At 34.1% G+C, this 144,179-nt stretch overlaps 8 protein-coding genes and 2 non-coding genes across 11 annotated transcripts; 3 read left to right on the forward strand and 7 right to left on the reverse strand.

The window, feature by feature from the left end:
- Positions 1-6,920: 6,920 nt before the first annotated feature.
- LOC130932877 (short-chain dehydrogenase reductase 3b-like) lies at positions 6,921-8,286 on the reverse strand. The gene is made up of 2 exons (XM_057862335.1): positions 8,096-8,286; positions 6,921-7,864 (listed from the first exon to the last, which is right to left on the reverse strand). The coding sequence occupies exons 1-2, from the start codon at positions 8,107-8,109 to the stop codon at positions 7,081-7,083; spliced, it is 798 nt and encodes a 265-aa protein (XP_057718318.1). The 5' UTR covers positions 8,110-8,286; the 3' UTR covers positions 6,921-7,080.
- A 4,489-nt stretch (positions 8,287-12,775) lies between these two features.
- Positions 12,776-14,495, reverse strand: LOC130932622 (short-chain dehydrogenase reductase 3b-like). The gene is made up of 2 exons (XM_057861978.1): positions 14,095-14,495; positions 12,776-13,698 (listed from the first exon to the last, which is right to left on the reverse strand). The coding sequence occupies exons 1-2, from the start codon at positions 14,106-14,108 to the stop codon at positions 12,912-12,914; spliced, it is 801 nt and encodes a 266-aa protein (XP_057717961.1). The 5' UTR covers positions 14,109-14,495; the 3' UTR covers positions 12,776-12,911.
- Positions 14,496-14,594: 99 nt separating this feature from the next.
- On the reverse strand, positions 14,595-16,704 carry LOC130932620 (short-chain dehydrogenase reductase 3b-like). Its single transcript, XM_057861977.1, has 2 exons — positions 16,592-16,704; positions 14,595-15,699 (listed from the first exon to the last, which is right to left on the reverse strand). The coding sequence occupies exons 1-2, from the start codon at positions 16,603-16,605 to the stop codon at positions 14,895-14,897; spliced, it is 819 nt and encodes a 272-aa protein (XP_057717960.1). The 5' UTR covers positions 16,606-16,704; the 3' UTR covers positions 14,595-14,894.
- An 8,970-nt stretch (positions 16,705-25,674) lies between these two features.
- Positions 25,675-27,448, reverse strand: LOC130933019 (short-chain dehydrogenase reductase 3b-like). Its single transcript, XM_057862507.1, has 2 exons — positions 27,194-27,448; positions 25,675-26,803 (listed from the first exon to the last, which is right to left on the reverse strand). Exons 1-2 carry the CDS (start codon positions 27,205-27,207, stop codon positions 26,002-26,004), a joined length of 816 nt encoding a protein of 271 aa, XP_057718490.1. The 5' UTR covers positions 27,208-27,448; the 3' UTR covers positions 25,675-26,001.
- Positions 27,449-42,648: 15,200 nt separating this feature from the next.
- LOC130937214 (small nucleolar RNA R71) lies at positions 42,649-42,756 on the reverse strand. The gene has a single exon (XR_009068442.1). It is a non-coding gene; the product is annotated as a small nucleolar RNA R71 (small nucleolar RNA).
- A 23,479-nt stretch (positions 42,757-66,235) lies between these two features.
- LOC130935745 (short-chain dehydrogenase reductase 3b-like) lies at positions 66,236-67,477 on the reverse strand. Its single transcript, XM_057865629.1, has 2 exons — positions 67,304-67,477; positions 66,236-67,214 (listed from the first exon to the last, which is right to left on the reverse strand). The coding sequence occupies exons 1-2, from the start codon at positions 67,315-67,317 to the stop codon at positions 66,404-66,406; spliced, it is 825 nt and encodes a 274-aa protein (XP_057721612.1). The 5' UTR covers positions 67,318-67,477; the 3' UTR covers positions 66,236-66,403.
- Positions 67,478-85,665: 18,188 nt separating this feature from the next.
- LOC130935020 (glycogen synthase kinase-3 homolog MsK-3) lies at positions 85,666-89,812 on the forward strand. Its single transcript, XM_057864560.1, has 13 exons — positions 85,666-85,910; positions 86,216-86,448; positions 86,549-86,641; positions 86,746-86,805; positions 86,897-87,169; positions 87,295-87,369; positions 87,469-87,525; positions 87,613-87,753; positions 87,840-87,890; positions 88,140-88,235; positions 88,318-88,401; positions 88,612-88,714; positions 88,803-89,812. Exons 2-13 carry the CDS (start codon positions 86,335-86,337, stop codon positions 88,883-88,885), a joined length of 1,230 nt encoding a protein of 409 aa, XP_057720543.1. The 5' UTR covers positions 85,666-85,910; positions 86,216-86,334; the 3' UTR covers positions 88,886-89,812.
- A 1,085-nt stretch (positions 89,813-90,897) lies between these two features.
- LOC130932640 (polygalacturonase At1g48100-like) lies at positions 90,898-94,432 on the forward strand. 2 transcript variants are annotated; one of them, XM_057862010.1, is made up of 7 exons: positions 90,898-91,150; positions 91,820-92,012; positions 92,161-92,328; positions 92,442-92,486; positions 92,740-92,947; positions 93,037-93,118; positions 93,193-94,431. In XM_057862010.1, the coding sequence occupies exons 2-7, from the start codon at positions 91,887-91,889 to the stop codon at positions 93,710-93,712; spliced, it is 1,149 nt and encodes a 382-aa protein (XP_057717993.1). In that variant the 5' UTR covers positions 90,898-91,150; positions 91,820-91,886; the 3' UTR covers positions 93,713-94,431. The 2 variants fall into 2 exon arrangements, with proteins under 2 accessions (XP_057717993.1, XP_057717992.1); XM_057862009.1 differs by having other exon boundaries at positions 90,898-92,012; positions 93,193-94,432.
- A 23,875-nt stretch (positions 94,433-118,307) lies between these two features.
- On the forward strand, positions 118,308-118,892 carry LOC130935991 (uncharacterized). Its single transcript, XM_057865951.1, has one exon. It carries the CDS (start codon positions 118,384-118,386, stop codon positions 118,756-118,758), a length of 375 nt encoding a protein of 124 aa, XP_057721934.1. The 5' UTR covers positions 118,308-118,383; the 3' UTR covers positions 118,759-118,892.
- An 11,970-nt stretch (positions 118,893-130,862) lies between these two features.
- On the reverse strand, positions 130,863-130,970 carry LOC130938224 (small nucleolar RNA R71). The gene has a single exon (XR_009069398.1). It is a non-coding gene; the product is annotated as a small nucleolar RNA R71 (small nucleolar RNA).
- Between the last annotated feature and the right edge of the window lie 13,209 nt (positions 130,971-144,179).

Raw genomic sequence — 144,179 nt, forward strand, 5'->3', positions numbered from 1 at the left:
TTATTTTATTAATTTGCATATTGAAAATTTTATATGCATGTTAATTATGTTAAATTTATATTTAGATTGTGTTTTAATTTAACATATTTAGTTGAATTATGATAATTTTATTATAATTATGTTGATTTTTTCAAAAAAAATCAATCTTTAATATCTATGGATACTTGCGAATATCTTTTTTTTAATGATCAGGGGTCAACGACCCCAAAAGAAGCAAAAAGAGCCACAAACAAAACAAAAAAAGAAAATACTCAGGATCCTCTTAGTCGAAGAGATCTCATACAATCAAAATTTAAAGCTAATGTAATATCCGGAGAAGTAGTATAAAAAATATGCAATTCGAAAGGTAGATCTTGTCCTTTTGTTGCTAACACATCTGCAACCGAATTTGCTTCTCGAAGGAAGTGAGACCAAGAAATATTTGCAATTCTACCAGCCTGAATACTAATGTCTTCTACAAAGGGAGCACAAGGGTGGTTAGCAGGGTACCCATTTTTCAAAAGATGGAGGACAGAGGCAGAGTCCGATTCCACAATAAGAGTTGTATACTCTTGAGCCTTAGCAATTTGTAAACCACGGGTACTGCCCCACAATTCAGCGTGCATTATCGAGCAGCTTCCAAGATTGTAAGAGAAACCCATGATAAACCTTCCTAAGTGATCCCTAAATAAACCACCACAAACAACACTATTTATATGGCCTAAAAAAGATCTATCCACATTGAGTTTTAACACTTTTTTCGGTGGCGGAAGCCATCGAATGAGACATTGCGATTCAACATTGACAATACTCCTTCTTTGGAATTTATCAATATTTAGGATCTCGTCAGTTCGGGCTTTAATTTGGTGCACAGCCATGGAAAATGGGGATAACTTATCCTCAAAGACAAATTTATTACGACAGAACCAAAGAAAGGCAATAACAACACCAAAAAGACAAGGCCAGTGACTTGGGCACCCCAGGTTGTTCTCCAATCAATGAACGACGTCCATGTTGAAAAAGGAATGTGCTTGGGCAGCAGGGATGAAGGCATTCCATATGCTCCTGGCAAAATAACAGTCACGTAAGACATGCTCCACTGATTCTTCATGCTGAGTGCAGCGAGGGCAAGATGAGTCTTGAGTTAGGTGGCGCCTTTTTCGTTATGCATTAGTTAGAATGGCTTGGCGTGCAGCGAGCCAGAGAAAGGAGTGAGTTCATTCGGGACCCTTCCAGCTCCAAACCAAATTAAAGAGCCGATTGGGGTTGCTAGGAGTGTCTTAAATGGCTTGATAAGCAGACTTGAGGCTAAACGCTCCATCTGGTGAGGGTGCCCATGCAATATGATCAGTAGGCTTCCAATGGGAAGGGGGGACAACGCCATGATTCTTTTGACCACATCCTCCGACAGGATCTCCTTGAGCCTCACAATGTCCCAGGATCCTGAAACGATAAGAAAATCAGTCAATTTCACAAAATAGTCAAACTCATTACTTACCTGAGTTGTGTGATGTTCAAGCCTCCCTAACAGAGGGACCCAGTTATGCTTCCAAAAATCTATTGTAGAACCATCCCTGATGTGCCAAATATGGTTAGACTCCACAATATCCCAGCTGGCACAAATTCCTTTCCACAAGTTAGAGCTACTTTGTTTTTGTTCCACCTTCGAAATTATGTCATTTTTGCTTCCATACTTTGACCAAAGAACTCTAGCCCACAAGGCATGTTTATTTTCAATAAGACCCCCCACCCAACTTTTGCCATAAAAGCATGGTTGAGTGTACTAGCATGGCAAATTCCTAGGCCACTCGACTTTTTTGGCTCACAAACTTTTTTCCAACTCACCAAATGAATTTTGCGGGTTTGATTGGTGTCTCCCCAAAGAAAGTTCCTGCATTTTTATCAATAGCATTACAAGTAGCTTTAGGTAAAAAAGCAGTTTGCATAGTATAAGATGGAATAGAAGAAAGGACAGATTTCACCAGGGTATTTCTTCCCGCCAAAGACAGCGAGGAGGCTATCCAAGAGTTTAGATTAGCATTCATCTTGTCAATAATATTATTAAAAGTGCTTTTCGAAACTCTGGAGTGATGAAGGGGAACACCCAAATATTTTCCTAAATCATCCGTTCTAGAGAAATTCAAGGCTTCTGAGATGCTTGTTCTAACATTATTCCCTACATTTCGGGAGAAGAAGACTCTCGTCTTATCTGACTAACCTTCTGCCCGGAACTATCACAAAAGGCATTAAGACAATTATTAATGACCTCAGCTTGTTTCAAGTTTGCTTCTACAAACAAAATTAAGTCATCTGCGAAGCCAAGGTGAGAAATCTCTGGAACATCTCTTTTCAAACGAATTGGTTTCCAAAATCCATGCTCCACAGCTGCATCAATAAGTTGCGATAAGCGTTCAATACACAGAACAAATAAGTAGGGAGAAATGGGGTCCCCTTGTCTGATGTCCCTAGACGGAGTGAATCTTCTAATTCATCACCATTCCAGAAAACTCTCATTCTAGTAGAAGATACACAATCATAAATGAGATTAGTTATACGGGAGGGAAAGCCGATGTCAATCAATGAGTCCTTTATAAAAGACCATTTTAATCTGTCATAGGCTTTTTCGAGGTCGATTTAAATAGCCATCCAACCTTTTCCACCTTTCTTGCTCCTCATCAAATGAATAACCTCCTGAGTTATAATAATATTATCCGATGAATACCTTCTCGGAACAAAGCTAGTCTGAGTTGGCCTGACCAACTTAGCCATCAAAGTTTGCAACTGTTTTGCTAAAATTTTTGTAACCACCTTATACGAGACATTACACAAACCGATAGGTCTCATGTGTTTGAGGCTGGAGACCAGTTCAATTTTAGGAATAAGGACTAGGAGCGTCTCATTAATATCGCTGACCAAAGTTGGGTTCCTGAAAATATTTTGAACAAGATTACAAAGATCAGCACCAACCTTTTTCCAATGTTGCTGGTAAAAGACAGCTTGGATACCATCCTTTCTCGGAGCTTTAAGGCTGCCCATAGCAAACACAGTCTCTTTAATCTCCAAGGGAGATACCATCTGACCTATCCTCTCAAAGTCAGCAGCACTTAGCTCAGGAAAGGTGTTAGAAATAATAAAAGGAACATTATCAGAATAATCATAGTAAAGGTTCGCGTAAAAGGATACAACCTAATTTTTCAGATCATTGCTTTCTGTTAACCACTCGCCATCATCATTATGAATAGTGGGGATTTTATTTCTTCTTCTCCTTACCATGGTAGAGCCAGGAAAAAAATTAGTATTCCGGTTGCCGAACTCTAACCACTTGCTTCTCGATTTCTGGAACCACAATAACTCATCTTGAGCAAGAACCTCCTCATAATCTTGGCATAACTGAAATTGTAAATCTTCCAAAAACCTATTGCTCTCTTAGGTTAATCTATTAGAGATGCCATTCAGCCTTCTTAGGACATTTTTTTTCTCTGAAAAATATCACCAAACACCAAAGTATTTCAATCTTGAAGGGATTTTTTGAAGTTTTGCATATTTGCTGTCCAAGAATTATCTACCTTCCAGCATCTATTCACCATACTATCAAAGTCCGGGTGAGTTAACCATGCCGCAACAAATCTGAACGGGCGACACCCTCTATTAATAGGTGAATTAGAAGATAAATAGAGGCAAATAGGCGAGTGGTCAGACTTCAGCATTGGGAGGTGTCAAACACAAGCCTCAGGGAACCTGATATGCCAATTCATGTTGCTAAGGGCCCTATCCAACCTTTCCACCAAGTTACCTCTTCTCCAAGTAAACGGCTAACACATAAAGCCCAAATCCACTAAACCACAATCAGACTCATAAGCTTGGAAGTTTGAGCAAGCTCCTGGGTTGGTTCTAGCCATGCTTTCCCTTCTTTCATAATCATGAAGGAGAGCATTGAAGTCCCCAATAGCGCACCAAGGACTACTAATATCACTAGCAAAATCTATCAGGTCATTCCATAACTCTCTTCTGTAAATTTTCTGCGGGGAACCCTAAACTGCACTCAGGAACCACCGTTCAGAGTTGTTGCTAGATACTCCGAGGTGAACAACTTGTCTGCTGTCCTCACAATATCCACCCTCCAAACTCCTGAGTCCCACATGATCCAAATCCCACCAAACCTCCTCAAAGCTTCAACAGCGAAGGACCCATCAAAACCCAACTCTCTTACTTCTTTGGTCCGATCCCCACTAATCTGAGTCTCAAGAAGAATAATCATACCAGCATGATATTCACATTTCAATTCCTTAATAAGGAAAGGAAAATCCGCCCCCTCCCCGGTGCTCCTCTACAATTCCAAACAATAATACTATTCATAAGGACAAAACAAGAAGGAAGATTACCAAGAACCACGGTCAAGCTTGGGCATTTTTCCTTTTCTCTGAACCGGACCTCACAACGGATGTCGTCGCTTATGACACTTCATTACTAGACGAAGCCCTGATACTAATATCTGGTGGTCTTCCTCTTCCACTGATTCTATCGTGACCGTTGCAATCCATGATCTTACGCAGCGACAATTAAGGAAATTATTAGTAGCAATATATTCTTCCAAGAACTCACCAGATATTTTTGGTATAAAAAAAACTCTTGTTGCTCCTTCTGAAGTCTTCTCATGCTTTCCAACATAACGTGCCCCATCACCTCTTTTTCAGGGTCTTTGGCCTTTGCTTGTACTTGAGAAGAGGGTTATGGAATATCCAGCTTTTCACATTGTGCTTTTTTGGGAGAACTTTCCTTTGGGGCTGCACTCTTTTCTTTAGTGCTATGACTATTTTTAAGACCGTGAGCTTTTATGGAGGTCTTTTTTGGATTCAAAGCATTTTTGTTGGCCCCCACTTTGATAGGATTTTTATGGTTATTAAATATTCTTACTTGGGTAAGTTGGGCCTTTTCTTTCCTTGGCCCAGAACCAATATTAAGGGCTTCCCCTTAGGCTTCGTTGCATTCATGCACATGCATATCTTCTTCTAACTCTTCCTGCAAGACGTGGAATTTTGATCTCAAGCCTTGGCCAATACTTTCCTTATTTGCATGCTCTTCCAAAATTAGAATGAGATCAGGTGCCATTATCACTTTCTTTTTATATGTTGTGTTGGAATCTTTCCTTCTTTGGATTGGTTTTTTAACCAACATCCAAGGCCTAAAATCAGGAGGATTTTGCCCGTTGCCAAAATCACATTGAGACACTAAATGTGGATTGTTTTCATGTTGGTCCTCATTCTTTTTTTGGTCGGAGCTTTAGTACACATATAAGCTCGATGGCCGTACTTGCCGCACGTAAAGTAAATTTGATGCAAACCTTCATACTCAATATTGAGCTCACTCCCCATCACCGAGATCTTTGGCACCAGTTTCTTGGCAAGATTAATCTCCACACAAATTATAGCAAACTTGCCTCTCGAGTGTATAAACGTTGTCCGATCAATTTTGATCATCTGACCTATTGCCGATCCAACTCTCCACAGGAAACGTTGATTATAGAGTTCGATGGGGAGGTTTGGGATCCAGACCCCGGCCGCTATTTTTCTTACTCGATGCTCCGACGTGAGAAAGAAAGGCCTCCACTTTTGAACTACGAGATAGTGTCCCGCCACCATCCAATGATCCTCCATCAAAGCATGAGAATAATCTTCTTCATCTGAAAAATGAATTAGAAAGTAGTCACGATCCATATCAATTACATCAATCTTACTTTTTTTCATCCAGTCTTTTTGTAGTCGTTGTTCCATGAACGCTAGCCCCACACGTTTGCCTAGAACTTTCACAACAAGTGCTGACTTCCAAGGTCTGACCAGTCCTCAAATTCTTCTTTCGATACTGGAATAACATGATGCGGATCAAATGGTTGTTCATCCGTTCTATTGCCTTCATCTTTCTTGTACCATCTGTCCTCCGAATCAGAGACGTCTTTGAGCACCTCCTCCATCACGCTGGGACTCTCCTCCAGTCTTAGTCCAATGAGCGTAAGCAGAGACTCCTTGTATGACACCTTTATGTTTTTCTCAGTCATATCTCCTCGCAGGTCTGAGGAGATCATCATGTTGCTAAGTTGATTGAGATCAACCTCTTCTCGCGTTTTGACTTTCTTAGTACTTCGTTGAATTAGATCTTTTTCTTGTGGAGAAATTCTAGAAGAGCTCTCTATCATACTTCTTCTGCTTTTGATAATAGCTAATGTTTAGTACTTGCAAATATCTATCTTTTCAAAAAAAAAAATAAACAAAAACTTACGACGAAAATGCATTAAAAACGAGAGGAGTGGGGCCTCCATCTCGTAGAGTTATTTCTATTTGTGCATATTACACGGCATCTTAATTTGACTTTATATTGAATATAATTAAGAGGAGTGTTAGGGTCAGTAAAATTTGTTATGTATAACTATTAATTAGCTATGATTAATATTTTTAATAGTATAAAATTATATCTAATAATATAAAATTATTTATTTTTCTTTTAATAATTAAGTATTGACTAAATTTTAATAAAAATACTTACTCCTATACTTTTTATATAATTAAATGTAACTTAGTTTGCTAGATTCAAAGAATTGGAGGTGGAGATGCAAAACAAATAATAAACATGTAAATTAACCACATTGTATAGACAATCATATTAGTTATATATTAAAATTAGTCGCTAAAATTAATTATTAATATAAAATATATTTTATAATATAAAATAATAAAATATACGTTAAAAATAAATTAAACAACACGAGTACATTTTTATTATATAGTAACTATTTTATATCAAAATAGCATTTTTGTTAGATAAATTTTTTAATATATATATATATATATATATATATATATATATAAAATTTAAGTGGTGAATATTTTTATTAAAATTTGGTCAATACTTAATCAATAAAATAAAAATAAGTAATTCTACACTATTAAATATAATTTTACACCATTAAAAATATTAATAATGACTAATTGATTATTACAAATCACAAAATTTGCTTTCACGGAACACTCTCTCTCTCTCTCTCTCTCTATATATATATATATATATATATATATATATATATATATAGGCATATTGCGAGATTTTCATTTACTTTTTTGAAACAGGGCTATTAACGGCTAACAAACCTCCGTCAACGACCAAATTGTGTCCACTAATATAAGCAGATTCATCAGAAGCAAGAAACAAAGCCGTTTGTGCAACATGAATTGGCTTCAACACAATCCCCTGCAAATTGGCACCGGCAACAACAGCACTTTCAACTTCGCTTGCTTCCATACCAAGAGCTTCACATGCCAAAGGTGTGGCCACGTAAGAAGGTGAAATCGAATTGACCCTAATCCCATAAGCTCCAAGCTCACCACACGCCGAACGCACAAGACCCAAAAGACCATGTTTGGATGTGTTATAACCATAAGGAGCTGAATCGCCACAAAGTGCAACCACAGAAGCTGTACTGGCAGTGCAAATTATGGAGCCACGTGTCTTTCGTTCCACCATGACACGTGCCGCGTGTTTAATACACGCCGCTGCTCCACGAACATTCACAGCTATTGTATTATCAAAGTCATTCAAATCCAAATCAAGTATGTTATAGAAAGAGCCTGCAATTCCAGCGTTACTGAACATGATATCTAGGCTTCCATATTTCTTGATAGCGAAAGCAACGGTTTCTTCAACTTGTTTCTCGTCTCTAACGTCGCAGTGATGGTAACTCACCTTTTCTACGCCAATGGAACTTGCAACTTGAAGCCCTAATTCATCGTTAACATCTGCTATAACGACAAGTGCACCGTTTTCCACAAATAACGTCGCTGCTTCTGCTCCTATTCCACTTGCTCCCCCGGTCACAATTGCAACCTTGCCTTCCAACCTAAAAATCAAGCAGATTTGCATCAAGGTATGATTAAGAAACTAAACTAAATATACTATTAATTGGTCCAACATCACTTGTTCACATAATCCACTCATATAACATACTATTTTCTAAGTCACTAAGGAATAAAATTGGCAGTAAAACGCTGAAAGTAGTATAGCGGTGGCTTGATCAACTTGCTTCTAATAAAAATATGTGCAGTCATATTAAGAATTAATTAAGAATTACCTTTGCTTAGACATTGATATTAATATGGCTTCGCTGCTTTGATGTGGAAACCTGGCTTACAATTGAGAAACTTTTGTTGACAGAGGCAAAAGCTGAAGGCGTCCTGCTAGTTATTTCATCAATACTCTGATTAAATAAAAGCCAGTGGCGATTAGAATTTGGGTACGTAAGAGTTTAGTTACTGTTCGAATAGCTTCGCACGTGTTTGTTGAGAGTAATAATGTATTTTGTATTCATTCAAAAATCAATTCTGAAATATTGACCACACAATTTCTATCCTTATTGGTGGACGGACATGAGGGGAAGAAAGGTCCATATTCCATCATGACTTGGGTGCGATTTTAGATCCAGTAAATTTTGGATCCAATAATTACATTTCAACCGTCATGACTTGCGTGCCATTTCTGAGAAGTTCGACTCACTGAGGAAAGGAAAACGTGAGGTAGTTGAGCAAAATCATACTTTAATTCTTGGCTGGAGTGATAAATTGGTAAGATTCCGGAATTACTATCTGCCAATGAATTATTCATTAAAAACGAAAGAATTCAAACATATGTCAGCTGTTTATTTATTTATTTATTTTTATCAAGATTTTGTGCATCTCCATTTGGATCTTTTAATTTGTCATGCATCTGAACCACAATAATATGATTGGGTGTGCAGGGTTCATTACTAAATCAACTTGCCATAGCCAATGAGAGCCTGGGTGGAGGAACTGTTGTAGTGATGGCTGAGCGACACAAAGAAGAAATGGAGTTTGACATTGCAAAAATGGAGTTTGATTTCAAAGGAACGTCAGTCATATGCAGAACTGGGAGCCCACTGATTCTGGCTGATCTTAAAAAGGTATATGACTCTTGCATGCAATGCTGTGCCTGTTATTAAAAGATTGTGATTCATTTGCTAGCTTTATATTATAAATTGAAGCATGGTTATTAAAAATTTTGAATATTCTCTGTTGAATAATTGATTTGTTTTACTGGTATTGAACATCATGAACCAACTCAGGTTTCTCCAACTTGCTTTCAAAGTTCTCAGGATAAAGTTTGTCAATTGCTAGCTTTTCTACAATAGCTTGTTTAACTTGGCTCATTTTTTTCTTTAATGTTTATTGAAAAGAAAAGAAGTCACAACCTCACAAAAGAACTTCTCAATTTTCCTGTTATTATTGCAGTTCTACAGAATGGAATTCGAAAATTCACTATACCTTTCAGTTTGGATACATGCAAAAGCCTGGTTCATATATTCTTTGCTCAAAGAGGAACAACCAAGGTTGGTTGAAATTGTGTGTTGACTTCATGCTTATTTTTCTGTTCTACAATACATGTCTTAATCAGTCGTTTTGAGGCTTTGTATTTCTGATTACCCTAAGAAGGTAATATGGCGATGAATAATGTTTTGAACCAAGATTAGCTACCCTGATGCACATACTTGATTTCTATATAAATGCTATTATATATGAAATATCCAATTCCCAAGGTGCTAGTGCTTTCGTTGTTTTCACTGATAACATCTTCTGCTTAAACATGTCTTGGTTTGGATAGGTACCTGGGATCACTGATCGTGGTCTGGTTCTAAGGAAAGTTAAGAAGGTTGCAATCATTGGAGGAGGATTAATGGGCTCTGGAATTCAAGCAGCAAAATGTACTAACTTTAGTTTTTTTTTTCTTTTATTTTTCATGGGTCTTTCTATTATGATGTTTATACTGATTTTCTGACTCTGTCTCCTCCATAAAGAGTGTCCAAAACCTGGATGCGTATCAATAGAAATCATCACTGATAATGTAGAACGTACACAATTATTGTCAAATTTCGTATTCACCATTCATTTGACAGTTTCTGATATGTTGAATTCACAAACTTCCTCATTCAGCTTCAAGGAAACCCTCTGTTGCTGCCATTGATGGCCTGGCCTTGGGTGGGGGCTTAGAGGTTGCAATGGTATGCATTACTTAACCTTATGAGATGTTGCTGGTATGCTACACTTTATGCTTCTTGTTTTACTTAACCTTGTCCAGTGATTTCAATTAATCTCTTTGACACTTCCTGATCATGTTTTTCTTTTTGATTTTATTAAGGATTAAAATCATTTCACAGGTTGGTAAATTACTTAGGTATTTCAACCGTTTAATTTTCTTGTTTTCAGGTGGCCAATTTTTGTAATGATGAAGATGATGAAAGCTTTTGGAGTCGTTGGATTAAGCCCGATGCTATAGCCCAAGCAGAGGTTTGATCCTAGCAAATCCTAGTTCATATAATTTTCTTTTAAAGTACTTTTTTTATTTATCTTCTCTAGTAGAATTTTGTTTTTAAGAATAAAATATTTAATGCTTGAATAAATAATTTTAGTAGAATCTTATAGTAGTTAGGCCTATTATGGTGACTAGCTTAGTTTGTTGATATAAATGGTGCTATTATTACATGCAGCCATTATGGTCAAGTTTCAAGAAACAGTGTTACATGCTCGAAATCCAGAAGCAGAAAGAAACTGATAGATTGGTTTTACTTTAGTCTAATTTGCATTTTACTTATGCTTTTGCTGGTGCGAAGGAACTCAGCTTGAGCACTGGAAATGCTGGTGGAAGATTGGCATGTGGTATGAAGAATTATATGAACAATAGTAGTTCTATCCTTTTCAAATATATTAATCAATCCATTCCATCTGATTATGTGTTGTTTGATGCACTTTTAGCTTTGTTGTTGAAAGATGAAGGATTCTCAATATCTGTGATTAATTGCGTTTCTTTGATAAAATCCCCATTGGTCCTTATACGTAATATACGCAATCAACTAATCATGGTACTACTAAATAACTGTTGAACAAACTAAGTTTCACTTGTAACAAGATTTTTTATATAGAGTAATTATTTTAAAGGCCAAGAAGGAAAAGTTGAAATAGAAGACATGGAAGGAGCTTTATGTTAGTTATTACAAGAAGGTTAGAGCGTCAAGTAGTTTTAGTGTTGTTTCACTACTGTTGTTATCGTTGCCGTCATCTTCAATCTTTTCGGATGAGGACTATGATGATGATGAGGATGAAGATGATACTGACGACTATAGCCGATAGTTTTAGTATTGTTGAACAATATAATGAGGATTATAGTTGATGTAACAATACACTTTGTTTATGTTTTGGATATATTGACTTGTTTGTTTATTATAATACGATAAACTTGTTTATCTTTTGAAATATTATATATGTTCAAATACAAGTTAGATAAAAATTTGTATTCATTAAATTTATATTTATTTTGTATGAACACATGTATATTTTGCAATTAGAAAATTTAAAAAAATTCTGTTTTATCTTACTAATGGATTTACAGACAAAAAATTCGTTTGTATTCAAAGTTTGGAATGCTTTTCAAGACTTCAATTACCGACAAAAAAATTGTCGAAAAATCTGATACTAGTTACTAACAAAAAATTTGTCAAAAAATCTGCCAATAGTTATCCATGAAAAATCTGTCAGAAAATTTGATGTTTTTTAGTGAAATAGATGGAACGATTATCGAAAAAAATCTGTTGATAATGAAAAAAATCTATCGATATATTATCAACCGAAAAAAAATTTGTCGGTAAATAATTTTGTTGGTAACTAAAAATTCGTCTATAATAAAAAATAAATTTATCTAAAAATTCGTCAATAATAAGTAATTTTCTACTTGTGTATTTTTTTTATCTCTATATATGAAAATTAATCATGTTAATAATTATACCTTGCTATCAGTTAAGTAATATTACGCTCATAACCTCCAACAAAATATTATTTTCTCTATACATTCCAAATTTTCATCTATTGAACTATATTCGTTATTTCTGTAGTCGTCCTTCTCCTCTTCTCAACCTCTACTCGATTACTCAAAAATATCAAATGCGCGACATACAACCTCCTCCCTCCATTATTGCCTCTCTTGCGCCATTCTCACACTAGACTTTGTTTGCTCTTCTGCACTGCATGTGTGTATACATAGAATAAACATATGTAAAGATTCTTCCTAAAGAGTGTCGGATATTTTCTTTTATTTAATTTATGCTGCAATAGTAATATTTTATTATAAATAATATCTGAATAAATTTATATTGTGATTTTTTTATTTTTTTTTTTACATAATTGAACTGAAATAATCTCATTATTTGATTGACAATTTTTATTTTTGTCATAATAACTATTTTTTTAATTATAATATTAGCTCACAGAATATAATAGTCTCTCCTCTCCTCGCCAAATTTCATCTTCGCCTCTCCTCTCTCCTTGTTAAAAACTTATTTATTTTATTAATTTGTATGTTAGAAAATTTTGTGTGCATGTTACTTATGTTAAATTGTTTTAGTTTGGTATATTTAATTGAATTGTGTTAGAGTTTATTAAAAATATGTTTTTTTTTTCAAAAAAAGAAAAATTAAGAGTATCCACCTCGAAAAAAAATAAATGAAAATTCAAAACCAAAATACAGTAAGAAAAAGTATTTTACTAAATGAAAATAGAAGTGGGAGAACTCTGCCCATAAAGCCCTATTGCTATCTCTATTTCTACTATTGTAAGGTGTTTTAGTTTAATCGTATATTAAATATAATTAAATATAACTCAGCTTGCTAGATTTGGAGGTAAAGAAGCAAAAAATCAATAAACATATAAATTAACCACATTATATATAATTATATTAAATATAAATTAAAATTAACTACTAAAATTAATTTTTAATATAAAATATATATTAAAATATAAAATACACCTTAAAAATAAATTAAATAATATATGAGTACACAATGATTAATTTTAGTTACTGATGTTGATATATATATTACGAGATTTTCATTTACTTTTTGAAACAGGGCTATTAACGGCTAACAAACCTCCGTCAACGACCAAATTGTGTCCACTAATATAAGCAGATTCATCAGAAGCAAGAAACAAAGCAGTTTGTGCAACATGAATTGGCTTCAACACAATCCCCTGCAAATTGGCACCAGCAACACTAGCACTTTCAACTTCGCTTGCTTCCATACCAAGAACTTCACATGCCAAAGGTGTGGCCATAACATAAGGTGAAATCGAATTGACCCTAATCCCATAAGCTCCAAGCTCACCACACGCCGAACGCACAAGACCCACAAGACCATGTTTGGATGTGTTATAACCATGACCTGCTGAATCGCCACCAAGTGCAACCACAGAAGCTATACTAGCTGTGCATATTATGGAGCCACGTGTCTTTCTTTCCACCATGACACGTGCCGAGTGCTTAATACACGCTGCTGCTCCACGAACATTCACAGCTACTGTGTTATCAAAGTCATTCAAATCCAAATCAAGTATGTTACCGAAAGAGCCGGTAACTCCAGCGTTGCTGAACATGATGTCTAAGCTTCCGTACTTATCCATGGCGAAAGCAACGGTTTTCTCAACTTGTTTCTCGTCTCTAACGTCGCAGTGATGGTAACTCACCTTGTCTACGCCAATGGAACTTGCAACTTGAAGCCCCAATTCATCGTTAACATCTGCTATAACAACAAGTGCACCGTTTTCCACAAATAACCTCGCTGCTTCTGCTCCTATTCCACTTGCTCCCCCCGTCACAATTGCAACCTTGCCTTCCAACCTAAAAATCAAGCAGATTTGCATCAAGGTATGATTAAGAAGCTAAAATTAAATCTACTATTAATTGGTCCAACATCTTTCATTCACACAATTCACTCATATAACATACTATTTTCTAGTCACTAAGGAATTAAATTGGCAGTAAAACGCTGAAAGTAGTATAGCGGTGGCTTGATCAACTTGCTTCTAATAAAAATATGTGCAGTCATATATATTAAGAGGAGCAATGCTAGGGCCAGTAACTTTTGTGATTGGTAGCCATCAACTAGCCATCAATGATTTGATGGTGTGAGATTGGTGTAAGATTTCATCCAATGACTCACTTTTCTCTGCTAGTTACATGCTGGCCAAAATTTAATAAAATTGCTGGCCCTAGACTTTTCCTATTAAGAATTACCTTTGCTTAGACATTGATATTAATATGGCTTCGCTGCTTTGATGTGCAAACCTGGCTTACAATTCCGAAACTCTTGTTGGCAGAAGCAAAAGTTGAAGGCGTCCTGCTAGTTATTTCATGAATACTCTGATTAAATAAAAGCGAGTGGTGATTAGAATTTGGGTACATAAGAGTTTAGGTACTACTTGAATAGCTTCGCACTTGTTTGTTGAGAGTAATAATAATGGTTGTATTCATTGAAAATTCAATTCTGAAATAATGACCACACAATTTCCATCCTTATTGGTGGACGGGAATGAGTGGAAGAAAGGTCCATCTTCCCATCATGACTTGATTGCGATTTTAGATCGACTAAATTTTAGATCCAATAATTACAAAATTTCAACAGTCACTTGTTTTGCAAGTCAATCCTCTGATCCATTAATTGCCTTTCATGTTAGTAAATTCAGATGGAATTAAATGAATGATGTAGAGTAAAAATATTTATTTGCTTTCAGAAATAAAGAAAAAACATAGCATTTCGTAGTACCTCTTTCTCAATCAAAGGCATGGGACAACTGAATTCAACAAACACACTGTTGATACAATCATACAACATGTGATGTTTACTTATTCATGAAACTATATGGGAGATCAGAACAATATGATCTCAATTTATTTCATGATCTATTTTTCTATATATCTGCATCGATATATTACTTTATTGTGGCAATCACACAACGCACAACCATAATCATAATACAATAATACTGAAACATCAACACACACTGCGATCTGATCTGATCTTTCATTTAATTTGCTTAGTTTTTTGCAGCTTCTTCTTTTAGGATGAAATCAAAAGTTTTATTAACGCCCACGAAACCTCCATCAACGACCATGTCGTGCCCACTGATATAAGCAGATTCATCAGAAGCAAGAAACAAAGCCGCTTGAGCAATATGGATCGGCCTCAACACAATCCCCTTCAAATTTGCACCAGCAACAGCAATCTCTTCAACTTCACTAGCATCCATATTCAGAACTCTAGTTGCGAGTGGGGTAGCTACAAGATAGGGTGAAATTGAATTAACCCTAATCCCAAATTCTCCAAGGTCACCACAAGTTGAACGCACAAGCCCCAAAATACCACTCTTGGATGCAACGTAACCCTTACCATCAAAACCTCCAACAGAAACCGTTGCAACCGTACTCGCGGTGCATATTATGGAGCCACGTGTCTTTCTTGCAACCATGACACGTGCAGCGTGCTTGATGCACACTGCATATCCACGCAGATTAACTGCAATCGTGTTGTCAAAATCATTCAAATCCAAATCAAGGACGTTACTTTGAGAACCTGCAACTCCGGCGTTGCTGAACATGATATCTAGGCCACCGTATTTTTCTACGGTGAAAGCTACGGTTTCTTCAACTTGTTTCTCGTCTCTAACGTCGCAATGGCGGTAACTCACCTTGTCTGTACCAATGGAAGTTGCAACCTGTTTACCGAGGTCATCTTGAATATCTGCTATAACCACGCATGCTCCATGTTTGGCAAATAGTTTCACTGTTTCTGCTCCCATTCCACTCGCTCCACCGGTCACAATTGCCACCTTTCCTTCCAACCTAAAAATCATACCAACTTGAATGATTATATCTACAAAGATAAATGTTTCTAGCTAGGAGCAATTTTTTGTGTGCTCACTTGAACTACTTGAACACTAACATATTTTAGTTAGCTATTAATAAGTCACAATATATATTTGGTATTTATAAAACATTTAAATTATAATAATATAAAAATAAAATTATTCTATTTTAATTATTTCGATAATTAATTATTTTATTAAAAAAATACATAAACTAATATATATATATATATATAATACATAATAACTAAATTTTTTAATAGAATAGTTTTTGTATTGCATTCAATAAATATTTAATTACTCTTTAATTTTTAATAAAATTCTTTCGGTTTAAGACTTCGAAATTGAATCTTTATATTGATAAATAAACGTTTGTAATTAAATTTTTATTAATTTTATTTAATAAAAAAATAGAATAATCCTAGAAAATAAGTTATCATTTGTTATGTGAACAAGTATATAAGAAAATAAAAATATTTGATAACAAAAAAAATTTAGTTAAAATTAACTAGAAATTATTTTGTTTATTATTCATTAATTATTTTAATTAATGAATGTTAAATAAAGATAAATTTAGACTGTTTTTTGTTTTCTTAACATTATTAATAAAAAAATAAGTTATCATTTGTTAATTGTTTCCCTTATTCAAACATAACTAAGTTACATTACGAGGATTCTTAACATTAGGGATAATATCAATCACAAACAATATTAATTGAAAATATCAGATGACTACCAGAAAACAAAGAACACCTTCAAACTTTGTCAAACTAAATACCAGTCTACATGATTCAGAATAGATGTATAAAGCATAAAATATTATAGAGAAGATATTTTGAAAGAAATATGTGTTGATCATCATGGGTTACCTTTGCATAGACATTGCTAATGATATGGCTACTCTTTTCTTCTTTGATTTGTTACCTTGGCTCTTACAATTGGGATACTTTAGTTCTTTAGTTGGCTTGTGTGGATTATTATTGTGGAGTCACCAAAATTTATAGGGAACACTTGGCGCGGCAACCAAGCTAAAATTAAGAATGAGATTCTCTCAAATTTTTTATTTTTAATTTTTTTATAAATTATAACTTTTATTATTTAATATTTTTTATATATTTTTTGTCTCACTTAAAAAATATATGATAAAAAATTATATTTTATAAAAAAAAACAAAAAACAAATTGAAAGAATCTATTCTCTAAGACCATGTTTGATTAAATGAAAAGAAATAGAGAAAAAAAATTGAATAAATTTTTATTTTCTTTAAATGTGATGGATGAAAAGAAAAGAAATGTTATAAAAAAATAATTTTATTTTTGTATTATAAAATATATTAAAAAAATTAAAAAAATAATATTAAAATATAAAGAGAAAATAATTTTTTTAACATTAGAAAGAAAAAAATCGGTAGGTTGGTAGGTCCTATTAATTTTTTTATTTTTTTAATTTGAATTTAAATTATTTAAATTTTAAATTTTATTTTAAAAAATAAAATATAATTTAATTATATTTTATAAATAGTACTATGAAAAAATATAAAAAAAAAAACTATTCAAAAAGTGAAGGTGAAAATAATTTTCCACCTCAACCAAACCATTATGCGGAGAAAATCATGCCAACAGTGATTAGCTTTCGTAAGAGAATTGATTCATAGTATTATTGACTATTCATTATTAGTATTAAAGAAAGGAAAGCATTACACGTTTATTAAATTAAAAATGTGTTCTTTCCTCTTACAGGCTGAATTTATTATGAACATATTAGATTACTTGTCGGCATTATGGATTATTGGATTTCCTCATTTGTAGATTTTACATACAATTTTTAGAGAGGTTATTGTCATACTTATTGTCACACTTTATTAATTTAATTTAATTTTTTCTATTATCCTTTCTTCACAACTCTACGAGTTATAACTACCTTCTTCTTGTTTTCATTTGTCTGTCTATTTCGTTTGAATGAAGCTAATATATAATATAGGGAGATGTATTTAATCTAATTATTACTAAAAATAAAATAAAATCAGTATTACTATCATTATTGTTTTAAAAATACTATTACAATTATAAATTAAATAGGTAAATAAAGATGCTCAAAAAATTGTAATAATATTCAATGAACATATCCATGTTTCTTAAAAACTAAATAATGGTTGAATAAAAAAACAATATTAATAATTGATGTCTTATGTCTAATATAATTTTAATTTTATAAACAATAAATAATATAATATCTAAAATACATGTGGATATTATAACATTTTAATATTTTTTATTTTAATAATTTTAAGTTAAGAATCAAAACATTGTTTATATATCTTTATTTTAAAAATTAACATAATGATAAATTTAAAATTAATGAATTAGATCAAATATGAATTTAATTGGTAAAATTGACCTCACGTCCTCAGGGCAAATAAAAAAGCTATAATCATAAACTGTAAAAAAGTTATGTTAAATTGTTATGATATCACTTCTTTTAAGTGGAATTCTCCAAAAATAAAATTCTAAATTTTTTAAATATAAAATTCCTATACGATGTTATGATACTATTTTTTTTAATTATATATCACAAATAATTGCTTCTTTTCATTTCTAATTTATTTAATAAAGGATACATACATATTAAGAAGAATATACAAAAATTAAACAAAAGAAGTGTGATGATAACTATTTTAGATGCGACAATAATAGCCTCTTTTCATATTTGATTATTACCAAAAAGCAATAATAATAGATGAATCCTGCTAAGAAGTTAATAGAGTATTTATATAACGTACATGTATATAATGGGTTATTTATTTAGTTTAATATGAGTTAAAAAACGAACATCTAAGATAAAATATTACTAATTTCTCAAATACAATACACTCATACTATTCAGAATAACCATCTGAATACCAAAAATAATAAACATCTGCTATCCTACTGAATCAAACATCCCTAAACTCCATTATACACATTGTACAGATATTTTATTAACTTTCTATACTTTCTCATAATACATACATACATATATAGGGTGCTAAAGTACTTTGACAAAAGTTATTAAAATATTTATAATCATTTACTTTTTAATTTTTTATATAATTATTTTAAAAAAAAGATAAAAAGAATAAAAAATCATAAATATTTCTAGTAGATGATGCGTGCATTGATATGCTCTATGATTATACAAGTGCGTGAACAACAAGTACAACGCTACGATTATGGCAATGTAACAATTGGTTGGTATAGTAGCTGGTACTATTATTGAGCGCCACTGTATCTAGCCGCCCAATTTATGTTTCAATGTATACACAGCATTACAGCAAGGCATTCGCGTTCGGTAAACGATACTAATCATCATTTCTAAAATGTCTATCTATACATCACACATTTGGCATCCTTATCTCGAGTCCCCATGGGAGGACATACATAAGATGAAATCGGTAATATTGGTTCTCTCTACACCTTATTCAACGGTAAGAAATTATATCATGCCTTCTGAACTATGATTTATTTTAGGTGGAAATTCAGGTGCAGTCGACTTAATGTGAAGTTGATAATTGAGAATTGTTAAATAATTTGACTAATTTGACTAAATTTTCATCTAGCGACTCTTAATAATCAATTTCACGTGAAGTCGACTGTAAATGAGGTTTCACCTTTATTTTATTGGTTTAATAATAAATATTTAATTATTATATTAGTATTATAATTTCACAAAATTTATAATTAAATTTTTATATATTTTTTTAATTAAATGTTTACATTGCTGAAATTTTATAATAATTTTTTTAGTATAAAAAATATTAGAGTAGTTAATTGAATATATTCACAAGTAAAAATCTAATTAGATATTTAATTATATATTTTTTAAGAGAAAATATTTTATTAATTTTAACATTTTTACGTAAAAATATCTAATTATAAAATTAAAATAGCATACAAATCTAATTAAAAATATATAAAAATTTAATTATAAATTTGATAAAATTATAAAGATTAAATTAAATAATAAAATAAAAAAGTAAGTTAAATTGTTATTTTAAAACTTAAAAGTATCCAACTTGATGAAAGTTGGTTTTCATAAAAAAAATAGAAACCAAAACTTAGTTCTTTCTCCTTCTTAACGAAATTTTTTTCCTCCACTTACCAGTAGATTAAAAAGGACATTGAAGAGAAAAAAAAAGGGACATTGAAGAAGAAATAAAAAAGGAATAGTCAAGTGAATTATCTGTATTATAATATTTATCCATGAATCGAAATTAATAACTCTACTATTTTTATTTGTGAGAAGTATAAATTTTAAAATGCTTATGATATGAATATTCGTGCATCTTTTTTGTGGGCCGCAAAACCCGACCCGAATTTCTTAATTGCCGGCGTTTTTGGTAAATTTGGAATTGATATCGATTCTTTGGAACACCCAACTTTTAGTTAAGGGCTAGGCCCATCTAAATCTGAAAATGAATTGAAATATATGAGGTCATGTTCCACTAACACTCCTGTATGCTACATTGCTACTATGATAGAACGAATACCGCTTCAATCATTAGAAAAATTGATATTTATTGGGGCAGTGCTATGGTGAGGATGGTAAATTTTTTCAGCATATGAGGAAAGGAGGTGGATATCCTCTGATGGAGGCACGTGTTCGAGTGGTCTTGATTAGAAGAGACAAGTCCTGCTAGAAGTTCAGGTAGTGCAGGTATTGTGGGCCAATTTGATGTTGACTGATGCAAGATTAGATTAGCAGTAATTGTGATGTGGTGATAATTAAGTTATTAGATTTTTGGGTGTTGAATCCAATAATTTTTGTTAAGTGGGTGGGCTTATGTTGTTAGTGATTGGAATATAATAAAAACGGTTGGGAAGATAACAAAAACCAAATGAATGGATAAAGACTTGCATTATTTAGGCCGAGTAATTATTTTTAGTAGCTGAATTATTTTTAAAAAATAAATATATTAGGACAGTGTTATAACTCTTTTTCTTGGGCTTAGTTCTTATTTAATAATAATAATAACTATGTAAAAAGAAGTGTTAAAAATAACGTGAATAAATTATTTTTATAATTAAATTTAATTATTATTTTTTTTATATTTCTCATAAGTTATTAGATTAATTTAGTTAAACTTAGTTACTAATTAAAATGACTCAATTATATAATATTATCGTAGTATATTTATATATTATATATTATATTTATTTATTTATTCATTGAGTATATTTTTCATTGAATATATAATACTATATTTATTTATAATTTTTAAATGAATTAATGAAGCATTTTTTGTTAGACATTTAGACAATCATTATTTTATTTGTCAAAATTTTCGTTGAAAATTGGAAAGAGTTGAAAATCTGAAAAGTGCTTTTTCTATTAGAATAGTTGTATAACTCAAAATGTACTTTATTCTTTTATTATTATTATTATTATTTGGATAGAAGGTGCTTTTTCCTTTATTTTTTATTTTTTTTGGATATCTTTATTTTTTGAACATCTTCAATTTAAAAATAGTAATAATATGCTTATTTTTTAATTTAAAAACTTAGTTTATCAAAATTACATAAAATTGTTAATTTAAATTACATCCATTTAAATTTTAAATTAATTTTTTTGTAAATTTAAATTATTTAAATAAAGTTAGATTAATTAAAAAATAAAAACAAAAATAATTATTACCCATCGTACCCCATCCAATTCACTGGTTTCATAGTTCATACCCTACCACGCACTTGCTTGTGGTATAATTTTTGTAATTATTTTTTTGTTTTGTTTTGTTTTTTTGTTGTTGTTATTATTATTCTTTAAATCTATATCATATTTCTTACTTGGTTTATAACGTTATTAGTATTATATCGTATGCATCACATAATATTTAGACCAGCTCTGCAAAATAAAACCCAAATACCATAGATCAAAAATATTCTTCGTGACACCAGACAAAAAGTCCAGAAGATTATTCATGGAATTACCCATTAATCATCCATTAACACTACCGACAACTCGATGAACAATTTTTACGAGTTTTGTGAATGCAGCAACACATTGCAAGGTATTTGGTAGCGTCACATTAAAGAGGTTGACATGTGTTGTGACGTTGCCAAATATCCTGCTGTTAGGGGTGGAAATAGGCCAGGCGGCCTGCCAAGGGCCTACAGCCTGGCCTGTGTTTGGCCTGACCTAGCCTGGCCTGATAAGAAATAGGCTCAGGCTTAGGCTATTAAAAAAGCCTATATTCTTTAAAAGGCCAGGCCTAGGCTTTTGAAATAGCCTGTTGGGCCTGTCAGGCCGGCCTGAGCCTGCAAATATATATAGAGAATTTTATTATACTAGTAAAAATGCTATTAGAAGGATTTGAACTTGGGTCTTCTATGTTATAATAATACCTTTATCCACTCAACCATTTGTCTCTTTAATTATATATGTGTATTTTGTATCAATATTATTCATAAATTTATTATTTTATATTTTATAATTTTAAAAATTAAATTATATCTTAAATTTAATTATTATTAAAAAAATAGGCCTATTGACAGGCTTCAGGCCAGGCCAGATTTAACAACAGGTCAGGCTCAGTACTCATTAAAAAGCCTATACCAGGCTACAGGCCAGGCTAAGGCCAATATATTCTATTACAGGCCTAGCATGTTAAGAGTAAAGCCTGGCCTGGCCTGACCTGTTTTCACCCCTACCTGCTGCTGCATTCACAGAACTCGCAGAAATTGTCCACCGAATTGTCAGTAGTGTTAATGGATGATTAATTGGTAATCCCATGAATAATCTTCCGAACTTTTTGTCTGGTGTCCCGAAGAATATTTTTGGTCTATGGTATTTGGATTTTGTTTTGCAAAATTGGTCTAAATATTGTGTGATCCATACGATATGATGCTAATAAGGTTATAAACTAAGCAAAACATATGATATGGACCTAAAGAATAATAGTAACCAAAAAAAAAAAAAACAATGACAAAAATTACACCAGAAGCAAATGCGTGGTAGGATATGAACTATGAAGCCAGTGAATTGGGTTGGGTGCCGTGGGTAATAATTATTTGTTTTTATTTTTTAATTAATCTAACTTTATTTAAATAATTTATATTTATAAAAAATTTAAATGGATATAATTTAAATTAACAATTTTATTTAATTTTGATAAACTAAGTTTTTAAATTAAAAAATAAGCATATTATTACTATTTTTAAATTAAAGATGTCCAAAAAAAATAAAAAACAAAGAAAAAAGTACTTTCTATCCAAAAAAAATTAATAAAAGAATAAAGTATATTTTAAGCTATACAGCTATTTTGGTGGAGAAAGCACTTTTCAGATTTTTAACTCTTTTTAATTTTCGACAAAAATTTTGACAGGTAAAATAATAATCGTCTAAGTGTCTAGCAAAAAATCTTCATTAATTGATTTAAAAATTATAAATAAATATAGTATTATATATTCAGTGAAAAATATACCCAAAATAAATAAATAAATAAATAAATAAATATAATATATAATATATAAATATAATACGATGATATTATATAATTGAGTCATTTTAATTAGTAACTAAGTTCAACTAAATTAATCTAATAACTTATGAGAAACATAAAAACAATAATATTTAAATTTAATTATAAAAATAATTTATTCACGTTATTTTTAATACTTCTTTTTACATAGTTATTATTATTATTATTATTATTATTATTATTATTATTATTATTATTAAATGAGGACTAAACCCAGGAAGAAGAGTTATAACTATCCTAATATATTTATTTTTCAAAAATAATGCAGCTACAAAAAGTAATTACGCGGCCCAAATAACGGAAGTTTTTATCCATTCATTTGGTTTTTGTTATCTCCCCAACCTTTTTTATTATGTTCCAATCAATAACAACATAAGCCCACCACCTAACAAAAATCATTGGATTCAACACCTAAAAATCCAATAACTTAATTATCACCACATCATAATTACTGCTAACCTAATTTTGCATCAGTCAACATCAGGCTGGCCTACAACACCTGCATTACCTGAACTTCTAGCAGGACTTGTCTCTTCTAACCAAGACCACTCTAACACGTGTCTCTATCAAACGATATCCACCTTCTTTCCTCACATGCTGAAAAAATTTACCATCCTCACCATAGTACTGGCCATTTATTGGAGGTGGAAATTTAAGTGCAGACATTTTACGTTTGAATTTGATAGTTATTAAATGAAAATTTAGTCAAATTAATTAAATTATTTAACGACTTTTAATTATTAATTTTACGTGAAGTCGGCTGCACCTGAGTTTTTACTTTTATATAATTATATGTTTTCTTTTTAGTATAAAAAATTTAATTTTTAAATTTATTTTTTTATCAATAATTTCTAATACTAGAAGTAAAAAATATATAAAATAAACGAAAAAACAGTGGATATAATATTTTTCTTATTATAATTATTAATTAATTATATATGTTACAACATATAAAAAATGTTAGCAGTTAATATTTTTAGTATAAGCAAATAAATAATTAATTAAAATTGATTTAAATATACAAAATAAAAAAATTAGTTAGTTATCATTTTTGTTTAGGTATTGAATTTATTAAAAGATGTTTCAGTATGATGAAAAATTTATATGTATTAATACGATAAAAAAAATAAACGAATAAAATATTGGCATGTAGATTGTATTTTCTTAATTATTATTTATTTTTCTAAAAAATATTATATCAATAAATATAACAAAATATTATTATAAATAATCATATGATCAATTTTATTATAAGATTAAATAACATTTTTTATTATCGTGATCAAAATATTTTTTACATTAAACAAAATTAAAATCAAATCAAATCTTTAACCTACTAATCTAAGAAAAAGAAAAAGAAATACGCGACTTTGCTCTTTCATGACGGCGACTGGCATGGATGAGTATATCAATGAACAATGATTCATAAATATGAGATAAATTCAAAGAAACTAAGATCGAACAAATAAAGAAATTGAATTGAATTGCCAATGTCAAGGTACAATCCTCATCGGGGTTCCATGAAGCCATCACATAGGAGGTTGTTGATGTCATTTTTTTTATTGAGAAAGTATAAAAAATTAGTATTTGGTATTTAATTATTAAAAAAATGTGTAATTTTATATTATTAAATATAATTTCACATCATAAAAAAATACGAATAATAACTATTTGATGACTACAAATTATAAATATACTGACCTCCTAACGTTACTATTTTTTATGTGAAGGAGATTTTTTTTGTCCTGTGAGTTGCACTGCTTCTTTGCATTGGATGCAGGGAGAGCAGAACAAGAAGAAAACACCGTTGGAGGAGAAGGGTGTTCTTTGATGTCATTTTCTTTTGATTTTATTTTGGATGAGGATCATCTAATGCTTATTTATAGATTACAGTCTTGCTATTTAGATCATGAAACTGAATCTAAAGTTTCATTAAGTTTTGGCTAATTACATTAACGTTGATCTTTTAAGCTGCTTAGTTTGACTAACAAAATTATAATATTCACACGCACGCAAGCGACCTTCAAGATTATAATATTGCTGGAAGTGAGGGATTTTAATCTTAGGTAGTATTAAGAGATGAATTTTCTTTTTCAGAAAATTATGATATTCTTAATTGTATTTGTATTGGAATCATGATCTCTTCCTAATAATAACAGATCAGAAGAGAAGATAAACAAATTTCAAATTTGTATTCTGAAAATTTAATTTTGATTTTTTTTTTAAATTATTAAGTTAAGATTTGATTTTAATTTTATATATTGTAAAAAGATATTTTGATCACAATAAAATTGATCATAAATATATATATATATATATATATATATATATATATATATATATAAAGGTATTTTGGTATATATATATTCATATAATATTTTTTAAATAAATAAATAAAAATAAATGATAACTAAGAAAATACAATTTATTATATGACAATTATTTATTCGTTTATTTATTTATGATATCGAAAATATTATTTGTACATCAAAATTAATCACTAAAATCAACCATCAATATATTTATGTATAAATATATATGTTGTTTAATTTATTTTTAATATATATTTGTATTTCAACATATATTTTATACTAAAAATTAATTTTAATAAATAATTTTAATGTCCACCTAGCATAACTCTTCGTATAAATTAGTTATTATACTAAAGTAAACACCTTATTAAAATGAGGTAGATTACATGATAATTTAAAAATAGTAAAATACAAAATCATTGGTGTCACAGTACTCCATATAATCATATATCATTTAGTTTTTGAAGCTAGCTAGGGAGAGTTCAAGACCGCGATTAACGGCCAAGAAACCTCCGTCAACGGTCAAATCATGTCCACTAATGTAAGCAGATTCATCAGAAGCAAGAAACAAAGCTGCTTCCGCAACATGTATTGGCTTCAACACAATCCCCTGCAAATTGGCACCAACACCACCAGCACTTTCAACTTCACTTGCCTCCACATCCAGCGCTCTACACACAAGAGGCGTGGCCACAATATATGGTGAAACCGAATTCACTCTGATCCCATAACCGCCAAGCTCACCACACGCCGAACGCACAAGTCCTATAAGGCCGTGTTTGGATGCGGTATAACTAGCACCAGCAGCTGCGCCAATACCAACCGAAGCAGCCACACTTGCTGTGCATATTATGGATCCACGTGTCCTTCTTGCCACCATGACACGTGCAGCATGCTTGATGCACGCTGCTGCTCCGCGAAGATTCACAGCCATGGCGTTGTCAAAATCGTTCAGATCTAAATCAAGTATGTTAGAGATAGAGCCTGCAATTCCAGCGTTGCTGAACATGATGTCTAGGCTTCCGTATTTCTCCACTGCGAAAGCTACGGTTTCTTCAACTTGTTTCTCGTCTCTAATGTCGCAGTGGCAGTAACTCACCTTCTCTAACAAGCCAATGGAACTTGCAAGGAGGTGACCGAGCTCGTCTTGAACATCTGCTACAACTACAAACGCACCGTTTTCCACAAATACCCTCACTGCTTCTGCTCCTATTCCACTTGCTCCTCCGGTCACTATTGCCACCTTGCCTTCCAACCTATAAATCATATATACGAAAAGAAAAATATTAAAAAAACATCAGAATTTATTATTTTAATTATTATTTAACTATTAGTTTAATTTTTTTAATTTAATAAATTAATTTTATATATTTTTTTAAAAAAATTTAAAAAATAATATTTTTATTAAAATTTAGTTAGTACTTAATTATAAAAAATATTAATTTTATACTATTAAATATCATCTCACACTATTAAAAATATTGATAATAACTAATTAATAACTAAACTATCACAAATTTTACTGACAGTTTAACACTCCTCTTTTATTTTAGTGTCTCTTTAGCGTTCTTCGAATGAAAAACTTACTGGAGATAAATCAAAAGATATGATAATAGAGAGGATATTAAGTAGTAATAGCTACCGACCTTTGTTTAGGCATTGTTAGAGAGTGCTCAGGGATGAAGAAGCTTGATCTGGAGAAGTGAAAACATAGAGAGTGAAAGAGAACGAAGCCGCAAGAAGAAAGAACCAGAGATGCAAATATATGGTTGACTAGAAAGAACCGCTATTCAACTGTATTTGGCGAATCAGTATCACACTTCGAAAAAGAGTGAGGTGGAACACTACATACAAACCTTCTCTAACTAACTGTGGTTAACCTAGCTATTGAGTTAAATTAACCAAACAGATGTTAGGTACCAGAATATATATCTAGCTTGTGTATATGTCCTTCCTTCAATGAAGAGATGTTTCAGTAGAGATGAAATTATGAATTGTTAAATAATTTAGAATATTATTTTTATAAAAATATTAAAAATTATTAAAATTTATTATTTTTTATTATTAACTCGCTATTAATATTTAAAAGTTGCGATATAATATGTTGTTAAATTATTAGACTAAAATAATTGATAATACTAAGTAATAATAAAAAATAATGAATTTTAAATTTTAATGGCTCTATCATTTCTCTTATTTTTAAATAAAAAATATTTTCATTGAAATAGTCATTGATTTTGCAAACCGTATAAAGGATTAAAGGACACAGGTTCAATTATTATTCACATGTTAATTATTGCAGAAACATCCAAATGCATAACGGACACAAGTTCAATTATTCACTAATGACGGGAAAGAACAAAAACGATAATCCGACCAAATTACTTCCTGCACGAGTACGATTATTGTTCATATCCTATTTCAATATTGTGGTCCAGATATAAGTAAGCTCAAAAGGCCTAATTTAAAAATTAGTCTTTATCACTTAATCGACCTTCCATAAAAGAGGCAAGTTCGACATGAATCCCTTTCTAAAGAGGTTGGACTTGAAATGAGTTGGTAGATAATACTTATTTAAATAAATAACTACCCTTTAAAATCTCTTATCTACTTATAGAAGCAATATTTTAACAACCCTAAGATAGCGGGACGGTTATCCACCTTCAGAAGTAGAACTATTCCAACAGTGGTGATTGGATCGCCACTATAAATATATTGACATACTCAGTTAAAACTAAGGTTCTGAAAACCGGACCGGACTGGCCGGTCCGACCGGTTTAACCGCGAACCGGTAACTTAAACGGTTTGGTTTAACATAAAAAACCGCTAAAATCAAAACCGTTCTTAAACCGCTGAACCGGCCGAGAACCGGTCGGTCGGACCGAACCGGGACCCGGCCGGTTTTGAAAAACGGCGTCGTTTTCCGTTCTATTATAAAATGAAATGGCCAGGTCTCCATGCCCTCAACCCCTCGAGCCATTCCCATTCTTCAATCTTTCTCCCCAAAACACAACCCTAGATTACATGTCCCCCACCGCCACAGGGCTCAGCGCCGCCGTTCGTTGCTCTCAAGCACCACCGTGTTTTCATCCGATCGTCCGCGCTTCTCCCACATTCGGAAATTGGTGTGTCTTCCTCGAGCTCGCTGTCATTCGCTGCCTCGCTGGTCTTCGTCTGCTCAAACCCTAGCCTCGATCACTCTCCTCTTCAAGCTGTGTCACCTCTGCCGTCGAATCTGGTCCAACCGTCGTCCCTACTGTTTCAGCGTCGTCGCAGCTCGTCTCTGCCGTCGCGTCGCATATGCTCCACTCTCCTCTGCCGTCGCGTCGTGCTGCGAAGGGGAAAGAAGGGGTGGAGGTCGCGGGAGGAGGCACGCGAAGGGTGAAGCCTTTGCTGCTTCCGCCGTGTTTGAGCTCGAAGACTGCCGCCAGTGCTGCTACCTCTGTTGCTGAATTGGTAATCAATAAATTTGCAGATTTCCCTTCTCCTGTATTTCTGCATGTTGCTGAATCGGTAATCAATAAATTTGCCTTTTTGCTGTAAATCGGGACTTTACTAGGATTTGTTAAATTTGTTGCTTCCCAGTCACAGCATCAGAATAGAAGCTGGTGAATAAGGTTTTAAACTGTGAAATCATGTGTTGTTGCTTGAATTTTAGGAGAAAGAGCAATGTAATGTATTCCTATTTATGATTTCATAAGACCAAGGTTAAATTAACAATTCAGGTGGAGTTGAGTTTATGAGTAATTAAATGCAAGAAACAAGAATGGGATTGCTAATTAAATTTGGAATTTCTGATTAGTGACTTGTTAAGGTGCTGTTGTTGTTAACTTGTTATGCTGCTGTTTTGTTATGGCACTGTTGTTGTTATGCAGTTATGCTGCTATTTTGTAATGGTTGTTGCTGAATGCTACTCTGTTTTCATTGTGTTATAGTTGCTGGTTGTGTTGGTTTTGCTAGCTTTGTTTGTAATTGCTGGGTGAAGGTTTAGTGTTTTGTAATTGCTGGCTTTGTTTTCTAATTGCTGGTTTTGCTGATGGCTCCTAATTTTTTTGTTCAAATTTGCTAATGGCTTTGATTTGTAGTTGCTGGTTGTGCTGGTTTTGCTGTTAAGTTCTTATAGGGTTTACTTATATAACCCCTAACAAATGGGACAATGGTAAATTAATTATGAAAACAAGGATGTATTCTCATCAATTAGAAAAGTTCTTCTTGGTCAAACTTTGCCTCCCTATGTATCCTTTTGGATGGTAACATGTGTCATCTTCAATGCTTTTTAATTCTTCATAACCTATTCTAAATCTCTGTTTCTTTTGAAGGTGTTCTCCAAACTGAAAGAAGGAAGGTTTCTCGGAGAAATAGAGTTGAAAAATCTGATTACCAAAAAGATGGCTAATTCTAGACTTACAGATTGTGTGCCAGAATTGTGGCCATAGGTCATCTACATTTTGTTAAAGTTAGAATACAGAGCACAAATGATGGAACTGGACCTGTCTCTGCCTTGTAAAGTAGAGGTTGTGTATAGATATCATAGGAATATTATGTTACAATGTCTTTAGTTGTTTAAAAATTAGAATGTGAACTCTATACTGAAATGACCAAGTAATTCTTTTATTACTATTTAGTCTTTAGTTGTTTAATATTTAGATATGCTTTTATTACTATTTAACTTTTGAGTTTGGATTTTGATAAGATTATATGTATTTGGTTGATGATATTTTATGTAGTATTTTAAATTTCGAAGATACTTTAAGATTTATATTAGACTATAATTATATTTTAGGATGTGTATTTATAATTTATTTATTATTTCTATTCTAAAACGGTTTTTCCGGTTGAACCACTGGTTGGACCGGTTAGACCAGTGAACCAGTGAACCAGTGACTAGAGCGGTTTGATGACCGGTCTGGTTTTCTGAACCTTGGGTAAAACTAAGTTCCAATATACTTTAAACCTGCTTATCCCTTTACTGACTTAGGCATCGGAGTGTCTTTGCAGGTATCACCTCCCATTCCTCAAAACACACAACTCGGACGGCGGCACCCAATCGTGAACAAGTCGCCAAGTCGGAGACCACCTTCCACTGACGCTTTGGCCAATCTTTCAAACCCAATCCACCTATCTCAGGTTATCTACGTAACATTGGCGTCGTTGTCGGGGACTTGGGAGAACAACTCATAATGAAAGATGATCAAAACGAAGACGGACATACTGCATCAGAATCTGAGCAAGAATAGCAATATGCAGTCAACAACGACAGAGCCATAATATCTCTACGTGGAGCAGACGGTCAGCACCGAGAAGGTCCCTCAGGCGTCAAAGATCCAAAGGGAATCTTCTCAGGGATACACGAGCCCGGAAAAGAGGGACAATCTCATGCTGCCGATCTCATAGGATTGCTCCACGGCCACCAATGACGGCTGGAGCAGCTGGAACAAGAACTAGAGCGACAACGAGAAGTAGAAGAGAAACCTAAGAAGAGAGGTAGACCGGCAAAAAGAGCTTGAAGAAAAACTCTTGATATTAGAATCCAATCTCCGAGATAAGAGCTCTCGCAATGACTGAGAAGATTTTCCTTTGGGGGGAGAAGATCCATTCAGTGAAGATATCATGAGGGCAAAAGTTCCAAAGAACTTCAAATGCGCTGACATGGATCTATACGACGGGACCACCGACCCAAAGCATCATTTGAGCAACTTCAAAAGTCGGATGTACTTAGCCGACGCCTCTGATGCTACTCGCTGCAAAGCCTTTCCAACAACTCTTACAAGGGCAGCAATGAAGTGGTTTGATAGCCTCCCCCAAGGTCGGTCACAAATTTCGACGACCTCTCACGTAAGTTTCTTATGCGATTTTCAATCCAAAAGGACAAAGTCAAGCACGCGCCTAGCCTCCTGGGAGTAAAACAGGAGGTTGGAGAATCTCTGAGAGACTACATGGAAAGGTTCAACAAAGCGTGCCTAAAAATTCAAGACTTGCCTGCAGATGCAGTGATCATGAGCCTAGTAAATGGACTTCGGGAAGGCCCTTTCTCTCAGTCCATCTCCAAAAGGCATCCGACTTCTTTAAGTGATGTACAAGAAAGAGTTGAAAAGTACATCAATATGGAGGAAAACGCCAGGCTACGAGAACCAACTGGCGATCTGGACACTCTCACCCATCAAAGGAGAAGGAGATGGAGCCCAAGAAAATAGAAGAAGTTGGGTCTGAAAGGCCCAGGAGATATCACTCTTATACTCCTCTGTGAATTTTTCTAGTCGAAATCTACAAGAAAATTTGTCACACTGAAAAGCTACCTCCTCATCGGCCCATCAAGAACAAAAGAAGGGGAATTCGTAGCAAATACTGTGAATATCACAAGTTATATGGGTACTTAACAAATGATTGTTACGACTTAAAAAATGTGATAGAAAAGTTGGTTAGAGAAGGCCGGCTTGATAGATATCTCATGGAAAGGTCGGACAATCATGGGAAAAGGAAGCGAGATGAAGAAGATCGGAGAGATCCACCACGGACCCGAAATGACATATACATAGGATCTCAGGAGGGTTTGCTGGAGGAGGTATCACAAAGTCATCTCGTAAGAGACACTTGAAAGAAGTCTACCAGGTCGGGGGTGAACTGCCCTACCTTTCAACAATCTATTTCACCAAAGAAGATGGGCAGGGTATTGCCCCCGGACATGACGATCTGGTGGTAATTACCATGATTCTCGCCAATGTCCATCTACACAGAACCCTGGTGGATCAGAGGAGCTCATCAGACATCCTGTTCAAGCCAGCATTTGACATGTTAGGGTTGGACGAAAAGGAGTTAAGGGCATACTCTGATACCCTTTAGGCAGTGTTTGGTTAGTGGGTGTGTCTACACAAGACAGAGACACGCTGACACACGTCCTCTGTTTGGTTGTTGAGACACACAATTTTAAAGAACACGCTGGTACACAAATTGACACAAATTACATGTATTCAGTATACCTCTAATAGGTTGAGACACAAAATTAATATTGAGACACGAATTATTTTGACAATTTTACCCTCATTTTTCCTCTCCATTTCAATTTCTGTCTCTTCTCTCTTCATGGCCAACCAAGCAAAATCTCTTCTGCCTTCCCTTCTTCTCCCCATTTGAACTTCTGTTTCTTCTCTCTTCATGGCCAACCAACATCCTCTTACTGAAGTGTCTCATTGCTACTGCCTCACTTCCTCCTTATACTCTCCAGATTGGGTCTCTGTCTTCTTCCTTCTTTCAAATCTCTAAATCTGTGACTTGTGTCTCTGTCATCGTGCCTTCATCTTCATCTTTGTTCATCCTTTTATTGGCTCCTTTCTGTATTTTTTTCTAAAATAAAGTTTTATTTTTTCTTTATTTTTATTATTAATCTGTGCTATTTTTAGAAAAAAATTATAGTCTTAATGCTATGAATAATTTTTTTCTATTAGAATATCTCACCTTCCAATTAATTTTTTAATTTGATATTCCATTGTTTCATAGTCGCTTCAACAATTTAAAATTGACACAAGGAATTCAAAATGAGAATCATGCCAGTTAATTACTTGCTGTTTAATTAGGAAGATATGATTACATTTGTGGTTAAAATTACTAGAATTTTTGTCATCTGTATTTTTTTTTATGAATAAAGATGGAAGAAAAGAATCAGTGTAGCTGTTGAAAAAATATAGATAGTGGTGATGGTGGTATTATTGACTTTTTAAAGTTTGATGTGTTTTATGTATGTTCTTTACCAAACATAAAACATGTACACATGTATTTTGTGTCAATGTCTATATAATTCATGTCTTTGTATCCATGTCTCATGCTATACACTAAATAAATGGAGCCTTATGGATTGGGAGACACACCCATAAAACTATTAGGATTCATACCCCTACATACAACTTTTGGAAAGGGGATGAAATCCAAAACTCTAAGCATTGACTTCATAGTCGTTGATGTGGACTCGGCGTATAATGCCTTAATAGGTAGAACGACCCTAAATCGGCTTGGAGCAGTGGTATCCACCCCCATCTTTGCATGAAATTTTCAACACCAGAGGGAATTGCAACCATCAGGGGAGCTCAGAAGCTGGCGAGAAAATGCTACAACAAAAGCGTAAACTTGAGAGGTAAAGGCAAGGATGTTAATACCATTGAACTCGGAGGAATCCGAGCTAAAGAAGAGTTGTGACCACAGCCTGGAGGGAAGATTGAAGAAGTGCAGATCGGACAAGAGGACGGAAAAAACATAAACATAGGAGCGAATTTGAAAGAAGACTTGAAGCAGAAGCTGACAAGGCTCCTACAAGAGAATTTCGACCTCTAATAGGTTGAGACACAAAATTAATATTGAGACACGAATTATTTTGACAATTTTACCCTCATTTTTCCTCTCCATTTCAATTTCTGTCTCTTCTCTCTTCATGGCCAACCAAGCAAAATCTCTTCTGCCTTCCCTTCTTCTCCCCATTTGAACTTCTGTTTCTTCTCTCTTCATGGCCAACCAACATCCTCTTACTGAAGTGTCTCATTGCTACTGCCTCACTTCCTCCTTATACTCTCCAGATTGGGTCTCTGTCTTCTTCCTTCTTTCAAATCTCTAAATCTGCGACTTGTGTCTCTGTCATCGTGCCTTCATCTTCATCTTTGTTCATCCTTTTATTGGCTCCTTTCTGTATTTTTTTCTAAAATAAAGTTTTATTTTTTCTTTATTTTTATTATTAATCTGTGCTATTTTTAGAAAAAAATTATAGTCTTAATGCTATGAATAATTTTTTTCTATTAGAATATCTCACCTTCCAATTAATTTTTTAATTTGATATTCCATTGTTTCATAGTCGCTTCAACAATTTAAAATTGACACAAGGAATTCAAAATGAGAATCATGCCAGTTAATTACTTGCTGTTTAATTAGGAAGATATGATTACATTTGTGGTTAAAATTACTAGAATTTTTGTCATCTGTATTTTTTTTTATGAATAAAGATGGAAGAAAAGAATCAGTGTAGCTGTTGAAAAAATATAGATAGTGGTGATGGTGGTATTATTGACTTTTTAAAGTTTGATGTGTTTTATGTATGTTCTTTACCAAACATAAAATATGTACACATGTATTTTGTGTCAATGTCTATATAATTCATGTCTTTGTATCCATGTCTCATGCTATACACTAAATAAATGGAGCCTTATGGATTGGGAGACACACCCATAAAACTATTAGGATTCATACCCCTACATACAACTTTTGGAAAGGGGATGAAATCCAAAACTCTAAGCATTGACTTCATAGTCGTTGATGTGGACTCGGCGTATAATGCCTTAATAGGTAGAACGACCCTAAATCGGCTTGGAGCAGTGGTATCCACCCCCATCTTTGCATGAAATTTTCAACACCAGAGGGAATTGCAACCATCAGGGGAGCTCAGAAGCTGGCGAGAAAATGCTACAACAAAAGCGTAAACTTGAGAGGTAAAGGCAAGGATGTTAATACCATTGAACTCGGAGGAATCCGAGCTAAAGAAGAGTTGTGACCACAGCCTGGAGGGAAGATTGAAGAAGTGCAGATCGGAAAAGAGGACGGAAAAAACATAAACATAGGAGCGAATTTGAAAGAAGACTTGAAGCAGAAGCTGACAAGGCTCCTACAAGAGAATTTCGACCTCTTTGCCTGGAAAGCCTCTGACATGCCCGGAATGAGCTCATGGCACACAAGTTATTAGTATACCAAAGATCCCGACCTGTACAACAGAGAAGACGGAAGCTCAGTCTTGAACGAGCTCAAGTTATCGAAGAGCAAATACAAGCCCTCCTAAAAGCCGACTTTATCAAAGAGGTCAAATACTCGACTTGGCTAGCAAATGTGGTGTTGGTAAAAAAATAGAACGGTCAGTGGCGGATGTGTGTTGACTACACCGACTTAAACAAGACATGTCCAAAAGACCCATATCCTCTTCCAAACATTGATACCTGTTCATACCCTGGGTCGAGCTATCCGACCCGGGATGTTCTACAGACAAAGCAACCAACCTCTTCAGGTCAGGACAAACCGACCTCTTCTCAAAGAGCTCGGCCAAGCCACAGAAAAGCCCAATAAAGGGCCCAAATAGAAGAACACGACCCCAATCCAAAGGCAGCCCAAGATTATAGAGATAAGGGTGGTTCCCATGAAAGATAAAGGTAAGATAAAGATAAAGATAAGATAACTAACTTATCTTATCTAAAAAGGTCACTCTACACCATTATAAATACACTGGAGCACCCAGGTATAACTCATACTCTGATTCTACTCAATACATGCTTAATACCCTTGCTAACTTAAGCATTGGAGTCCCTTGCAGGTACCCCCCACCCTCCGGGGACGAAGGAATCAGCATCACCATCAAGTCCATCAAATCGGATACAATCGTTCCGACCAGCACAGAAGATCTCATCCGAGATCAACCTACAGCTTCAGGTAACCCTCGAAACATTGGCGTCGTTGCCGGGGAACCTGGAAGTCATCCCATCACCATGGCGGATGACCATGACAATGACCACACCTCAGATCTAGAGGAAAGAACGCCGCACAAAAACGCAGACACCACCCCAAAAGATACTTCCCAAATCAACAACAAGAAGAACTCCCCAAACGAGGGAGCCATGGATGCATTTCAAGACCGGTTAAAACAACTTGAGGAAGAAGTCCTACGCCAACGAGAGGCCGAGAAGGACCTACAAAGAGAAATAAGACGATGCCGGGAATTGGAGAACAAACTCCTAAAACTTGAAGCCGATGTCAAGACGAAAGCCAGCCGGTCCACTCCTGAAGATAGCAACCGCAAGGAGCAAGACCCATTCACCAAGGAGATCATGAAGACGAAAATCCCAAAGGACTTTAAACTCCCAGACATGACCTTATACGACGGCACTACAGATCCCGGCCATCATCTCAGCAACTTCAGAAGCAGAATGTATCTCACAGACGCCTCAGATGCAGTTCGTTGCAAAGCCTTTCCAACTACTTTAACAAAAACAGCAATTAGATGGTTCAACAACCTCCCTCCTAGGTCCATCTCAAGTTTCGACGACATGGCTAAGAAATTCCTGGCCAGATTCTCCATCCAAAAGGACAAAGCTAAACATGCTCCGAGCTTACTGGGAATCAGGCAAGGAAAACGGGAAACCCTGCGTAATTACATGGAAAGATTCAACAAGACATGCATGAATATACAGAATCTGCCAACAGAAGCCGCTATTATGGGCCTCATTAATGGCTTACGAGAAGGGCCTTTTAGTCAATCTATATCAAAAAAGTACCCCACATCTCTGAACGAGGTACAGGAACGAGCGGAAAAGTACATAAACATGGAGAAAAACTCCCAACTAGAAGTGACCTCGAAGGCCGGGTTCACCCCACGGGATAAGGATAAAGATTCCAGAAAGAATGAAGATCGACATGGAGAGAAAATTAAAAAATACCACAATTACACCCCTCTACGGGTGTCTCTTGTGGACATATACAGAGAGGTTTGCAACATGGAAAAAATACCACCAGCTCGGCCACTCAAAGGCAAAAAAGGAGGAGGAAACCGGGCTGAATATTGTGAAAACCATCGGATCCGCAGGCACTCCACCAATGAGTGTTTCGATTTAAAAAATGTCATAGAAAAGCTCGTACGAGAAGGAAAGCTAGATCGATATCTGGCCACCCATGATGATAAACAAAGAAAAAGAAGAAGAGCAAAAGATGTCGGACCAACTGCGCGATCATCTCGAACGCCAGAAAGACATGTCCACATGATACATGGTGGATTTGTCGGAGGAGGAATCTCCAAATCATCTCGCAAAAGACATCTCAAAGATCACGTCGCAGGAAAGGAGGAAGCACCCGACATCCCGGCAATCACCTTTACAAAGGAAGACGCATCCGGCGTCGCATCAGGGCATGACGATCCCATGGTCATCACCATTATACTAGCAAACACAAATCTTCACCGTACACTGATAGACCAGGGGAGTTCTGCCGATATATTATTCAAAACAGCTTTCGACAAACTCGGCCTAGAAGAAAAAGAACTCAGAGCGTATCCAGACAGCCTGTTCGGGCTAGGCGATACCCTAGTTCAACCGATGGGATACATCTCACTCCACATGACTTTCAAAAAAGGAAGTCAGTCAAGAACCTCAAAATAGATTACATCGTAGTCGACGTAAGTTCAGCATACAACGCCCTAATAGGTCGGACAACGTTAAATCAGCTTGGCGCAATAGTCTCAACTCTGCATCTATGCATGAAGTTCCCAACTGCAGAAGGAATAGCTACGCTAAAAGTATATCAGAGGATGGCGCGCCATTTTTACAACGAAAGTCTAAACCTCAGAGGCAGAGGAGAGGAATTCCATACAATTGAGCTCGATGGAATTCAGAGGCGGGAAGAGCTTCGCCCACAACCTGAAGGAGAAATAGAGAAAATCTAGATCGGAGATACCCCGGACCAAACAACCAATATTGGCACACTCCTAAAAGAAGATATCAAAAAATCACTCATACAGTTTCTACGTGACAATGCCGACCTCTTTGCATGGAAGGCCACAGACATGCCAGGCATAGATCCCACGCTAATGTTCCACAAGCTAGTAGTCTACCCGGAATCTCGGCCGGTATAACAAAGGCGTAGAAAGCTAGGAGCAGAACGCTCTCAAGCTGTGGAAGAACAGGTACGTGCTCTACTGGAGGCAGGTTTCATAAGAGAAGTCAAAAACCCGCTATGGCTTGCTAATGTCGTATTGGTAAAAAAGTCAAACGGGAAGTGGAGAATGTGCACCGACTATACCGATCTCAACAAAGCATGCCCGAAAGATCCTTATCCGCTCCCGAACATCGACGCTCTGGTAGATGCCTCCTCCGGATATAAATACCTCTCCTTCATGGATGCATACTCGGGATATAACCAAATCCCAATGTATCCACCCGACCAAGAAAAAACCTCATTCTTAACCCCAAAGGCAAATTACTGCTACATTGTTATGCCCTTCGGTCTTAAAAACGCAGGAGCCACTTACCAAAGATTAATGAACAAGGTTTTTTCGGATCACATCGAAAAGGTTATGGAAGTCTACGTGGACGACATGCTAGTAAAGACGCAAAATGAAGAGATGTTATTATCCGATCTGACACAAGTATTCAACACCATAAGACGACTGATGAGCGGATAATTTGTATACTTTTTGGCATTGTTTTTAGTATGTTTTTGATATGATATAGTTAGTTTTTAGTACATTTTTATTAGTTTTTATTTAAAATTCACTTTTCTGGACTTTACTATGAGTTTGTGTGTTTTTCTGTGATTTCAGGTATTTTCTGGCTGAAATTGAGGGACCTGAGCAAAAATCTGATTCAGAGACCAAAAAGGACTGCAGATGCTGTTGGATTCTGACCTCCCTGCACTCGAAGTGGATTTTCTGGAGCTACAGAAGCCCAATTGGCGCGCTCTCAACGGCGTTGGAAAGTAGACATCCAGGGCTTTCCAGCAATATATAATAGTCCATACTTTGTCCAAGATTTGATGGCCCAAACCCGCAAAGCAATCCGGCCTCAGGAATTCCAGCGTTAAACGCCGGAACAGGAATAAAAGTTGGAGTTAAACGCCCAAACTGGCATGGGAGCTGGCGTTTAACTCCAGAAAAGTTCTCTACACGAATTTCCTTGATTGCTCAGCCCAAGCACACACCAAGTGGGCCCGGAAGTGGATTTTTATGTCATTTACTCATCTTTGTACACCTAGGCTACTAGTTATCTATAAGTAGGACCTTTTACTATTGTATTTGGATCGAGACTTTGGTAGCTATCTTCAGTTTTATGCTATCCTAGATCTTTGGGAGGCTGGCCATTCGGCCATGCCTGGACCTTATGCTTATGTATTTTCAACGGTGGAGTTTCTACACACCATAGATTAAGGGTGTGGAGCTCTGCTGTACCTCGAGTATTAATGCAATTACTATTGTTCTTCCATTCAATTCCGCTTGTTCTTTTACCAAGATATCACTTGTTCTTCAACATGATGATGGTGATGATTGACGCCCATCACCACTCTCACCTATGAACAAGGTGACTGACAACCATTCTTGTTCTACAAGCATTCGAGGCTTAGTGAATATCTCTTGGATTCTTCGGAGTCTTCGTGGTATAGGCAGGACCTGATGGCAGCATTCAAGAGAATCCGGAAGGTCTAACCTTGTCTGTGGTGTTCTGAGTAGGATTCAATGACTGAATGACTGTGATGTGCTTCAAACCTGTAACCTACTGGGCGTTAGTGACAGACGCAAAAGAGTTATTCTATTCCGGTAGGGGAGGGAACCAAACCGGTGATTGGCGGCACTGTGACAGAGTGCTTTGCATTAGCTTTCACTGCGCGGATGGGAGGTAGCTGCTGACAACAGTGAGACCTTACACGAGCTTGCCATGGAAAGGAGTAAGAAGGATTGGATGAAGGCTGTAGGAAAGCAGAGAGACGGAAGGGAAGGCATCTTCATACACTTGTCTGAAGCTCATACACCAATGATATACATAAGTATCACTATCTTTATCTTCTATGTTATTTTCGTTCATCACCATATATATCTGAGTTTGCCTGACTAAGATTTACAAGATGACCATAGCTTGCTTCATTACTAACAATCTCCGTGGGATCGACCCTTACTCACGTAAGGTTTTATTACTTGGACGACCCAGTGCACTTGCTGGTTAGTTGTGCGAAGTTGTGTAATGCCATGGTATTGAGCGCACCAAGTTTTTGGAGCCATTACCAGGGATTATGAGAGTTGTGAAAAAGTATAGTTCACAATTTCGCCGACCAAGTTTTTGGCGCCGTTGCCGGGGATTGTTCATGTTTTGAGCAAGCTTTTGGTAACATCAGAGCCAAGATCCGGCAACAACATCAAATTTTTGGTGTTATTGCCCGGGATTGTTTAGGCTGGACAACTGACGGTTCATCTTGTTGCTTAGATTAGGTATTTTTTTCGAAATTCTTGAAGGTGAATTCTAGAGTTTCATGATGATTTGTTGAAATCTGGCTGGCTGAGAAGCCATGTCTAATCTGATTGGACCGAGGTTTCAACTTATCACCACAAGAGCTTGTTGATTTCGTATCAATCTTGCTGTTGGAGCAGTGATTTGCTAAGGCTTGGCTGACCTTGGTCATGTCTAGTGTTTTGGACCGAAGCTTTCTTTGAAAGCTTGGCTGGCTGTGAAGCCATGTCTAATTCCTGGACCGGAGCCTTAGACTAGCATTGCACTGATTCCTGGAATTCTCATTAAGAATTTTGATACTTTTTTTTTCACTTAATTTTCGAAAAATACAAAAAAATTTGCAAAACCATAAAATCCCAAAAATATTTCTTGTTTGAGTCTAGAGTCTCATCTTAAGTTTAGTGTCAAATGCATGTTTTTGTTATATTTTTCGAATCCATGCATATATTTCTTTGTTTTGATCTTTGAATTCTATTGACTTGAAGTATTTTGTGTGTCTCATATGCATTTTCATGTTGTTAGTGTCAATAGTACACAAACTGCTAAGTTTGGTGTCTTGCATGCATTGTTAATTGATTCCTTTTGCATTTTGATTATCAAAAATCCAAAAATATTTTTAATTTGTGTCTTTTCAAGTCAATGATACAAAGAATTGAAGATTCAGAACATACTGCAGAGGAATTATACAGAAAAAGCTGAGCATTCAAAAATGCCCAGTGAAGAAGGCAGACTGGCGTTTAAACGCCAGCCAGGGTACCTGGTTGGGCGTTTAACGCCCAAAGAGGTAGCATTTTGGGCGTTAAACGCCAGAATGTATACCATTCTGGGCGTTTAACGCCAGGATGGTGCAGGGGGAAGATTTTGTTTTCAAAATCAAATTTTTTTTAGTTTTTTCAAAATCAAATCTTTTTCAAATCAAATCTTTTCAATCAAATGTTTTCAAAATCAATTTCTTTCCTTTTTAAAAGATACTTACTAACAATTAATGATTTGATTGAACATCACAAGATTGTTACCTTTTCTGTTGAGAAAGGTTTGAATGTTTCAAATCATATCTTTTCTTGTTAGGCAAGTCATTCATTTTTAAAATCATATCTTTTCAAATGGTTTTCAAATCATATCTTTTAAAAACGTTTTCAAATCATATCTTCTCAATCACATTTTTTTTTTTTTTAAACTCATAACTTTTCAATTAAATCTTTTTAACCACATCTTTTTCAAAACAGTTTTCAATCAAATCTTCTTAATTTCTAATTTCAAATTCTTTTTCAAAAATCACTTAATTTCTTTTCCACTTTTATTTTCGAAAATTAATTAATGTTTTTCAAAATAATTTCAAAATTTTTCACTTGATTTTCGAAAATAAACTTCCCTCCTTCCCACATCCTTCTATTTATGGAGTGCCACTCCTTCTCAATGCACAATTCGAACCTTATCTAACTAAAGTTCGAATTTATCTTCTCCTTCTTCTTTCTATTTCTCTTTTCCTCTGACACTTAAAGGAATCTCTATACTGTGACATAGAGGATTCCACATTTTCTTGTTCCCTTCTCTTTCATATGAGCAGGAGCAAGGACAAAGGCATTCTTGTTGAAGCTGATCCTGAACCTGAAAGGACTTTGAAGAGAAAGCTAAGAGAAGCCAAAGCACAACTCTCTTTAGAGGACCTGACCGAATTCTTCAAGGAAGAAAACATGGCAGCAGAAAACAACAACAATGCAAACAATGCAAGGAAGGTGCTGGGTGACTTTACTGCACCTACTCCTGATTTTTATGGGAGAAGCATCTCTATCCCTGCCATTGGAGCAAACAACTTTGAGCTTAAGCCTCAATTAGTTTCTCTAATGCAACAGAATTGCAAGTTCCATGGACTTCCAATGGAAGATCCTCATCAGTTTTTAGCTGAATTCTTGCAAATCTGTGACACAGTCAAGACTAATGGGGTTGACCCTGAAGTCTATAGACTGATGCTATTCCCTTTTGCTGTAAGAGACAGAGCTAGAATATGGTTGGACTCTCAACCTAAAGAAAGCCTGGACTCATGGGAAAAGCTAGTCAATGCCTTCTTGGCAAAATTCTTTCCACCACAAAGATGGAGTAAGCTTAGAGTGGAAGTCCAAACCTTTAGACAAAAGGATGGAGAATCCCTCTATGAAGCTTGGGAAAGATACAAACAATTAATCAGAAAATGTCCTTCTGACATGCTTTCTGAATGGAGCATCATAGGTATTTTCTATGATGGTCTCTCTGAACTATCTAAGATGTCCTTGGATAGCTCTGCAGGAGGATCTCTTCATCTGAAGAAGACGCCTACTGAAGCTCAAGAACTGATTGAAATGGTTGCAAATAACCAATTCATGTACACTTCTGAAAGAAATCCTGTGAACAATGGGACTAATCAGAAGAAAGGAGTTCTTGAGATTGACACTCTGAATGCCATATTGGCTCAGAATAAAATATTGACACAACAAGTCAATTTGATTTCTCAAAGTCTGTCTGGAATGCAAGATGCACCAAACAGTACTAAGGAAGCTTCATCTGAGGAAGAAGCTTATGATCCTGAGAACCCTTCCATGGAAGAGGTAAATTACCTAGGAGAACCCTATGGTAACACCTATAATTCTTCATGGAGAAATCATCCAAATCTTTCATGGAAGAATCACGAGAGACCTCAACAAGGTTTCAATAACAATGGTGGAAGAAACAGGTTTAACAATGGCAAGCCTTTTTCATCTTCTCAGCAACAGACAGAGAGCTCTAAGCAGAATAATTCTGACTTAGCAACCATGGTCTCTGATCTGATCAAAACCACTCAAAGTTTCATGACTGAAACTAGATCTTCCATTAGGAATTTGGAAGGACAAGTGGGTCAGCTGAGCAAGAAAATTACTGAACTTCCTCCAAGCACTCTCCCAAGTAACACTGAAGAAAATCCAAAAGGAGAGTGCAAAGCCATAAACATGGCCGAATTCTGGGAGGAAGAAGAGGCAGTGAACGCCACTGAGGAAGGCCTCACTGGACGTCCACTGGCCTCTAATGAGTTCCCCAATGAGGAACCTTGGGAATCTGAGGCTCAGACTGAGACCATAGAGATTCCCTTGGACTTGCTACTGCCTTTCATGAGCTCTGATGAGTATTCTTCCTCTGAAGAGGATGAGTATGACACTGAAGAGCAAGTTGCTAAATACCTTGGAGCAATCATGAAGTTAAATGACAAGTTATTTGGAAATGAGACTTGGGAAGATGAACCTCCCTTGCTCACCAAAGAACTGGATGACCTGTCTAGGCAGAAACTGCCTCAAAAGAGGCAGGATCCTGGGAAGTTTTCTATACCTTGTACCATAGGCACCATGACCTTCAAGAAGGCCTTGTGTGACTTAGGGTCAAGTGTAAACCTCATGCCCCTCTCTGTATTGGAGAAATTAGGGATCTTTGAGGTGCAAGCTGCAAAAATCTCACTAGAAATGGCAGACAACTCAAGAAAACAAGCCCATGGACTTGTAGAGGATGTTCTGGTTAAGGTTGAAAACCATTACATTCCTACTGATTTCATAGTCCTAGAGACTGGGAAGTGCATGGATGAATCCATCATCCTTGGCAGACCATTCCTAGCCACAGCAAAGGCTGTGATTGATGTTGATAGAGGAGAGTTGATCATTCAAGTGAATGAAGAATCCATGGTGTTTAAGGCCCAAGGATATCCCTCTATCATCATGGAGAGGAAGCATGAAGAGCTTCTCTCAAAACAGAGCCAAACAGAGCCCCCACAGTCAAACTCTAAGTTTGGTGTTGGGAGGCCACAACCAAACTCTAAGTTTGATGTTGAAACCCCACATTCAAACTCTAAGTTTGGTGTTGGGAGGTTTCAACAAGGTTCTGAGTGTTTCTGAGGCTCCATGGGAGTCCTCTGTCAAGCTAATGACATTAAAGAAGCGCTTTTTGGGAGGCAACCCAATGTTATATTTTATATATTTTCTTTTGTTATTTTATGTTTTTTGTAGGTTGATGATCATAAGAAGTCACAAAAACAATGAAAAAAGCAAAAACAAAATGAAAAACAGGAAGAAAAACAGCACACCCTGGAGGAAAATGCTGCTGGCGTTCAAACGCCAGTCAGCCTAGCAGTTGGGCGTTTAACGCCCAGTCTGGCACCTTTCTGGGCGTTTAACGCCAGAAAAGGGCACCAGACTGGCGTTAAACGCCAGTAAAGGGCAACAACCTGGCGTTAAACGCCAGGAATGGGCACCAGCCCGGCGTTTAACGCCAGAAATGGGTCAAAACGTGGATTTTGATGCCATTTGGTGCAAGGATGACTTTTCCTTGACACTACAGGATCTGTGGACCCCACAGGACCCTACCATCACTCTCTCTCTTCTTCCCCCATTCACCAATCACCTCAATACCTCTTCCCCAAAAACCCCTCACCTATCAAATCCCATCTTTCTCTTCACCACTCACATCCATCCTTCATAAAACCCCACCAACCTCACCCTTCAAATTCAAACCACTTTCCCTCCCAAACCCACCCTCAAATGGCCGAACCTTTACCCCCCTCTCTCCTTTAAATACCCTTCTTCAACCCTTCATTTTCACACAACCTAAAGACCACTTCTTCCCCCTTTGGCCGAACACACTACCCTCCCCCTCTTCCTCATTTCTTCTTCTTCTACTCCTTTCTTTCTTCTTTTGCTCGAGGACGAGCAAACATTTTAAGTTTGGTGTGGTAAAAGCGTTGCTTTTTCATAACCATTTATGGCATCCAAGGCCGGAGAAACCTCTAAAAAGAGGAAAGGGAAGGCAAAAGCTTCCACCTCCGAGTCATGGGAGATGGATAGATTCCTCTCAAGGGTGCATCAAGACCACTTCTATGAAGTTGTGGCCTTGAAGAAGGTGATCCCCGAAGTCCCCTTTTCACTCAAAAAGGGTGAATATCCGGAGATCCGCCATGAGATCCGAAGAAGAGGTTGGGAAGTACTCACCAACCCCATTCAACAAGTCGGAATCTTGATGGTTCAAGAGTTCTATGCCAATGCATGGATCACCAAGAACCATGACCAAAGTGTGAACCCGGATCCAAAGAATTATCTTACTATGGTTCGGGGGAAATACTTGGATTTTAGTCCGGAGAGTGTGAGGGTGGCGTTCAACTTGCCTATGATGCAAGGAGATGAGCATCCTTACACTAGAAGGGTCAACTTTGATCAAAGGTTGGACCAAGTCCTCACAGTCATATGTGAAGAGGGCGCACAATGGAGGCAAGATTCAAGAGGAAAGCCGGTCCAATTGAGAAGGCATGACCTCAAGCCCGTGGCTAGAGGATGGTTAGAGTTCATACAACGCTCAATCATTCCCACTAGCAACCGGTCCGAAGTTACCATAGACCGGGCCATCATGATCCATAGTATCATGATTGGAGAGGAAATAGAGGTTCATGAGGTTATAGCTCAAGAACTCTATAAAGTGGCAGACAAGACCTCCACTGTGGCAAGGTTAGCCTTTCCTCACCTCATTTGTCACCTCTGTTATTCAGTTGGAGTTGACATAGAGGGTGACATCTCCATTGATGAGGACAAGCCCATCACCAAGAAAAGGATGGAGTATACAAGGGACCCTACTCATCATGAGATCCCTGAGATTCCTCAAGGGATGAACTTTCCTCCACAAAACTATTGGGAGCAACTAAACACCTCCCTAGGAGAATTAAGTTCCAACATGGGACAACTAAGGGTGGAGCATCAAGAACACTCCATTCTCCTCCATGAAATTAGAGAAGATCAAAGAATCATGAGGGAGGAGCAACAAAGACAAGGAAGAGACATTGAGGAGCTCAAGCACTCCATAGGACCTTCAAAAGCAAGGAAGAGCCGCCATCACTAAGGTGGACCCATTCCTTGATTTCCTTGTTCTTTATTCCTTTGTTTTTCGAATTTTATGCTTTATGTTATCCATGTTTGTGTCTTATGATCATTAGTGTCTTAGTGTCTATGCCTTAAAGTTATGAATGTCCTATGAATCCATCACCTTTCTTGAATAAAAATGTGCTTAATTGAAAAAGGAAGAATTGCATGAATTTTGAATTTTATAATAGTTTAATTATTTTGATGTGGTGGCAATATTTTTGTTCTCTGAATGTATGTGTAAACAGTGCATATGTATCTTGAATTTGTGGTTCATGAATGTTGGCTCTTGAAAGAATGATGAAAAAGGAGACATGTTACTGAGGATCTGAAAAATCAATAAAATGATTCTTGAAGCAAGAAAAAGCTATTCAAAAAAAAAAAAAAAAAGAGAAAAAAACCGAAAAAAAAAAAAATCGAAAAAAAAAAGAAAGAAAAGAAAGAAAAAGAAAAGAAATAAAGTTGTGATCCAAGGCAAATAAGAGTGTGCTTAAGAACCCTGGACACCTCTAATTGGGGACTTTAGCAAAGCTGAGTCACAATCTGAAAAGGTTCACCCAATTATGTGTCTGTGGCATGTATGTATCCGGTGGTAATACTGGAAGACAGAGTGCTTTGGGCCACAGCCAAGACTCAATAAATAGCTATGTTCAAGAATCATCATACTTTACTAGGAGAATCATTAACACTATCTGGACTCTGAGTTCCTAAAGAAGCCAACCATTCTGAGTTACAAGGGATAGAGTGAGATGCCAAAACTATTCAGAGGCAAAAAGTTAAAAGCCCCGCTCATCTAATTAATACTGATCTTCATAGATGTTTTTGGAGTTCATTGCATATTCTCTTCTTTTTATCCTATTTGATTTTCAGTTGCTTGAGGACAAGCAACAATTTAAGTTTGGTGTTGTGATGAGCGGATAATTTGTATACTTTTTGGCATTGTTTTTAGTATGTTTTTGATATGATATAGTTAGTTTTTAGTACATTTTTATTAGTTTTTATTTAAAATTCACTTTTCTGGACTTTACTATGAGTTTGTGTGTTTTTCTGTGATTTCAGGTATTTTCTGGCTGAAATTGAGGGACCTGAGCAAAAATCTGATTCAGAGACCAAAAAGGACTGCAGATGCTGTTGGATTCTGACCTCCCTGCACTCGAAGTGGATTTTCTGGAGCTACAGAAGCCCAATTGGCGCGCTCTCAACGGCGTTGGAAAGTAGACATCCAGGGCTTTCCAGCAATATATAATAGTCCATACTTTGTCCAAGATTTGATGGCCCAAACCCGCAAAGCAATCCGGCCTCAGGAATTCCAGCGTTAAACGCCGGAACAGGAATAAAAGTTGGAGTTAAACGCCCAAACTGGCATGGGAGCTGGCGTTTAACTCCAGAAAAGTTCTCTACACGAATTTCCTTGATTGCTCAGCCCAAGCACACACCAAGTGGGCCCGGAAGTGGATTTTTATGTCATTTACTCATCTTTGTACACCTAGGCTACTAGTTATCTATAAGTAGGACCTTTTACTATTGTATTTGGATCGAGACTTTGGTAGCTATCTTCAGTTTTATGCTATCCTAGATCTTTGGGAGGCTGGCCATTCGGCCATGCCTGGACCTTATGCTTATGTATTTTCAACGGTGGAGTTTCTACACACCATAGATTAAGGGTGTGGAGCTCTGCTGTACCTCGAGTATTAATGCAATTACTATTGTTCTTCCATTCAATTCCGCTTGTTCTTTTACCAAGATATCACTTGTTCTTCAACATGATGATGGTGATGATTGACGCCCATCACCACTCTCACCTATGAACAAGGTGACTGACAACCATTCTTGTTCTACAAGCATTCGAGGCTTAGTGAATATCTCTTGGATTCTTCGGAGTCTTCGTGGTATAGGCAGGACCTGATGGCAGCATTCAAGAGAATCCGGAAGGTCTAACCTTGTCTGTGGTGTTCTGAGTAGGATTCAATGACTGAATGACTGTGATGTGCTTCAAACCTGTAACCTACTGGGCGTTAGTGACAGACGCAAAAGAGTTATTCTATTCCGGTAGGGGAGGGAACCAAACCGGTGATTGGCGGCACTGTGACAGAGTGCTTTGCATTAGCTTTCACTGCGCGGATGGGAGGTAGCTGCTGACAACAGTGAGACCTTACACGAGCTTGCCATGGAAAGGAGTAAGAAGGATTGGATGAAGGCTGTAGGAAAGCAGAGAGACGGAAGGGAAGGCATCTTCATACACTTGTCTGAAGCTCATACACCAATGATATACATAAGTATCACTATCTTTATCTTCTATGTTATTTTCGTTCATCACCATATATATCTGAGTTTGCCTGACTAAGATTTACAAGATGACCATAGCTTGCTTCATTACTAACAATCTCCGTGGGATCGACCCTTACTCACGTAAGGTTTTATTACTTGGACGACCCAGTGCACTTGCTGGTTAGTTGTGCGAAGTTGTGTAATGCCATGGTATTGAGCGCACCAAGTTTTTGGAGCCATTACCAGGGATTATGAGAGTTGTGAAAAAGTATAGTTCACAATTTCGCCGACCAACGACATGGCATGTGACTCAATCCCGCAAAATGCACCTTCGCAGTAGAAGTTGGTAAATTCTTGGGTTTTATGATCACACAGAGAGGAATCGAGGCAAACCCAGACAAATGCAGGGCCATACTCGACATGAAAAGTCTGACTTGTGTCAAAGAGGTACAACAACTCAACGGGAGATTGGCAGCCTTGTCGAGATTCCTGGCCGGATCAGTAATAAGATCTCTCCCTTTCTACGCCACTCTAAGGAAGGGAAAGGAGTTTGAATGGACAACAGAATGTGAGCAAGCCTTCCAAGACTTCAAAAGATTCCTAGGACGACCACCTATACTAAGTCAGCCACGGGAATGAGAACCACTCATATTGTACTTCGCAATGGAAAATCGGGCAATAGCCTCAGCACTAGTTCGAGAAGACAACAGCGGGCAACAACCCATATACTTTATCAGCAAAGCATTGCAAGAATCCGATTTGAGCTACCAGAAAATAGAAAAGTTCGCTTACGCTCTCATACTAACATCACGACAACTTCGCCCATACTTCCAGTCTCACACCATTAAAGTTCGGACCAACCAGCCCATAAAAGGGATCCTACAGAAAACAGACTTGGCAGGCAGAATCTTGCAATGGGCAGTCGAGTTGTCCGAATTCGACCTTCAATACAAAGCTCGGACGGCCATCAAATCTCAATATCTGACCGACTTCATTGCGAAATTCACGGACACACCAGAAATCCCACAGAATGGAATTTATATGTGGATGGTTCCTCAAACAAAACGGGAAGTGGCGCGGGCATAATAATCGAAAGCGACCAGGGAACCCAAATCGAACTCTCCCTCAAATTTGGGTTCCCTGCCTCAAACAATCAAGCAGAATATGAGGCACTACTAGCTGGTTTGAAGCTGGCTAGGGAGGTTGGAGCTCAAAAACTTATCATCTTCAGCGACTCACAGGTAGTTACGTCACAAATAACAGGAAGCTACCAAGCCAAAGATCCCACTATGAAAAAGTATTTAGACAAAACAGGGAACAACTTGAACAAAAGAGAGTATGAAATTTGTCACACACTCCGAGAACAAAATGCCCGGGCCAATGCACTCTCAAAACTAGCCAGCACCAAACCAGGAGGCAACAATAGAAGCCTTATCCAAGAAATTCTATAGAATCCATCAATCTCAGAAGAAGAAAAGTTCTAGCCATAATAGGTCGCGATCAGGGATGGATGACTCCCATAATTAATTACCTCAGAACAGAAGCCCTCCCTACAGATGAGAAAGAGGCAAAGAGGTTAAAACGGGAAGCACAATACTATACCATCATAAATAATACTCTATACAAAAGAGGAATTTTAATACCATTGCTAAAATGCGTGCCGACTTCCAACACAAAAGATGTCCTAGAAGAAGTACACAGTGGCATTTGTGGCAATCACCTAGGAGCGCAGGCACTCGCCAAAAAAGTACTTCGGACAGGATTTTATTGGCCAACTCTACAAAAAGAAGCCACATAATTTGTAAGAACATGTTCACCATGCCAGAAACATGCCAATTTTCACACCGCCCCGCCAGAGGAACTCATCAGCGTAACCTCACCTTGGCCATTCGCAAAATGGGGACTCGATCTCCTTGGACCTTTCCCTCAAGGATCGGGACAAGTCAAATTCCTCATAGTAGGAATAGACTAATTCACAAAATGGATCAAGGCAGAACCCCTAGCCAATGCCACAGCTCAAAGAAGTCGGAAATTTCTATATAGAAGCATCGTCACAAGGTTCGGAGTTCCATACTCCATCACTACAGACAATGGTACCCAGTTCACAGACGCAGGCTTCAGAAAATTAGCGGCCAACTTAAATATAAAACAACAATTCACCTCTGTTGAGTACCCCCAAGCCAATGGACAAGCTGAAGCTGCTAACAAAGTTATATTAGCAGGGTTAAAACGGAGATTACAAGATGCAAAGGGAGCTTGGGCTGAGGAGCTTCCGCAAGTCCTATGGGCATATCGAATGACTCCACATTCCATGACAAAGGAGTCACCTTTTCGATTATCTTACGGAATGGAGGCAATGATCCCAGTGGAGGTCGAAGAAGGATCACCCAGAGTAATCCATTTTAGCGAAAAAGCCAATTCCCAACTTCAAAGGGAAGAGCTCGACTTACTTCCAGAAATCCGAGAAAGAGCTCGGATAAGGGAAGAGGCGTTGAAACGACGAATGGCCTCCAGATACAACCGAAAAGTAATACAGCGGGCCTTTGCTGAAGATGACCTCATCCTAATCCGAAACGACATAGGAACCACTCGACCTGGAGAAGGAAAATTGGCAGCAAACTGGAAAGGGCCCTTCCGAGTCATAGAAGTACTGGGAAACGGCTACTACAGGCTTTCCGAACTCGACAGGCGAGAGCTTCCTAGGTCATGGCATGCCTGCAACCTAAGAAGGTACTATAGCTAGGGATGATAAAAGATCCTGGACAAGGCGCACTCTTTTTCCTGAAAAATGTTCTTTAACGAGGCGCCCCGCCAAGACCTACAAATCACCCGACTAAGGAAATTAACTCCTCGTGTATATTTGCATTCTCTTTTAATAAATTTGTTCAGATTTTCTACAAACGCTCAAGTCGTATTATTCTGAAAACATTCGTCGCCCGATTATAAAGCTACAGATCGATAGAAAGTGAAAACTGAATTCACTGCGTGATCACGATAAAAACGAGGGTTAAAACCCAAATTCTACAAAAATCGGCAAAGATGAAAATAGAATAATGCAAGAAGTTATAGAAAGTGATCCATAGAAAGGACCTGACGAGGTCCTAATAAAATGGATTGCTATAAAATAACTTAAAGACTGGTCGGCACAAAAAGTCGGACCAGCCACAACAACTCAAGTTATAAGTAAAGCCCTAGAAAGAGGTATGGCCAACGCTATAAAAGAGGATTACTATAACTTCGAAGAACCCGACATGAGAAAGTCGGACTCCTACAAATAAGTTACAAAGATAATCCCTGAAAGAGACCTAAACAAGGTCCAAGAAAGAGGATTATCAAGTAACTCGACTGGGCCCGACGTGATGAAGTCGGCCCAGAAAGATAAGTTACAAAAGATAATCCTTGAAAGAGACCTAAACAAGGTCCAAGAAAGAGGATTATCAAGTAACTCGACAGGGCCCGACATGACGAAGTCGGCCCAGAAAGATAAGTTACAAAAGATAATCCCTGAAAGAGACCTAAACAAGGTCCAAGAAAGAGGATTATCAAGTAACTCGACAGGGCCCGATGTGACGAAGTCGGCCCAGAAAGATAAGTTGCAAATGATAATCCCTGAAAGAGACCTAAACAAGGTCCAAGAAAGAGGATTACCAAGTAACTCGACAGGACCCGACGTGACAAAGTCGGCCAAGAAAAGATGTAAAGCTACAAAAGGTAATCCCCGAAAGAGACCTGAAAAGGTCCAAGAAAAAGGATTACCAAGTAACTTGACAGGATTCGATATGACAAAGTCGAGCCCAAGACACAAGTTACAAAAATAGTCCCCAAAAGAGACCTAAATGAGTTCCAAAAAAGAGGATTACAAACACAACCAAGCCAAAGAATCAAGCTGATCATGCCAGGACAAAATGCGAGCCTACAAAGGTACCAAGACAAGTGCAAGCAGACATGATACAAAAACTACTAAGTTATGATAATAGCAAGCTTCAGAGGCCACCAAAATCAGCCACGAAAGCTCGAAAACTACTTCATTTTTCGAAAATAAAAGTTGCTAAACAAGCAACCAAAATAAAGTATCAATAGTCAGCAAAAACACCATTTACAAAGATAAAGAAGTTCAAAAGCCCACAAGCCGGGCTAGCTACATTAAACAGGAAGAAAACTCAGTTAACATTAGAAGACTTCTCAGCAGCATCAACTCGGGGTGAAGGAGGACGAGTCTGAAGAGGTACCGCATCTACCGTCCCATCATCTCGGTTCAAGATTTGGCAATCCGGTTCCCCTTCTGGACGACTGATCCCAGCAGTAGAAGTCAGAGAAGCCGGCACAGCAGAAGTCTTGGTAGCAGACAGTGAGGGACGATCATCATCATCATCATCGGGATCGTCAAGAACAAACTTACCATCCCTAACAATATTGTCTAGTCTAATAAGGGAAAGGTCGAGATCTGGCGCAAGAACTCGGAATTGCTCTTTCAGATTCTCATAAGCCGCAGTAACACTACCTACAAGATGACTTTGAAGCTCGGAATAATCGGCCTGAACAGATTTCAACCTACCCCTGAGCTCCATCACCTCTCTATAAGTAGTAACATAGCCATCCTTATGTTTTTGAGCCGTATCCTCGGCCAGTTGCGCGGCAGCCGCCAGACCAACAGCCCGGGCCTTTTCCCCCTTCAACTCCTTTTTTAGCTCGGCCACTTCCGCCTCGAGCTCCTCCTTCAAACCCTTAATTCAATCAAATTCTGATTTTGTCTCCTCCATAAAAGCATTGGTAGCATGGATAGAAAGATCTTAAGCAGTTCGGTATAAAGCCGCTCCCATGTGTGCCAATGTAATACCACTCCGAGTAATAAAGTCTAAATGACGAAGAATCGATACATCGTCGGTAGGCATGACACCATAGGGAGCAATCTGTTGGTCTACAAACCCAATTGCATCAAAGTCGGGAGCATCAAGATTAAACGGCTCGACAGTCCGAGGTCTTTTTGGAGGAGGAGCAACTGGAGGAGCAGAGGTACCAACTGAAGTCTGAGGCGGGTCAACCAAACGAACCCGGGGAATCGGGATCACCCTCCTCGGCCCAGGAGAGCTCGGGACAGACGGCTTCGACAAAACATGGTAGGACCCTTCCCCGACCACCTTGGCCGGGACGTTCTGAGCCGCGGTTGCCTTCCTCGCCTTCTTAAAGGCTTTCAGTGAGTCATTATCCTTCGACATCTCTGAAAAACAAAGAAAAATACAACAACTTATGAATATCCAGAAAGGAAAGCAGAAAACAAAAGACATGGGAGCACAGTTTATAAAATACCCAGCACAGCACGAATCAAGGATGGATCCCCTAGAAATTTCTTGGTCTCAAGATGAGGAGGTTCCCCCCAAATATCCTCTAAAGCAGTGACAAAGGCCTGCTCAACCTCGTCTAACATCTCCCAGGTATACCTAGACACAACTACATTCCTCTGCCACTCTAAAGGAAAACGAGGCTCGCTATTCTCATCCAGGAAGAAAGGACGAGCTCCTTCAATAGCTCGGATCTTGAAAAAGTAATTCTTAAAATCGCGGAAAGACTCATCATACATGGAGAAGACTTTATGTCCCTGGGACGACCTAAAAGAAATCCAAGAAGCTTTTTTTTTGGTAGTCCCAGGCTTGATCAACACAAAGAGATACAGAAAAAGGGTTAAAGAGGGCTTAACACCGAACTCATGACAAACCATCTGAAAAATCTAATAAAACCCCAAGAATTCGGATGAAGCTGAGATGGGGCCACGTTGCGAGACCACAACAGGTCGGTCTCAAAGGAAGTAAAAGGAAGGGTAATATCCATCTGGCTAAAGAAGAAATCGTATGCATAAAAGAAAGGACGCTCTCCCTGGGTAGAAGTAGGAAAACAGACCCTGTCATCAGAATCGGGTGCCACCAATTCATAGTTGCGTTCTTGATTCTCACTACCACATATCCGATGGTTTTTCCTAAGCTCCGTGCAGAATTTCACATTGGCTAGGGATACACACAGCAACACCAGGGAGTCCAACCAGTCGGACATCCCCTCAGGAACCTTAGATGACGCCTCGACAATATTTTTGCGAGACGACATGGCCAACTAATCCTTCAAAGAAAAGGAAACGGGTTACTAACCCCAAAAAAGCAAGTTCAGACAAAATGGAAGCAACTCGGACAAATGTGACCTTAAGCACACAAAATAGTAAAAGAAAAACCCCAGGACGCACACGAAGGTCCAGGGGCATCCTTTGGAGGCAATGACAGAGTGAAGTCTCAGAAAAAGCTACAAAGATAAAACCCTCTTCCAAACAAACAGCGTCCCGAGGAGAAAAAGGCGAAAGTCAAAGGAAAGTCACCAAAAACCATCGTCTCTATCGAAGAAAAGTCATCAACAAAAACAAAATCATCAATGGAGCAAACAAAGTTATCAAAGGAGCAACCTTTTTCGAAACAGCAGTACGAAAATCAACGACAACACACGAGGCTCTAAATAGAAGCCAGAACTAGGAAAATCACCCAAAGCATACAAGAAGACCAGGAAACAGGCATCACAACAATAAACCAAGTACAGAAACAAAGAAAAGGTTCAAGCTTTCCAAACGTACAAAATCAGAGCGTCATCAAAGAATCAAAAACAAAGCAGCAGAAATAAACGGTGAAGAGAAAGCAAAACCAATCTGGAAGAAGGAGGAAAGCTTTGAAGGAAAAAGATGAAAAGTGGAGCAGAGCAACGAGGATCAACCGAGAAGCAGAAGCACCAGCGAATGCCAAAACGTCACAAAGAGAAAATGAGAAATGCAGGACAAAAAACGGCGAAAAAGAAGGGAAGTTACAGGAAAAAAACCGTCTCTTGGATACAAAATTTGAATAAAGGAAACCAAGAGAAAATAGGGGCATTAAAAACCAATTAATGAGGGCATTAAACCCTCGCACATTCCCAAGGCTAGGACGCTAATACAAAAGCGCGCGCTCTCAGAGGAAGCGAAACGTTCCGCATTCAAAAATGAACTCTACAAAGATAAAGTTAACAAAATGCTCGAGTTCGGCTCCACCCGAGATGGTTCGAAGTCCTAAAAACTAAGACTCTACCTCCAAAGGAAGACCGAGCTCGAGCAGGGGCACTGTTCATACCCTGAGTCGAGCTATCCGACACGGGATGTTCTACAGACAAAGCGACCGACCTCTTCAGGTCAGGACAAACCGACCTCTTCTCGAAGAGCTCGGCCAAGCCACAGGAAAGCCCAATAAAGGGTCCAAATAGAGGAACACGACCCCAATCCAAAGGCAGCCCAAGCCTATAGAGATAAAGGTGGTTCCCATGAAAGATAAAGATAAGATAAAGATAAAGATAAGATAACTAACTTATCTTGTCTGAAAAGGTCACTCTACACCATTATAAATACACTGGAGCACCCAAGTATAACTCATACTCTGATTCTACTCAATACCTGCTTAATACCCTTGCTAACTTAAGCATCGGAGTCCCTTGTAGGTACCATCCACCTTCCGGGGACAAAGGAATCAGCATCACCATCAAGTCCAACAAATCGGATACAACCGTTCTGACCAGCACAGAAGATCTCATCCGAGATCGACCTATAGTTTTAGGTAACCCTCGGAACAATACCCTAGTAGATTCCAGCTTGGGATATCAGTACTTGTCGTTCATGGTTGCGTACTCAGGATACAATCAAATCTTGATGTACAAGTCAGACGAGGAGAAGACATCCTTCATCACGCCTAGAGCAAATTATTGCTATGTGGCCATGCCTTTTGGGTTAAAAAATGCAGGAGCCACATACCAAATGTTGATGAACAAGGTGTTCGCACCTCACCTTGAGAAATTAATGGAGGTATACCTAGACGACATGTTAATAAAAACTAAGGATGAGGCCGACCTCCTGATGGACCTCTCACAAGTCTTCAACACCATAAGAACGCATGGGATAAGATTGAATCCTGTAAAGTGCACCTTTGCAGTGGAGGCTGGAAAATTTTTAGGGTTTATGCTAACACAAAGAGGGATAGAAGCCAACCCTGACAAGTGCAGGGCAGTCATAGAAATGAAGAGCCTGACCTATTTAAGGGAAGTCCAGTAGCTTAGTGGCCGACTTGCAACTCTCTCCAGGTTTTTAGCAGGATCAGCACTGAGATCCTTACCACTTTTTTCTCTACTAAGAAAAGGATGCCAGTTCGAATGGATTCCTGAATGCGAAAAAGCTTTCCAAGAGTTCAAAAGGGTTTTAAGCCAACCTTCAATTCTGACCCGATCTAAAATCGGGGAAGAACTCATCCTGTATTTGTCTGTAGCCGACAAAGCTGTGGCATAGCGCTAATACGGGAAGATGAGATTGGGCAGCATCCAATATACTTCACCAGCAAAGTTCTACAAGGCTCCGAGTTAAGGTACAAAAAACTCGAGAAGTTTGCGTATGCCTTAATAGTGGCATCTCAAAGACTACGACCTTATTTTCAAGCTCATACAATAAAAGTTTAAACAAACCAGCCCATGAAGCAAATTCTTCAAAAAACAGACATTACGAGCATAATGGTTCAATGGGCTATAGAACTATCTGAGTTTGACTTAAGGTATGAAACTCGGACGGCAATCAAAGCCTAGTGCCTGACCGACTTCGTGGAAGAATATGCAAGAGATTAAGAGGAAGCATCCACAACTTGGGAATTGTATGTGGATGGTTCTTCCAATAAAATCGGAAGCGGTGTAGTCATAATACTTGTCAACCAAGAGGGAATTCAAATAGAAGTCTTCCTGAAATTTGAATTTCTGACCTCCAACAATAAGGCAGAATATGAAGCCTTGATTGCCGGGTTGAAGCTAGCAGAAGAATTCGGTGCAACCAAGGTAGTGGTCTTCAGCGACCCTCAAGTAGTGACTTCTCAAATTAATGGGGAGTATCAGGCTAAAGACTCAAATATGAAAAGGTACTTTGACAAAACTTTGGAGTATCTCAGGCGGTTCTCAGAGACTGAGGTCAAACATATAACTCGGGATCTCAACAGCAGAGCAGACGTCCTCTCCAAGTTAGCAAGTACCAAGACAGGAGGGAATAATAAAAGTCTGATCCAAGAAACTCTCCAAGAACCCTCTGTCACAAAAACAGAGGCTAAACAAGATGTCCTGTAGGTATCTGGGTTGGAACTCGGGTGGATGACCCCTTTTATCGAACATATGAAATTCGACATCCTATCCAAAGAGAAAAAAGAGGCCAAGAAAATCCAAAGGGAGGCACAAAAGTACACCTTAGTGAAAAATATCCCCTATAAAAGAGAAATATCCACACCATTGTTGAAGTGCGTCCCGACCTCAAAGACAACAGAAGTCCTAGAGGAGGTGCACAATGGTATCTGCGGGAACCATTTCGGAGCAAGGTCTTTGGTTAGGAAAGTCATCCGAGCCGGGTTCTATTGGCCGACCTTACAGAAGGATGCCACCGAGTTTGTGAAGAGGTGTTAATCATACCAAATGCATGCTAACTTCCATGTCGTTCCCCCTGAGGAACTCATCAGCATAACTTCTCCATGACCTTTTGCAAAATAGGGATTAGATCTACTCGGACCATTTCTCCAAGCAGCTGGACAAGTGAAATACCTTATAGTGGGAGTGGACTACTTTATGAAGTGGATCGAAGTAGAGCCATTGGCCACTATCACATATCAGAGAAGTCAAAAGTTTCTCTACAAAAATATCATTACAAGGTATGGAATTCTCCATCCAATCACCACGGATAATGGTACCCAGTTCATTGACTCTACATTCAGAAACTTAGTAGCCAGTATGAAGATCAAGTATCAATTCACCTTGGTTGAGCACTCACAAGCAAATGGGCAAGCTAAGTAAGGTAGCCAACAAAGTCATACTGATTGGACTAAAGAAAAGACCTCAAGATGCAAAGAGAGCTTGGGTCTAGGAGCTCCCTCAAGTGTTGTGGACCTATCGAACCACACCTCAATCAGCTACTGGAGAAACACCCTTCCGACTTGATTATGGCATAGAAGCCATGATACCAATTGAAGTCAACAAGCAAAGTCCCAGGGCGAGATTCTATGATGAGGTTGGCAACATTCAGGCACACAAAGAAGATCTCGAACTACTCCCTGAAGTCCGAGAATAAGCCCAGATAAGGGAAGTGGCGCTAAAGCAAAGGATGACAGATAGATACAACAAGAAAGTCATTCGAAGAAGCTTTACCTCAAACGATTTAATCCTGATCAGGAATGACATCGGCGCAAACAAGTCGGGTGAAAGAAAACTTGCTGCTAATTGGAAATGGCCATATAAGATAAGTGAAATCCTCGGAAAGGGGTATTACAAGGTATCCGACCTGAGTGGGGCTGAGCTCCCAAGATCGTGGCACGCCTGCAACATGAGGAGGTATTATAGCTAGAAGCGAACTCCACTCCCTGATGTACTCTTTTTTCCGACTTCATAGTTTTTTCCCAAATATGGTTTTTCCTGGAGGGGGTTTTAACGAGGCATCAAAGCGAGGACTAAGGGTTAATAGTCTTAAAATCTCTTAGTAGCTAAGTTAACTTTGTCACCTCCATTAATTAATAAAGATTTTATTCTATTTTTTTATAATTCCATTATTGGCATCATTATTCTACGAAACGCACCGATTTAAGCTCGAGAAAGCGTAAAAATTCCATGACCGACCTAAGTGGTCGGCAGGATAAAAAGACGATGTACAAGTCGGTGTAAAGATGTTACAAAAGACGATCATGATAACTTGGGAATAATATCACTAAACGACTCACTAGTTGAAAAACTCGAGAAAATCAAAATGCATCGCAACAATAACCTAAAGTTACGAAAACAATTCAATGAGAAAGAATTGAATATGTACATTCAAAATAATGGAATAGTAAAAGCATGAAAATCTCCTCAAACGCACAAGCACACAGAGATAAAGCACTACACAAATGACAGAAGAGGATAAAGAAAAGACTAACCTTTCTCCGTAGAATAAAGGAGAAGTAGTCGCAGGAGTAGAAAGCAACGAAGCGCCCCAAGACAGAAGACTAAAGGAATTTTTTGAATAAGAAAGAATGAGAGTGCAGGTAAGAAACTTCGAAGACGAAAGAAAACAAAAGAAAGAAGAGGGAAAAGTATTTATAACATGACAGGGGCACAACAGTAAAATGACTCTATCATTAAAGAAACGCACCGTTACCAATGTAACTGCTCCCACGTGTAAATACGAAACAAAAAATGGACGCGACGTTTGATTAGACGCGATAGTTGAAAAGTTTGAAATCACGTTCCTGACTTGGATAAACCCGAGTTCAATCAATACTCGAATCTGACTCATAGCCAAGAGATCGGGCTCGAGTAGGGGCACTGTTCATACCCTGACTCAACACTATGGTCCAAGTCCAAGTAAATCAAAAAGGCCCAATCGAAAGGTTGGCCTTTACCACCTAACCGACCTCCCATGAAAGAAGTCAGGTTCGACATGAGCCCCTCCCCAAAGAGGTCGGGCTCAAGATGAGCTGGCAGATAACACTTATTCAAATAAGTAATTACCCCATAAAATCTCTCATCCACTTCTAGAAGCAATATCTCAACAACCCTAAGATAAATGGACGGTTATCCACCTTCAAATGTGGAACTACTCCAACAGTGATTATTGGATCACCACTATAAATACATACTCAGGTAAAACTAAATTCTAATATACTCTAAACCTGCTTACCCCTTTACTGACTTAGGCATTAGAATGTCTTTACAGGTACCACCCCCATTCTTTAAAACACATAACTCGGACGGCGGTTCCCGATCGTAAATAAGTCGGAGACCACCTTCCACTGACACTTGGACCAATTCTTCAAGTCCAATCCACCTATCTCAGATTACCTACATAACAATTATCATATCTTTACATATCTATAATAAAAAGGACATTGATAATTTAAATTGGCAATTAATTTGTACATGTATTCAATCTGAGAATGACAAATAAATAAAAGAAATAGAATACATTCAAATCAGTGGTAGCTTTTTTTTTTTCTGCGTCTCAATGGTAGTAGGTTGGATATATGAAAGTGAAAAAAAAAAACACTGATTTGTTATATATACAAATATCAATTTCTTTTAACAAAATATTGAAGACTATGCTGCCATAGAATAATTGCAATTGAAACAGCAAAAAATCTCTGTTTATTGACTCTAGGCTCTTCTATTTATTTACTAATGAGTATGCAAGATCAGTATCTAAAGTCAGAAATAAATTCTTTCAATTTTTATTTTAATTGTTAGTGTAAAATGGGATCTCGTATTATATGTTTCTTACGTTAGATTAAAAAAATATATAAAAAATTGTTAAATAATAAAAAACGCATTTGATAAAATAATAAAAAATAGAAAATTCCATTCCCTCCAAAATCCACTAAGCATATATAATAATAATTCAATTCGAGGATTAAGTATTAACTAACTCCACTAACAACATTTGAAATAAATTTGCCTAACTTTGTCTGGAACATAAAATAAAAAATCCACTCATAATTATGTATAAAATAAAAATTTAATTTACGTGAATTACTTTTTATTAATAATAATTTTAATTTATTATTTAAGAGTAAATATTAGCTACACTCTTATATTTGGCTTTTTCACTTAAATAAAATAAACACAATTCAAAATTATTAGATTCTCCTAAAATAATTTTTAAAACATAAATACTCTTTTCTTAATAATATATAAATTATCCTAAAGTTTTGAGGGTTATATAATATATTAAGTATAATATCTTAGGATGATTTATGCATAAATACTTTAGAGAAATAATTCATAAATCGTACAAAAATTCACAACTTTATAAGTTGCTTATAAATCATTTTAAAGTGAAAAAATTATGTGATTTGAGACTAAATCACATAGGACTGGCACAATTTACGTGTAAAAGCTAATTCTCAACTTTTTATTTATATTTAGTTTTAGAGATTTTCAACACCTTATCACAATTTATTTTCAACAAACTCATTTTGATGAGAGTTAGAAAATCTTATAAACGTGTTCTTTCTTAACTTATGAAAGAGAACAAGCGTGTATTTTATTTGGAGAGACACAAGAGTCAATAAATTATTGATTTTTATATTTTCAAATTGTCTCTTAATTACGGTAGATGACATTATTGGATAATGAAAAAGTGTTTTGGGTAGGACCTTGTGATGTTAGAATATAGCTTGAATGTTGGAGAATATAAACTCTATATAAGAAAGGAAAAGTGGATTATATGTTCTATTTTTGCAATAGTGTAGTATGAAATTGTAGAAATATTATAATATTTGAAAAGAAAATTGTGCCATGGATGAATGTGTGAGAACAAGTGAAAGCTCTCGTTAATATGTGGTGTGAGGCAAATAAAGTGAAGAAAAAAGATACTTAGAAGGTGAAGTGTGTAAAGAAAAAGTAGGAGTTATTTAGATAAAGATGTTTGAAATGTTTTTTTTTAAGATATTTTTTAGTAATTAAAATTTAATACATATAATCGATTAAATCGTATTATTTTTATTAAAATTAGGTCAGACAAATTAATTTGATCGAAAAATAGTAAATTAAATATTGAACTGATCTAAATTATTATTATTTTTTTATAAAAATATATTATAATAACACCTTTATTATAAAAAATGACTAAAATACTCCTATTATATATATTAATTTTGAGAATCTTAAATTTTAGCACTTTACTTCTATGTCTATAGAGTTCGAATTTAGAGTTTTCAAATATATATATATATATATATATATATATATATATATATAAGTATTTTAGTCATTTTTTATAATAAGGGTATTGTAATAATTTTTTATAAAAAAGTTATATTTATTTAGATCGATTCAAGATTTGATTCACCATTTTTTCGATTAAATTAGTTTATTTTGTCTAATTTTAATAAAAATAACACAATTTAATTAATTATATGTATTAAATCTTAATTACTGAAAAATATTTAAAAAAAATATTTTAAATATTTTTATTTGAGTAGCTCCCAAAAAAGTATAGCTGGTTTGGTGGTACTTTGTCCTGTAACCTGTATAGACCTATTAATCTATTATTAACAAGTATGTAGACACCGGATTCGATGGTCTCAGAACGTTTGGACCATTCCCATAACAAAATATGTTTTTTAAATTTTTTTAATAACTGTTAAATAGTTATTTTTTTAATTTTAATTACAAATTAACTCCATATATTTTATTTAATTATAAAAATTATTTTTTATTTTATAAATTATTATTTTATTATTTATCTATCATATTTATTAACAATCAAAAACAAAAACAATAATAAATTAGATCTTCCATTGATCGTAATAAACCTTTTGGATATTCCAATCGATTAAAAGTTTATATTTGATCCGTGACGTTAGTGATGAACCATAAAATCGTGTTTTTTTGAAAACCAATCGATTGGATTATAGTTTATCATAAAACAATCGATTAAAAATTGTAAGACAACATAATTTTCGCATAAATCAATCGATTAACGATGAATAAAATGTGAATTTTATATAATTCAATCGATTGTTTATACCGTTCAATCTATTAAATGCTTCAAAATAACTTGAGGGTGTCACCAAAACAATCGATTGCTTTTGGCAAAACAATATGGATTATTATTACGATGCACTTCACATGCGTCATGTCACAAACCCAAACACCAATTAATCCACGCAACGCATGCACCTTCTTACCCTCTTTTTACTTAGCTATTCCTTCCAACAATTGTTGTAGTTCTGAACTTCTTTTTAGTACGCTTGATAAAATCTGAAAAGTTGTCTTTCTGATCATTCTTATTGTTAGCACGGTTCTTGACAACTGAAACACCATTATTAGCCACGTCAGCCGAAGTGTGGCTAGTTTCCTCCCTACGGTGCCCAAACGTCGCCATGCTCCTCAATTTATTCTTACCACGTTTAATGAAACTGTTGAAAGCGTCATCGTTCGAGAGTGGTTTCTTACCACGTTGCTCTGAGTGCACCACGCATAAAATCCATATTGTTTTGCCAAAAGCAATCGATTGAGTAACAAAAGCAATCGATTGTTTTGGTGAGACCTCAGGTTGTTTTGAAGCTTTCAATCGATTGAAAAGTATAATTTATTCATCGTTAAATCAATTGGATAATATGACCAGTCGATTGATTTATGCAAAAATTATGCTGTCTTGTAATTTTTAATCGATTATTGTGTGATAAATTGTAATCCAATCGATTGAGTTATAATTCAATAGATTGTTTTGATAATCCAATCGATTGATTTTTAAGGAAACACGGTTTTATAGTTCATCACGAACGTCACGGATTAAATATAAACTTTTAATCTATTAGAATGCACAAGAGATTTATTACGATCAATAGAAGATCTAATTCGTTATTGTTTTTGTTTTTTATTGTTAATAAACATAATAGATGAATAATAAAATAATAATTTATAAAATAAAAAATAGTTTTTATAATTAAAGAAAATATATGAGGTTAATTTGTAATTAAAATTAAAAAAGAACTATTTAATAGTTATTAAAAAAACTTAAAAAATATGTTTTGTTATGGGAATATTTAATGGTCCAAACATATCCTAAACCAAGAATGTAGTGGAAAATTTTCTAACGAGCTTTGATTGGTCAGTGGAATGTTTGACGGGAGATATAAGCTTGGTTTGATAAAAAAAAAATTTTGATTTATTAAAATAAAAAATATAATATAATTTTATATATTAATTTATATTAAAATTTAATTTTTATATTGATATTTATTATAATATTTTTAAATTTTAAAAATTATTTCACTAAATATATTTGTTGTTGTTTGTGTATATTAAAAAGTGGAGTACTGGATTTTGTAATTTATAACCATTAATTAGTTAATATTAATATTTTTAATGGTGTGAAATTATATTTAATTATGTAAAATTACTGATTTTCTTTTTACTAGTTAAATATTAGTCAAATTTTAATAAAAATGTTGGTTTTAGATTTTTTTTTTATTAAAAATCATTAAATTAAAGTTGGAGGAAGTTGGTGTGGTGGAAGGAGACTTGAAGGTGGTCATTGATATAGTTGAATGGATAAAAAGGAAAGAAGAAGCTAATTGGAAGTAGAAATTCCTGAGGAATAAAACCATAACATTGAGGCATACATTACAGAACATTTGTACTGTGATCAAAGGTGAAAGGGATATTAAAATAATCAGAGTGGGAACAAAGGGTGGGAAATCATGAGAAGAAGTTTGACCAAGAAGGAGTAGTGCAGATTTCATGTATGAAAAGGGGTTACATTAGATAACATGAGAGATAACAGTCAATATGGTTAAATGATCGTATCATTGGAGGAATGCTCCTCCACGGGAGTTGCAAGGTAAGTTGGCTCGCTACATCATTCAAGCATGGCGGTGGAAGATAGATGCAGTACCTGTATACCGTATGAAAAGGTTCAATTAGCTTATTTTTATTTGTTGTTAAGTGCTCTGTTTTATTTGTCTGGTCTTTGTATTTTGTGTTTTATTAGCGTCCTTTGGCGTATTGACGATCCTTGATGGTTATGTGGGAGGAGATTATTTAATAAGTTCCAACATGCTTGTCCTCATGAGTCGAGTTGAGTTTAATTTGTAAAAAGGATCTAAACAAGACTAAGCTTTAAAAAACTAGAAGTTTTAATTTTATCCAAAATCAACAAAATTCATTCTCCCCTATTTAAGAGATCAACTTTTTGAAACACACATCAGCCACATGTTGATTCCGTTGTTGAAATTTTTGACTATAAGCTAAAATCAAATATTCCAATCGAACACTCCTGGAATCGTAATTTTCTAATTATTCCAAAATTAAAACTGCATGTTGGTGTTAATTATCTAGAAGAAAAATTAAAGTAAAATTGTTCATTAAGCATTGCATTATTAGAACTGAAAAGAGAACGATTAATGCCATTGAAGCCACTACTAGATCATTACATCACATAAAATGATAAAAATTCATATCCAAATCCAGATAAGAATTGAAAGAGTAAAAGTTACTATCGTTAACAAGGATCAAATCAGGGTCATATACTATTCTAATTAAACCATGCATGCATTACCTCGTTACTAATCTCAGAAATCAAAGGCGCCTTTCATGTTCATGGATCATACCATGCAACTCCAAACCAATGAAGTAACAAAGATAAGTATCAATGATGATGAATATCGTCTTCTCATCAGTATACACGTTGTACAAATAGCACCAGGTTTCTTCATCTATTTATAATTACCTATAAGGGTATTTTAGTATATATATTAATATAATATTATTTTTTATCTTATAAAATGTTCTAAATTCTTTTTCTCTTTCTAAAAGTTTAACTAGTGTTATTTCTTTCTTCTTCAATTTAGTGCCATAAGAGAATTCTGTTCATCAAAAAATGGTATAGATAGAATTCATAATAATTTTTTATAATAAAAAAAGACTCAATATTATAATGCTAAGTGTTACTCGAACTAGTTAATCTTATTCGTTTTTATAGTTACAAAAGTGATTAGGATAAACAAAGAATGTATTGTTTTATTATTATCCTGAAATACTGGAGATTCACCTGTGGTATCAACCTTATTAAAATAAGTAGATTACATGATAATTTAAAAATAGTAAAATACAAAATCATTTGTGTCACAGTACTCCATATAATCTTATATCATTTAGTTTTTTTTAAGCTAGCTAGGGAGGGTTCAATACCGCGATTAACGGCCAAGAAACCTCCGTCAACGGTCAAATCATGTCCACTAATGTAAGCAGATTCATCAGAAGCAAGAAACAAAGCTGCTTCCGCAACATGTATTGGCTTCAACACAATCCCCTGCAAATTGGCACCAACACCACCAGCACTTTCAACTTCACTTGCCTCCACATCCAGCGCTCTACACACAAGAGGCGTGGCCACAATATATGGTGAAACCGAATTCACTCTGATCCCATAACCGCCAAGCTCACCACACGCCGAACGCACAAGTCCTATAAGGCCGTGTTTGGATGCGGTATAACCAACACCAGCAGCTGCGCCAATACCAACCGAAGCAGCCACACTTGCTGTGCATATTATGGATCCACGTGTCCTTCTTGCCACCATGACACGTGCAGCATGCTTGATGCACGCTGCTGCTCCGCGAAGATTCACAGCCATGGCATTGTCAAAATCGTTCAGATCTAAATCAAGTATGTTAGAGAAGATAGAGCCTGCAATTCCAGCGTTGCTGAACATGATGTCTAGGCTTCCGTATTTCTCCACCGCGAAAGCCACGGTTTCTTCAACTTGTTTCTCGTCTCTAATGTCGCAGTGGCAGTAACTCACCTTCTCTAACAAGCCAATGGAACTTGCAAGGTGGTGACCGAGCTCGTCTTGAACATCTGCTACAACTACAAACGCACCGTTTTCTACAAATACCCTCACTGCTTCTGCTCCTATTCCACTTGCTCCTCCGGTCACTATTGCCACCTTGCCTTCCAACCTATAAATCATATATATATGAAAAACTTACAGTAGATAGATCAGAAGATATGATAATAGAGAAGATATTAAGTAGTAATAGCTACCGACCTTTGTTTAGACATTGTCAGAGAGTGCTCAGCGATGACGAAAGAACTTGATGATCTGCTGGAGAAGTGGAACCAGAGAGAGTGAAAGAGAAGCTGAGAGAGAAGAAAGAACCAGAGATAAAATATATATGGTTGAGTAGAAAGAACCGTTATCCAACCGCATGTGGTGATTAAAGAATAAGAGGAGGCTTAGGGAAGCAAATTTTGTGATTTTTACTTATTAATTAATTATTATTAATATTTTTAATAATATAAAATTATATTTACTAATATAAAATTATTCATTTTATTTTTATTAAATAAATATTGACTAAATTTAAATAAAAATGCCGTTGCTTTTAGACTTTTTCTAATGAATAATCACACTTTGAAAAAAGGTAAGGTGGACCTTACCTACAAACCTTGTCTAAGTAACTCTGGTTAACCTAGCTATTGAGTTAAAGTAACCAAACAGATGTTAGGTAACAGAACATATATGTCCTTACTTCAATGAAGAGATGTTTCAGTAGAGATGAAATTATGAATTGTTAAATAATTTAGTTCAGTCAAAATATATCTAACTAACTTTAGGTTCAATTGTTCATCACTGAGGAGGGGAAAGAACAAAAACGATAATCCGACCAAATTAGTTCTTGCATGAGTATGATCATATCTTTACATATTTATAATAAAAAGAACAATGATAATTTAAATTGGCAATTCATTTGTACATCTATTCAATATGAGAATGACAAATAAATAAAAGAATTGAAATAGAATACATTCAAATCGGTGGAAGCTTTTTTCTTTTCCGTCTCAATGGTAGTAGGTTGGATATATAAAAGTGAAAAAAAAAAAAGCTGACTTGTTATATGTACAAATATCAATTTCCTTCAACAAAATATTTTGAAGACTATGCTGCCATAGAATAATTGCAATTGAAAGTTGAAACAGCGAAAAAAAAGCTCAGTTTATTGACTCTAGGCTCTTTTATTTATTGGAAAATACTTATCAAAGATGTCTCAAACATTTTTCTTTAAGTTATTTATGTGTCAAATTGTAATTAATAGTATTTAAGGAATCGGTTAACTATTTTTTTTTTTGAATTCGGTTCGACTCAGCCGATTTAAATAAACCGGACTGGGTCATGTCTTTTATATTTTTTTTCTTAAATTTCTGATACGACGTCGTTCAGCCATCCTAAGCTCTTCCTCTTACTCCCTCAGTGTCACTCTCTCACTGGTTCATTGCTCTCTGACCCAAGCTCTCTCTCTCTCTCGGCTTCGGTCTCTCTCACGGTATCTGGTCTCGCACTCAGTCGCGCTCGCACGCCTTCCGTGCCCTCGTTGTTATCGGCGGCAGAAGCAGCAGGTCTTGGACTGGTGGTCGTCGTCGCTCCCTGTCTCATCACCGTCTCACAGTCAGTCCCGCGCCTTCGTTGCGCTTGTCGTCGCCGGAGACAGAAGCAGTTGCGCTTGTCGTCGCCGGAGGCAGAAGCAGCAGATCCCGGGGCTTCCTTCTCGCCGTCAGCTTCCTCCTCGCCGTCAGCTTCTTTCGCGCAACCAGAAGCTGGTCCCAATTTGGTGAGTTCCAACAAATTCTCCTGTTCTTTCTTTTTCTGTTTTGTTACTGTCTTTGATTTTGGTGCTGAAAATATCACTGAACTAGTAGGATCTTTTTGTTAATCACCGACGTAAATTTGTTACTGATTTATCACTGAACTCTAAATAATTTGTTAGTTGAAAATATCACTAAGCTAGATTTTTTGTTGCTAGAAATCGTCACTGAGATGAATATGGTACTGGTTATAGAAATTTTATGGGATAATTTTTTCACTTTTACATATATAGAATTAAAAAGAGAAAGAAAACGAGTTTGGCTGTGAATGCATTATTGATATTGGATCTTATTTTCCAAAGCTCCATCCTACGTAAACAAATGAGAAGACAAATGGCGTTACATTGGGGGTTTTGAAATGGAAAAATGGGGTTTCCACTTGGTCTTTTTTCTCTGGTGTGGAACAACTAATTTGTCTATATGCACATTGATGATCATGCTAGGCGCTTCAATTGAACTTTTGGTTGGTGGAGTTAACTCAGATTTGATAATATGACATGTTATGGCACTGCAATGCAAGGCTTCTGGGAAGGAATACCAATCATGCTGTACTTTTAGCCGTTCTGATTTTATTAGTTCCACACCTTGCTCTCTTCTTTTTTCACCTTGTTTATGGAAAATTGGTTCATTCTTCATTCAATGTGTTCCGTCCTGAGAGCGCCAAGGTATATTGCTTTCAGTTGAGCACTTGACTTCTTGACTAAGCTATACGTCGTCTTGGCTCAATGGTGCGGAATGACCTCGGTTCTCTGAAACACGGCGGCGGGAGCACCTGCACAAGACACTCCGACGCTCAAGTAAGTATGTGAGTTATAAGAGAGTAAAGAATAACAAGTAAGAATGAGTTCTGTGACCTGCCCTTTGTGGTTGGGTTAGGTTTGGTTTTATAGGCGTGTGGTGTGTTAGTTTGTTTCGAAATATCAGGTGAATGCTGTTACTGATATCTTTGACCTGTGCAGAGACGTGATTGAATTTGAGGGAGTGAGTTCCGTGATTGTGGGTGACGCTGCTGGCCTGTTCGCGTTTTAGTTGGAGGTTTTTATGCTTTTGTTCGGTTTATCCGAGTCTTTAGGTCGGTAACCAAGTTTTGAGTTTACCTCCGAGTTTGGTGGTGTACACGTCATAGCCCCCAAGTTCGGCCAGTGTTGTATGTAAGAACAGTGGGCGAACTTTAGTTGATTTGTTGCTGACTTCGTTTTTGTGGCTCAATAACTTTTTGTTGCTGCTGGGCCTCCGTGGCCCATTTAAAGGATTTTGAAAGGAAATTGGGGTGCCTCTTTGATTATTCTTGTGACTCATTTAATGTGCCATTATGTGGATTGGTTCCCCACGTTGACGGTAGTTATTGACTAAGGTTTCCCCTAATTTAGTGGGCTTTGTAATAATAGCTGCACTTCGCTTCGAGACTTTACATTTTGCTGCTACGTTTCTTTTTTTTACAGTTTACCCTCCCTCATGTCTTCGCAAGGTTAGTGTTTTTCTTCATTTACTTTTTGTTATTACTGCTATGGCGAGAGAGAAGTTGAAAGTGGTTGAGGAGAGGGAAGACGACCCGTATCATTGGGTTCATGACGACGTTAAGACTCGTTCTTCCTCGTTTACCACTTTCACAAGCAATTAAGCCAGTTATTGAAAGCCAGCAATCCAAGGGACAATGAACCTCTTATAGCTGCCCATTTATGTCATTTCATGTCTAATTTGGAGGATTTTAGAGTCTTTTAAAAAGTTGCTAAACGACAAAATTAATATAGGAACCTTTTGCTTATTGGAACAGCCATGTTCCATAAAAGTACTTGGAACACCTGATAATTTTCCTTTATTATTATTGGTAGTAATAGTATTAGCTGTGGAAGTACCGATGGTAGTTGTGTTAGTGGTCGTTTATAGTGATTGAATTGTTTTTCTCTTTCAGCTATCTTACAGGGATGAGGAGTTGGATGCTATTATACTCTCTGCTTGTACAGCAATCTTACATCTGAAGCACTTAAATGACTTGAACATTCTTGAAAATCAAGTTGTTATTAATAACTTGAGGATTGTTTGGTAGCTTGCACTTTTCATGTCAGATCATTTTGGAAGCAGTAGTAGAAGTGCTGTTGTAAAAAGGACAGACGTCTGTGCCTGCTTCAAACTACAAGAAGCCTTATGTATGTGCTCAACTGAGAGCAACACTGATATAAGTGAAAACAGTGATTTGTTGTGTTATTTGGTGTGCTGATCAGTTTTCTCAGAGAATACTGAAGCGGGTGGTGGTATTATTAGCTATGGTGTACTTCAACTTGACACTGCACCTGAATGCATATGCCTTTTGTATTCACTTTGGAGGAATGAAATACAAATGCCATTTTATGATTTTTGTATTTTTTTTATATATTTTGTATATTTTTTTAGTATAAGAAACAAATATTTTATCTGCTTTCACTTCCAATAGTAAATATAAAAAATTACAAAAAACGTATACACAAAAATTATACATAACATTGTTAATATATTATGGGAAGCTGTTCACGTGTTCCGTTGTATGAACACGGAACATTTTGTTCCTCAATTTTAAACCTTTAAGATATAATTTAAAAAATGTAAACGATCTAGATTAAAAAAAATAACTTCTGTGGATAGTATGTAAAAGAAGTCTACCTTAGTCATGCAACCAGTCTATCATTTTGCCAGTTTGTGAGAATTGGAGTTCCTTGTTTGCCCAAGCTAGTTGGAAGGTAGCTAAATTTGTGTTGGAATTTACTAAAAGTAGCCTATAAATTAGCTGAACTGGTAATCTGGTATAAATTAAGTCATCTAAATAGATTTATTTTTTATTTCAGTCTCTCTTTAACATTTGTTTTTATTTAGTTTATTACTTTATTATATATTTTTATGTTGTTATTATTTTTAATAGGTGTAAATTAAATTATAAAACTATTTTATTTTACTCATTTTTACTATTTATCTTTTTAATATAAAATTATACTTTTACTTATTTACTTTCTTCTTTTATAATTCTTTGCTTTTCACTTTTTTTCATAATTCATTTTTTCTTCTCATATTATAATGTTAGTTTCTTTTTTTTTCTTTTTAATTTGATACATTCTTGCGGCGCGGAATAAACATATATAAATACTATTATTTGTCAGTTATATTTCACCTTTTGTTTTTATTTGTTTCTTTCAACCATTTAATTTACATGTTTACACAAATATGTATGTGTATATAGATATAAAATTGTAATAAAATTGTTGATAGTCTCATAACTACTCTTTTGAACTGAAAATGCATAGTTTTTTAATTCTTGATGAATTGAACAAAAAAATTAGTTAAGGTTCTTTATACTTGCATTGCAGGTGATGATTTCTTTCTTTGACTATAGTATTTAAATATGTCATAAGCATGTTACTTTATACGTACTTCATAATTCATAATCAAAACCCTCAATTCACGACTAAGTCAACAAATTATAACTCAAATGGCATAATCTTTTTATATTTATCTAAGAAATTACGAGTTTGAATTTTCCTATCTTCAATAATAAAAAAATAAAAAATAAAAACAAAACTTCATAATCCATTCGATTTTATATAAGAATAAATATAAAACTCATCCCTATATTTCTCTTTATATTTTTGTTGCTTCTTTTTACTCCATGCATATTTAATTTAAAAAAATGATTATTTTTTTATTTAATTTATTATTTTTAATATTCATAATTGCTCAGTTATAAGATTCGTAACAGTTAAATACTTAGATTTATATATTAAATAATTTTATTGATTTCTCATCTTATAATAGATTGAAGACTATGAGATAAAAAAAATTAAAAATTAAAGCAAAAATAATGTATAGTTACAAACAAGGACGGACATAAGGGGGTGAGTGGCGGCCTCACCACCCGCTCCAACTTTTTTTAACAGTAATAAGTTATTATGTATAATTTAATTTTTTAAAAAAAAATTATTTATTATTGAGTCTAGTATAAATAAAAGTTCAGTCTAATTTAAATATTAATAATTTTTAATATCTAAAAAGAAAGTAACAATATTAAAGAAATCTAAAAAAGATATTATTACTAATATTTTTAATTAAATAAAAATTTTCAAATCTCATAAAGTGAAATTTTTTTCTTGTGACCGTCTTTTTTTATTCATTTGGTATTAATTTTCTCTATTTTAACTGCTACAATTAAGAGATCTTTTTTAACTATAAATATTGTGAAAAATAACTTAGAAACAAAATAAAAAATAAATTTCTTACTAATTGTCTTTTAATTATATTGAAAAGAAAATTACTAAAAAATTTGACACAAATTCTATTATCGGTGAATTTTATAATACGAAGATTCGACCACTTCGTTAATAAAAAGTATACACATATTTTTTTTTTACTTTAAAATATATTCTCTGTCGGTATATTTTTGTAATCCATCTTATATTATATAATGTTTTACATAATTTTTAAAATTATATGTGTTTTTGGCCCCCATAATATCATTTCTGAATCCGTCCCTGATTACAAATCTTGGATTTTTTAAAGTAGAAATATCGACTTAGAATTTGTTTCACTTGACTTTATTTATATTCGAAAAATATGTTTTGTTAGTTTTAAATTAAAACTCCTCTTTATATAAACAATATTCCTGTGTTCAATGATGATTATATTAAGTTGTAAAAAATGTAAGGCTCTTTCTTTACATTTATCACACACACCTATAAAAATCCATAATTTATCACGTATAAATTTGTTTGAATATAATCTCTTTATACTCATCTAGAGGTCACAGGTTCAAATCTCAATTTTATCTTTGATAAAAAAAACTTTACTTAAAAAAAACAAAATATTATTTTTATTCCAAAATTATAATAAAATTCAAACATACTCCAAATCAAAATTATCAAATTCGAACCGAAATTCGGTCATTAGTTCGAATTGGATTATTATTTGAACTAGTCAAATAATTAATCCGGTCAAATTTAGTTAAATATAATAAAATTCAGTCAAATTTATTTAAAATCGGTTAAACTGATTCGGTCAAACTTGATCAAGCTCAATTAAACTAAAAAAATATTATTTTTTATACATAATTTTTTATTAAATGTTTTATGTAAATAAAATTAAATTATATTTATAAATTTAAAAATAATATTTTATTAACTATAATATATTTTCTATTTCTATGATTATTATTTTTTTCTATAAATATTTAAATAGTATAATAAATATAAATTTATAAATACTTGAAGAGTTATAATAAATATAAACTAATTGATGAGTTACTAAAATTTAAAATTAATAATTAATTGAATATAAAATAAAATTACTAAAAAATATATTTATTATGAAAATAAAAAATTAAATTAAATTTTATATAATTATTTAGTTATGAATGGATTAATCAGTTCAACTTGTAATCTATTAGTTGAACCAATAATCTGGTAGCAGTATAACCAATTCGATTACCGATTTGATTATGATAACTATATTCTTAACATTTAAATTATCCTAATATTGATACTACAATCCAAGTAGTGGTGCACATGGGTCGGGCTCGACATGGTTCAATTAGATTTGGATTTCAAATATCTCACTGAATTTATTTTAACCCGACCTTAAATTGATCCAAAATAAATAAAATTAAATTGGATTGACCAGATATAAAATTAGAATGTACAAATTTATAAATTTTATATAATATATTAATACAAATTTAACTTTTAAAATTAAATTTAATAAATGTTAAATCATATTTATACCAAAATAAATTATTTTAAAATTAAAACAATATCATATGATATAAAAAGTGTAACATCCTACCACACAAAATTTTACGTTTAAGTTCATAAATTAAAGGTGGTGAGATATTAGGACCTCTAAAAATAAGATTGCATACATATGCATATATGAAAAGAAATTTAACTAAGATTCTTAAAGAAAAAATTAAACAAAACAATCAGAACTTGCATCGCACACGAATCGTAAGAAAGCGAAACATAAAAAGGAAGTGAACACAGCTTTAGTTATGTGAGGACTAAACTAGTAGTTAACTCCATATTAAACAAATGACCAAATGTATATACACATAACGACAACGTTAAAAAATTTAAAAATGTCATTTTTAGTAATTTAAATTTAATTATGTATTAAAAAAATAAAATTTATTAGTATGTTATGGTGGAAAAATTATTGAAATCCATGATGGACATGAATCATATTTAGCGACAATTGTGTTAGCAAATTATGTTTAGTGAAATTTGTGTACAATTTTAAAAATTTACTATTCTGTCATTATTTATGTATTAAAGAATACTATTAAATTTACAAGTAAACAGTGATAAGATATAGTGTAATTTGTGTATTTTTGTAAAATAATTATCCTACCATAATTTACGTATTAAAATATAGTATAAAATTCTTAGTAAATCATGGTAGAGTAACAAGATTTAGGAATAAAAATATTATTATCTATATATAAATTATAAAAGAGAAGGTATAAATAATAAATTTTGAGTTACGATAATTTGATAATTATAATCTTTTTTAATATTAAAATAGTCAAATATATTCTTTTTGGACACAATAGAATAAAAAAATCTAATATCATTAGATACTAAATTTAAATCTTCATATAAGTACCAAAGCAATGAATTAATTTTTTTTTTTGTAAAACTAAAGTTAAAAATATATGGATTGAAATCAATTCAAAGTCCATAAATTAGATTCAGTGAAGCCACTAAAAAAATAAATATTTTTTTTGTTATTAAATCTATTAGATGTACATTTTTCGTTCGAATTTTGTATTTTTAACAAATTAGATGTTGAACAAGTATTTTAAAAGATTTAAATAAAAATGTTATCAAAGTTGTATTTTTAAGTTTTTCAAAAGACAAATTAAAAGTAAAAGAGTTTATTTTGAAAAAAAAAATAGCAAAAAGAGTTCAATATTTTAATTGTAATGTTAATATTTGAAAATTAAATTTCATTTTGATATATATTATTTACTTATTTTATATAATATTATTTTTACTAAGGTAGCTGCTGAATATGTTTATAATCTTTTATTAAAAAACTGAATGATTTGTTAATAAATATAAAACTAAATGTGCTAGGATATGTTGCTAATGGTGTGTATTTTAAGAATGGCATAAAAATTTAATTCTCAATGTAACAAATAGTGGCTCACGCTTCATTGCTAGTCAAGCCAGGAATTTAGAAACTCAACCATTGATAAATGGGTCATTTAGTTTTGCTTCAAAGGATAAAATTGTATTTAAGTTCTTCACTACAAAATAAATACATAATGAAAATCGGATAGTACAAAAGAACATGATATTCCATACTAGTACGATGGAAACATGTGATAATTTTCCTATATTATGATCTCTTTATGGTAATAAAATGATAGTTTAGTCATTGGATACCTTATGCAATTATGATGAAACGTTAATTGTGACAGAATCTGAATTCTATGTTAGCATGCTACTACGACATTAATCACAATTAACACAATTAAAATTATATACGACATTAATCACAATTAAAATTATATGCAATTTTGTGTGAGTATTATTTATACACATTAATATATAAAATACAAAATTAAATATATAAATATACATTAATATAGTTGATTTTTGGGGTGTAAAATATTTTTATATTTATAGAATGAAAATTTGAAAGTTAGCTTAATAATAAAAAATAGTCTTATTTATAAAAGCAAAATATTTTTTACAACTAAATGTAAAGTCGTAAATGGAAAAATACGGATATCATTTCTGTTATAAAAGTTATTCTATTTATGTACCTTGATCTCTACTTTCTAACAATTTATTTAGAAGAAAAATTAAAGTGGAATTGTTCGTTAAGCATTGCATCATTAGAGCTGAAAAGAAAAAGATTAACGCCACTCAAGCCACTAGATCATTATATCACATAAAATGATGAAAATCTATATCCAAATCCAGATAAGAATTGAAAGAGTAAAAGTTACTATCATTAGCAAGGATCGAATCAGGTCATATACTACTCTAATCAAATCATGCATGCATTACCTCATTACTAATCTCGCCTCACGAGTTCTTTTTGTTAACCTTCTTCTTGGACTTGCAACCGGCTTCATGTCCATGGATCATACCATGCAGCTCAAAACCAATGAGGTAGCAAAGATAAGTATCAATGGTGATGAACATCGTCTTCTCATCCGTATACACGTTGTACAAATACCACCAGGTTTCTTCATCGAACCAGTCCAGCTTCTTTTCAGGCCTCACCACGTCAAAGTGCTTCTCCAGTACTGTCTTCGCCAACTTTTCAAGATCGTACCACCATAGATCCACGTTCTCCCCTACCTCTTTCATCCTTTCCACCGCCATCGTCCTAAGGTCCAACGCCTTCTTCAGCTCGATCCCGTGGTGTTTCTCCAGCTTTGCCTTCACCTTTTCGATCTTCATTCCGACCGCGATAACCCTAGGGTTGGCAAAGAAGTCGCGGAGGGGCCTAGGGTTTTTGCTTCGCGTTGTAATAGTCAGCTTGTTTGGGAAGAGGGTAGAGGAGGCAGTGAAAGCCAACGCAGAGGGAAATGTAATGGTAGCGGTGGTCCTTGACACCGCGCTTGGTGCACCTGGTAAATTGGTGCTCGGCGGTTAGGCCGACGATAACCGGGGTGTTTTCGGGAGTGAACTTGAAAAGGTCGGTGAGCCACTTGGAGAGCATTTGGGAATAGGTGGTGTAAATGCAGAGGATGCGTTGGTCGTTGGCATAAACGGTGTAAGGATAATGGTGGGAAATAAAGTTGTAAGTCTTGTGTTCGGTGATCATGCTGGGTTCAATGCTGATCTCGAGAATCATTGTTGTTACTTGTTAGTGGTTGCTGCTACCCTGAGTGAGAGGGATAGAGAGAGAGTGTGGAAAGAAGAACGAAAACGGTTACGAAATGGTTTGGAATGCGTGTGGTTCGTTATTAAGGAGAGGGACGCAAATATGATTCTGTTATAACAAATGCGTATGGTTGTTGGGAATCACGCGCGTCGTTTCGTTGCCTTCTTTTTCACTTTTATTTTTTGGCCAACAGATCGAAATGTCTGTTTGAGTGTAGACTGTAGTGTACCGGAGAAGTGTGTCTGTGTGAGTTAATCACGGGTTCATGCTATCAAGATGAATGACTAAGTATGAGTATATGACGCATAATTTTGCTGAGTTAAGTAGAAGTGCATTATTTAGGGAGACGGTGAAGGTTCAAGCTAAGGTCACTGGTTTTAAATGAAAGATCAATGAGTGTTTATAACACGGAATTAATAAAGTATTTGATAATGATTTATTTTGTATTTAAAATGTTATCAAATAATATTAAATAATTAATTTTTACAGCTATCAGCTAATTTTTATAAATTATTTTATTTACCTTAAATTTTATGTCATAATATAAATCATAAATATTTAATTTTAAATTTTAAATTATAAATTTAAATATTAAAATTGTTAATATTGACTAACAAAAAGTTAATTTTTTATTTTTTCTCTAGATATAAATATATGGAGAGTTAGTAATATTTTTTTCATATATTTGTATATATGAAAGAAGAAAATGATAATCCCACTCTCGTATTCATAATATCACTCCTTTTTAATTGTAACTATTTTTTTAAATTATCCATAATCAATTTATAGACATGACAAAAAAATATTAAAAAAAATAATGATATGACAAATAAGGATTGAGCATAATTTTGGAAGATAAAAATAAAATTAAAAAGGAGCGACATTATATTTTTTTAAGAAAAAAGAATTTATTATTATACATCTATAAAGTATGATGTTATTACTGATTTTAAATTTAAATATTATCTTATTTTAAATTGAATTTTATGAATTAAATCACAAAATAATTTAACATAAATTTAGTTAGAATCTTGTCCAAGTTCAAATATCCTATTAAATTTAAGTATTTTTTCATTCGAATTTACTTAAGCTTGTTTAAATATTTTTGTTAATTTAGGCTATATTTGTTTACAAGAACGGATACTGAAACAAAAATACAGAAACACAAAAATCGTATTTAGTATATGAGACATGAATAAAGATATTATATTCAGAGACACTTCATCGTGACAGGAAAGACACATAGACACTAACAAGGGATACAATTGATTTTTTTCATTATTCTTGTTAATTTTTTATAATTATATTTTTTCTCAAATTTTTTGAATAAAAATATGAGAATAAATTAAATTTTTATAATTTGTTTTACTTTATTACCAAACAGAATATAAAAATACTAAATTCTATATTTTTATTTTTTATGTGTTATTTTTAGTATCTTATCTTAATTCTGTTCTCATAAACAAACGCAACCTTAGATAAAAGAGTCCTATCCTATCCATATAAGGATGTCGGATAATCTATTGTTTCGGACAAATAAATCAGAATTTTCACTCAAAAGAATCTAAATATCTCACTACCACCTTCAAACATTGAATTTGTCTATGGTAATATAAAGTGGTTTTTTAAAGATTAGAGAGAATATGTTATTTTTGTGGCTGTGAAGATTTTCTACATTATTTTTTTATATTGCATGAATGACCTCTAAATTAGTAAAATTATAATGAATAAATTAAAAGATAGTCTAATTATACTAATAATTTTAAGGGGTAAGTATGGTTTTGGTCTCTAAAATTTTCAGCCAGAATCGAAACCATCCCTTATCTAATTTTCGATTTAAAATCGTCCTTAATGTTTTTTTCATATTAAAATTGTCCTTTTCATTTTTTTGGAACAAAAATACCCTTCTCCCTTCCCCCTTCTCCACTCCCACCCCGGCTCCCCTTCCGCCCTCCCCCCCTTCCCCCACCCCCACCCCCACCCCCACCCAGTCTCCTCCTCCCGTCTCCCCTTCACCCCTCCCCCTCCCTTCCCCCCACCTCCGGTCTTCCCTTCCCCCACCCCGCGTCCCCTTTCTCCCACCCCATCTCCCTTTTTTTTTAAATTTTATAATTTTTTAAAGCTAGGATAGTTTAGGAATTAAATTAAAAATTTTATTTAAAAGGACGATTTTAATACGAAAAAAATATTAAGGACGATTTTAAATCGAAAATTAGATGAGTGACGATTTTGATTCTGGCTGAAAATTTTAGGGACCAAAACCATACTTAACTCTAATTTTAAAGCATAAATTTAATAAAAGAAAAATGTAGACTTTTTGAGAAAAACATGTATTTAGTAAAATTAATTATTAAAAACAATATATATATATATATATATATATATATATCAAAATAATCAGTTATTCCTTTATTTTTTATATTGATAAAAATAAAATAAAATTGGTATTAATTTCATTTGCTTTGCTTTATTTTATTGGTACCAAAAAAATATATAATTAATTTGAATCTTTCAACAAAATTATCAACGAAAGTAAATATTCAATTTGAAATCCTTATTTACAAACTATGTAATTTATATATATTCAAACAGATTAATAGATAAATTTTAGTAATTATATATATCATGGGTAATATAAATAATTAAAAATACAATAATATTATTTAATTACTCTAACTATTATTTATATAATACTATTAGTTAAGTAAATATAATCAAGTTTTTAATTGTTTTTAATATATTTAAAATGAAAAAAATTCAACTTTTCTTTGATTTTAAATTAGTATAGTAATTACTTTATGGACAAATAGGTTATATATATGTCGATCATAATTTAATTTTAGTCCTTCCAAAATTAATTAATAAAAAAATATATTAGCGAAACGTGCATTCTTCATATAAAACTAATTTCATTTTCCGTGTTTTACACAAGAATTTAAATTCTAATTGTAAACAAATATTATTTAGTATGAATATAAATTAATTTATTTTAAAATGATTGATAATATATATATTTTTAGTATGTAATAGTAATATTTGACGTGTAATTTACTAAAAGTTGATTTATTATCCTTTTGTTTTTGTAAAATTATAGCATGAAAAAATAGTAACTTTATTTTTTATTAGTTAAAAAATATTCATATTTTTTTTATTATGCAATTAACTTAGTTAATAATTTGTTTTCCTTCCAAAAAAATATCAGCTTATATTATTTATACATTTTTTTAAGATTAATAAGGAAAAAAATATTGGTATTATTATGTTTATTATCCTAGATAATTGGATAATTCACATGAATAAATAGTTTGGGATTGAAAATTTAAATTTGATTTTAATAAGACTAAAATATTTTTTTAGTTTATTTTAAATGACTAAGATTTTTTTTTAAAACTCAAACAAAAAGAAACTTTTAACATTAATTTAAAAAAAGACTAAAGTATCCTTATAATTGATGTTCAAGAAAACAAAACAATCTCTGAAGGTTAATTCAAAAAAAAAATTATAGGACTAATTCATATTATTGATTGTTTTAAAATAAAAAAGTTTAAAAATGATCTAAAAATAAAAATAAAAAAACTCTTGTAATTCATATTTAGAATACTAAAATATCCTTTTAATCATTAGCATGAAAAAGACTAAATCTTTCTTATAAGATTAATTAAAATTGTTTGATTATATTAAAATAAAAAAATTTAATATAATAGTAAAAAGATAAAAATATTTTTATACTTAACTTTTAAAATACTAAAATAATTTTTTGTAATTAATTTTAAGAGACTAAAATATCTTTTATGATAAGTTATGTGTCATTACTATATGAAAGATACTATTTAAATTATAAAGTTGTGTGTCACTAATACATGAAAGGTTATTTTAATTATAATTCACTTATGTAATGTAATTTTAATTTATAATTGAATTTGTCGAAAAAATAAAAAATAGAGAATAAATTAAATATAATAGAGATTTATTTGTGTGGAGGATAAAATAGTCATTTTGGCTATCAAAGGAAAAAAAATTGCATAAAAAGCCTGGTCCTTTAAGGACCTTGATATTCTTTCACCATGGTAGAAGTCTCCTCAAACATTACCTCAGAACAATAATAAATCTATAAATTTTATCAAATATATTGTTGTATTAATCTTTTAATTAGATAATACATACAAATAATAACAAATTATTTAAACATGTTAAATTAGATTATTATGATCCTTATTCCCAACACTAAAGGAATTACAATGTCACAAATGACTACCATATGCGTGTGCCAGCTATCAATTTAACTCATACACTTAAAATTATATTACTTAAAAGATTAAATATGTATTTCGATTAATATTTGTAAATAGAAATTTGTATAAAATTGATTTTACAAAATTGATTTTGATTAAAAGTGAGTTAGTATTAATGTGGTTTATGTCTAGTAATTTTTATTCAAAATAGATTATAATAAATTAAATATTGTTTGGATTATATTATTTAAAATCACTTTTAGATAAAAAAATGATAGAAAAAATATGAATTTAAATAATTATTTTATATTATCTTATAATTTGATTTTAAATATTTAAATATATTTTAATATTTTTTTAGTACTCTTTAGCACTCTAATAAAATTAATAGAATCATAATACAAAGCAAATAAAATATTCCATACAAACATAAAGAACAATAATAATAAAAAAGCTCACATCAACAAAAAATAATAAGAGTTTGATAAAAAATAATAATATGTATAAGAGAGTATTAGAAAAAAAATATTATAAAAAAATCACAAATATATGAATAATAAAGAATATAATTAGTATATAGAAAATAAATTTCACTCTAACATAAAAGTAAATCCAAAAACTAGAATTTGTAGTTCTTAATAAAGATAGGTTTAATGGTAGAAATCACTTTTATATTAAGATGATAGAAAAATTATCAAATATAAAAATAAAATGTTCAAAAAATTCAAACGTGTTTTTCTCTTCTAGAACGTAAAACCAAACACACCCTATCGTTTTTGTTTTGGTTAGATATGCCCTACTGCTTATGCATCAATATATATATATATATATATATACGATTTTTTTTGTTTTTTATAATATCTTTCAACTCAAAATTAATGGGTCGCGAATGTCCTCCATACTACTAACAAGTAACAACTTTATCATGTAGTATTGTAGTCAACAAAAAACCTGTTTGATGGTGTCTTTTTGTCAAAAGTAATAACGAAATATTGAAATCCATGAGCCTAAAACTCATCGCGTGATATTAAATTGTTTGGAGTTTGGACAAGTGAAGTCTACAGATTTGGTTGAGCCATCCAAGCCCTCACACAAAACCAATCAAAGGCCCTAACTCGTGGCCCAAGGAAAGGTCCTAATCAGCATCTTAATAGGTTGACCCAAAACTTTTTAATAAGAATGTAGATTCATAGTACTAGACTACTAGCATAGTACTATCACCAAAAAATATGTAATGTCACCATAACACTACTAGCATAGTACCTATGGATAGGAAAAAAAAAAAAACACTGCTTAGGATGGGGCAAGGAATAAATTTGCCAGCTCTGTCCTTAGTTGCGTGTCAGGGAATTGATGGATGATGGTAAATCGAGTATTAAATTAATGTTGTGGGATGCTTATCCAACCTGATCAAGTAATATAGTAGCAATTACTGGATTAAATAATTTGTTTTGTCCCCTGATTGAAGAGATGGCATGGGACAATGGCATCTTCCTCCCTGCAACCTCTCTTGTGATGACAATTATTAAAATATATGTATAATGACTACAATCTGACCATAAAATACTAATTTGACATGCATTATTTGTGACTAAACTGTTTTTATCTTGTCTAAACCCACCAAATAATTGGGTCAATTAGTCACAGGATGAAGAAGGAAAGAAGGAAAGAAGAAAAACAAACAAATATATGCTGCTCCATAAACAATGTGCAACCAACTGGGAGCATCGAGTACTGATTAGTATTCAAACTTAAAAAGCTTTCAATCTGAGGGGCAGCCCGGGGACAAACTTAGCTGTGTTGGAGCACCGAAAATCGAGATATAAACAAGGTGCAGCATCTGGGTCAAACCGCAGGAACCTTTTGATTTTCTAATGAAAAAAAAAGCATCAATTTTAATTATACCATTAGCATTTCTTTAATTCTTCAGAAAATATTCATTTAATCATTATCTTTATGTTTTTTCACAATCATAAAATCGATTTAAGTAAGGTGGAAACTCAGGTGCAGTCGATTTCAAATAAAGTTGATAATCGAAAACGGTTAAATGATTTAACTGATTTGACTAAATTTTTATTTAACGACTCTCAACTATTAACTTCACGTGAAGTAGACTGCACATAAATTTTCATATTTAAGTAATACATAGTTTGATTTTGCCCGAGTATTTGAGTGATATGATATAAAGTTTTTTTTCAAAAATAATAAATAAACCATAAATTATATATTCATCATGCATTGATGATGGAAGGTCACATGTCATTGAAAAGAATCTTTTGTTATTACTCAAGTAGGTGATAGTTTATTAATGCCACAAAATATCATACCTACGCCTTTATATTCAGAGTCATCTCTTCACCATAAAAGAAAAAATAAATAAATAATAATTAGGTTTGGCTCATATAAATTTTAATTTAGTTAATAAATGAACTCATCATTGAGTTTATTTCAAGTTTTGTATATTTTATCCAAATTTTATTCTTCAAAAATGTTAAGACATTCTACCTAAACTATAAGTCATAACTAATAACTATGCAGCTTGTTCAGTGTATCCAGTCACCCAATAGCTAGTGTATATTCCATGATTTACTGTTATCAATATAGATTTTATAAAAAATATATATTTCTATACTTGAAATGTATAAAATAATATAAATAATTAAGTCAAATTACTTTACTAGTATAATAAAACGTAATTGAAAATTGATATAAGTTTTTTTTTTTAAATAAACAGTATATTAAAACTAAATTAGATATTTATAATGGTTTGATCATAATAAAAATGAGTCAGTTATAAAATGCAATAATGTGAAAGTAGGTTAGTATTTTTTTCTGTGGTATGGAGATGTGTAATCGGTTGATCTGATTACTTTTCAATGAAGTTTTTAAAAATATTTTTATATTAAATTAGAGAGTATATTTTTTTATAGTGATTTTTTTTAGTTTACAAATTAAATGATCTAATTTTTATTTTTAAAAATAAGATATTTTGATTTTTACATTCTAAATTTACATCTAAAATTAACATATTTACTGTCTATAATCTCAAAAAATACTCTTTTTATTCCAATATAATAAATAATTTGCAACAAAAACTTAAAGAAATAAAGAAGAAATACACTAATAATAAGAATAATAATTAAGTTGTTAGAGCTCAACTCTTTTTTTTTTCTGATATGTAAATAAAAATAGTGATATATTTTAAGGTTGTAATTTTTAATATTTTTTAAAATTATAAAAAATATATAAATTAAAAGATCTGATTTTTATACTTTAATTTTTTTAATTTTTTTAATATAATCAAATAATTTAATTTTTATATTTTTCACAAATCAAATCATTCAATTTTTATATTTTTTATAAATCAAACTATCTAATTTTTATTTCTCTAATTAAATAATTTTATATTTAAAAATAACATTTCAAAAGTCTACATTATCAAAAACAAAAAGGGCAGGCTCAGGAGTGTGAACACAGTTACTCCATGAAAGAAAGTGAGAAATATTGGGAGAATAAATAAAGATAAAGGTTTGATAAGGGTTGAATGGTCAAAAAGGTTAAAGAAAGAGAGTAAAGAAGGAAGAGAGTGAGTGAAATGATTGATTGATTGGAAAAGCAGAAGGGAAAGAAAAGAAAGGAAAGAGAAACATAGTTGTTTGAGAGCTTTGTAAATAGTAGTTTTATTTGTTGACTCTCTCTCACACACACACACACACACTCTCTCTCTCCACCAAACAAATACAACCATCCATCCATCCTCCATTATTAATTTTCCCATTTGTCCTTATCCTCTTCTCTCTTGTTCTCTCATTCTCTGCATCACTTCTTCCTTTCACTTCCATTTGTCTCTTCCTCCACAGGCCTCCCACTTCCCCCTTCTTTCTCCCTTAGATCCATCTTCCACTACACACCATCACGCAGGTCAGTTGCTTTCTCTTCACACTTTCTCAATTCCTGGATCTTGTTTTTTTCTCATCATACTCTCTGTTAGTTTGCATAATTAATCATTAATTATTGTTGTTGCTCTTTGTTGCACTGCTATTTAATTCTACTTTGGTGCTAGTTTACCTGTGCTAACTTACACGATTTGTTTATGCTTTTTCGGTACTCTGAGTTCAGAAACTAAGGAAATCTATGCTTTTCTTTTTTATGTGTATAATTTAGGGTTTGGTTTTAGTTGTAGACATTTGATTTGATCTTTTTTTTTGTTGTTTTGTGTTTGGCAGGTTTTAGGGCTCAAATCTTTTTACCTGTTGTTCTTTGAAGTTGTTGAACTAGCAAAAAGTATAATTAAGCAATTTTAAAAAATATATATCTATTTTGATCACCGTTTTCTGAGTTGTTGATGGCATCAGCGGGTGTAGCACCTGCTTCTGGAGTAAAAGATATGAACGGAAGTTCAGTTGCTGTTGAAAGATTACCTGATGAGATGAATGACATGAAGATCAGGGATGACAGGGTAAAGAAAATAGATATATAAACTTTCATCTTTACCTTTACCTGCAAAATAGAACAAGTATTGATTGAATATGCAATTAATTTGTGTCAAAATTTTGCAGGAAATGGAAACTGCTGTGGTAGATGGAAATGGCACTGAAACGGGACACATAATTGTCACTACCATTGGTGGTAAAAATGGTCAGCCCAAGCAGGTCTGTGCCTGATTTCATTTCATTTCTGTGTTAATTTCAATTTCCACAGATATATTCTCATTGGATTTTGCACTAAAATTTCATGGTTGCTTTTGTGATTGTAGACAATAAGCTATATGGCTGAGCGTGTTGTTGGACATGGGTCTTTTGGTGTGGTTTTCCAGGTTCGTTCGGTTACCATATTTTGATTGGGGGGAATAGGTTATTTTGAAGCTTTGTTATAGGGTGATGCTTATTTTCTGTGTTTTGTTTCAGGCGAAGTGCTTGGAGACTGGTGAAACTGTGGCTATAAAGAAGGTTCTTCAGGACAAGAGATACAAGAACCGGGAATTGCAAACAATGCGCCTTCTTGACCACCCTAATGTCGTCTCTTTGAAGCATTGCTTCTTCTCAACGACTGAGAAAGATGAGCTCTATCTTAACTTGGTACTGGAGTATGTTCCCGAGACTGTCAATAGGGTGATCAGACACTACAACAAAATGAATCAAAGGATGCCATTGATATATGTCAAACTATATTCTTATCAGGTTTTATTTTGTTGATATTATTTATATGTATTAATTTTTGCCCCTTCCTGTGATTGTGATCTTAAACCCACCCTATTTGTCACTTTGTTGGTGTGCATTAATCTCTACTCTTTCTTATGTTGTAGATATTTAGAGCACTTGCTTATCTTCACAACAGCATTGGAGTATGTCACAGGGACATAAAACCTCAAAATTTACTGGTATATTCTTAGAGAAACTTGTTTATTTGATTTCTATTCATATAATCTGTCTTATACATGCTGGATTAATTTATTCGTGTGTTGTTTGTCTCATAATAGGTCAATCCTCACACCCACCAGCTGAAGATATGTGACTTTGGAAGTGCTAAAATTTTGGTTAGTTTATTCTCTAACCCGTAGTTCCTAATGTTTGTTTTAAATGATAATGTTCTATTATAACTAGATTGTGCATACCTCTTGCAGGTAAAAGGTGAACCAAACATATCTTACATCTGTTCTAGGTACTACAGAGCTCCTGAGCTCATATTTGGGGCAACTGAATACACCACTGCCATTGACATCTGGTCAGGTGGTTGTGTACTTGGCGAACTATTACTTGGCCAGGTAGCTTCATTTAAGTATGCTTAATTCTTTCAAGTTTAGAATTCAGATATGTGTAGAGACTAAGAATGAATTTCTACCCCTTTCAGCCTCTCTTTCCTGGTGAGAGTGGAGTAGACCAACTTGTGGAAATTATCAAGGTAAGATATTTTCCAAATAATAGTGATTTAAACAGGAAATCTGGGCATTCTGATTAGTGCTGTTTTTGTCTTTGCTTGGTGATCCTTAATCTGCACAATCATTCACTGAATACAGTAGCTAAGCTTACTTTGTAACTAGCTTGTATATATTAATAAACGTGACTTTTCATATTTATTTTTATTTTGGTCTTGCGTGATGCCATTTTTATTCGTTATTTCTGAACATCCATGGCATTCATTTGTTTTCAGGTTTTAGGTACGCCAACAAGGGAAGAAATCAAGTGTATGAATCCTAATTACACAGAATTTAAATTCCCTCAAATCAAAGCTCATCCATGGCACAAGGTATTTTAATCATATTTTCCTCTCTGCTTATCCAAAATGTTGGGATAGTAATATTTATTCATATATGTTCCTTGTTCAACAGATCTTTCACAAGCGGATGCCGCCTGAAGCTGTGGATCTTGTTGCAAGACTACTGCAGTACTCTCCAAATCTTCGAAGCACAGCTGTGAGTATATAGTTTTATTGAAATATGCCAACAGCTTATATCAAATCCGTGGAAAGCCAATTATCATGGATGTGTTCATATTGTACTTAGTTTCGAATAATTTTGTTGGTACATTTTTAACGTGCAAAACTTCTGATGATGCTGTTGGCCATTCCCTGATTTATAATCAAACATGATCTTAAATTATTCTTTTTTCTTTATACAATATAGTTGGAGGCTCTTGTCCATCCATTCTTTGATGAACTGCGCGATCCGAATACCCGCCTACCAAATGGACGCTTTCTTCCTCCATTGTTCAACTTCAAACCAAGTGGTAAAGAGCTAATTTCTATTTATATATTATGTTATGATTCTCTGTCATGAACCTCTTGTATAATGACTATACCGGTTATCTGATACAGAGCTGAAGGGAGTGCCTGTGGAGATGCTGGTGAAGCTGATTCCTCCTCATGCAAGAAAGCAGTGTGCCTCCTTTAGTTCATAGTGCAGTTTTATGTGTAGTTAATGGTATATCGCCCTCTTCCTTCCTGAAGTGTATCTAAGTCTGTTTCAGGTGGTTTATTATATGTTTTCTTTCTGTTAATTTTTAGCCCCCTCCTCCTCAACCCTCCCGACCAGAAACCCCTCCACATTCCAAATTTGTTATTTTTGTCCCTGCCTGTAGAAAGCTGTTGTAGAAGAGATTCAGCTTGATTCCTTTGTAGGATTTGATGGGTTCCTTTACCAAAAAGTTTTAACAGATTGTATTAGTAACTAATACCATTATTTAATGAAGTGATATATACTTGATCACTACTAAACTGGTCCAGCAAGGGGGATTCTTCTCATATCTTAAAGGTTATTTTTCCATTATCATTATGGGGAATTTTTGTGGCGTGTAGGATTCCCTTACTTGCAAGAAACTGTTACTGTCATATTCCCTTTCAATGCTGTTGCCAAGTCCTGAATGCTCAACATTAGTAGTTACTGGGAGGAATGGGAATAGGAGTACCTATTCAGAAGACTGGCTTGCATGGTAAGGGGTAAAAAGTAAAACAGCAATTTTGGTTTACCTGTCCTGGGTCAGTAAAAAGCAAGTTTGGTTTCATTAAATTGCTGCTGCTAGTTGGTGGCAAGTATTATTTTTGACCGTTGAATGGAATAAAAGCTCTCAAGGGTCAATGAGAACACGATGTAAAGGGCTAAGGCCTAATAGGATGACTAAATTGTAGCGGTTGGAGGGTGTAGTACTTTCGGCAAGGGGCCATAAGAAAAAGAAAAAGTACTTAAAAGGATACTAAACTGTTGAAGAAATTAGTGAGCTTTACGGCCTTTCCACCGAGGTGAAAAGCCCTCTTAATTAGGAAGGGTATCGGATTTTCTTCATGGATTTCATGGTATCGATGGTAAGGGTTTTCGGCGAGTAATATTTGTAAAAGAAAAAGAATAATTGGAAAGAAATGATACCGTGAATAAAAGAACACTATGTTGTTGAAATCTTACGTTTCTGTTTATCACGTATCAAGCCCAGTACCAGGTCAGGGCTTCGAATTGTGGCTTTAAAAGATAAGATCCACTAAAAGGTCACATGTCTTAAAACTAAATTCTAATAAAATCTTCAAGTAGTTTACACGCAGCACGCAGTGTGTTTCGTACATTAATATCGCACCGACAAGTTCTAACACTGGGGACTAACGAGATCAATAATGCATTTAGGGTTGTTATATATCCGGATAGGACAAAATAGTCACGCTACCTCATCCACTTATCTTTTCTGACTAATCTGGCTCAAATAAAAAGGAGCAGTTGATTCAGTCTTATCATTCGAACTTGAGGCTTTTCATCAAGGAGTTGGTTTTTTGTAATGCAGTTTATACATTAATTACACTTGTTTTTGAAATTTAGATTCACTGAATGTGGTAGTATCTCAGAACAATGGAGAATTGGCTATTCGGTAGCCGAAATGTGTGGAATAATTGCGATCAAATTAATTTACAAAATGAACCCACCAAGTCAAAAAGGCCTATGCTATAAAGTAGTAACTAGTAACAGTAATAGACAAGGATGCTGAAGCGTCATCATTGGCTTTCAGCATCATTATGAATCTAGAGGCCATGACCATAAATAGTGGCGCCAATTTAGGTGCCCAAAGAAAGCTATAGCAATTTACTTGACAACTCTCAATAAGTGCAAAACAAACATTAGTGAAAGAGAAGATATGCATTATATGTTTTTTGTTTTTTTAAATTTTGTGATCTTTTCCATTATAAAATGAGCAATTTTTACTATTAAGTGAAGGAGACATGTTAGGTAAATAAATTATTTTTGTAAATAAATTCAACGAAGTCTTCTTTTCATTCTTCTTTTTAGGTGTCTCCTCTCGCTTTAACTGGTTTTTATTGTACTAAAACAATATTGACTCAACTTGGTTGTACTGACTTGGTGATGTGACATTATCGTTATTAAAAGATAGAAGGCACTGAAGCATTATTCATTTTTCAACTTCACAATACCAAATCAATTAGTTGTAGGGAAAAAGGAAAAGTGAGTCGATTTCATATTTGACTTTTCTGAAACCTTTTGTTTGAGCTGTGTACCAATCAATCACTTCTGTAACGTGTTAAAAAAGGGTTTTTGGCCGTCATCATAGGAAGCAACATGCCACATTACAAAGATTAGCGCAATATATGCACATTAACTAGCTCTCTGGAGTTGTGCTTCTTGTGTCTGATGCATAGAATTCTTGACAAGAGCTCAACATAAATCATAGGTAATGTAATGTATTCTTAAACTAGTTGTATCTTTTACTATATAGTTGTGGTCGTGTATATCAAAATCTAGGACCATAAAAAAAGAAACAAAAGAGTGGCAGTTATGGGAAGAACATGGGAGGCATAACGACTAACCCACTAAGCTGATTTCTCGTTATTCCGATTAGGCTCTCTTTGCAGATAAAGTTATGTGCAGAATGCACATTCTCAATTCTCTTTTTGCCTTATGAGGCTGTTTGTCGTTTCCTCACTCCCACAGCCATTAAAATAATTCATGCCTTGAGATGAAACAACTTTTAGCAGACCTTCCACTATCAATTTTTATTATATATAGTAACAATGTCTCTCTGAATCTGCATGCACTTCAAGGCCCAAACTTGGTTGAAAACCTGTTGCAAACTTTTTGTGTTAGTTTTAGTAGTAGTGCTCAGAAGCTAGAGACACTAGTGCTGCCTAATTAGTCATAATTAGAGTCTCTTTAGTAGTTGGCTGTGAACATTTCTAGCTCATGTTCTTGTCAATTCCTGGTTGAAAATGTTGAGAATGAAGTACTGTCACATTTCAGCACTAGTGTTGTGCATGTTTTTCCTTTCCTTAATTCTTTCAATCCAAGCTAGACATCATTCCCATAGAAAACAGAGACATTCACATTCTCATAAATCATCTAGAACTTTTGATGTAACAAAATTTGGAGCCATTGGAGATGGAATAACAGATGATACAGAGTCATTCAAGATGGCATGGGACACTGCCTGTGAAAGTGAATCAGAATTTAATGTTATTATTGTTCCCAAAGGTTTCTCCTTCCTCATTCGGCCCACTATTTTCACTGGTCCTTGCCATGGTTACTTAGTATTGAAGGTAATGCATGCTTACTTTACATCTCTTAATGCTTTAGTTTGAGGTAAATCTAGGAATTCATTTGATTGGTCAGTGTAATAGAGTTTGAAAATTGAATTAGAAATTGTATTTGGAATGATTGAAGATGAGACTGATGTACATGGATTAGGTGGATGGAACTATAATGCCACCAGATGGACCTGATTCTTGGCCAAAGAACAATACTAAGCGTCTATGGCTGGTGTTTTATAGAATCAATGGAATGTCACTTGAAGGAGGTGGTTTAATAGATGGAAGAGGAGATAAATGGTGGGAACTTCCTTGTAAGCCTCACAGGGTACTGATGATTTATTCATTTATTTTTCTTTTTCTTTTTATGTTGGAAAATGTGATCAATTTTGCTGCTTCAAATTAAATATCCACTTGACCCCTTAGATAAAAATTCCACAGGGACCAAATGGAACAACTGCTCCTGGACCTTGTGATAGCCCAATGGTAATTCTCTATCACTACACTCATCTTGGATTTTGTGTATCTGCATTATTATTAGGCCAATTCTCTAGTGCCTTGGAATTTCATACCAAAATTGCTGAAATTTGTCTGATATATCAGTTTGGGGGATAAACTGTTAATGTTGAGTTTTACATCTTACAATTTGCACAGCTTACACGTTTCTTATGGCAATTTTGACAGCTTACATTTCGGCACTGTAGACAACACCTTATAATATTCTTCATGGTTTATGCAGGCCATAAATTTTTTTATGGGTTCCAACTTGACTGTGCAAGAACTTAGGGTCAGGGATAGCCCCCAGATTCATTTAAGATTTGATGCATGCAGAAGTGTCCACATTGAATCTATCCACATAAAAGCTCCAAGACTAAGCCCCAACACTGATGGAATTCACATAGAAAACAGCACTGATGTCAAAATATATAATACTGTGATTTCTAATGGTTGGTAACAACTAAGAAGAAATCAAATCCCTTGTTTTTTCCTCATCTAAGGGATATACTAATAACATTACATGTTAACATTATTACAGGTGATGATTGTGTGTCCATTGGAACCGGTTGCTATGATGTTGATATAAAGAACATTACTTGTGGTCCTGGTCATGGAATCAGGTAACTAATAAGAGTTTTAACTTTATGCATATATTCTCTAACTAATACTATTGTTATATTGTTAAATTGTTCAGCATTGGTAGCTTGGGAAAGTACAACTCTAGAGCATGTGTTTCAAACATTAAGGTGAGAGACTCAGTTATTCAGATGACGGATAATGGAGTTAGGATCAAGACATGGCAAGGTGGATCAGGATATGTATCAGGAATAACATTCAGCAACATTCATATGTATAATGTTAGAAACCCCATGATAATAGACCAATTCTATTGCCTCAAAGAGGGTGAAGTGTGCAGAAACAAAACCTCTGCAGTGGTTGTATCAGACATTCTATACAGAAACATAAAGGGAACATATGATATAAGGAGCCCTCCTATGAGATTTGCATGCAGTGACAGTGTTCCATGCACCAACTTAACCCTCTCAGATATTGAGCTTCTTCCTGATCAAGGAGATATGGTTGTTGATCCTTTCTGTTGGAATGCTTATGGTGATCTCAGGACACAAACCATTCCACCAGTTTTTTGCTTGCTTGATGGATTTCCTCAGTCCATCTTGCACAATGACTTAGCTCATTGCACGCGGTATTCATGAAAAGTTTGATTATTGTCTCTGTTAACAAGATATGCCTTTTTAGATCAAAACAATTCATTCATGATTTGCTATTTTCTTTAGATGAGCATGTATATATAATTAGTAGCTAGGGAAGTAATTTTGGAATATTGCATGATCTTGAATATTATGTTGTAATTGTTGGAAACTATGCCAGGGAATGACAAGTGATTTCATACTTCATCATCTTTTGGCACAATAGGTAAAATGTTTGGATCCATAAATGATTATACATACTTCATCATCATCATCATATAATAATGTGAAAATGCGATGAGATACATGCTTTCTTTCTAGAGAGGTGAATGTACTTCATGTTTGAGTGAGAGTGATTTATAAATTATAATTATTAGTATCTTGGCAAAAATTGGTATGTAATTTTATATAAATTTCACACTTCCTTTAATACTAAATTATATTTATCAATGTCCATAAGCAATGTTCCCATTTTGCATTTACCCTTAGGTCCATTCTTGAAATTTGCTTTCTGTAAAGAAAGGAAAACTGAAGCATGAATATATAATTTTTTATGGTTATAGATGTATGATACCACACTCAGATGTTTTAGCAGTCCAAGTCTAATAGTCAATGAAAGTTGCTGTTTCTTTTCAAGAGAGTAGAATATTCCAATGCTGCTTTCCCTTGGCATTTGTGTATTGAAGCCAAAATTTCAGTGATTTAAAGAGAGAATCACCCTATAAAGCCCCTTCCATTATTATTGTCAAAGTGGAGGGACAAGTTAAACTTTTTCTTCAGTAGCCATGCACGCGCAGTGGCCACTCACAGTTTTGTTTTCTATATATAACAACAAAGAAGGTATAAACTTTTGTTCACCAAGAAAGAGAAGAAAAAGGTCATAGTTTTGGTGCAACCTGCTGAATAATCCAATTGCCACCCACCAAACACACCCTTTTTTCCTTGGTAAAATCTTAATATAGCTTAGTAACTTAATTCTTAGGAGGACTTAGAAGCCAACACTGAATGCAAGAGATAGATGAAATATTATAGGATTCAATTGGGATTTAAAAAAAAAAAAGAATAACAGAGTATTCTGCATCGATCATAGTGTATATTTCTGCATTTTCTGAAATGCTTGGTTAAACTAATAACATTTCAGCTTTTAGGCCCATATTGCTTTTTTTTTTCTTTTTTCTAGTCCAGTAATTATTTTTTCAGCACCACTATAATACTACATTATTGTTCCAGATAAAGGTTCATTCTCAAATCAATCTGAATTGGTCAAATGGTTAGTTCACTCATCCATTTAAATAAGTGTTGGGATTTGAATTCTATCTTATGCATGTAGTAATTCATTGACCAATAAACCCTTAAATAAAACTCAGATCGGGAGATATTGTGAGCAACAAAAAAAAAGATTCATTTTCAAGATTTATGGATCTTTATACTAAAAAATAGTGTTATCACAAAATCAATATCGAGATTTTCTATTTTTATTTTTTTATTATTGTTTTATTTCAACTTTTATATATGTGCTTGATTAATTAAGAGCAGACTTAACATAATACTCACAATTCAATTCAGATCTATCACAAATTAATTTTTAACTTATTTAATTAGGAGATATTGTGGACAATAAAAAATGTTTCATTTGTAAAATTTACGGATCTTTATACTAAAAAAAGTGTTATCACAATTCACAAAATCAATATCGAGATTTTTTTATTTTTTATTATTGTTTCATTTCAACTTTTTTATATTTGCTTGATTAATTACGAGCAAGCATAACATAATGCTCACAACTCACTGAGATGAAGATATGCATCTATGCTACATTATCGTTGATATTGTTATTGTATCCTATATCTCTTTCATTAAGAGTTTTATAAATATGAATTTGTGCATCATTATTTACTATAGATAGAAGAATGTGAATGCTACATGAATCGAATGTGGGAGTGAAAAAATGACAAAAGTTATTTAAAACATGAAAAATAAATGGAGAAAAGAATATAATCAAATATTAATAGGCCACCCTAAGGAAACCTTTATCGGTGTGACATGCAGTGCGCAACACATTTCTGTATTATTGTTTTGTAAAGGTGTAAAGAAATACACAAACTTTCTTCATTCATTATGATGCTCCAACAGACTGTTTTTTAGTAGTAGTAGAAAAGTGCAAAGTTAAAGGAGGATGAATTAATGAAGAGTAAATACTTTTTTTCGATTCCTGTCCTTTTTGAAAATTGATTAGTCGCACTCTAACCTTTAAAAATTGATAAATTGGCTCCTGAGTATTTGTTCCGTTAGACACGTCAACCCTTCTGTGGCTCCCTCGCTTGAAACTCGATGAAAAATGCTGACCTGTAACGTTGAGCAGGTGATCTGGCATATACACATTAGCTGAGTTTGTTAGGCTAATTTGGCCCCTGCCCAGTCATCAAAACGTCATCGTTTAAAGGAAAGGAGAGACGCACGTTTTAGTGACCTTCTTCCCCTTCTCCTCCTCTTGGAACCCTAACTCAAGTAGCAACCATGATTGATGCAGAGCTATCCTCAGCCGCTCAGACCCGTCGTGGTTGGAGGAAGGGTAGGATGGGTTCAAGTAATGCTAGTGGAGGGAAGAAGATGAAGTTTCAACACCTTAAATGCAAGTGTGGAAGTTATGCAATCATGTAAGAATCTGCAACTGCCAAGAACCTAAACAAGGAGAACCTGTTATGCCACTACCTTTACGAGAGGTTGATGATGCAACATTAAGAAAATCAACAGAATAAGAAATCCTATAATTTCTAGTGACTATGTAGTGTATCTTGCTAAGTCTGACTATGGTGTTTGTGATGAAAATGACCCAACGACGTTTTCACAAGCAATGAAAAGTCGTAATTCTAATTTATGGCTAGATGCTATGAAGGATGAAATGAACTCTATAGCGGATAACCAAGTTTGGGATCTTGTAGAATTGTCTGATGGGGAAAAGGCCATTGGCTGTAAATAGGTCTTTTAAGACCAAGAAGGATTCATCAGGCAATATTGAGCGCTACAAGGCTCGACTTGTTGCCAAAGGATTTACTCAAAGGGAAGGAGTTGGTTATAGAAAAATCTTTTCTCCTGTTTCAAAGAAAGACTCTTTCCGCATCATTATGGCATTGGTAGCACACTTTGACATGGAATTGCATCAAATGGATCTGAAAACGGCCTTACTTAATGGAGATTTGGAAGAAGAGGTCTATATGAGACAACTCAAAGGGTTTATCTCAAATACTGGTAAGGAGTTAGTTTGCAAGCTAAAGAGAGCAATGCATGGTCTTAAGCAGGCTTTCCGACAGTGGTATTTTAAGGTTTCACAATGTGATTTCTTCATTTGGGTTCATTGAAAATATTTCTAATCAATGTATATATCAGAAGATTAGTGGGAGCAAGATCATATTTCTCATCTTATATGTAGATGATATTTTACTTGCAACAAATGATTTAGGGTTGTTACATGAAGTGAAACAATTTCTCTCTAGACATTTTGATATGAAAGATATGGGTGATGCATCTTATGTCATTGGCATAAAGATTCATAGAGATAAACATAAAGGAATTTTAGGTTTATCTCAAGAAGCCTATATTAATAAAGTTCTTGAGAGATTTAAAATACAAAATTGTTCACCAAGTGTTGCACCTATTGTAAAAGGTGACAAATTCTGCTTAGATCAATATCCCAAAAATGAACTTGAAAAGGAACAGATACAAAATATTTCTTATGCTTCAGTCGTTTGAATCCTAATATATGCTTAGGTTTGTACAAGACCTGACATTGCTTTTGCTGTTAGCATGTTAGGAAGATATCAAAGTAATCCAGGAATTATCCATTGGAGAGCTACAAAGAAGGTCTTAAGGTATCTTCATGGGACCAAGGACTTCATGCTTACATATAGACGAACCGACAATTTAAAAATTATTGGATACTCAGATTCAGACTTGGCGGAATGTGTTATTCTAGGAAGTCAATGTTAGGATACATCTTTATGCTTGCTGATGGAGCAGTATCTTGGAAAAGTGCAAAACAATCACTTGTAGCCATTTCTACCATGGAAGCCGAGTTTATTGCTTGTTTTGAGGCTACATCACAAGGTGTTTGGTTAAAGAATTTTATCTCTGGGTTTAAGATTATGGATTGTATCTCTAGGCCATTAAGAATATATTGTGACAATTCAGCTGCTGTATTTATGGCTAAGAATAATAGAAGTAGTAGTCGAAGTAAGCATATCGATATTAATTACTTAGCCATTAAAGACTGAGTTAGGTCTAATGAGGTACAGATAGAGCATATTAGTACTAAACAGATGATAGCTGATCCTTTGACAAAAATCATGCCACCAGGATTGTTTAAGGATCATGTTACTAGTATGGGTTTATATTCTGTGACGTCACTTATATGACTTATGTTATATTATATGACATATTTAGATATGAAATTCTTATTATTGTTTGTTTCTCATTTGGTTAGTATATATGCGCATACATGATTGAGAATGACAAATAAAATTCAGTGAAGGACCTAGGATAAGCATTAGGCTTATTCCTACAGAGAAGGTAATACTCGATTAATGAGAACCTACTGCTATGATTCGTGTAATTTGTCTTAATTGTTTAAGTATAGTATGTAATTACAGGCTATACGTAACAAATGTTGGACCAAGTGAGAGAATGTTAGAGTTTTTATTCTAATTGTGGTCCAATTTGTTAATATAGAAATTAGTTTGGGTGGTGTTGTAATTATTAATTAATTATATTGGCAGTTGGTCTGTTTTTTGATGGAAAGAACTAACACAACTGTTCATAAACTTTATAAAGTTTGGGTCCCCAATTCTGATCATACAACAAGAAACAAACACATTTTGATTCCATCTGGCTTTGTGATTCAAAAATTGGAAGTTCCAAATTAAATCAAAGAATTTATTGACAATGGCTAGAGGTACGCAAATTACTGGTTTTATAAAATATCTAACACCTTCTTCTTCTTCACATGTTTCCTCGTCGTCGTCGTGTGTTTCTTCTTCTTCTTTATTTGATTTTTTTCTTGTTTTTATTCTTGTTAAGAGAGTAAAACAAGAAAATTCATGAGAAGGTAAAATAAGAAAAGATGAAGATGATGATGATAACGAAGAAGAAGGAGGAAGAGGAGTTTTGAATTATCTAGAATTTATCAGAAAATAATTTCGATGCATTTTGAATTTAAATAAGGTACATTTTTTGTCTATGCTTATTTTGAACTGAGTTTGTTTGTGTGTCATCGTTATTAAATAATTTCAGTGCATTCTGGATTTAAATAAGGTGTATTTGGTCTGTGTTTGTTTTCAACCGAGTTTGTTTGTATATCGTCATCATTAAGTAATTTCGGTGCATTTTAGATTTAATTTCAATGCATTCTGGATTTAAATAAAGTTCACTTTTAGTGTTTTGAACTGTATTTGTTTATGTGTCGTCATCATTAAATAATTTTCATACATTCTGGATTTAAACTATTATATATATAAGAAGAAGATGACGATGATGGGTTGAAAAATTATTTAATTTTATAATTTGTTTGTGGACAATACATATATTAATTATAAATATAAATTATTCTATTTCAAATTAAAGGACAATGATCTCATTTATTATTATAAATGTTAAATTGAATAAGTCATAATTACTTTTGATTTGGAATTAAATAAGAAAAAAACCACATATTATATTTATTTGGGCTTTAGATACTATTTTTATTTGAGTTTTTGGGTTTAATGGGTATCATGCTCAAATATAAATGGTGACTTCAGGGTTTTGGTCTCTAACACATCAAAGCTGCCTCCACAACGCTTTTTCCATCAAAAGAGTTGGGATTCAGCCCTATTAGGAATATAGAAGGTTTTGATTGAGGATGATCAAATAACCAAACTCTTTCAATCATGCTTATGAATTCAGGTACGCTTCCGCATTCAAGTATTTCTTTCTCAATGATTTAACATGGATGATCTTAGGGTTACGAAAATTCTAAAAATTTTTAACACGATGATGACAATAATGATAACGACAACGATGATGATAGAAGAAGAAGAGCATGAGAAAAAAAATGAGAAAAAAGAGGAAGAAGAGGAGAAGAAAATGGAAATGGTGGTATAACAGTGGTGACGATAACAATAATAAAAGATAAAGATAAGGGAAAAAAAAGACGAAAAAAAGAAGCAACAAAAATATAAGGTAGATGAAAAAAAATGTGACAAATACGATAACATAAAACATGTGCATCTAATATAAAATATATTATAATAATTTAGTTAGATTTAATTAAATATTTTTTAAATTTTAAAATTTTATCGTAACAGGAAGGGGGGATGAATTAATAGATATATTGCACTAGTCTTTAATAATAATAAAAAATATATGTTGAGCATTAAACATTGGAAAATGGAGAGTGTGGTAGAGGACTAGAGGTTCGCATTAATTAGGTCATTTAACTAACATGATCTTTGTAACGACATAGGCGTTGCGTTAGGCAACGTCGCAACGACGAGCGACCCTCCCCCACCATGAGCAATATAATTAGTGTTTGTTCGTACGTAGTTTTTTTTTTGTGACTATTTGTACGTAGTTGGTAATATTGATCTAGACCTAAACATTTTAGACACAAATATTTCTCTAGTAGGTTATTTTAAAATGTGCAGGTGTATTGGTTAATAAGTTATAATTTAAATGATATAATTTTTCATATTTATTTAAAAATTGTGAATTTGAATCTTTCTATTTTTAGTAAAAAAAAACGTATTGGATAAATTATGTTCTTTCTTTTCTTTTGCAATTTTTTTATTATCATTTTTTATATATATTATTATATTGACTTTTTATTTCTTTTTCTCTTTCTTCTTTTTATTCTTTTTGTAGTTATTATATTATGTGTTTTTTGTTTATTTTTCTATTTTTATTTTTGTTAAAAAGATGAAACAAACAAATTATAATAAAGTAAAATAACAAGAAAAGAAGAAGAAGGAAAGTTTTAAATTATGTAAAATTTATTAAAAAATAGTACTGAAAATTTTTAATCGTGATACAATAAATTTTTTAATTTTGATATTGTTAAAAAGGTGAAAAAAATTATAAAAATGTGAAATAAGAAGAAGAGAGAAGAGTAAAGAATTTTAAATTGTACAGAATTTATCGAAAAAATAGTACTAAAATTTTTTAACGGTGACACAATTTTTTAATTTTAACACCAGAAAAATTTCTTAATCGTGATGCATGAAATTTTTCAACCAATTAAAAATTTTCAAAAACAAAAATAGCACCTAAACTTTTTAACTATGACATAAAATTTTTTTAACAATGACACCAAAATTTTTTATTGAAATTTTTTAAGGTTTTAAACTTGTGATTCTTTAAAAATTTTTGTCATTCACAAAAAATATTAAGTAAATTTTCTAACTAAATATTGTGCTAGAACTCATGCTGTAGTTTCTTTTTTTGCTACTTCTTTTTTTTTTCTTTTTTATTGTTCTTACTTTTTTTTCATCATGTTTTTCTTTTATTTTTTCTGTTTTTGTTCTTTTATAATATAAATAGAGAGAGAAAGAAAAACATAACGAAGGGGAAGGAGGAGGAGAAGGAAAAAAAAGAACAAGAATGTACATAAATTTAAAACAACAATACTCTATATCCATGTAAAAAATGCATCCAAGTTATCCAAGCATTTTTTGACAGACGCGCCTTCCTCATCCCCTCACTCGTTTGTGATACACGCGCTACATATAACATAAACCTTCTGCTGCAACCTAAACCTTCTGCTCTCCTAGTTCTTCTCTGCTCGCGTTCTTCCTTATTGATCTGCATTGCCTTCAACGTAATAAGCTTCGTCGTTCTCCTCATGTGCTGAATAAACGTGATAAACATTTAATCATCAAGAAAAACTTTTTGCATGCAAAAGAACTAAATAAACACATAACAATAAGGCGAATCAAAATGACCATTTTCACTGAACCGAACACCAATCATGTGCTGAATAAAATATGATAAATATTCAATCATCAAGAAAAATATTTTTTGCATGCAAAAGGACTCAACTGAACACTTGACAATTAAATTAATCAACATGAACAACTCCACTGAACAGAACTCCATTCATGTTTTGAATAAAACGCGATAAACATCAATCAGCAAGGAATAAAAAATTTGGCTTACCATAATAATATCCAGTGGCACACAGTATATTTGTTCTTGAAACCGACAACCTTTTATTTGGTTGAGAATCATGCTGTGTGCAGTGACCACCTACATAAATAAAATTTATGAGATATATAGTATAAGAGTCTTTAGAAAATCATTAATGTTAATACAATAGACAAAAAATTTACCGTATTTTCCACATGTTGTTCGGGCATTAGAGACATGAAATGATGTCGAAGCCCTTTGAAATTCGCTTTATGCTTCAAGATGAATATGGTATCATATTCTTTGGTACTATCTTTGATTTCTTTTACATGTGTCATCCAATGATAACAATTTTCTATCAACTCCTCTGTGATTTCTTTCTCTTTCTCCAGAGTTTTGCACCTTTCAACGACTGTGTGGCTCGGCTCGGCACTTGTTGCATCAGCAAATTTCAATGCTGCCGCCACCCCAGCATCTATCACCGTGTCCACCAATATTTCGAGTTGACTCATTGTTGGTTGAGAGGGGGCACTTGGTTGAGATGTCGGAGGACTTATCCCAAGGCTGAATGAAGGTGCATCATCTTCCCATTGCCTAGGATGAGCAGCACTGCAAGACGACAGAGGAAAGTTTCAAGCAATTAGAAAAAAGCAGTATACCATATAACATAAAAGCTAATAAAAATGATACTAATTAAAACTTACATATTCAATGGAGGTTCTGGCTTCGCCTTCCCTAGGAAGATTCCTTGCTGGCTTGCTTTTTGGGTTCCGGAGGGCAGCTGTAACAAACAGAAAATAATTGATTTCTAAATTCTGATGAATTGAAATTACCCAGATCCAACAAGCAGTAAAACTTACCTATCAATGTGTCCTTCTTCTTCCGATTGCCCTGCCGCCAGAGGTTCTTGGCATGGTTGCTGTTGCGGTTCTGGAGGGTTGTTGCATTAAGCAGAAAAGAGTTCAATAATGACCCCCAAATTATGATAGTATACCATTAAATTTAATAGAAAGAATTTTATGTGCAACTTACTCATTAAAAGAAGCTTCTTGTGTTTGAAATTCGGAAGGGTCATAGGTAAAGTCATCTTTTATTAGCTCTTTCTTAAGAGAACTCAGAAGAGACACCGCAATAGGAGCTTTAAGGAATGTAAAAAAGGAAGAAGTTAATGTTGAATAATTAGAATAGGTTTTGAGAAACCAAAATCTGCACATTGAAAAACTCACATTTCCAAAAGTTGAGAACGAGTTTCTTCTCGAACTACAATGATTTGGAGGTCAGGTTCAGGTGTAGCGCTTCTAACAATTAAACAAAAATTTCGTCAATACTTCGCTCAATATACCGACAAGCACAAGCATGCATATTTTAATCAAGTGAATCAAAATGACCAACTCCACTGAACCGAACTCCATTGATATTTTGAATAAAATGTGCTAATCATTCAAACAGCTAGAAAAACATTTCTGCATATAAAAGAACTCTACTAAACCAAAACTACATTCATGTTTTGAATAAACAAAAATTAACCAAAAATTATTACCTAAATCTAAAAGACCAACATAAATATTTCAACTTATGCAGGTGGAGTTTGGGATCTCTATTTTTGATGGACTTTTTTTCTTCTAAAAACTTTTACCGGGATTTCTGGGGTATTTTTCCTAATAAAAAACATACCAAATTAACATCATCAACCAAGATTAAAAGCAGAGGATTAAAAACACATCAAATTCATTTTCGGAATCTAATGAACCACACTTAACCCAGAATAAACCAAACTTACCTGGCATTTGCTGGTGCATTTACAGACGGTGTGGAGCTCATCTGAGTTTCTAAAGGCTCGCTGTCCAAATTTACAATCGGTAGTCTAAGTAAGAAAATCAATATTATTCAGTAAATCCAGTTACAAGAGGTTTTAGCAAAGTTAGCAAACAAAGAAAAGAACTCGATATAAGGAACCGAATCTTACGTCTCAGAGAAATTATTTTGGGCCTCTATAGAGTCAAAGTCATCTAGAGCAACATTTGTATTTCTAGCTCCATCATTTTTTCTATTTGATCTCTTTTCTTTTAATAACTGCAACACCTATCTTCTTCTTTTGGAAGCGCTGTCTTTTAGTTGTTCACTTCTAAAAAATCATGAAATAAGTACCAAGAGACCAAAAATGAAAGCATCAATAACCGAATATATGATTCCAGAAACTTACTCCTTTTCAGATTCAGTTTTGCTCTCTAAATTTGTCAGAACAATCTTGCTTGATTTGGTTTGTTTTTTGGCCACCCGCTCTAGTTGTTTTCTTTTCACTGTGGGTGTTTTTTTTATTTCTTTTTCTCTATAACACACACAAACACATCGAAATTATACCGGAGACAATATCACAGTCGTAATTTACTTAACAAGCACACACAAACAATTTTCAGCAAATAGAAGCAAAATCAAACCAAATGAACATTATACAATCACAGCACTGAACCAAAAATAATCAATTTTCAAACTTATTGATTTTCAGATTCACTTGTGCTATCAGAATCTGTCGGCATAAGCTTCTTTTTTTGCTTTGTTTTTCAACCACCTTTTGTGGATGTTTTCTTTTTTTTGTCGCTCTTTTTTCAATTTCTTCTTCTCTGCGATATATCAGAACCAATGCATAAGAAAAATTTTAAACAAATAGCAATGAATATCAGACAGAGACAACAATGAACCGAAAATAGGCATTTCCAAAACTTATTGGTTTTTCAATTCAGTTGGGCTTTCCGAATCCATCGAACTACTTTGGTTTTGAGATTCACTTGATGTTTTCGAATCTGTCGAAACAATTTTTTATTTTTTCACCAGCCTCTGTTGTCTTGTTCTTTTGGCCGGCGGTGTTTTGTCCGATTCAGAAAAAGTGTCTTCTTCCGAAGAAGAATCCACAACAACAACTTTCTTTTCTTCTTTCTTCCCTTTCTATTTCTCCTTCAGAAAAGTTGTTTTCTTATCCATCTTCTTTCTTTTTGTTTTTTCTCCTTTATTTGTTTCTATACAGAAGTCTCAAAAACACAAACTTATTTAGTTAGCAAAATATTTTAGAAGCATCTGAAATGAGCAAATACACTAACAATAATGTGAATCAAAATGAGCAAAAATACTGAACTGAACACAATTCATGTGCTAAATAATACGTGATAAACATTCAATCATCAAGAAAAATATTTCTGCATGCACAAGGACTCAACTGAATACACTAACAATCAGGTGAATCAAAATGAGAAAGTCCACTGAACCGAACCAGATTCATGTGCTGAATAAAACGTGATAAATATTTAATCATCAAGAAAAATATTTCTGCATGCACAAGGATTCAAATGAACACACTAACAATCAAGTGAATCAAAATTAGAAACTCCACTGAATAGAAAGAAAATAATAACACATTTCATTCCAAGCCCTAGTTACGCAAAAAAAATGGAATTAGAATATGTCAATCTATTAAATGAAGCAACTCAATATAATAAACCTAAAATGCAACTAGTAGAAATAAATTAATTATAACCTAAAACACAAGTTTATTTAGTTAGCAGAGTATTTTAGAAGCATTTGAAACGAAATTTCAAGGGAAAATTTTTGTTTAATTTACCATTGTGTCGGTTGCTTCCTGAGAAATCTGGTCGAGCATCATCTTCTTTGTCCAGTGGGCCACCGACGGTGGCCCAGCATCAGGTGCATCAAAGCGAGAGAACTTGGTTTCATGGAAATAAATCAGCATCAAAACAAAAATACAGCTGTCAACGGACTGTTCTTTCCCTTTCTCTTGTTTTCGATTCCCTTCCTCAAGAAGCTGAGCACATGATTTGTTCAATCCCACTGTCGGATACTGTCCACATGAAGGGCAGGCGGCTTATGGATCGGGGAGGCCATATTTTCTGTCGTCGGCAGTAAGAAGCACTTCTGTACGAAGATGACAAAAGTACTCCAAAATTTCTGTCTGTTCTCCTCCCCTTCAACACTTATGTCGAGGACAGACTTTGTCAAAGATGCCAACGTATTACATTTGAAGCTGTCGATTATCTCCTTGTCTACCGCATTCAGTCTGCCGTACTCAACCTTTTCAGGAAAACGATTCCCTACAATATTTTAATAGTAACAAATCAGCAAAAAAGGCTCAGTTTAATTTTCTGTACCCAAATGAACCAAAATTAAAGGAAGAAATGAACCAAAAGTAAGCAGAAAGTGAAAAGTGTATTACCTCCGTGGTTTATGCCCAACGTAGCTGCTATCTTGCCAGGTGTTATGTATATTTTTTCATGAAGAGTTTTCAGGCTTCCATGATAGTTATCATAGCAAGCAATCAATTCTCTCAAGAGGCTATGAGAGACGTACATTTCCGGGACATGTGCCAGCGCACCGAATGCCATTTCTTCAACAATATCTTTCTTTTCCTGACTCATTTCCTTGAAGACCTTCGCTATTGCCTTTTCCTTGCATCTACAATCCTGAGTTTTCTGCAATATTTTGAAACAGAATGTCACGATATATTTATAATACAAAATATATTTTATTCGAATGAAAGCTGATAAATAAATTTAATGTGTGGATATGTTTATGTTATAGCAGGGCTTCTCCTTCTTTGTCACCATTGTTTTCTTCATTTTTGCTGTAAGGACAAAAAAATTTGGTCAATAATTCACTCAATACACCGACAAGTACAAGCATGTATATTTTAATCAAGTGAATGAAAATGTCCAAGTCCACTGAGCCGAACTCCCTTGATGTACTGAATAAAACGTGATAAACATTGAAATAGCTAGAAAAGCATTTCTGCATGCAAAAGAACCTAACTTAACACACTAACAATCAAGTGAATCAAAATTAGCAACTCCACTAAACTGAACACCATTCATGTTTTGAATAAAATGTGATAAACATTCAATCAGCAAAAAATTATTTATGCATGCAAAAGGACCCAACTGAACATACTAGCAATCAAGTGAATGAAAATGTCCAAGCCCACTGAATTGAACTCCCTTGATGCACTGAATAAAACGTGATAAACATTGAAACAGCTAGAAAAGCATTTCTGCGTACAAAAGAACCTAACTGAACACACTAACAATCAAGTGAATGAAATTAACCAACTCCATTGAACTGAACACCATTCATGTTTTGAATAAAATGTGATAAATATTCAATCAGCAAGAGAATCATTTTTGTATGCAAAAGGACCCAACTGAACACACTAACAATCAAGTGAATGAAAATGTCCAAGCCCATTGAACCGAACTCCCTTAATGTACTGAATAAAACATGATAAACATTGAAACAGCTAGAAAAGCATTTCTGCATGCAAAAGAACCTAACTGAACACACTAACAATCAAGTGAATAAAAATAACCAACTCCACTAAACCAAACGCCATTCATGTGTTGAATAAAACGTGATAGACATTCAATTATCAAAAAAAATATTTCTGCATGCAAAAGGACTCAATTGAACACACTAACAATCAAGTGAATGAAAATCACCAAGTCTACTGAATAGAACACCATTCATGTTGTAAATAAAACGTGATAAATATTCAATTAACAACAAAAGCATTTCTGCATTCAAAAGGACTCAATTGAACACACTAACAATCAAGTGAATCAAAATGACCAACTCCACTGAACTGAATGAAAATAAGAACAAATTTTCATTCCTATGCCCTAGTTACGCAAAAAAAAATTTATTCAGAACAAGCCGATCTGCTAAACGAAGCAATTCAATCCAGTAAACCTAAAATGCAACTAGGAGAAATGCGAGATTGTGAGATTTTAAATGACTGCAGTAGTTTTTCTCATACCTTTCGCAGTCTTTATTCTTGTTTTCGTTTGTTTTTGCTTCTTCCTTTCGAAATCTTCTCGCAATTCTTCTCTAGGAGTGGTTTTCGCAGAGAATACAAGTGAAGTTTGAGAGATTTTGAGAGTGATTTGAAGTTCTCCAGTTGCAGTTTCAAGGTTGAAGAAGGAACATTTTTTCATAATGAAGCATGAATAAATGTTAATATTTTGGAGGGTTGGGGGCGCTGACGATTGGATTTTTGGCGGTTTAGAATTTTACAAATGAAATCTCGTCGAAGTATAGTCTCTAAACCAATAATAATCCTTTCATACAAAAATTTGTTTGTCACAAGTACAAACCCCTAAAATTTATAAACCGAAGTATTTAGACCTCGGGTCGTTCTCCCTAGGATTTACAATAAAGTGTCTTGTTATTGGTTGTGAGTTGTTTTGGGGTTTTTTGAGATTTTTAGACAAGAAATATAAATGGCAAAGAAAATAAACTAACAACTAATAAAACTCTTGGCAAGATATGAGAACTAGAAGTCCTATCCTAGTTATCCTTCTCAATTGTGATGAGAATTGTGTATTGCTCCCACTTAGTTAACCTCTAACCATGGAGGAAAGTTAAGTGGATGAATCAATTCGATTCCTCAAGTCCTAATCAACTCCTAAAGGAAAGACTAGCTTTAGAGGCATTCAAATCAATTAGCAACTTCTAATTATCAATCAACAAAGGAATTAGATAACTCAAGAGTCACTAATTACTCTACCTAGGCCAAGAGGAACAAAACCTACACTAAAATCCAACCAAGCATTTCATCAAACACTTGGAAGGCATAAAAGGAAAACATAGTAAATCAACAACAAGAATGAAATCTAACAACAATTATTGAAAGAAATTAACAACAACAATCAAAAGAAACACATTTATTATTAATTACCTTTATTGAATTGGAAGAGAGTAAAAAGGAACAATACTAGATCTATAACAAAATACAAGAACAACATAAGAGAGATTATAGCAAAAGAATGGAAGAAGAATGAATGTAACTACAAGGAATTGAGATGATAGAAATAGAAGAAGATGAATCTAAATCTCAATCTAAGAACTAAACATAATCCTAATCCTAATTCTAGAGAGAAGTGAGAGCTTCTCTCTCTAGAAACTAACTTCTAGAACTAAAACTATCTAACTAATGATCTCTAATTAGTCTATGGATGTGAATGTGTGTCAATCCCCTTCAATCCTTGGCTCTTATATGCATTTTGGCGCCAAAGTTGGTTGCTAAAACCTTCCAAAATCGCCAGGCACGTGTTGCCTTAATGAAGTCATGTGCGATCATCGACGCGTGCGCGCACGGTACGCGTGCGCGTCCCTGGCCAATTCCGCAATGTGCGCGCGAGCGCCTTGTGCGCGTACGCGTGCATGGTCGACTTTGCTTCTTTGACTTTTTATGCTTCTCTCCACTTGCATGCTTCCTTCCCTGCTTCCTTTGATCCATGCTTAGCTTATTTCATCCTGAGATTACTAACAAACACATCAAGGCATCTTATGGAATCAAAGAGGAAATAGAATTCATCAAAATAAGGCTTAAAAAGCATGTTTTTACACTTAAGTACAAATAGGGGAGAGATAACAAAACCATGCTAATTCCTAGGCTAAATGTGACAAAAGGTTATCAAAATACTTTAGATTCAATACAAGATAAACCCTCAAATTGGGGTTTATCAGGCGCGTGTAATATACACTCATTTAATGGTATTGAATTTTTTGTGTTAGGCCAGCTTAAATGAACTTAGATAAAAAATTACATAAATATATAGCATGACTGAACTTAAAAGTACGTGTGTACATAAATTTGACTTTGTTAAACTTCATTAAAAAAAATTAATTGTCTAATATTTTTATTTATTTTAAAATTATTCCGGTCATCTGATATATTCTCATCTTGTTTATTTGTATTCAATCCTTATCATTCACTCAAATTTTTTGTCTCTCTCTTATATGTCTTATAATATATTTTTATATATTATTTTGTTTTTAGAACAATAAAAACTGTATTATAGCTAATAGTAATACTAGTTGTTAATAAAGAGTTATTATTTTATTTTTAAATTAACATTGCAAGCTAAATGCCTAGTATCACCACTATATATATTAATAAATTTTAGTATTTTATTTTGTTGAAAAGTTAAGATTTTATTTTGTTACAGTATATTATTTGATTGTAATTAAAATAACAATAAAATAATTAATCCAAAAAATTTTAAAAAATAGATATTGCGATGATAAAATTAATTTTTAAAATATTAAAAATTATATTCTAAAAATTAACTTATAAATTACAATTGATTTTTATAATTAAAAAATAAGGTTTTTTAAAACAAGTTTTTAGATTAAAAAATTAATTTTTATGTGCAAAACCGATTTTACCAAAAAAAAGTTATTTTTTAAAATTTGATTTTTATTTTTAAAATCAATTTATTAATTTCATAACCGGTAATAGCCGATTTTATTATTTAAAATCAATTTGATTTGTTAATAACCTAAATCAAATTTTTTACTTAACCATAATCAGATTTAATCTTTTAGTTAATCTTAATCATGTATAGTCTTACGTATTAAAAATAAATTAAAAAAATAATTATATTTATAAATTTTATTTTTAATTAAATACTATTATATATATTTTTAGTTTTGATTCTTCTCGAATTTTGTTTAAATTTTGTCATTGAACAACAACAACTTTAAATTTTAACATAGAGGTGGCAATAGATAGAGTAGAATAAGATTTAAGGGTGGCAATACTACCCGAATCCATGGATACCCACCCCACCCCTATTCACTCTGGAGCGGATTTTTAACAGGACGGGGCAGATTTTTAACGGAGCAGGACAAGGTGGAGTCGGACTTAGGTTAAACCGACTTGATATATATATAATATATGTATCATATTTAAATTTTTATTTTGATTTATGTTATGTATGTAATGATGGTTATATAAATTTTAAAATTTTATTTTATTTGTTAAGTTTTAATAATTATATGGACAGTAGCGGCGGGATGGGTACCCGCAGAGGCGGATTAGGGTTTATCTTTTTACTACTCGCGGGTAGAAGTGGGGCGGGTTCGATGCGGGTTATTGTAGGGTGGGGCGGGGTCGAGTAGAGCAAAAATCTGCCCTTATCCGCCTCATTGCCACTCCTAGTAGGGTTTGAACCTAACCCTAATCCTACCCGCGGATCAACAAAAAGAATATATAATCTAAAAAGCATACAAATTAAAAATTTAATTCAAACATTCAAACAACAGAAATGATCCCACAAATAACACAATTTTCTTATACACAACATACTCATAAAATATTTATTACACATAAAAGTCTTTATTTAAGTAAATAACACAAATAGAAATAAAATTATTTAATTTCATGTCTCCATGAGCATTTCATTTGTTGCAACAACACCATCACTAGTCTATGACTTCAAAGACAGCATCATCATCATCATCATAATTATTTGTAGTTTGATAATCAGGTTTTTTTATCTAAAAATCAAAGATAATAAGTTTATTTATTAATCAATCTATATATAAATTTAACATTACCAAAAACAAATAGAAAAGTTAAATCATAAATAACCTCTTTGACGATATGCTGCACACAATCAGGCCAGTTTTGATCATACATAAAAGCTTTCACAATATCTTTATAAAGACTACCACAATGAGGAGCAATTACTCGACCACTTGTGCTAAAAGAAGACTCAGAAGTAACAGTAGACACATGGATAATAAATATATCTCTCGCAATTCTTTGAAGGGTTGGAAATCTAACCGCATTCACTTTCCACCAAGCTAAAATATCAAAGTCGCACTCAAAGGATGAACATCTTCTTCTATATAATGATCAAATTTAGTCTTCACAAATAAACCATTTTCCCTTTTCTTTTGTCTGATATACAATCGGTAAGTAGCATCATCATCTTTCTTTGCATTCATCTGTAGCTCTTGTGTAGAATCCTCAAATGCATTACTTGAATTAGACGGATTCTGTTGGTATTCATGAAACAAGTCATAGCATATCTATTTAATTGTCTCAATCTTATTTGAGCATTCATCTTGATTTTGACATAACATTGATAATTTATACTCAAGCCTAACAAACTTGTACCTAGGGTTTAGAATGACAGCAACACCTATCATGCTATGAATTTTTTTTAACATTTATCAAATTTTACTCTCATACTACATGTTATGTTACTAATCAACGGATTTGGAGAAGTAGATCTTTTTTCAAGGCAACATTTATATTACATATTTTGTTAAAATAAATGTTAGTTGTTGAAATTTGAGTACCAAAAAATAATTGTGTCATATCTTAAAATTATTTTAATTTATCACAAATTTCTTTAGTAAGGTCCACTCCTCATTGCTTGGCAAATTTTTGTAATTAGAATCTTTCTGTCTTAATCGAAAAAACACATTTCGATACAACTATGCAGTTTCTAACATCACATAAGTGGAGTTTCATCTAGTTGGACAATCAAAAGTAAATTTTTTTGTAAATTAAACATTTGACTTACTACACCAACTTACAAAGGTTTCATGTCTTTTAGAGGGTTGAAGTCCAATACAGCACACTACCACGAATTTTTTCCACACTTTCTTTAACCAAATTTAAACAATTTTTTACAATTAGATTCAAGATATGAACACAACAATGTATATGCAATATAGAACCCCCACCAACAAATATTTTTAATCTAAACGCCCCAACAACTCATCAATCATAGCATTATTAGTAGAGTAATTATCCAATATAATATTTGACAATTTTCTATCTATGTTCCACTCTAACAAAATTTTTTATTAATGCATTAGAGTGAACTTCACTCGTATGAGGAGCGAGAACCCAAGTAAAACTGGAAATCGTTCAAAAAATATTTCAATTATTATCTAAAAAAAATAATTTCAAGTAAAAAATATTAAAAGTCATATCAATTACTAGAAGTATAATTTAAAAGATTACCTTAATACACACATTTGCAAAATTCATGAACTATCAATGTAGTGTACCGTGATAACCATGTATCCTTTTTCTTGGTTGAAAGTTCACATGTCGGTTGTAACTGCTACTCGACTATCATTTCCATCTATTAACTTAGTCATGTTAAGCTTCTCCAACTCATATATTTTAAAAATGTCATTTTTTATTGTGTTTCGGCTAGGCACCTTAAAGGTTGGTTGCATTGATGCATATACTTCCTCCATTCCAACATGTTCCACAAAAGATAAAAGGTATTCATGCATACAAATGGTCTTAGCAATATACCTTCTTGTATAAGATGAATTAAATACAAAAGCATTCATACCACTCCTTGCATGTTTAGACAATGAATCAGCAATTATTGATTGTCTAGAGTTTGCTAATTTGATCTTTTTACAATAGTGAAGTACATGATTCTTTAAATTTGTAGTCCCATTTCTTGGATTGGCTCCAAGAACATATTTACAATAGTTGTATTTTGCCTTCCACTCTTTTTCCTCTTGAAATCGATTAAAGTATTGCCAATAAACATTCTTTAAACTCGATTTGTTACTATTTTCAATCGAAGTGGACTTATTTGGAATAAAATTAGCGGTTACTTCCACTAGGGGTTCTTGTTATTGTTCTTCTGCAACCACAGCTTGTGCCACTACATCCATGTTGATACTTGACATTTCGAAGTGAATTTCCTATAAATATATACAAATGTAATATATTTAAATACACTTTATACAGATATACAAATATATTAATGTAACAGAAACAAAAACAATACTTACTAGGAAACTCCTCTCTCTAATTTCTTAATGTTTAAATAATTTTTTTAGAAAAATAAAAATTTATGACAAATAATTTATATGTATATAACAGAAACAACATAAAGTCATGAATTCAAATTAAAATTATAATCAAATTAAAATCTGCATATGAACTAAAAATCTTTTGCACATGTTGAAGGTCTTTAATTTAGTTCAACTCCTATATGTAATATTTTTAAATATATAACACATATATGGGGGGTCCAACTCTACCCGCAGCAGATCGAATTGACAATTCTACCCAATCAGATTGAATCCATGCTGCTAGGCCTACCTAACCATGACAATTGATAGTTAGGGAAAAACTATATTTATGTGTAAGTAAGAAGGATACAAGTTAAAAATATATATATTTTAATAAAAATAACCAAATTTAATTGATTTTTAATGTTGATTACTTGTATTTTTTTCATATCCTATAAAATTTGATACCCACTCTTATATGAAATAAATGTGTGCAGACAATACAAAAATAATAAAAAAATAAATAAATTCTGTGAATTCCACCACTTTTAAATAAATTATTTGACTCTTATTTGTTTTTAATTTAGACAACTCGTATCTTAATGATCGAAAAATAATAATTCATTTTTTATTCTTACTTTTTATTAGATGCATAAGCTCAATAAAGGATGACGAAAAATTGTTACATGTAACGTATATAACTTGTATGATCTGACCTTTATCAATTTAATGTAAATGATAACCATTTGATTTGAACTGTTTAATTCCTATATAATCATCAAAATGATATCTCAATCAGATAATTATTATCCTTCTACAACGTATATGCGATAAATAGTCCTAATCAAATGGTTATCATCAATGTAAGAAAGATCAGATCATATAAACTAACGTCACACGTAAATAATTTCTGTCACTTTTTACTAGAGATTTTCATAGAAGAGCTCATGTGTCTAACAAAAAAGAAGGATAAAAAACAGATTGTCATTTTTCATTCGTTAAGGGCGGGTTGTATAAATTAACAAATGATAAGGATCAAAAGTGAATTTTACTCTTAAGTATGCTTACTTTCTATACTATACGTATGTGTATATTATTCTTCTCTGTATTTGAGTATTGTCCATAAAGTCCAAGTCAAGACTAAAAGGTAGCTTTTGGTAAAGGGATTGGTACTGAGACTGAAAGATTATGACTCAATATTGTGTTTAGTGGCCAAAGGCTGGAATTAAAATTTTAGTCTCCGTCTCCAAAATTTTAGTTCTTTCGGTATTTTTAGAAAGTGGAAATACAGTAGACTAAAATTTTGGAAACAGATACTGAAACTTTAATAACATTTTTTTCCAAAAATATCCTCATTCATCTATTCAAATTCCAACTCTATCCTATCACAACCATCATATCCTCCCTTCTCCGGACAGCGTCGTCCCTTCTCCTCCAGCCATTGCCTCCCCCATATTTTTTAGGAGCCACCATCCCTCTTTGGAATCAATATAATAGCAAGCAAAAGCATATCTAACACAACACAACCTATACATCAACATAACACAATAGAGAAGTACAATAAAGAACAGCGAGCCTCCCGCCATCAATGATGACGAACAGTGAAACTCGCAGACGGTGACGATATAGAGAGAGAGGGGGGCTGGTTTAGGATTTTTTATTTTTTTTAATTAATAAAGGCATTTTAGTAGTTTCAAACATTTTAGCATAGTTATAAAAATTGAAGCAGACCGACTAGTTCAATCAAAAAACCAAAGAACCGAACCTTTATCGGGTTGAGTTTAATGTCCTGACAGTTTAAGGTAGAAAATCGGTCAAATTCGTTTGAATCGGTCAAAACTAGTGCGGTCAACTACGAGTTGATGATGTAAGCGCGTCAGCATTTTAGTAATTTCAAACATTTTAGCATCGTTATAAAAATCGAGTCAGACCGATCAGTTCAATTAAAAAATTAAAAAACCGAACCCTTATCCAGTTAAATTTAATGTCCTGACAGTTTAAAATAAAAAATCGGTCAAATTCATTTGAACCGATCAAAATCGATACGATCAATTACGAGCAGATGACATAAGCGCATAGCTATTTTGCAAAAATTCCTACGTAAAGATTCGAGCCTTGTACCCAGTATATTTATTTTCATTACTAATATTTTTATTTTATTATAATTTTATATATATTTATTTTATTAGTATTTATATAATTATTAAAATAAATATTAAATATTTTAAATATTTATATATTAAACTGTTAGTAAATATATGTATTTTAAATTTTAATTTTATATTTTTTTATTATTTTATATGTTTTATTTATGTGAAATAAGTTTTATCGACTCAACTAGTAAATTAATGAACTATTAGTTTGATTAATTCCATTACCGATTCAATTCTAATAATTATGTAATTTTAATTTCTATTTCTATCTCAAATTAAATAAAATATTAAGATATAATTCAGTTTTGTACATTTTATACCAAATACAATACTAAAATTTATTTCAATTTTTATCTTCCCATGTCTATCTTCCAGTTTCAATATTTCCATCTCAGTTTTCCTTCTAAAAGCTACCTAAGAGTACAATTTCAGTGACATGGACGGCGATTGTTTTCTGCATCATCCTTCTTGCTACTCCTCACCCACCCGACAATGGCCACCCACCCAAGTCCCCACATACCAACCGCCCAAAATAATCTTCTTTACACTATTTCATCTCTTATATTATGGTCGAGAGTCATATTATATTACACGACGGCACCACAATTATGAAAATATATAATGCTCCTTTCTTCCTTATAAAAAATATATGTACTAATAATTAATATAATTGATTGTCTCTACAGCCTTTTTATTACATAGAGTTTGGTATGTCCAAAATCTTTTTATTATAAATTAGTTTTTGCTTAATTACGTGTATACTTATTATTTACGATACATCTATTATTAACGAACATAATTAAAATAAAAAAAAATCGAAAAGGAGGATTGAAGCATAAAATACATGTTTGCAGAAGTATTTTTACCTATCATACACATTTTGAGTTACAGTATCTACCAGATACATTTTGAAAACGACATTTATTAACACTCATTTGATACATATTTTTTGGTGTTATTGTATCTTAATAAAAAATAAAAAAAATAAATACGTTTAGACACATTTAAATATCATAATATATCAACGTATCTAGTCTTAATCTTAATATATATTTTTGAAATGAGTTTAAAAATAATATATATTATTATTTATTAAAATAAAAAATAGAATAAATAACAAATAAGATCTTAACTTTTTATCTCAAAAACGAATAAGTCTTCGACTAATTAAAAATATAAAAATATCATTTATTTTCTAAAACTCGAGACATCTAGATTTTTCAGAGGGACTGATTTATCCTTATATATTTTGGACGAATGAATTTAAATGTCTCCTATTTTAGAAGATCAAAAATATTTTTGTATTTTCAATTAGTTAGAAATTTATGTATTTTCGAATTAAAAAATTAGGAACTTATTTGTCTTTTTTGTTAAAAAATATTTTAAATATTTTATATAATTAAAAACGACACTAAAAGCAGTTAAAAAATTAATTTATATTTTAATATTAATAAAATATCAAAATATCGTTATAATTTTATTTAAAAAATATTTTATATTTTATATATATGTGTGTTCTTATGTCTTATAAAAGTTTAAAATTTGTGTGTTTACGTGTACCATATCGTATTGCGTCTCGTGTCTTTGTCAATATTTATGCATTATAAACTTTTATTGAAGAGTTACCTAAATAAAAATTATAAAGAAAATAGTTTGAAAACACGATGTTGTCACTGTCCTCTTTTTTTAAATTTTTGATGTTCTGAGTTTGTCATTTTTATAATGAAAATGTATTTATAAAAATTTTAACATTTAAGTTAGCATTTATGAAGAGAAATACTAAATTAGATATCTGAATATAAGTATTTAAAATAATACATATATTTATAAGGTTGTAACGTTATGAATTTCTCTTCTTATATCAGTCTGATGAAAATTATAAAATAATATTTGAAGTTTTGATTTACGAAAATGAATTGTTCTTCTCACAAATTGCTTGATGATTTATTATGGTATTGCGTCATATTTTCTTGGATACATATATAATTAATATTATAACTTCTTTTAACAATTAAACCCATAAAATAAATTATTAGGTATTATATCAATTAATACCGAATCTTTTAGAAATTTAAGATAATCATCGAAAATGAATTGTTTTTTTACATACTCTTAAACTCAATCTTGAATAATAATAAATTAAAAAAATATTTTAAAATAACATACAAATTACAGTAATATGATAAATAAAATAATTATTTACATAAAAATATTTTTATATAAAAATAACAATTAAAATATTTATATATATTATGTTAAATTATTTAATTATTTTTAATTATAATATTCGCTTAAAAGATATTTTCTTCTAAGTAACTAGCAATGATTAAATGAATGAAGGAGGAGATGATGGGGAAGGTTGCATTTATATTAGGAATTGAATGGAAATAAAGGTTGTGAGTTGTGACGCAAAGAGTATTACGTCATGATGAGGCGATGTGATTATGGAGTTGAATTAGCAATGAAGTTATAATTGCGTGATTATCGTGATGCCAAATTGCCAACTCCCCCCAACGACACCTCTCTCTCTCTCTCTCTCTCTCTCTCTATCTGTCTCTCACTTTCAACTCTCATCAACTAACTGCACACGTCACAACACAAATATTACACGTACACGTTGATTAATCCCACTTCTTAAGCTTAATTATTAACACCACCACTACATACTCACTCTCTCTATATATCCTCTGTTCATCATTTCAGTTTCACACACACACAGAGCCATTCATTCCAATAATCAATTATATGGAAAACAAGAAGAGGAGAAAGGAGAGTGATGATGATGACATGGTAGAAGAAGATGAAGAAAAGAAGATGGACAAGTTTTACTCACTCTTGCGGAGCTTCAAAGACGCTCGTGATCGCAGACAAAAGGAGCTTCAACGCATGAACAAGAACATGATGCACAAGACATCAACTAATAACAACATTAACATTTGGGTGCCATCTTTTGAAGAAGGGGATTTCGCAACACAGGAGCTTCATCAGTTCGTAAGACCACTTCCAACAACAACAACCACATCTCTATCTCCAACCATTCCCAATCCGTGTCAACACAGCAAAATTAATAAGGAGCAACATCACCACGATGATGCTATCGACCTCAACCTCTCTCTCTAGCTTCCTTCTTTTTCAATGCTATCGCACTATATATTAATTATATACAGTATCATTCAATCTAGCAGTAATGTAAGGAAATTTAATTTACAATTAATTTGGTCTTTGAGTCCATGGATGAATCCGGTTTTTTTATATTTGTTAACGAAACACTGCACATACAGCTTCGAAAAGATAAATATTTACGAGCTGAGTCACGAGTTTCTTTTAATTTCAATGGTTTCAAGTTACTTAGAGAACGTGTTTCCAATCCAGTACGGTGGTCAATAAAATTATTCAAAATTGCTCTCAGGTCATGTACACCAGAATAGGAATTTTTCGGCATACATCATATCGGTTCAAAATAATGGTTCAAGTAGTCAAGGATATTTTAGCAATATTTGAATAAGTATCATATCAAAATCAATGACATTATATTCGATCGAGTCTCCGGAGGCTTTATGTTTAATCTAATAAGGATGTTAACGATTCACTTCTTCCGTGGATCTTGTTTCATGTTGAGTGTTAGACACTAGATTTTCCGGCAACATTATTATCAGGAGTAATGGGAAAAGAGAAGACAACAAATTGGTGTAAAGTAAAAGTAACGATTTTGGTTGTAAAGCCCGGTTTTTTTTTTTTTTTTTTTTTTTTTTTTTGCGTTTTTAACCTTTTTTTCGTATAAAATTGTTTCTAAAATTTAAATCCAGAAATTATTTCTTATATGGAAATAGAGATGGTATTTTGGTTGAATATTGACATTTAAAGTGTATGAAGTTATTCAACATGTTCTTTACGTGTTTCAATACGCCGCTACGTGTCAAGATGTTGTCATGTGTGTAACACGCTCCTACGTGTTGGTCAGGATATTGCCACGTGTCCAACACGTTCTTACGTGTTGCAATACACTCTCCACGTGTTGACTTTCTATCTGTATAATTCACCTACCTGTAATTACACTAAATAATTCCATTTTTAACAAAAATACTAATATTTTTTATATAAAAAAATCAACCATTTAAAACCAAGTTTAGAATTATTTTTTTTTGTACTTAAATATTAAAATTTTGGGTCAAATTATCCATAACAAAAAAATTATAAAATAAAAAAAATATTTTTGCCTCAGCTAAGAAAGAGAAAGGAAAAAAAAGAAGTTGTCCACGATACACTTCTATCTCCGCTTTCGCTGTCATAAATTTTCGATATATATCTTAAGAATTAAAATTATACTTAATCCTAAACATAATGTCGAATTCTTTATTTATTTATTTAAGAATAAATATTTAAATTGATTTATTTATTGTATTTATTTTTTAAAATAATAAAAATTTATTAGGCATATTTATTTAAAATTTAGAAAAATACTTGACAACTGATAATATTGCCATCCATTTCGGTTAAAACAAATATATTGCTGAATATTTCTAATATAAAATTGACTAAAAATAATTTTTTATTAAGTTTGAATTTTGAATATTTTTTAATTGAATTTTAAATGTTATTGTTTTGTTTTAAGAGTTTTAGATTTTTTTTATATCAAATACTGGTTGTAATATTAATTCTTAAATTTTTTCTAAAATTTATTAAAAACTAAATTAAGTGATTTTCTTTATGATGTCACAATTTAGGGTTTGGCTAACAATGAAAAAGTGAAAATCCTTATTTATATAGTAAAATAATATTTCATGACATATTTGATTATTGCGGAAATATTTTATATTAATTGTTTTTTTTTTGTGTCGTTATCAAAAGTTAAAACATTCCATAAAAAGTTAAAAATTTTAAGTATTTTGGATGCATTATACAAAAAAATGAAGAGATTAAATAAAATATGAATCATAAAATTTAATCAGAAGAAGATCTAAAAAAATTATTTATAAAGTGGTCAAACGAAATTTATATATAAATAATCTCTCTATAGATAAATACATAATAAAATTAAATAATATTTTTTGATTTATATAATCATCTCATTTAATGAGACAAGATTTTGTTGTTACTGTTATGTCGTTATCAAAGCTCGCTGGCCCATATACCAGATATTTTCTGATTCTTACGCGTCCCGCTACAGGAAAATTTCCATTATGGTGCTCTATGCCATGCACATACATGAGTAATCATGAAATTATATTCACAAATGTGTCATATACAACTATACAAGCTTGTAAAACTCAGCATGCTTCCAAAATACTTTCATCCTGTCATAGCGCGTCCTCCTACTTTGGTAATGAGGAAGGGCTGATTGGTTTTGTATATCTTACTAATAAAATTATTGATGTTATCAAAATCTATTATTTTTTATTATTATTTAGTTATCAATATTTTAAAATATAAAATAAAATATATCGTTATATTACTAAAATAAAAAAATAAGTTAATAATAAAATAATAAATTTTAATCACTTCTTAGCATTTTTCGTTACTGATATCAAATGAATGAGGGTTAATAATGTCAGATAGTGAGATATGAATAGAGATGGTAAAAGTTCCTATCGAAATAGATATTTACTGAAATACCTACGACAGGATGAAAATGAAAAATTCACAAAATCCCCAAGATAAAGTCATAAATTAAATTTGAACAAATATAAAACCAAAAAATTGAAAGGTTTTAAACATTTTTGTTATTATTTTTGGTTGGAAGCTTTAACAAGGCTAAGCCCATTTAAAGCCTGAGATGGTCCACCAACGAAACATCGTATGGCAACACAGATGGCCCATCATAAGAAGGGCTTCAGCCTCTATTCGTCGGGTCCGGTTACTCCTTTCCGCAGCTGAGTAAAGTGTAGACTACTAACCAAGTTCTATCCAAGACCAAAAAAAAAAGCCAACTTCTATCTAGTAGTTACTTCACTAATTTGTTTAAAGAAGTGTTTTAGGATTCGAATCTCGCCTTCTGCATACAGCCTATTATTGAAAAACCAAAAAAAAAAATAGTACTCGAAAATTTACGTTACCCGCAAAAAAGATCCCAAAAGATGCTGACGACAAATAAGTTACGACAAAAAGATTAAATAATAAATATATAATTTAAAATCTTTTTGCACATTCTATATATTTATTCAAATATTATCACAAAAATTTGAATTAAAAGAATAAGTCATTTGCTAAATATAAAATTTTTTATCTTTTACAAAAAAATATTATTTATGAATTATTTTTTCGTATTTTAAAATAATTTAGGAGATGTAAATATAATTTCTATGATTAATGTTGGTAATTAAGTATACAGAGGTTTGTGCTGCTCTAGGTGCTAGAGAGGAAAATTGAGTTCGGGAGAGAAGCTTTTGAATGTGCATGCATACATGTACTTTTGAGGATTAAAAAATCTGTCGTCTAATTTGTTATGTTGTTTATTCTACTGGTCAAATTATCTTCTTATCTTCCTTCCTCGTTTTCTTATTTGATACATTTTTTTCTGATATTCATAATTTGATAAGTTTAATTATTTTTTTCTTTCCTTCGTCGCTTTCTCATTCTCACTATCTGCTGCTATCATGCTGGTGTATTGTTATTGTAGAGAATATTTGCTCTCATACATATTAAAAATATACATAGATATATATAGAAAAAGAGAAAACATATATATGAGTCTTCCTTTTTTTTTTCTGTAATGAATACACTATGTATTCTATGCGCAAATTGAATATGTATCAGAGTATTTTCATTGTCTAGAACCAAAAGAAACCTATGTTAGTGTGATTACAGAAACAAATGTAAATTGATATCAGATTGGTTAAAATGATATATTTTTTTGAAAAGTATTTTATAATAAAAAATAAAAATTTATTTTATTTAATATTTATTAATGTAAATAATAAATATTAAATAAGACAAATTTAAACTATTTTTTAATCACTCTAATATTATATTTTTTTAATCTCTTAAGTAAGATTTTTGAGGTAAATTAATATTTTTTTCAAATAATAAAATAGAAAATCTTTATAACGTATTCTGTTACTTAAATTATTTTTTTATTAGTTTAATATTAATGATAATTAATTATAGTAAAAATACATAAAATTAATCATAATATATATATATTTTAAAAAATACACTCCTTTTCCTTTAATTATGAATGAAAGAATAATCCATCAGATCCATCCAAAAAATTCAAAAGATATCAAAACCAATCTGTACATGTGGTTAAAAGAGAATTAACCTAACCTCAAATTCTTGTAAAATGTGCAAGAAGATGTAATTTTTTTACTGTAGTTGGATTATATTTTTCTGGATCACTGGCCAACAAAGCATTTATAACGCCTGAAGAGATTCCTCTATTGTCAGTATTCAGTAGGATAAAATCTAGGTAGATGTCTTATTTTTCTCAATGATGGTCTTGTTGATACCATCTAAGCAACGACATCAAGAGATACTTCTTTATAAATAAGGTAAGCGCAGATTTTGTTATTAACAGATTTGATTTGTTATATGGTTAATTAGTTTGAGTTTGACCTTATAACTTACTATAAATTTTTTATAAAATATTAGATTTAGTCTGTTAAATATGATAAAAAAATTTTATAAAAATAAAAAATTATTTAAAAAATTATTTTTTTAATAAAAATATTTATATGTAATATATCATATTTAATATTTATAAAAAATTTTAATCTTTTAAAGTATTTAAAATATATAAAAATATTTATAATAAAATATAATAAATTTAAAATATCTCATAATTTTATTAATAATAAAAAATTATTTATATTTTTAATTATGTTTTAACAGGTTCAGGCAGACTTGACAGACCAATAAAACTGATTAATAAATGTAAACCTAACCTATTAACATATTAAGACTTTTAAAAGAATCTGAATTTATGTCTATTTTATAACAGGTCAGGCCAAACACAGATTAAACTACAAACCTCTGATAGATTATCTGACCTTTTTTCATCCCTATTTATAAGAACTCAAATTTATCCTTCTTAATTGCTTGCAATTTCTCACCACCTCTTTTACCTCATTGACTGTGATTTTGTAACCATCTTTCAATTCAAATTCTTTCAAGTTGCAATAATCCTTTAAAATAAGAGAGAATATATGACAAATCCAACACAAATAATATAGGTACAACAAAGTCAAAACGAAACGGAAACTCAGATCACATTGTAACACAGATGAGTTTATGCGTCGAATCTTAGGGCAGCTCTGCAAAACTTCAATGGCACTTCTTAAAACCCTATTACACATTGTCAAATTCATTGTTTTCAAAGACAAATTGAAGCAAGTATAGTGACATCTATCATTCAACCATGAATTGAGAGTTAAATTGACGAATTTTACATCAGAAAAAATGTAACAATTTATACTATTTGTTTTTTCATAGCACAATTTTTTTGATGATTCACAACTTGAACTTTGTGAATCTTAGTGGGAATGAAGAGCTTACTCATTTGAGCTTGTTCAGCATTTGAGCTTATTAATTTAATGTTAACGATAATTAATTATAATATTTTTGGTGACTATAAGGAGTATATAAGGTTAATCACAAAATATTTTTTTGTAGAAAAGGAGAAAAATTGATTCTTCTTATTTTAAAAATTTTAAATGAAAATAGAAAACTGAAAAAAATATTTTGTGATTAATCTTATGTACTCTTTATGTACTCTTACTATAAATAATTATTATCTACGTTAAACTAATAAAAAATAATTTAAATAACATATTTCCAAAAGAAATATCGAAAAAAAAAGTCTAGCACTTTCTTTCTAAGAAACTTCCATTTATTCAATCTCAAAATGATATACGGAAAAGCTCTGCATACAAGCCATTAGGGCTTGTATGCTTTACAAGCTCATTAAACAATAAAATCAAAATACGCGCTACTCCACGTACGTTGATTACACGCGCTATATAACATGCCGCGTATATCTAACTACCAAATTTAAAATATTTTGTTTCCTTCTTCGTTTTCGTTATTTTGAGATTTGGTTGTTCTTCTTCTCGCGCGTCTTCCCTCCTTCTTCTCCATCGTTCTTTTCCTCTCGTTTTCTCACTGGTATGTTCTTCGTTTACGTTATCTTTTTCCTTTTCTGCAATTTGAGCTTCGTTTTCTATTTTGATTTGTTATTTTCTGAAATCAAAGTTTGAACTTGTTTTGAAGATAATGGATCATTCAACCTCAGATTGTCAGCTGAATCCAGGCGAAGTGGATTATGAATTTGAATCTAACGAAGTTCCTGAGGTTTGATTTACATAGGATTAGTATGAATTTTCTTTCAGTAATTTGTATAGCATTGTGTAGTTGAAAAATTGCTGAACATTGATTGTGAAAGTAAGACGTTAACATGAATCTGTCGATTCAATGTATTAGTTGTGATTAATTACCTGGAATTTATAGCAGACGCTCGGGTGTAGATCAATTCTTCTTTGGGTGTATTTTAGCTAGAAGTGTGGGTGTATCTACACTTTACTGATTTTTTGTTATTTTAATTGAGTTGTTGTTGTTCAGGTGTATTATATTAGACATGATTGGGTGTTTTTTTAGTTTTTGACATGGTGTATTCTACAGCCTGTGTATTTACAGTTTATGGCTTTAAAGGTCATTCTGTAGTTGAGTTGTTGTGGCTCGGGTGTATCATAGTAGACATAATTGGGTGTATTTGAATCATATCTATGGGTGTATTTACAGTTCTGACACGGTGTATTGTGCAACCTCTCTCGGTTGTTGATGACGAGCTTGTTCCGAAGGTCGGAATGACCTTTACCACCCTTGAAGATGCTGGAAAATTTTACAGGGACTACGCCAAGGCTGCAGGTTTCTCTACAAGAGTTTGGTGCACAAATAGGAAGGGAAACGAGATTAAGAATCAACTGATTACATGTAGTAGGGAGGGAAAATGAAAATCTAAAATATCTCCGACCGAGAAGACCAATCCGACAGCTGGTTTAAACCGTCCTGCAAGAATTTATATACACACATTGAAGGATGTCGGTGCTTGGATCATTTCAAAGGTTGTGCTGGATCATTCACACCCCTGCTGTCCAAGCAAAGCAGAGATGCTCAAACAGCACAGGGAACTAAGCATGTCCATTCGTCGTACGATAGAGAATAACGAGGAGGCCGGTATCAGACCAAGCAAAACCTACCAATCATTTGTTGCGGCTGTCGGGGGTCACCGCGAGTTAAACTTTATCGAAAAGGACGTGAGGAATTACATTACCAGGGAAGTGCGGAATGTTTCCGAACAAGAAAATGCAAAGGAATTCGGAAAATATTTTTTAAGAATGAAAGAGAAGAATCCGAATTTCTTTTTTGAGCTCGAACTCGAGGAGGATCAATCGATTAAGCTGGCTTTTTGGGCCGATGCAAGAAGCAGAGCCGCCTTTGAGTATTTCGGAGACGTCATTTCATTCGACACCACCTACAATACAAACAGGTAACAAACTGTCCCTGTTTATGATGCTAAATTAATTTATTTTTACGAATCCGCAGCAGAAGTGTATATTAGCTGTTTCATTGGGTGTATTCGAAGCATTTGTTGGGGTGTACCTAATGATTTTGCATTCTGGACCATGGTAATTTGTTTCAGGTATAATTTGGTCTGTGGTTCTTTTGTCGGGGTGAATCACCACGGTCAGTCAACACTTCTCGGATGCTCTTTGATGAAGAATGAAGAAATTGAATCATTCAAATGGTTATTTCAATGCTGGCTTCGTTGCATGGGAGGAAACGCTCCGAAAGGGTTTCTCACCGATCAGTGCGCATCAATGAAAATGGCTTTAGAGGCCTGTATGCCAACAACAGTTCACCGCTGGTGTATTTGACACATCATGAAGAAGATTCCAAGCAAATTAAACGGGTACAAGGGACATGCCGATATCGAACAAGAAATGAGCCATGTTGTTTGGAACTCTCATAGCAAAGACTCATTCGATAGGAATTGGAACGATTTTCTGCTGAATTTTGGTCTTGCGGACAACAAGTGACTTTCAGGTAATGTGTTTTTAAAATCTGCAGTAGAGGTGTAAATTGTATGTCCTCTCGGGTGTATTTTACATTCTGTGTTTGGGTGTATTATGCAGATCTATACGAAGACCGTCACATATGGGTTCCTATCTATCTGGATCACCACTTCTGGGCAGGGATGAGAAGTGATGAGCGGATAATTTGTATACTTTTTGGCATTGTTTTTAGTATGTTTTTGATATGATATAGTTAGTTTTTAGTATATTTTTATTAGTTTTTAGTTAAAATTCACTTTTCTGGACTTTACTATGAGTTTGTGTGTTTTTCTGTGATTTCAGGTATTTTCTGGCTGAAATTGAGGGACCTGAGCAAAAATCTGATTCTGAGACTCAAAAGGACTGCAGATGCTGTTGGATTCTGACCTCCCTGCACTCGAAGCGGATTTTCTGGAGCTACAGAAGCCCAATTGGCGCGCTCTCAACGGCGTTGGAAAGTAGACATCCTGGGCTTTCCAGCAATATATAATAGTCCATACTTTGCCCAAGATTTGATGGCCCAAACCGGCGTTCAAAGTCACCTCAAGAAATCCCAGCGTTAAACGCTGGAACTGGCACCCAAATGGGAGTTAAACGCCCAAACTGGCACCAAAGCTGGCGTTTAACTCCAAGAAGAGTCTCTACACGAAATTGCTTCATTGCTCAGCCCAAGCACACACCAAGTGGGCCCGGAAGAGGATTTTTATGTCATTTACTCATTTCTGTACACCCTAGGCTACTAGTTTCTTATAAGTAGGACCTTTTACTATTGTATAGAAATCTTTTGATCACTTTTAGATCTCTAGATCATCTTTGGACATTTTAGTTCTTAGATCATTGGGAGGCTGGCCATTCGGCCATGCCCAGACCTTATGCTTATGTATTTTCAACGGTGGAGTTTCTACACACCATAGATTAAGGTGTGGAGCTCTGCTGTACCTCGAGTATTAATGCAATTACTATTGTTCTTCCATTCAAATTCCGCTTGTTCCTTATCCAAGATATCACTTGTTCTTCAACATGATGAAGGTGATGATTGACGCCCATCACCATTCTCACCCATGAACAAGGTGACTGACAACCATTCTTGTTCTACAAGCATCTGAGGCTTAGTGAATATCTCTTGGATTCCTGATTGCACGATGCATGGTTGATCGCCTGACAACCGAGTGCTCGCCTGACAAACGAGCCAGCCATTCCGTGAGATCAGAGTCTTCGTGGTATAGGCAAGAACTGATGGCAGCATTCAAGAGAATCCGGAAGGTCTAACCTTGTCTGTGGTATTCTGAGTAGGATTCAATGATTGGATGACTGTGACGTGCTTCAAACCTGTAACCTACTGGGCGTTAGTGACAGACGCAAAAGAGTTATTCTATTCCGGTAGGGGAGGGAACCACACCGGTGATTGGCAGCACTGTGACAGAGTGTGTGCATTAGCTTTCACTGCGAGGATGGGAGGTAGCTGCTGACAACAGTGAGACCCTACACGAGCTTGCCATGGAAAGGAGTAAGAAGGGTTGGATGAAGACAGTAGGAAAGCAGAGAGACGGAAGGGAAGGCATCTTCATGCGCTTATCTGAAGTTCCTACCAATGAATTACATAAGTATCACTATCTTTATCTTTTATGTTATTTTCGTTCATCACCATATATATCTGAGTTTGCCTGACTAAGATTTACAAGATGACCATAGCTTGCTTCAATACTAACAATCTCCGTGGGATCGACCCTTACTCACGTAAGGTTTATTACTTGGACGACCCAGTGCACTTGCTGGTTAGTTGTGCGAAGTTGTGTAATGCCATGGTATTGAGCGCACCAAGTTTTTGGAGCCATTACCAGGGATTATGAGAGTTGTGAAAAAGTATAGTTCACAATTTCGCGCACCAAGTTTTTGGCGCCGTTGCCGGGGATTGTTCTAGTTTTGAGCAAGCCTTTGGTAACATCAGTGCCAAGATCCGGCAACAACATCAAATTTTTGGTGTTATTGCCCGGGATTGTTTAGGCTGGACAACTGACGGTTCATCTTGTTGCTTAGATTAGGTATTTTTTTTTTCGAAATTCTTGAAGATGAATTCTAGAGTTTCATGATGATTTGTTGAAATCTGGCTGGCTGAGAAGCCATGTCTAATCTGATTGGACCGAGGTTTCAACTTATCACCACAAGAGCTTGTTGATTTCGTATCAGTCTTGCTTTTGGAGCAGTGATTTGCTAAGGCTTGGCTGACCTTTGGTCATGTCTAGTGTTTTGGACCGAAGCTTTCTTTGGAAGCTTGGCTGGCTGTGAAGCCATGTCTAATTCCTGGACCGGAGTCTTAGACTAGCATTGTACTGATTTCTGGAATTCTCATTAAGAATTTTGATACCTTCTTTTTCCACTTAATTTTCGAAAAAAACAAAAAAATTTACAAAATCATAAAAACCAAAAATATTTGATGTTTCTTGCTTAAGTCTAGTGTCTCATCTTAAGTTTGGTGTCAATTACATGCATTCATTCATGTGTCTTAAGGATCCTCAAGTAATTCTTGATGATTTTCGTGTTCTAAACTTTGAATTCTATTGACTTGAAGTATTTTGTGTGTCTCATATGCATTTTCAGTTCATTAGTGTCAGTAGTATACAAACTGCTAAGTTTGGTGTCTTGCATGCATTGTTATTTGATTCTTGTTACATTTTAATTATTAAAAATCCAAAAATATTTTTAATTTGTGTCCTTTCAAGTCAATGATACAAGGGATTGAAGATTCAGAACATACTGCAGAGGAATTATACAGAAAAAGCTGAGCATTCAAAATTGCCCAGTGAAAAAGGCAGACTGGCGTTTAAACGCCAGCCAGGGTACCTGGTTGGGCGTTTAACGCCCAAAAAGGTAGCATTTTGGGCGTTAAACGCCAGAATGTATACCATTCTGGGCGTTTAACGCCAGGATGGTGCTAGGGGGAAGATTTTGTTTTCAAATCAATTTTTTTCAAGTTTTTCAAAATCAAATCTTTTTCAAATCAAATCTTTTCAATCAAATGTTTTCAAAATCAATTTCTTTCCTTTTTCAAAGATACTTACTAACAATTAATGATTTGATTGAACATCTCAAATTTTTTGCCTTTTCTGTTAAGGAAGGTTTTATGTTTGAATCATATCTTTTCTTGTTAGGCAAGTCACTAATTTTCCAAATCAAATCTTTTAAAATAATTTTCAAAACATATCTTTTAAAATGGTTTTCAAATCATATCTTCTCAATCACATCTTTTTAAGACAATAACCTTTCAATCATATTTTTTTTATCATATCTTTTCCAAATTAGTTTTCAATCAAATCTTTTTAGTTTCTAATTTCAAAATCTTTTTCAAAAATCACTTGATTTCTCTTCCACTTTCAATTTTCGAAAATTATCAATCAAATTTTCAAAATGTTTTCAAAATCTTTTAATTGAATTTTCGAAAATCCTCTTCCCTCCTTCTCACATCCTTCTATTTATGGAGTACCACTCCTTCTAAATGCACAATTCGAACCTTATCTAATTAAAGTTCGAATTCTTCTTCTCCTTCTTCTTTCTATTTCTCTTTTTCTCTGACATTTCAAGGAATCTCTATACTGTGACATAGAGGATTCCACATTTTCTTTTTCTCTTCTCTTTCATATGAGCAGGAGCAGAGACAAAGGCATTCTTGTTGAAGCTGATCCTGAACCCGAAAGGACCTTGAAGAGAAAGCTAAGAGAAGCCAAAGCACAACTCTCTCTAGAGGACCTGACCGAATTCTTCAAAGAAGAAGAACCCATGGCAGCCGAAAACAACAACAATGCCAACAATGCAAGGAAGGTGCTGGGTGACTTTACTGCACCTACTCCTGATTTTTATGGGAGAAGCATCTCTATCCCTGCCATTGGAGCAAACAACTTTGAGCTTAAGCCTCAATTAGTTTCTCTAATGCAACAGAATTGCAAGTTCCATGGACTTCCAATGGAAGATCCTCATCAGTTTTTAGCTGAATTCTTGCAAATCTGTGACACAGTCAGGACTAATGGGGTTAACCCTGAGGTCTATAGACTGATGCTATTCCCTTTTGCTGTAAGAGACAGAGCTAGAATATGGTTGGATTCTCAACCTAAAGAAAGCCTGGACTCTTGGAAAAAGCTAGTCAATGCCTTCTTGGCAAAGTTCTTTCCACCACAAAGATGGAGTAAGCTTAGAGTGGAAGTCCAAACCTTCAGACAGAAGGATGGAGAATCCCTCTATGAAGCTTGGGAAAGATACAAACAATTAATCAGAAGATGTCCTTCAGACATGCTTTCTGAATGGAGCATCATAGGTATTTTCTATGATGGTCTCTCTGAACTATCTAAGATGTCCTTGGATAGCTCTGCTGGAGGATCTCTTCATCTGAAGAAGACGCCTGCAGAAGCTCAAGAGCTAATTGAAATGGTTGCAAATAACCAATTCATGTACACTTCTGAAAGAAATCCTGTGAACAATGGGACTAGTCAGAAGAAAGGAGTTCTTGAGATTGACACTCTGAATGCCATACTGGCTCAGAATAAAATATTGACTCAACAAGTCAATTTGATTTCTCAAAGTCTGTCTGGAATGCAAAATGCACCAAACAGTACTAAGGATGCTTCATCTGAGGAAGAAGCTTATGATCCTGAGAACCCTTCCATGGAAGAGGTGAATTACCTAGGAGAACCCTATGGAAATACCTACAATTCTTCATGGAGAAATCACCCAAATCTCTCATGGAAGAATCAAGAGAGACCTCAACAAGGTTTCAATAACAATAATGGTGGAAGAAACAGGTTTAGCAATGGCAAGCCTTTTCCATCATCTTCTCAGCAACAGACAGAGAGTTCTAAGCAGAATACTTCTGACTTAGCAACAATGGTCTCTGATCTAATAAAGACCACTCAAAGTTTCATGAATGAAACAAGGTCCTCCATCAGAAATTTGGAAGGACAAGTGGGTCAGCTGAGCAAGAAGGTTACTGAACTCCCTCCTAGTACTCTCCCAAGTAATACAGAAGAAAATCCAAAAGGAGAGTGCAAGGCCATCAACATGGCCGAATATGGAGAGGAAAGAGAGGAAGAGGACGCCACTGAAAAAGACCCCAGTGGGCGTGCACCACTCTCCTCTGAGTTCCTCAATGAGGAACCATGGGAATCTGAGGCTCAAAATGAGACCATAGAGATTCCATTGGACTTACTTCTGCCATTCATGAGCTCTGATGAGTATTCTTCCTCTGAAGAGGATGAGTATGTCACTGAAGAGCAAGTTGCTAAATACCTTGGAGCAATCATGAAACTAAATGACAAGTTATTTGGAAATGAGACTTGGGAGGACGAACCTCCCTTGCTCACCAAAGTACTGGATGACTTGTCTAGGCAGAAACTGCCTCAAAAGAGGCAGGATCCTGGAAAGTTTTCTATACCTTGTACCATAGGCACCATGACCTTCAAGAAGGCCTTGTGTGACTTAGGGTCAAGTGTGAACCTCATGCCCCTCTCTGTAATGGAGAAATTAGGGATCTTAGAGGTGCAAGCTGCAAGAATCTCATTAGAGATGGCAGACAACTCAAGAAAACAAGCCCATGGACGTGTAGAGGATGTTCTGGTTAAAGTTGAAGACCAGTACATTCCTACTGATTTCATAGTCCTAGAGACTGGGAAGTGCATGGATGAATCCATCATCCTTGGCAGACCCTTCCTAGCCACAGCAAAGGCTGTGATTGATGTTGACAGAGGAGAGTTAATCATTCAAGTGAATGAAAAATCCTTGGTGTTTAAGGCCCAAGGACATCCCTCTGTCATCATGGAGAGGAAGCATGAAGAGCTTCTCTCAAAACAGAGCCAAGCAGAGCCCCCACAGTCAAACTCTAAGTTTGGTGTTGGGAGGCCACAACCAAACTCTAAGTTTGGTGTTGAACCCCCACATTCAAACTCTAAGTTTGGTGTTGGGAGGTTTCAACACGGTTCTGAGTGTTTCTGAGGCTCCATGAGAGTCCTCTGTCAAGCTAATGACATTAAAGAAGCGCTTGTTGGGAGGCAACCCAATGTTTTATAATTAATTATTTTCTTTTGTTATTTTATCTTTTTTGTAGGTTGATGATCATAAGAAGTCACAAAAACAATGAAAAAAAGCAAAAACAGAATGAAAAACAGGAAGAAAAACAGCACACCCTGGAGGAGGAGAAGCTGGCGTTCAAACGCCAGTAATGCTAGCTGTTGGGCGTTTAACGCCCAGTCTGGCACCCTTCTGGGTGTTTAACGCCAGAAAGGGGCACCAGACTGGCGTTAAACGCCAGTAAAGGGCAAGAACCTGGCGTTAAACGCCAGGAATGGGCACCAGCCCGGCGTTTAACGCCAGAAATGGCTCAAAACTTGATTTTGAGCAACATTTGGTGCAGGGATGACTTTTCCTTGACACTACAGGATCTGTGGACCCCACAGGACCCTACCATCACTCTCTCTCTTCTTCCCCCATTCACCAATCACCTCAACACCTCTTCCCCAAAAACCCCTCACCTATCAAATCCCATCTTTCTCTTCACCACTCACATCCATCCTTCATAAAACCCCACCAACCTCACCCTTCAAATTCAAACCACTTTCCCTCCCAAACCCACCCATAATGGCCGAACCTTTACCCCCCCTCTCTCCTATAAATACCCTTCTTCAACTCTTCATTTTCACACAACCTAAACCCCCTTTCTTACCCTTCTTGGCCGAACACACTACCATCTCCCTTCTTCCTCTTTTCTTCTTCTTCTACTCTCTTCTTTCTTCTTTTGCTCGAGGACGAGCAAACATTTTAAGTTTGGTGTGGTAAAAGCGTTGCTTTTTCGTTTTTCCATAACCATTTATGGCATCCAAGGCCGGAGAAACCTCTAAAAAGAGGAAAGGGAAGGCAAAAGCTTCCACCTCCGAGTCATGGGAGATGGATAGATTCCTCTCAAGGGTGCATCAAGACCACTTCTATGAAGTTGTGGCCTTGAAGAAGGTGATCTCCGAGGTCCCCTTTTCACTCAAAAAGAGTGAATATCCGGAGATCCGCCATGAGATCCGAAGAAGAGGTTGGGAAGTTCTTACCAACCCCATTCAACAAGTCGGAATCTTGATGGTTCAAGAGTTCTATGCCAATGCATGGATCACAAAGAACCATGACCAAAGTGTGAACCCGAATCCAAAGAATTATCTCACTATGGTTCGGGGGAAATACTTGGATTTTAGTCCGGAGAGTGTGAGGGTGGCGTTCAACTTGCCTATGATGCAAGGAGATGAGCATCCTTACACTAGAAGGGTCAACTTTGATCAAAGGTTGGACCAAGTCCTCACAACCATATGTGAAGAGGGCGCACAATGGAAGCAAGATTCAAGAGGAAAGCCGGTCCAATTGAGAAGGCATGACCTCAAGCCCGTGGCTAGAGGATGGTTAGAGTTCATACAACACTCAATCATCCCCACTAGCAACCGGTCCGAAGTCACCATAGACCGGGCCATCATGATCCATAGTATCATGATTGGAGAAGAAATAGAGGTTCATGAGGTTATAGCCCAAGAACTCTATAAGGTGGCGGACAAGACCTCCACCTTGGCAAGGTTAGCCTTTCCTCATCTCATCTGCCACCTCTGTTATTCAGTTGGAGTTGACATAGAGGGAGACATTCCCATTGATGAGGACAAGCCCATCACCAAGAAAAGGATGGAGTACACAAGAGATCTCACTCATCATGAGATCCCTGAGATTCCTCAAGGGATGAATTTTCCTCCACAAAACTATTGGGAGCAACTAAACACCTCCCTAGGAGAACTAAGTTCCAACATGGGACAACTAAGGGTGGAGCATCAAGAACACTCCATCATCCTTCATGAAATTAGAGAAGATCAAAGAATCATGAGGGAGGAGCAACAAAGACAAGGAAGAGACATTGAGGAGCTCAAGCACTCCATAGGATCTTCAAGAGCAAGAAAGAGCCGCCATCACTAAGGTGGACCCGTTCCTTGATTTCCTTGTTATTTGTTCTTCTGTTTTTCGAATTTTTATGCTTATGGTTATCCATGTTTGTGTCTTGTGATCATTAGTGTCTTAGTGTCTATGCCTTAAAGTTATGAATGTCCTATGAATCCATCACCTCTCTTAATAAAAACATGCTTAATTGAAAAGGAAAGAATTGCATGAATTCTGAATTTTATAATAGTTTAATTACTTTGATGTGGTGGCAATATTTTTGTTCTCTGAATGTATGCTTAAACAGTGCATATGTCTTTTGAATTTGTGGTTCATGAATGTTGGCTCTTGAAAGAATGATGAAAAAGGAGACATGTTACTGAGGATCTGAAAAATCAATAAAATGATTCTTGAAGCAAGAAAAAGCATTTCAAAAAAAAAAAACGAAAAAAAAAACCGAAAAAGAAAGAAAAAGAAAGAAATAAAGTTGTGATCCAAGGTAAATAAGAGTGTGCTTAAGAACCCTGGACACCTCTAATTGGGGACTTTAGCAAAGCTGAGTCACAATCTGAAAAGGTTCACCCAATTATGTGTCTGTGGCATGTATGTATCCGGTGGTAATACTGGAAGACAGAGTGCTTTGGGCCACAGCCAAGACTCAATAAATAGCTATGTTCAAGAATCATCATACTTTACTAGGAGAATCATTAACACTATCTGGATTCTAAGTTCCTAAAGAAGCCAATCATTCTGAATTACAAGGGATAGAGTGAGATGCCAAAACTATTCAGAGGCAAAAAGATAAAAGCCCCGCTCATCTAATTAATACTGATCTTCATAGATGTTTTTGGAGTTCATTGCATATTCTCTTCTTTTTATCTTATTTGATCTTCAGTTGCTTGGGGACAAGCAACAATTTAAGTTTGGTGTTGTGATGAGCGGATAATTTGTATACTTTTTGGCATTGTTTTTAGTATGTTTTTGATATGATATAGTTAGTTTTTAGTATATTTTTATTAGTTTTTAGTTAAAATTCACTTTTCTGGACTTTACTATGAGTTTGTGTGTTTTTCTGTGATTTCAGGTATTTTCTGGCTGAAATTGAGGGACCTGAGCAAAAATCTGATTCTGAGACTCAAAAGGACTGCAGATGCTGTTGGATTCTGACCTCCCTGCACTCGAAGCGGATTTTCTGGAGCTACAGAAGCCCAATTGGCGCGCTCTCAACGGCGTTGGAAAGTAGACATCCTGGGCTTTCCAGCAATATATAATAGTCCATACTTTGCCCAAGATTTGATGGCCCAAACCGGCGTTCAAAGTCACCTCAAGAAATCCCAGCGTTAAACGCTGGAACTGGCACCCAAATGGGAGTTAAACGCCCAAACTGGCACCAAAGCTGGCGTTTAACTCCAAGAAGAGTCTCTACACGAAATTGCTTCATTGCTCAGCCCAAGCACACACCAAGTGGGCCCGGAAGAGGATTTTTATGTCATTTACTCATTTCTGTACACCCTAGGCTACTAGTTTCTTATAAGTAGGACCTTTTACTATTGTATAGAAATCTTTTGATCACTTTTAGATCTCTAGATCATCTTTGGACATTTTAGTTCTTAGATCATTGGGAGGCTGGCCATTCGGCCATGCCCAGACCTTATGCTTATGTATTTTCAACGGTGGAGTTTCTACACACCATAGATTAAGGTGTGGAGCTCTGCTGTACCTCGAGTATTAATGCAATTACTATTGTTCTTCCATTCAAATTCCGCTTGTTCCTTATCCAAGATATCACTTGTTCTTCAACATGATGAAGGTGATGATTGACGCCCATCACCATTCTCACCCATGAACAAGGTGACTGACAACCATTCTTGTTCTACAAGCATCTGAGGCTTAGTGAATATCTCTTGGATTCCTGATTGCACGATGCATGGTTGATCGCCTGACAACCGAGTGCTCGCCTGACAAACGAGCCAGCCATTCCGTGAGATCAGAGTCTTCGTGGTATAGGCAAGAACTGATGGCAGCATTCAAGAGAATCCGGAAGGTCTAACCTTGTCTGTGGTATTCTGAGTAGGATTCAATGATTGGATGACTGTGACGTGCTTCAAACCTGTAACCTACTGGGCGTTAGTGACAGACGCAAAAGAGTTATTCTATTCCGGTAGGGGAGGGAACCACACCGGTGATTGGCAGCACTGTGACAGAGTGTGTGCATTAGCTTTCACTGCGAGGATGGGAGGTAGCTGCTGACAACAGTGAGACCCTACACGAGCTTGCCATGGAAAGGAGTAAGAAGGGTTGGATGAAGACAGTAGGAAAGCAGAGAGACGGAAGGGAAGGCATCTTCATGCGCTTATCTGAAGTTCCTACCAATGAATTACATAAGTATCACTATCTTTATCTTTTATGTTATTTTCGTTCATCACCATATATATCTGAGTTTGCCTGACTAAGATTTACAAGATGACCATAGCTTGCTTCAATACTAACAATCTCCGTGGGATCGACCCTTACTCACGTAAGGTTTATTACTTGGACGACTCAGTGCACTTGCTGGTTAGTTGTGCGAAGTTGTGTAATGCCATGGTATTGAGCGCACCAAGTTTTTGGAGCCATTACCAGGGATTATGAGAGTTGTGAAAAAGTATAGTTCACAATTTCGCGCACCAAGAAGCACACAAAGGAGCGAAAACATGCATTCATTTTTTAACAAGTACATCACCCGAAACAGCTCGCTTATTCAGTTCGTCAAACAATACGATAATTGCCTCGGAAGCAGGGAGCAAGCAGAGAGAGAATCAGACGCTGCAGATTTTCATACGGTCATACCGTGTGCAACCAAATCCTCCATTGAAGCTCAGTTTCAAGATGCGTACACTCATGCAAAGTTTAGGGAAGTCCAAGTGCAATTCAGAGGAAAGGCGAATTGCATCACCAGATTAAAGAATTCCGCTCTAGGCTATTCAATATATGAAGTCGGAGAACAAGTTTCCAGCTCAATATTCAACAAGTTCGCTGTTACCTACGACTCAGTTGCAGCCGAGGTAAAATGCCAATGCTTATTATTCGAGTCGAGAGGGATACTGTGCCGTCACGCACTAAGCGTGTTAAGCTTCGAACAAGTAAGCCAAGTGTGCCCTAGATACATACTGGAACGATGGAGCAAGAAGGTAAAGAGGCGACACAAACACATCAAGAGCAGCCACGACGAGCCACTAATGGAGCCAAGAAGCAAGAGGTTCGACCAATTGGTTTTTCATTTGCAAAATATTTGCGAATTTGCCTCCGAATCGGAGGAGCTGACTGCAATTCTGCACCGTGCGTACGATAACGTCATGGCCGAGATGGAAGCATTAAAAGCCAAAAGGAAGGGGACATCTTCTTTATCCCACGAAGACGCCAACTTGAAATCCGTTAACGAGCTTCAAAGCCCGCCAAGGATTCGAACAAAAGGACGTCCAAAAAACAAGCTAGGTTCAAAGCTGGAGAAACAGATTGCAAATGCCACAAAGAAGAAGAAGACGAAAGTTTTAAGCGAGGTAAAAGAAATGTTCTTTAAATTTGTGGCGATTGAGTTTATTTTTCTCGTTAATAGTTTAGCTAATGTGTGAGTGTTATATTCAGATAAACCTGTTTGATGCTACATCAGCGGCGCATTCAAATTCCAGTCAATATCAAGGACACGTTATGAATTATCAGTTCAGGGTACCAGCAGCAGGGGATAACTCTTTGGGTGTATAGTTTTATAGAATATGGGTGTAAAAGCACTGTTTATTTTGGGTGTATTTTTGTTAATTCACAATTTACATATAGACCCATATATAGATACATATATAACAAAAGCTGTAAAAATTCGCAGGTTATGGGTGTATATTTCATTTGATGTTTTTCTTCATATTTTAGTACATGTAATTCATACATTTTGAATACAGCACAGACAGTTGGGTGTATATTTTATGCAATCTTGGGTGTATTATTAGACTTGCGTTGGGTGTAACAGTTTATAATTTGCTTTTATACATGCCTTGATTTTTTGCTTCATATTTTACAACCTGTAATACAGTTTTTGAATACATCACAGACAGTTTACCAGCACAGATAGTTTAACTATGGGAAAAAATATACATGGAATAGAAGTTGTTGATAAATGGCAAATATTTACATCATTTGTTCAATTTACATACTACCCAGCAATTCCTATATCAGCAGAATTAATCTGACAAAACGGACTCAATAATACAGAGGATGGCTTCGACAGCCTTATAGCACTACTCTCTCTAATTGCCCAATCTCTCTGCTTATTCATCTCACTGAATAGTATCCGGGAAGCATACTCCACTCTATAGTGGTCCACCTCCTCCTACAATTAAAAAGTATATTCTGTTTAAACAGCAATATTAATTCAGTAAAGTAATACAGAGTTATATAGTTCTAAAGACAGTTACCTGCGGCCAATTATCCCATTCATACTTCCCCTTTTTGATGTTTTCCGGCTCAATTAACTCAAGCCACTTCATAACGTAGATAGCGCAGTCATAGCTGAAAACGAAGAAAATAAATTACAAATCTCATTTAGGAAAGTTTAATGTTCAGAGTCACAAATTTATACCTTGTTTTTTGGCCTGATATTTTAACATATGATGCTTTAATTTTCTTCTCGTTCTCCCCTTTCTGCAGAGGTTCTCCGCCGGCATATGTTATCAATCTTGAAAATACATATCCCTTAAATACCAAAATAAATCAGAAAATACACCCGAATGAATGGACAAGATACACCCAACTGAATGCACAATATACACCCAACACAACTAACGAAATAGACCTATCTATTAAAGTAAAGAAGACAGATGCAACTTACAGTGAATTTATTAATGTCCTTTCTCTCATCGCTTGGAGCTTTTTTGTGTAGCGGGTCAAGTATTTGACATTTCCGCTTTGTTGTATTTATCAGCCATAACCACCAATGCCCCGAGTGGCAAACAGGAGCAAAAATATGAAGGATTGCCACATTTCAACAGTGTGTTATTTTATTTGGCATATAAGTAAATAAGCGTACTAACAAATTTAGCAAACGAAAACTTACATATGGATGCGAAGTTAATTTTTTTCTATCTATGAAGGGAATGAAACTCGGGTAGGCTTCCACCCTGAATTCCTTTTTCGTTTTTGGTGATATGAATTCCCCCTTTGGGTGATCCGAAAGTGCCATGCTCTGCAAGAATTGGGAAAGAAGAAATGAAATACTGAAAATACACAACTTACACCCAATCGAACCTAAAAAATACACCCAAATCAATACCGAAAATACACCCAAAGTTCGTAGAAGTAACACTTACCACAATATCGAGGGGGAGACAGTATATTTGTTCCTGAAACCTCTTTTCATTTTTCTGGTTCAGGATGAGGCAGATGGCAGATACAATCTAGAAATATATGCCGAAATCAATTTTACATTAATAAACATTGCAGTTGAATTTTGGTGTAAAAACATTAACGTTATTCTAATATTACCTGAGATTCTATATCACTTTTTGGCTGGAGGGATGCAAGGTGCATTCTCATCAAAATGTATTCTCCTTAGCCAATCAGAGTATACATCTCCTCGTACTCGTTAGTATTGCCATCTGCGTCTTCCTTCAGTCTCGTCCCCCAGATGTAGCACTTTTGTTTCATATCATATGGAATTTGATTTATTACCCCAGGAGTTTCAAACTTTGCAGAACTTTCTCCCCCAATCTCCCTCTGAATTTGTGGACTTTCGTCTTTTTCCTTCGCCGCATTGCTTGCTAATTTTTGGACCAAACTGTCTAATTGTTCTAGCATACTTGCAGTTTTCTGGAGATTTTTTCCTTTCTGTCTCCTGCATTGACGCCCCCTCCTGGCTTGAATCAGTCAATCCAAGGCTGAATGATGGCATCCCTGGATCTGTTTTAGGAACATAGGTTGCTGTCCGTGCCATCATCAACAGGGCAGCAGCGTCTTCTGCGGCTGGATGACTGCGTCATGACGTATAAGAATAAGAGTAAGAATAAGAATATACGGATGATAAGCAAAGATTGATTTTAGTCTGATGAACTTACATTTTAGTTGGAGCTGGGGGAAGCGTGGGTGTGGTTTCTTGAAGTTGTTTGGGGGATTCAGGAGTGCTGCACAGTTACACAAAATTAATCATGGCGTAAAAAAAATTGATCAGGAACAATATACACCCAAACTGTTAGCAAATATACACCCAAACCCTAAACAAATATACACCCAATACTATTTCTTACGTTTCTGTAGTCCCTTCAATCCGTAGCATAGGGGTTGGTTCGAAATCTGTCTCAGGGGTTGTTTGGGATGCCGGCACAAAAACCTGGATCGGGACTCTAAACAAGAAGAAAAATGAAAGGTTAACAACGCCTTTGAAAATAATAAGGTTATAAGGTTGAAATATTCTTGGAAAACTCACATTGCAAGCGCTTCCGATGGTGATTGTTCCCTCACAACCATCATATTCGAATCAGTTGGACTCAACCTAAAATACACCCAAAGAAGGTCAAAAAATACACCCGAACAATTCAAAAAGAAGACAGGCTTTGTTTTTTGAGAACTTACATACTTGCAGTTTTTGCTTTTTTTTGCTGCCTTTTTTTTCTTGAATAAAATAATAAAGGGCTTTTTTTCTAAAAAAAATATATACAGAATTAGAAGTAGAAGGTAATAGAAGAACAAAAGTAACGGTTATTTGAAAGAGAAATTACATGCTCTGTGATGGCTGGTTTACACTACTCTGTTCTGTGCGTCCTTGAGAGGAAGGATCATCACTTCCCAAGTTCACAGCCGGTAGTCTAAACAGATTTCATGTTATTCAGACCAAATAAGATACAGGTATAAAATACACCCAAATGAATGCACAAGATACAATCAACCGAATGGACAATATACACTCAACAAAACAAACGAAATATCCCAACTTAGTAAACAACATACACCCAACTTGATCCACAAAATACACCCAAATGGTTCCACCAAATACATCCAAATCATGATAACAAGATTTTATTAAATAATAAAGCTTCTTACATTTCAGAGGACACATAGCGGCCTTTTGTCGATCGCAGGTTAGCTTGGTTCTCCCTGCGAAACAGGATACAATTATTAGCAAACAAAACACACCAAAATCTCAAATACACAGCCCAGCAAGACATACCCCTCTGCAGCAGATTTATCAACGTTTTCCCTTAGCAATTCATCGAGTTCGTCACTTGATATTTCATATCTCTCACTACATTTATAAAATAAGATGTTAACAAAAATAATTACAATGATAGACCGTAATATAGCTTACGAGGTACTGTACCCGTCAAAGTATTGATCTTCTTCAGGAGGTGAATCCTCCACAACAACTTTTTTATTTTCTTGTTGTGTTCTGGGTGGAAAAAAGAGAGTACCAATCAGAAATAAAAAATTAATTTTATCACAGAATATTAATTAAAGAAGTGCTTACTCTTTTGGTGTTGTTTTTGTTTTTTTTCTTTTTCTTCTCCTTCTCCGCAGGTGATGATTTTTTGCTCCTGTAAGTTAATAATAGACACTTCAATTAATACACGAAATCTTTATAATGAAGCCAAAAGAAAGGAGTAATAATTTCAGGACATTACTCATCACTTGGTTCAGATTCAGATTCTGAATCAAAATCTGACTCCTCTTGCCTCTGCTTTCTTTTTCTGGAGTCCATTCTGGAAGGCAAACAATCATCATTTAGAACATACTAAAAATACACCCAAATGAATTCACGAGATACACCCAACTGAATATTAAATATACACCCAACGCAGCAAACGAAACACACCCTGCTTAATAAACTACATACACCCAACGTGATCAAACAAAATACACCCAACTCGAAAAAGAAATTACACCCAAGTATGGTACTTACTTTTTCCCCTTTTTGCCGGGGTATTTTCTTCCCGAATCCTCTGAGTCTTCTTGAGCCTCAGACTCAGAGGTAGAAGTGTCACTATTAGTAGTTTTTGTCTTCGAAGACGATGTTGGACTCGCCTTCCTTTTTTTATTTTTTTTTATTTCTTGTTTTTTTTTTTCTTTTTTTTTCTTTTTTTTTCATTTTTTCTCTTGTCTCTGCCATCTTCACAATCCCCTGAAACATGAGATATTTTAGTTAGCAGCATTCAGGTAAATAAAATACACCCAACTTATTATGTTTACTTACCAAAATTTCCTCTCTTTCTGCAGACATTCTTTCCACCAACTGCTCCTTAGTCCAGTTGGCAATCCAAGGCTTTGGTGGTCTTTCAGTCCTGTTCTTGCCTTTGTTTTTTGAAAGATGAAAGTAGATTATCATGAGGGCGAAGAGGCAGCCATTAATTGATTTCTTCTTCTTCTCCTGGTAGTCTGTGATGCCCTTGACCATGAAGTTCAAAACATGCCCCCCAGTTTCTCTCCGATATGCCGTCCATCTTAAAAATTGGGGCCAGGTGCCACGGGCGATATTTTGTTTATCGTCGTTGGCAAAAGGAACGCCATCTGTATGTAGAGGATGAATATCCTCTTGAACATCAGGCGTTCCTCTTCGTTGCCAACGCCGATTTCCATCATTTCATCGGTAAGACTTTTGAGGGTCTTACCCTAAAATCTTCTATAAATTATTTTGTCATCATCAGAAAGTTTCTTATACTCAACTTTCTCAGGAAATAGATCTCCTACAAAAAGGAAGACAACAAAGTATCCAAGTCGGTTCAAAAACACCCAAGCATCAACTTAAATAGACCCAAGCAACAACTTAATATACACCTATAATTTTAAGCTAGTTACCTGTTGCATTGATGCCAAGTGCATGACCTATTTTTTTTGGTGTTATTTGGAAAGAACCATATCATGTCTTCAGTCTGTTCTCCCCAAGTTTGAAGTTGTTTGCCAGCTCCCTTAAGAGTTGGTGATCCACCCTTAGTGGTGGGATGTGCATCAACCCACCGAATCCGAGATCCCTCACAATTGCCTTCTTCTCCTCAGTCATGTTTCTGAACTTATCACTCAGGAGATGTGTGGCACACTTAAGGTCTTTTGTTTGGTTTCTTGCTGCCATTTTCTCTGAAACGAAAAATACACCCAAAGATATCAGTAAGATACACCCATATATATATGAGTCAGATACACCCATTAATAATAATAAGGTACACCCATTGATAACAGTAAGATACACCCATATATATGAGTCAGATACACCCAAAGATATCAACAAGATACACCCATTGATAACAGTGAGATACACCCATAGATATTATTCAGATACATCCATATATATTAGTCAGATATCACTCAAACATGCTTCAATATCAAGCCACATTACAAGGTCAAGCAGTATACACCCCCCAATCTACGGAATATAGCCCAAAAAATCTAGAACAACAACGTAGAAGAACAGTGTAACAAAGAAGCAAGAATAACAGTAAACCCTAGAACAACGACGTAGAAGAAAGGTAAAACGTAGTTTGTAATCTGGAAAATATACATGAATCTTAATGAACTTACGTTGAGTTTTGTTGTTTTGTTTTCTCTTCAGAT

The sequence above is a fragment of the Arachis stenosperma genome, chromosome 6, assembly GCF_014773155.1.
Source record: "Arachis stenosperma cultivar V10309 chromosome 6, arast.V10309.gnm1.PFL2, whole genome shotgun sequence".
Classification (NCBI taxonomy): domain Eukaryota; kingdom Viridiplantae; phylum Streptophyta; class Magnoliopsida; order Fabales; family Fabaceae; genus Arachis; species Arachis stenosperma.

Excerpts from the sequence above, each read along its gene's own strand:
- LOC130935020 (XM_057864560.1), top strand. The coding sequence starts at position 86,335 with ATGGCATCAGCGGGTGTAGCACCTGCTTCTGGAGTAAAAGATATGAAC. Across the intron at positions 87,170-87,294 it reads TCAAACTATATTCTTATCAG|ATATTTAGAGCACTTGCTTA; the intron begins GTTTTATTTTGT and ends CTTATGTTGTAG. Across the intron at positions 88,402-88,611 it reads CAAATCTTCGAAGCACAGCT|TTGGAGGCTCTTGTCCATCC; the intron begins GTGAGTATATAG and ends TATACAATATAG.
- LOC130932640 (XM_057862009.1), top strand. The coding sequence starts at position 91,686 with ATGTTGAGAATGAAGTACTGTCACATTTCAGCACTAGTGTTGTGCATG. Across the intron at positions 92,013-92,160 it reads ATGGTTACTTAGTATTGAAG|GTGGATGGAACTATAATGCC; the intron begins GTAATGCATGCT and ends TACATGGATTAG. Across the intron at positions 92,329-92,441 it reads TTCCTTGTAAGCCTCACAGG|GGACCAAATGGAACAACTGC; the intron begins GTACTGATGATT and ends AAAATTCCACAG.
- LOC130935991 (XM_057865951.1), top strand. The coding sequence starts at position 118,384 with ATGGAAAACAAGAAGAGGAGAAAGGAGAGTGATGATGATGACATGGTA.